We start from the raw sequence: 144179 nt of genomic DNA on the forward strand, positions 1-144179 counted from the left end.
CTCAATTTATGCTAGTGTCACAATTTGGTTGGGTTTGTAGTTGTGTCTATACTAATGCAAGCAATAAGGTAAAACAAGCAATAAAAGGATGGATGTAAATAATTGATTAAAAGTGCTAGGATATCATGGGGTCATGGGGGATTCATGGTGTTGATCATACAAACATGTTTACAAAGTTGCAAGCAATTAATGTTGTGGAGAAACCGAGTTGGGTTATTTCTTAGGAAGAGTTGGGTCCCGGAGCCGAATCGATTAGATTGTACAACACCTACAAGTCGACTTACTTTCCTCCTAATCAACTTCTATGCATGGTCTAACAAGACTCGAGTTGGTTTATATCTTACAAGTCAAGTTGAGTAGATAAGAGATGGTAAAAATGCAACGATTCATAGGCTTAGCATTTCATCAAACATAACATGTGTATAAAGTTGACATCACAACAAGCAAGCAAATTAATCATGTGAACATATTAGATTAAGCATGAATCAATCCCATGTTGGTTTCCCTTAATTACCCACTAATCCTAGCTAAGAGACTACTCACTCATTATCAAGTTTAGCATGTTAACAAGGTTGTCAATCATATTAACAAGGTAAAACATGATGAACAAGTAAGAAAGATTAACAATAATTAAAACAAGGATTAAGAGAATTATACCTATGGAGATTCCAATAATAATAATGCAAAGAATAATAGAAGAAATTGATGATTGATGGAAGGTTGTCAATCTCCCAATAATAACCCAATAATCTTCAATTACCCAATAATGAACTTGAATAATAAACTTGAACAATAATTATGGAAAGATTAATGTGAGATTTGTGGAAAGATTAAAGAGTAATCTATTCTAATCTACTCCTAATCTAATCTAAGAGAATTTCCTCCTCAAAACCCACATCCCCTTAATTTACAAAATGGGATATTTATAGTAGAAATTAGGTGGATGCATTAGGGTTAACTAAGGGCTAAACTAGTAATTACACTTTTGAGTTTAGAGCAGGGAGACTCCGGTATTTCTTGAGAGAAGGGCTTCTTTCTTTGTAGCTTGGAGAAGACGAAGTTATGCTGTGCTAGAATCCGGGCGGAATAGGGTCGGGACGGGCGGATTCTGCTGATGGAAGACGAGCGGAATCAATGGAATCCGGGCGGATTCTGGTGAGGCAATCCGAGCGTCTTTGAGGGAATCCGCTCGGATTGTTTTGTGAGGAGACGGGCGGATTGTAGACAATCCGCTCGGATTGTTCTTCAGCAATGACACTTCTTCTTTTCTTCCCTTTTGCTCACTTCCGTTTTATTCTTGTGGGATTGATCTTTAGTCCTTGCTTCCTCTTCATACTAGTCCATCTAGTATCGTCAAGTAGCTTCCAAATATGTATGAAAGACGGGGATTTCCGTCTTATTATCTTCTTTTCTACAAAACATATGAAATGCGATAGAAAAGCAAATAGGAAGGTTTTGACGGATAAAATGGCCATGAAATGTTATAAAAGTATGCAAAATAGGCTCAATTAGGGGACTAAATGTGCGCAAATAATGTTCACATCAAATATCCCCAAACCGAACCTTTACTCGTCCCGAGTAAAGAGGTGACTAAAACTAGACCTTTATTTAAACTATCCTAATAATATAACCGATATGAGACAATTAGCGGGTCTCACTCCGCCCCTTCAACTCACAACAAGACAACCATGAGGTAGGATGCCTTCTTGTAAGGCAAGGTGGGTCTTGCCAAAATGGCGACACATCCAAGCATTAAAGCACACAAAACAAGTAATGGATGCATCTACAAAAGAATAGCCACTTTTCTCATCTAAGTGGCGGAAATTATCTACAAGGGAAGCAATTCAAGGGTACACACTCCTTCATAGATACAATTTCTTCAAACTACTAAGCCTAGAAGGATACCAATAAATCACCTCCAAGTTGTGTCAAGCTAGGGTACCTTTGTCCTCAATCGTTAAATGCTTTTGTCAAGAATAGACTCCCTATGGTGTTAGAAACACTGGAGGATCGCGGATTTCCCCCTCTTGCCTAGACAAGAAGAAGGGTCGTCTCCTCTCTACCATGCACAAAAATGGATACGATGGAAAAGGGATCGATAGTATTTGAGTTTCATTTTGGGAGTTTGCTTTCATTGTTGTTTTTCCCCCCAATTTCTTGTGGCATATAACATTTGAGAACACTTTCTTTTTGCCATTTCTTTTGATTTTTGGCTTTTCAACACTTGACAACTTTCAACTTTTCTTTGCATTTCTTTTTGAACATTTTCAAAGTCACCCCATATGTAGGGAGGGTGCCTTATTTTTGAAGCTTTAGGAGTCTATTTTTGCTCTTCTTTTCTTTTGATGCATTTTGCAAACTTCCTTTCACTTTTCATTTCATTGAACTCAAATTTGAACAATTTCTTTTTGTGCCCATTCCCTTTGATGACAAAATGTATGGTAGAACATGGATGAATTATGGTTGCATGGTTTCAAGGGTCACCTTGGAATAAACGGTAGCCAAGGAGTTATCACACCACAAGGTACTCTTGACTAGGCCTTAATCCATGGGTCAAAGGATACTAGCATGACACATCCTAGGGTGTTTTACAAGTATTCTAACAAGCAAAGTCTTAAGAAGAAAAAGCATCTACTAGGGCCTATATACACTTGTCAAGCTTCCCAAGTAGACGGTTTCGCAAAATTTTTCTAACATGCAACTACATGCCATGATGCAACTAGCATATAAACATCCTAATGCAAATGCTTCTACCAACTAATATGATATATAAACTAAATGCAATCCTAAGTTCACATTTTTTTACCGCATCAATCAAAATAAAGCCACATAGTCATTAACATAAAGAGGAAAAAGGAGATTGGAAAGATCATACCATGCGGTCTTCAATATCCTCATGTCTCGGATGTGCCGTAGTCGATCAATGTGAACAAGGATGAACAAACACAATATATACAATAATATATACATGACTACACTACAAAGGAAATGAACATGTTTTTGAATTTTTCAATTTTTCAAATTTTTATGGTTTTTGTTTTTATGAAATTAAAAGACATATTTTTGTGATTTTTCGAAAATTTTCAATTTTTATGTATTATTGGAATATAAATTCCCATCCCCCACTTTATTTTGAACATTGTCCTCAATGTACATGTAGGAGTAGGAATGAAAGAGAAATACATGTTTTTGGATTTTTGATTTTATGGAAATAAAGTACAAATGCAATGATATGGTATAAATGAATGCATGCTCTAACAAAATGCAATTCTATATGGAATATATAACAAATGAATGCAATCTAAACTATACTATATGATGCATGATTTCTAGTGAATTATGGTCACCTATGATCAAACCTCCCCAAATCGATTTAAACACTATTTCTAGTGTAGAAAAGAATAGGATTGGTCATTAGTGATTATGCATGAATTCTAGTCTATATGCAACTATCTATATGAGTCATGTGAGATATATTACAATGCAAACTATATTATATGAATTAACTAATTAAATGCAATATGAAATATAATACAAATGCATGCGAAAGCTACACTAAATGCAATGTCTATACAAAAGAGAGAGAGAGAGGGAGAGATGGGTATCATACAAATGGTGGTGGTGAAGTAGGCCTCTTTCACTCGTCATCCTCATTTTGATCATAACCATAACCATGAGAGCTTCCGGCTTGATCATATCCGGGTGCTTGGCCCCAATATCCTCCTTGGTCAAATCCTCCTCCTTGACCCGAGTACCCTCCACCTTGGCTAGAATGCCCTCCGTCTCCTCGACCCCAAGCTTGGTCCCCATAATTTGGGAACAAGAGCTCCGGTCGTGCCCAAGAGGGCAAAGGGCCACTAGGGTCAACATACCCTTGTTGAGCCATGTTATAGTATTGGGGGTAGAGGGCCAAGTAGTTGTCTTCCCTCCCTTTATGCACCCCAAGGTCTACTCTATTCATGAGTGCCATCAAATCATTAATACCCGGGGTATTGGGGATTTCCGGCTGAAATTTGGTATAAGGAGTAGGGTATGGCGGGATAGGTACGTAGGAAGGTGGGCGAATAGGTACTCCCGGCCCTCCACGAGGTGGTTGACGGTGTGGCTCTTCCCTTTGAGGGGGATTATCAAGAATTTGGATATCAAGGAGGTAGCTTGGTGGAGGAGAGTACGGGCTCAATCTTGGGTCAATGCCCGGTATCTTCCATCCCTCAAGGACCATTGAAGTACATCCCTTGGTGTGCCACTCCACACTCCCATCTCGAGTGTAGTTACACCATCGGTGACTGTGGAAGATGGTGTGCTCATCAATCAAAGTCCTCCCCTCAAGAGGAGTATAGGTTCCTCGGGTATTGAACCCGGGACAAAGGTGGTGAGCCAAAATGGTAATTAGACCTCCCATCACGAAGGTTTTGAGTTGGGTGGTCCCTTGAGCAAAATCATGGAACCTAGTAAGTATCTCAAGTGGCGTATTGAAGTTATAACGCCTCACCGCTCGAACATTCAAATAGGACTCAAGAAAAGTTAAGTCGATGAGAGTACACCTATCTTGTTCATACCTCCCATTGATGCAACCAGCTACAAAGCGTTCGGTGAATCGAATCACCGGATGTTGGATGTCAAAGGTGTAGCAACGCTTTATATGGGTAAAGTCCCTCCCGGAGATAGCCTTCCAAAGAAAGTCCACACCAAAATTATCGGGCTTTTCGGTGTAGTCAGTGGGTACTTCAAGACCGAAAATATAGGCAAATTCCTCAAGAGAAAGAACATGGTCTAGGTTGCATAACCTAAACTCCATGCCTACATTGTTGTGGGTATCCGCCATAATGCGAAGGCTACTCAAGAATTCAAGGGTGAGACTAAGGTATGTCTCTTCATGGGCATGGAAAAGTTTCCCAATGCCAAGGCCATTAAAGAACATCTCGGTAGGGTACCTTATCTTAAGGATTTCCAACACCCTAGTGTCTACAAATTGAGTAGGTTCGTACTTCTTACCTAGTAGCTCGACAAATTTTTGGCGGTGGTCGTCGGATTGAAAGAGCACCTCTTGAAAGCGGTTGAGTTGTTCAATGCCTCCCCTCATTAAGGGTTGGGAGCCCCTTGGTAGTACTACCTCTCGTGATGTTGAAGAGGTTAAATCCTTTGCGCTTCTTCCCGAATAATTCAACCAATTTCTTGGCCTTTCCCTTGGTGTTTGTCAATGGTGCCATTTGGATGTTGATGATGGGGGTTGATGCGTGTCTTTTATATAAGGTTTTCACCTCATTTTTACACGCATTTCTGTGCTTTTTATGTAGCATCTGGCTACAAATACCCCCGAATGTTCTACTTTGGTCTATTTATTGTAATTTGCAGGAATTGACCGAGGAGGAGCTAAATCGAGCCCTAATTGTCCTATTTGTACGCATTTACGGGAAATGAGGAGCCGGAGTTTAGGAATCTTACATTTGGAGGACGTATGAGCTGAGTTAAGGAAGATATTCAAGTTCTGGTGCGCCCATATAGCTCGATCGAGTGCTTTAGTGCTCGATCGAATGCTTACACACGCTCAAGATTGGTCGATCGACCAGCTTAGGGAGTCGATCGAGAAGGTTCAGCAAGCAGTGCTCGATCGAGAGGTAGTTCTAGCTCGATCGAGTGACTTAGAGCTCGATCGAGTGATCATCTTACTCGATCGAGAGGATTTCGTGTGTTTTGTGTTTATTTCCGCCTAATCTTCTATGGGCTTTTGTAATCAGTCCATGGATTAGGTTTAAGACAATTTTTCAGTATAAGACTGAGGAGAACACTACGTTACTCCTATCTCGTTTACTACGCACATTCACTGGTTACCCTTATCACTGTTCTTTGGGAATTTTACTCTCTACCTTGCTACTCGGATTCGGTATTATCAATTTAATTATTTCTTTATCGTATTTATTGCTTTTAATTCCCTTTTCCTCTTTACTTGATAATCGTTCAATCAATTAGATCATTCATTATGTTTAGTTTGAATTGTTTGGTTATTGTAATTGTTAATCTGATAATTATGAGTAGCTAAATCCCTATGCTAAGACTATAGGGGACCCATGATTTGAAGGGAGAGTAATCAATTTACTAGGTCAATACCGGTATCGTCTTTGTTGTTTAAATGCTACAATTAACTGTAATTGCCTAATTGAGTCGACGCAATTAGACCCTTATTCTTAGTGGACCTTGACCTGGACCGAAAGGTTGGAAGAGGGAGACTAGTAGCGAACAATAGAGTATTGCAGCGAGGGCGAAAGTTAAACTGTTTACGCTTTAGGGTGAATTAAGGACCGAAAGGTGACGTTCGCTACCCCTTAGACCGTATTGCATTGACCTGGGACCTAGATTACTCGACCGGATAATTATGGTGAACCGCTTGTCTTAGCTATTCTCCTTTATCTGTCAACCTCCTTCCTTTTATTTCTCTTTCCCCTACTCTGTTAGCTTAGAAATCACAATTTAAACCCCCATTTTGGTTACCTTGGCGAGCTTAGTTTAGCAGAAAAGTTCCTACCTCTCTGTGGATTCGACCCGACTTCCCTAGCTATATTAGTTAGTTGGAACCAGTTGGTTTATTTTTGACAGGTACGCGACAGACGTGTCAAATTTTGGCGCCGTTGCCGGGGAGGTGGCGCAATTTTGTTGCTTAAATTAAGTTTGTCTTTTGTCTCAAGGAATTTATTCCTTGAGGCCGATCTCATTTTCTGCAAGTTTTGTCAGTTTTGCAGATTAGCTGTTGCTTCGAAGGTTGGTTGATAATATGCCTACGATTACAGAGCATACAGAGCCATGTGGTAGATGTGGCGAGGAAGGACATGACCTCTACGAATGTGTAGCGAGTATAGAGCGCGCTCTCGCATATAAGAGGTACAAGCAGGGAGTTCCTTTCTCCCAGCTATATGAAGAGATAAAGAGCGTTGCTACCCCTTCTACGCCAAAAGATATCGACCGCCTCTCCTCTGCGAGAGAAGAAATTTTGAGTTGAAATCCATTATCTTGAGTATGTCACAGAAAACGATACGGTTATATCGTAATTGAAAGAACAAGTCGCACGATTGACACAAGCGACGGATCAAGCCAAGTTTCTTCCAATTTGTGACCCGATCGGTCGATGAACTTCCAAAATGACCCTCCTCATGAAGAAGACAAGATATTGGCAGCTAATGATGATTCAGATGATGATTTAGACGAGTTCTTGCAGGAAATACTTGCTGCGTGTGCAGTAACCACTCGATCGAGCAATTCATCTACTCGATCGAGCAGTTCTAATCATCAAGCTACTCGATCGAGTGATAAAGGTGGTCGATCGAGAAGTATAGAACTCCAAGTTACTCGATCGAGAGACCATGCTGAAGAAGACACTCGATCGAGTGACAAGATAGGTCGATCGAGTAATATTGAAGAAGAAACTGGTCGATCGACCAGTGAAGGTACTCGATCCAGTGCACTAAGTGGCGGAATTCCTAATTCAGTATCTAATACCGCCACCGTGTCATCTTCCCCTGTTGTGGAGACGTCACGCGTTGATAAGGGTAAAGAAAAGGTCGCGGGACCACTCATCGCTACCAGGGTACCCTTCCCAAGTCGTCTGAAGGACGCAAGGATCGAGCAACAGTACGGTAAGTTCGTGGACATCGTGAAGAACCTTCAGGTAACTGTCCCTTTTTCTGAACTTGTTACTCAGGTTCCTACTTACGCTAAGTTTATGAAGGATATCGTGACGCGTAAGAGGAATTTGAGCGAATTTGAGACGATTTCATTTATGGAAGAGTCTAGTAACCTACTGTTAAACAAGGCCCCTCCAAAAATGAAAGACCCGGGCAGTTTTTCTATTACCTGTGTCATAGGTAATATGGTTATTGATAACGCCCTTTGCGATTTAGGTGCGAAAGTGTCGTGTCATGCCCCTTCTTGTTTGCAAGCAATTGAAGATGAGTCACTTCAAGGTGACTAACATTACCCTACAGATGGCCGATAGATCTGTTAGGAGACCTTTAGGTGTCTTGGAGGATGTGCCTGTGAAAATAGGCAAGCTTTACATCCCAGTAGATTTCATTGTCTTGGATATAGCTGAGGACACCCGGACCCAAATTATTTTAGGAAGACCTTTCCTTTGTACAAATTTGGGCCGTTATTGATGTCGACAAGGGCGTCGACTCTTGCAGTAGGGGATGACGCTATCACATTTAGTTTGCCTAGCACTTTGGCCCACCCAATGATAGAGGACACTTGCTATTCGGTCGATATCATTGATGAGTCTATTTATGACTTCTGGTCGGGTTCTTTTATGAAGGACCCGCTGGAAGCTCTCATGCTTTTTTATGAGTGTGCAGATAGCCCAGAGGACGATGACGCTGCGTTGGATTTGCTTGTTGATGATTTAGATGAGCATGACGGAGAGCAGGTGGAGCAAATGATCAGCACTCTTTGCTCCATTGAGGTAAAGGTACCGGAACGTAAGCCTCTCCCTTCTCATCTTAAATATGCTTTTCTAGACGATACAGAGCAGTATCCCGTCATCGTTAGTGCCAAGCTTAGTGATGATCAGCTAACTTCTTTGTTAGCTGTACTTAAGAAAAACAGGAAGGCGATGGGCTATTCACTAGACGATATCACGGGGATTAGTCCCGATATTTGTATGCACAGGATAGAGCTGGAGGAGGATCACAAGCCTTGCGCAGATGTGGTCGGCGTCAATTTGAACCAGAAGATGCAGGATGTTGTGATGGCGAGGTAATGAAGCTGCTTTGGATGCGGGTATTATCTATTCGGTAGGTAATTCTAGATGGGTAAGCCAGATCACGGGTAGTCCCGAAGAAAGGAGGGACAAATCGTAGTTAAGAATGAGAAAAATGAATTAATACCTACCCGAGTAGTGACTGGTTGGCGGATGTGCATAGACTACGACGGACAGTGAATGCCGCCACCAAGAAAGATCACTTTCCCCTTCCTTTTATTGATCAAATGGTAGAAAGGTTAGCTTCACATAAGTTTTTCTGCTATTTAGATGGGTATTCGAGTTCTTTCGGATCCCTATCCACCCAGGCACGATCGAGGCCAAGACTACATTTACCGTCCTAAGGGCGTTTTTGCGTATCGTGAGAATGCCTTTTGGTTTGTGCAATGCCCCTGCCACCTTCCAAAGGTGTATGATGGGGATATTTTCAGAGTATATTGAGTCTATCATGGAAGTTTTTATGGATGACTTCAGTGTTTATGGAAGTGATTTTTCTAACTGTCTGTCTAACCTTGAGAAAGTGTTGCGTCATTTGTATTGAGGTTAATCTTGTCTTTGAATCGGGAGAAGTGCCACTTCATGGTCAACGAGGGAGTTGTCTTAGGGCACTTAGTCTCTGATAGGGGAATAGAAGTTGACAAAGCAAAGGTGGAAGTGATTCAGCAATTACCACCTCCTGTTAATGTTAAGGGGGTGAGGAGCTTCCTTGGTCACGCTGGCTTTTATCGCCGGTTTATCAAGGATTTCTCCAAAATTGCTAAACCACTTACACAACTGTTGCTTAAAGATGCCCCTTTTGTTTTTTCGATGCTTGTCTTTCGCTTTTAACAAAGTTAAAGCAGGCCTTAGTCTCCGCGCCGATCATACTGACCTCCCAACCGGGACTTGCCGTTCGAGATCATGTGCGACGCGAGTGACTATGCACTAGGAGCGGTGCTAGGCCAGAGGAAAGACAAAGCCTTGAATGCTATTTACTATGCGAGCCGAACTCCGGATGAGGCTCAAGTGAAGTACACTACCATCGAGAAGGAGTGTTAATTTGTAGTTTATGCCTTAGAGAAGTTTCGTACTTATTTAGTTGGGTCGAAGTCACTGTTTTTTACTGACCATGCAGCTTTGAGGCATCTCCTTGCTAAGAAGGAGGCTAAACCGCGGACTCGAGATGGATACTCCTTCTTCGGGAGTTTGACCTGCAGATTAAGGATAAGAAAGGAGCCGAGAACGTTGTAGGCGATCACTTGTCGCGATCGATGCGACAAGAAGGGGAAGATTCTCTACCTATTGATGATTCTTTTCCGGACGATACTTTAATTGCTGTTATATCGTCTATTGTTGACCAAGAACCTTGGTATGCAGATATAGCTAACCGTTGTCGTGGCAAGTGCCCTGACCTTTTTCTTCTCGAGAAGAAGCGTTTTACGTATAACGCTAAGCGATTTACAGGATGATCCTTACTTGTTTAAGGAATGCGCAGACGGTCTCTACAGACGGTGTATTCCGCAGTGGGAGACCAAAATAGTCCTGGAAGGCTGTCACTCCTCTTCATATGGTGGTCACCACGGTCCATCGCGCACCGTGGCTAAGGTACTTCGATCCGGTTTCTTGGCCTTCTTTGTTTCGACGCCAAGTCTTTTGTTCGACTTGTGATGCATGCCAACGATCGGGGAACATTTCGAAGAGACATGAGATGCCACAAAACGGCATCCTAGAGGTTGAGGTTTTCGATGTCTGGGGCATTGATTTCCAAGGACCGTTCCGTCCGATAAAAGGTAACAGTACATTTTAGTAGTAGACTATGTGTCAAAATGGGTTGAGGCAATTGCTTCACCCCATTGTGATGGTAAGACCGTGATAAAAATGTTCAAAAAGATCATATTCCCCCGTTTTGGTGTCCCTAGGGTCGTCATTAGTGATGGGGGGATGCATTTCAAGGAAAAGAAACTCACTTCCATACTGTCTAGAGTTGGTGTCCAACACCGGCGTGGTTTGGGGTATCATCCCCAAACTAGTGGATGAGTAGAGGTCTCTAATCGCGAGTGAAAGAGATCTTGTCTAAAGTAGTTTCTAAATCACGGAAAGACTGGAGTCTTAAGCTAGATGACACATTATGGGCTTATAGAACTGCCTTTAAGACACCAATTGGTGCATCACCTTATAGGTTAGTTTATGGGAAATCGTGTCACTTACCTGTTGAGCTGGAATGTAAGGTCTGGTGGGCAATTCGCGAGCTTAATTATGATCCTAAATTGTGTGGTCAGAATCGTCTTTTGCAGCTTGATGAATTAGAGGAGTTTAGGCTCAATGCCTATGACAGCTCACGCATTTACAAGGAAAAGACGAAGAGATGGCATGACAAGAGAATCTTACCTCGGGAGTTTCATGTGGGGCATAAAGTGTTGCTGTTTAATGCCCGGTTGAGACTGTTTCCTGGCAAGCTGAAGTCCAGGTGGACTGGTCCATACACGGTGACGGCCGTCACCAAATTTGGATCCGTAGAACTTGAAGACTCCGAGGGCCACAGATTCAAGGTGAATGGCCAATACGTGAAGCATTACCATGAGGCGAGTGAAGCGGACAACCGCGTTGAAGTCCTGCGCTTCGACGAGCTCGACGCGCCAGTAAATTGATGCCAGAAAGGTCGTGCGGGACCTCTTAAACCAGCGCTCTCCGGGAGGCAGCCCGGACAGACTTATTTTTGCTTTTGTTGAACTATTTAATTTTCTTTAGCTTTACGTTAAACATTAGACGCTGCTTTTTGAACAATTTTTGTGCTTCCTTGCTTTTATACGTCTTTTGCAGACTAAAAGTACTCGATCGAAGGTTTTTGTGTTCGATCGAGCACTTTCTGATGCGGCTGCTACTCGATCGAGGGGTCCTGTCCTCGATCGACCAGATCCCTATCCGTGCTTACTCGATCGAGTGATTCAGTGCTCGATCGAGTCCACTCATGCTGCAAAACATTCGATCGAGCCATTCCACGTACTCGATCGAGTGGCTATGACTTCCAGCCGCTGTTTTTACGTCTACAAGGCCACTGTTTGACTTTCTTTGACCTCCCATGTCATGGTCGGTTTGGGGAGGTCCCTCCTTATGACGTTTTGTAAGTTTTCCAACTCCGCTTCTCTTTTCCCTTTCAGTTTACATTTCTTCCCTATTTTTGGTACAATGAGGGCATTGTACGGTTTGGTTTGGGGAGGTATGCATCCATATCTATGTCTGCATGTTTCTTGCATTTTCTGCATGTTTCTTGCATTTTTGCTTGTTTTAATTTAATTATTTCCGCATGCATTGTTGTTTTAATTAATTTCAAAAATCATATAAAAATCATAAAATTCAAAAAATTTCAAAATTTTCATGAGTCGGAACGGTTGAACATTGACGCTACTTTGAATCTTTACTTGAGCCTTGCATATTCTTGACATTTAGTTGGCAAGATTATGTGCATAATCTACGAGTTTTTGTTTCTCTCTTATCTGAACGAATAGACTTGATTCTTTATGTCGGCAAGCTACAATACATTCTGAGGTTAGAGCTTATTAAACTGGTGACATTCATGACCGGTTTCATTTAGAATGTGAGTAGTACTCTCTTTAAGACATGTAACATCAATTTGCATAAGCATGAGTCTAGTCTTCTTAATACCTGTATGCATTCGGTCTGTGGATGGTGACACGTGTTAGGAGAGGCAGTCCCCCTTATTTCATTCTACCCACGAGCCTCACATAGCCAAATTGCCTTTTTGTCCTATCAACTACTTTCTATAATATTTCCTACCCTAGCTGAGCTAGTAACGAGTAGTTCTTGGAATGTGTTTTTGCAATTTGGTTATTTCATCTGATTTCAGAAGATGGTGGAAAAATTGGAGGGAAAGAAAGAAAAAAATGTGTTGAATTGTGAAAAAAATTGAAATGAAACAAAAAGAAAAGAAAGAAAGCGAGAAAGAAAAAAAAAAGAGACAGAAAAATTCAAAATGAAAAAAGAGGAATGAAAAAGAATGAGAATTGCACAATGTTTCACACTCTCATGCCTTATTTATATTTTATGGGGAGTAGACGACTTTTTGGTGTTTGGTGAGTTTAGTGCACAATTTTGCACCGTGTCATCTTGCTGTTATGAGTACGAAGTTGGGATGCAGTCTATATTTGGATCCGTTGTTGCTAGCCTGGCTATTAACCCCACATATCCAAATTCATTTTAGCCCCTTCTTACCCATTACCTCACTAACCCAAATGTAAGTCCTCGGCACGTGTCTTGGTCATTAGAATGGTTGGAATGCATATGTACGGTTGTAGAAACTTTATTCATGTTAACTGCATGCATGTTCTTATAGGTCGAGTTAGGTGAGTGTCTTGCTTCTTCCCATCTTTCACATATATACTCACCCTATACCTGATTTTGAGTAACGAGCGACCCGTGAGAGTCCGACATCTTTTGAATCTTGCAAGGTCGACGGTTCAGTAAGCTTGAAACATCAATTTAACTCGTTTGCACTATTCAGTCGCCACTTTGTCATTTTGTTGCATTAAATTGGTTCTAGTGGATGATTTGTAGCTGATGCGTTGGTCCCGTTCTGTTGTTCACCCTTAGTTGCATTCATATTTGCTTGGGGACAAGCAAAGGTTTGGTTTGGGGAGATTTGATGCGTGTCTTTTATATAAGGTTTTCACCTCATTTTTACACGCATTTCTGTGCTTTTTATGTAGCATCTGGCTACAAATACCCCCGAATGTTCTACTTTGGTCTATTTATTGTAATTTGCAGGAATTGACCGAGGAGGAGCTAAATCGAGCCCTAATTGTCCTATTTGTACGCATTTACGGGAAATGAGGAGCCGGAGTTTAGGAATCTTACATTTGGAGGACGTATGAGCTGAGTTAAGGAAGATATTCAAGTTCTGGTGCGCCCATATAGCTCGATCGAGTGCTTTAGTGCTCGATCGAATGCTTACACACGCTCAAGATTGGTCGATCGACCAGCTTAGGGAGTCGATCGAGAAGGTTCAGCAAGCAGTGCTCGATCGAGAGGTAGTTCTAGCTCGATCGAGTGACTTAGAGCTCGATCGAGTGACTTAGAGCTCGATCGAGTGATCATCTTACTCGATCGAGAGGATTTCGTGTGTTTTGTGTTTATTTCCGCCTAATCTTCTATGGGCTTTTGTAATCAGTCCATGGATTAGGTTTAAGACAATTTTTCAGTATAAGACTGAGGAGAACACTACGTTACTCCTATCTCGTTTACTACGCACATTCACTGGTTACCCTTATCACTGTTCTTTGGGAATTTTACTCTCTACCTTGCTACTCGGATTCGGTATTATCAATTTAATTATTTCTTTATCGTATTTATTGCTTTTAATTCCCTTTTCCTCTTTACTTGATAATCGTTCAATCAATTAGATCATTCATTATGTTTAGTTTGAATTGTTTGGTTATTGTAATTGTTAATCTGATAATTATGAGTAGCTAAATCCCTATGCTAAGACTATAGGGGACCCATGATTTGAAGGGAGAGTAATCAATTTACTAGGTCAATACCGGTATCGTCTTTGTTGTTTAAATGCTACAATTAACTGTAATTGCCTAATTGAGTCGACGCAATTAGACCCTTATTCTTAGTGGACCTTGACCTGGACCGAAAGGTTGGAAGAGGGAGACTAGTAGCGAACAATAGAGTATTGCAGCGAGGGCGAAAGTTAAACTGTTTACGCTTTAGGGTGAATTAAGGACCGAAAGGTGACGTTCGCTACCCCTTAGACCGTATTGCATTGACCTGGGACCTAGATTACTCGACCGGATAATTATGGTGAACCGCTTGTCTTAGCTATTCTTCTTTATCTGTCAACCTCCTTCCTTTTATTTCTCTTTCCCCTACTCTGTTAGTTTAGAAATCACAATTTAAACCCCCATTTTGGTTACCTTGGCGAGCTTAGTTTAGCAGAAAAGTTCCTACCTCTCTGTGGATTCGACCCGACTTCCCTAGCTATATTAGTTAGTTGGAACCAGTTGGTTTATTTTTGACAGGTACGTGACAGACGTGTCAGGGGTGTTTTTGAGGATGGGGTGGTGATTTTGAGGATTTAGATGAGTGTTTTAGGGTTTGGTAAGGTGAGGAAATGAGGGAGAAAGGGGGTGATTATATAGAAGGAGTAGGGAATCCGAACGGATAAGGTTGGGTCGGGCCCGATTTATCTGAAGGAACAGAACAATCCGAGCGGATTTAAGTCGGGACGGGCGGATTGTCGAGAAAGAAGACGGGCGTCTTTGCAAGAATCCGCTCGGATTCTCGGACAGAGAATTTCGCTGGCTGAGAAGCGGGGAAAGACGGGCGGATTGGGCCTAGGTCGCGCGGCTTGATCGGGACGGGCGGATTGTGAACAATCCGCACGGATTTTGACACAGTTCAAAAATCTTGCTTCTGGATGACACACGGGACGGGCGTCCCGTGAAGAAGACGGACGTATTGCTCAGGACGGGCGGGTTCGCTTGAATCCGCACGGATTCTTCTTCAGCTTCAACTTTTTCTTTCCCGTGTGCCCTGGACGGGCGGATTTGTTCGAATCCGGGCGTCTCCTGCTTCTTTTCCTTCTACTTCTTTCTTCTTCGTGAAACAACACACCCTTTTTCACCGGTTTTCTCTTTTTCCTTATCTTTTCCTGAAATTTGCTCATGAAGCATGTAAGATGACTCTCTCTCTCTTCTCTCTCTTGCAAGAAATTAAATGCAAATGTAAATGTACAATATTATACAAAGAAAAAGGGTCCAAGAAATATCTTACAAATGGTGGTTTGAGATAGGACTCCACCAAACTAGTTCAATTTTAAATTCTTATCCATAGAGCTCAAAGCTCTTAATAAAAGATCAAAAGCTTGTGAACAAGCTCCAAATAAACATAAGTATGAGTTGCTCAACTTGAATATGAAATTTGGCCAAGGAGGCTTGTAGAATGTTCTTTTCCTTGCCTTCTCCTTAGCGTTGGAGCTTTCCCGATGCTTTAAATAGGTAAACCCATGATTCTTGCCAACACTAAGCATGAAGTGTGGTTCATTTTCATCCTTGGACTTCCACTTACCAACTTCTTCTTCAATTTTGGTGATGATGATAGCATTTCGATTTTTCAATCCTTCCAAGGTAGAAGGGGAATTTTCATAACTTTGATGATTGGATACCATAGGAGTTGAGATTGTGGGTGCCAAATCTTCACAAGTAGTTTCACGAGCAATTTTCTCTTTGAGCTTTTTCACCAAATAGCTCTTGTAAGAAACTTTGGCCTTTTGAAGAAGGTTTATCATATCCTCTTCAATGATCATTGGCTCTAATATAGGTGCCAAGTGGTCTTCATGACGGATAAAGGTAGGACGGTCTTCTTCATGATAGGGTATCTCAAATGCCTCAAGGATAGGCTCCTCAAGCAAGGTGATATTACGAGTCCCTCCTCTAGGTTCATCATCATTGTTGTTATCTTCACGTGAATCATAAATGTGGGCTTCATGTAACTCTTTTTCCAACACCTCAACGTTCATATCAAAAGACACACCCTCATACTCACAAAGGTTAAGAGTATTTGGTTTGCTCAACCTCATGTCTTCTTCATCGAACACAACACTTTCATAGTCACAAGAGCTCAAGGAACTTGGCTCCTCCCACTTCTCATCTTCCATGTCAAAGGTCACTACTTCAAATTCGCACTTATGCTTAATGTCCAAAGAACGGTGGTGAGTGATTGCTTGGGATTCTTTCAATTGGGCAATTTGAATCCTCAATTCCTCTCTTTGGATAACAATGTTTTTAAGAACATTATCTTCTTTTTGGCTCTCTTCTAGCATTTGTTTGAAGAAGTTTTGTTGATCTCCCATCATTTGGAGAATCATGTTTTAAATGAGTTCATCTTTTTGTTGTGGGTAGGTGTGAAAGTGGTTGTATTGTGGCATTTGAAATTCATTTTGAAGTGGGTATTGGGTGGGTGGTTGTTGTTGATATTGGATGTGGTGATTTTGGTGGGAAAAATTGGGGTAGTAGTTAGGATTTTCATTGTATGAGTAGTAAGGTAGGTTTGTGTTGACTTGCTCCTCAAACTCCCCATACCCATAGTCATACTCAAAGAATCTACCACATACTTCATAACACATGTCTTGAGTCATCATAGCTAAGACAAGGAAACAACTACAAGAATGGAAACTACACAAAAATGGTAAGAACAATCCTTGAGGAACAAGTTCCTCAAGGTGAAAGCAAAATCAAAATAGTCAAACAAGTAAGAACTTAATCACATAGCACCATCCCCGGCAACGGCGCCATTTTGATAGTGGACGAGGTCGTCACTCATCCAATCAAACACATTTATATTACTCAACAAACAACTAGTTAGCGGTAAGTCGAGGTCGATCCATGGGACGGTGTGCTTTGGGTTCTAAGTCTATCTATCTCAATTTATGCTAGTGTCACAATTTGGTTGGGTTTGTAGTTGTGTCTATACTAATGCAAGCAATAAGGTAAAACAAGCAATAAAAGGAAGGATGTAAATAATTGATTAAAAGTGCTAGGATATCATGGGGTCATGGGGGATTCATGGTGTTGATCATACAAACATGTTTACAAAGTTGCAAGCAATTAATGTTGTGGAGAAACCGAGTTGGGTTATGTCTTACGGTTCTTAGGAAGAGTTGGGTCCCGGAGCCGAATCGATTAGATTGTACAACACCTACAAGTCGACTTACTTTCCTCCTAATCAACTTCTATGCATGGTCTAACAAGACTCGAGTTGGTTTATATCTTACAAGTCAAGTTGAGTAGATAAGAGATGGTAAAAATGCAAGGATTCATAGGCTTAGCATTTCATCAAACATAACATGTGTATAAAGTTGACATCACAACAAGCAAGCAAATTAATCATGTGAACATATTAGATTAAGCATGAATCAATCCCATGTTGGTTTCCCTTAATTACCCACTAATCCTAGCTAAGAGACTACTCACTCATTATCAAGTTTAGCATGTTAACAAGGTGTCAATCATATTAACAAGGTAAAACATGATGAACAAGTAAGAAAGATTAACAATAATTAAAACAAGGATTAAGAGAATTATACCTATGGAGATTCCAATAATAATAATGCAAAGAATAATAGAAGAAATTGATGATTGATGGAAGGTTGTCAATCTCCCAATAATAACCCAATAATCTTCAATTACCCAATAATGAACTTGAATAATAAACTTGAACAATAATTATGGAAAGATTAATGTGAGATTTGTGGAAAGATTAAAGAGTAATCTATTCTAATCTACTCCTAATCTAATCTAAGAGAATTTCCTCCTCAAAACCCACATCCCCTTGATTTACAAAATGGGATATTTATAGTAGAAATTAGGTGGATGCATTAGGGTTAACTAAGGGCTAAACTAGTAATTACACTTTTGAGTTTAGAGCAGGGAGACTCCGGTATTTCTTGAGAGAAGGGCTTCTTTCTTTGTAGCTTGGAGAAGACGAAGTTATGCTGTGCTAGAATCCGGGCGGAATAGGGTCGGGACGGGCGGATTCTGCTGATGGAAGACGAGCGGAATCAATGGAATCCGGGCGGATTCTGGTGAGGCAATCCGAGCGTCTTTGAGGGAATCCGCTCGGATTGTTTTGTGAGGAGACGGGCGGATTGTAGACAATCCGCTCGGATTGTTCTTCAGCAATGACACTTCTTCTTTTCTTCCCTTTTGCTCACTTCCGTTTTATTCTTGTGGGATTGATCTTTAGTCCTTGCTTCCTCTTCATACTAGTCCATCTAGTATCGTCAAGTAGCTTCCAAATATGTATGAAAGACGGGGATTTCCGTCTTATTATCTTCTTTTCTACAAAACATATGAAATGCGATAGAAAAGCAAATAGGAAGGTTTTGACGGATAAAATGGCCATGAAATGTTATAAAAGTATGCAAAATAGGCTCAATTAGGGGACTAAATGTGCGCAAATAATGTCCACATCACCTATTGAACATAGAAAGCTTTATAGAGAATTTCAAACACTTGTGAATTTTTCGGAAAATTCTTCATACGTTAGTACCAGAAACCTTAGTGCAACAGTCACAGGAACTGTTGCATGGTTTTGCAATCACTTATGCATAAAGAGAATATGTTTAACTACCTCGTTTACAACATTCATTCTAGGTAATGGGCTTTCTTGTCTTGCCTTCATCTTGATCATCTTGTTACTTTGGTTAGCTTGTGGACTCTTTGATTGATCATCAATAGCTTCAATTTTGCTAAACAATTTAACTAAGAGGCAAACAATTAAATAACAAATGAAACTTGGCATCATCAACCAAGTGCGTTCTAACAAATTCCCCCTTTGATGATGGCAAGTTTTAAATATGTGTTAAGTTCCCCCTAAACCCATGGTGAGTCGGTCTTTGAACCATATTCAATAAGACATCAAATAAACATGACATGATCAAGGTGAATGAGGGTCAACATGCTTGTCCTAAGTAGAACATCTAATTATTATAGCTAAGACATTTCCACGGTGAACGTTAGCCTAAGAGTCATTGAATGAACATAAACACATAATTAACATACTTCCCCCTCTTGACATCATCAAAAGAAGGATGAAAACATGTTCAAGTAGTACAAGATAAACCACCAGCAAATTGTTCGAGAAAAACTTAAAAACAGTTCACAGATTGCATGGGATATTAAGACAAGAAGCCAAAAGGCTTAGGAAGGCAATTTGGGCAGTGGTGGCGGTGCGTGGCAGTGGTGGCGGTGACGTTTGTGCGGTGATGAGGGAGTGGTTGTTGAAGGTGAGTGGTTTTGTGGTGGGATAATAAGAGGAGAAGGTTTTTATTTTGGGTTTTTTTTTTTTTTGAGATTCCAGAGAGAAGTGAGTTATTGAGAGAGAGTAGGAGGGTGGGATAATGAGAGAAGGAGATTAGGAGATTAGGAGAGGTGAGTGTTTAAAGAAGGTTGAATGATTAAGGGAGGTAATTAGACTAGATTCATTTGTGACCCTTCAATGAGATGAAATCTCATCCCTCCATCTCCTTAATCCTAAGGTCTTTATAAGGACTTAAGGACTCATATGATATGAGGGACTCTCTCTCTCTCTCTCTCTCTCTCTCTCTCTCTCTCTCTCTCTCTCTCTCTCTCTCTCTCTCTCTCTATATATATATATATAGAGAGAGAGAGAGAGAAATAGGATCATATGAGTTGGATTTTTTTGGTGAGTTACCCCTCTGAATCTAAACCACTAATCTAATCTAAGATGGATGGCTGAGATTAAATCTTTTATCTTTTATTTAAACCTTATATTTTATGCTCTACACTTTTTTTTTTCATTTCTTCAGTTTCTTTCTTTCTCTCTCTCTCTTCATATTCCCCTCTATTATTCATCTCCTACTGCGATATTCACTTTCTTCAAGCTTTTTCTTCGTGCTCCTTCTTTATGCTCGCTCACTAATTCGTCTTCATCTTCATCTTCAATTATGTGTAATCAGGTAATGATTTTTTTCGTTTTCTACTATTTTTTTGGTTGAATGTATTCAATTCGCATTTCATCTTCTTGTTCTTTGTTCGAATTTAATGTTTTTTGTGTGTGTAATCTTCAATTTATTCAGTTTCTTTCATTATATTGTTCAATTTTTTGTGTTTGTGTTGTTAAATGACATTTGTTTCGTTTTCACATAATTCTAGGGTTTTGTAATTATATTTTGCGTTTTTGCACTTGATTTTTGAATTGGATGTTTTTCTTTCTGGTTGTTCAATCAAACTATTATGAATGTAGATAGATGACAGAAAAATGAGGTTGTTTAGAGTATCTTATGTTGTTAAGAATGGTGCGTCTTAATGCAGTTGATTTTTTTTGGTACATTATTATTTCTCTGAAATACTCAGTTATTGTATTGTGTTGTTTCGATTATTTCAATGCATTAGTGGGATTATTGTATTTCATTTTGCTTAGTTACTCCATTCTGACAAAGTATGCTTTTATTTATCTAAACTAACAAGTTGTTTTATAGTATTTTATGGTTATTTCAATACTTATGGGTGGTTATTGTATTTCAGTTGCATAATTATTTCAACTTACGCTCTTCGTTGTTTTTATTTCTTTCAGGGAGCTTTCGCTTTTAACAGGTTTAACCCTCATTAATAGGCTAGACATGGTTCTCGTTGGGAAGAATGATGAAATACCAGCAAGACAACTTCTTGTTAATGTTTAATTCCAAGGATAAAGTATGAGACAAAGTACACAATAGTTTAATCATGGTTATTGTAAAGTTCAATCACGGTTATTGTAAAGTTCAATCATCGTTATTGTATAGTTCAATCACGATTATTGTAATCATTATTATAGTACACCATAGTTGACGCATGGTTATTGTAAAGTTCAATCACGGTTATTGTAATAATTTAAGTCAATTATTATACAACTCTGATGTAATTACTCTATTTTTATATTCTAAACAAGGGTTGCTTATGTCAAATTTAGATTCCAATTCATCTTCATCCTCTTTTTATCATCCAGTTTCTTATATATTCATCTTCCTCGCCTTCTTCTTCTAAAGCACGCTCGACAAATCGGGAAGGGCTTTATTAGCTTGGTTATTGCATTAACCAATATCAATCATTTCATTGAAGAAAATCAATTATTCAATTGAAAATAATGGCCATTATTGAATTAAACAAGATGAAAACAAACAACAGATAGATTGTTGACTATATTTGAGTTTCATCTCAATACAATAATACGTTTTATTCATTACAATAACTGAGTTTCTACATTACAATAACTACAAATAGCAGTTTTTCTACATTAAAATAACTGAGTTTCTACATTACAATAACTACAAATAGTAGAGTTTATACATTACAATAACTGAGTTTCAACATTACAATAATTGTATTTCAATAACTGAGTTTCTACATTACAATAACTACAAATAGCAGTTTTTCTACATTAAAATAACTGAGTTTCTACATTACAATAACTACAAATAGTAGAATTTATACATTACAATAACTGAGTTTCAACATTACAATAATTGTAAATACCAGAAAACATTATTCTCATTAAACAACTGAGTTAACTATAAAATAACTACATTTCTTCATTAAAATGACCAAGTATATACATCAAATTTTCCGTTGAACGTCAATTATCCGCGTCTTTCGTGATTCGACCTGCAAATCACCAAAAAGCAGAATATTACTTACCAAAACGCCCAAGAAGTAACTACAAGATACAATACCTGAGTTTTAGTAATACAATAACAGGGTTCAAGTAATACAATAATCGAGATTTAATGTTACAACAACTAATGGGTAAACAAGAAATTTAAATATATTTGAGTTTCATTACAATACAATAACACAATTTATTCATTATAATAACTCAGTTTCTACATTACAATAACTACAAATACCAGAGTTTTTACATTACAATAATCGAGTTCTTGATTGTGTACATTACAATAATCGAGTTTCTTCATTACAATAATTGAGTTTTTGCAATTGAATAACTATTAAATAATCACAATTTTTCATTACGATAACTGAGTTTGTGCATTTAGTTAGACATTTTAACAAACAGTTGGTGTGCTAATCTAGATTACCAACAATTTTCCAAGATTATGATAATAAATCATCAATCGAATGTCAACGATATGATAAACAAACATACTAACGGAGTAGCAAATTGAAATAACTCGCAAAACAACATACAAAAATCGGATTAGTATTTGTTTTTTGATTCCAATAGCTACGAAAATCACTGAAGTTATTCGATTATTAGCTACGAAATCGTAAGATATTCATACCTTCGTTTTGATTTGATACTTTAGGGTTTTCCGAAATTTCATCATTAATTGAAGAAAAATATGATCGTTTTAATTAAAATAATTGAAATTGTGAATGAATTTGGTGTAATTGATTGGAATCACAAAAAAAATTTGGGAAGAATTGATGAAATTGTTGATGATCTGGAAGATTTTGATTCAATTTTGTTGATGTTTTGTGTTTGTGAAGAGAGAGAAAGGAGAGAAAAGTAGAGACACAGTGCGATGAATTGTTTGTGTAAGCAATTATTTTTGTTTGATCAATTGTGTATATATATGCGGGGGTAACTCACGAAAAGTGGCAAACTCACCGAATCTTGCCCCTCTCTCTCTCTCTCTCTCTCTCTCTCTCTCTCTCTCTCTCTCTCTCTCTCTCTATATATATATATATATATATATATATATATATATATATATATATATACACTATTGAAGTCTCTCTTGCGACGGTAGTTTCCGTCTCAAGGTAATAGTGTGGTTCAAACATGCTCTTTCTACATAGGACTAACATTTTTTAACTTTCCTCGACTATATTTGAGCCGTTTTTAAGTTTATGTTGGATTTTGATTTAAACATAGGTATTGAGTTTTAAACAGTTATTTGTGTTTTAAATTGTATAATCTATCTTAATTAAAATTAAAATAATCTTAGGTAGTTCACGAAAGTTGGATATTCTATCAACGTTCGAAAAAAGCTTCCTTTATTAATATAGATAGAAGATAGATAGATATAGATATCAAAATAACGATAAAATGAAAGACGAGAACGTGAGTTGAATATTAAAATTGAGAAATTCTACATGTGTTTTCATGTTTTCTAAATCGTACTCCCATTTAGTTAGCAGTAGGTCTCCCTTGTGACGGGTCGGATATTGCGACGGGTATTTTGTGAGTGGAAATGGATAGAGGGAACAAGGTGGGCACCCACCCCATGTGCTACTTCTCTCACCCTTATGGGTTTTTTGTGTGATAATATAGTACCCGTCACAAGTTTGTGACGGATACCCTCCGTTATAAGGGAGAATTTGTGTTTAGTCATTGCTTCAAATAGCAGCTTTGATCCTTTTTTTATTTTATTTTATTTTCATGGACTAGTCATGGAAAGGCGTTCAAAGTATAAGTGTCTTAAATCTTAACTAGATGATAATCCTACTAAGAAAAAACATTTTAGGACTTTGGGATTACCGCTCTGCCCTAGTGGTTTATTCAGCATTTGATCAAGCAAAACACGGGTCATTTATTACCGATGAGCTAGCAACATGCTTTCGCAGCCCAAATGGTATTTTTACAAATCAACATGCTAGCAACAGGACAACATTTAAAACCATGAGATTACTAGACTACATTTAAAACTATTTTCTTTCATAAGTGTTGGCACTTTATTAAGCATAATGTCGTGGAACTGTCTTGGCTATCCTTAATGGTAATAATTCACCAGAATTCCTGAATAAGACTTTTTTAGGTTCTTATCCCTAAATCTAGTGCCCCTGAAACGGTTGATAACTTCCGACCGATTAGTCTATGTAACGTTATAATGAAAGTCATTACTAGATGTATCACTAATCGTTTGAAGAAGTTCATGGGAAAACTAGTGGGTGACTTTCAAAATGCATTTGTTCCTGGGAAGAATATTGGTGATAATATTTTAATTACAAATGAAATACTACAAAAAATTTCTTCATCTAAAAATGGTAGGATGGGTAGAATGGCCTTTAAAGCTGACATGAGCAAAGCCTATGATCGGTTGGACTGGAATTTTATCAAAGGTACGCTGATCCTGATGGGATTCCCTCCTAAGTTCATTCAGTTGATTATAAAGTGTATCACGACGGTGTCTTATGAAATACTGGTAAATGGAGTTCCTTCAAGACGTATCCACCCGAGTTGCGGCCTTCGGCAGGGTGATCCTCTCTCCCCGTATATATTTGTTCTGTGTGCTGAAATTCTCTCTTTAAACATACTACGTATGGAGAAGGAGGGTCTTATACAAGGAATTAAGGTCAGCAAAAACAGTATCCCTATCTCCCATATGCTCTTTGCGGATGATTCTATGTTTTTTTATTGAAGGTAATTCTACGAGTTGCGTTAGCCTGGACATAGTTATTAAGGATTATTGTCATGCTTCCGGTCAAGTTATTATAGATAATAAGTCCTCTATGTTGTTAAGTTCGTGCTCTAGTCTATCGTTTGCTCGAAAATGTTTGAAAACCTTCAACATATCGTGTGGCACTAATTTGGGCTTTTACTTGGGTATTCCTTTTGATGTGGGACTCTCAGATGGTAACAAAAGTAAAAGGGAAATTTTTGAGTTTATCATTGATAAGGTAAGGAAGCGCTTATCTTCATGGAATTGCATTCTTCTATCGTCGGCAGGTAGATTGGCGTTGATTTCTTCTGTCTTGTCCTCCCTCTCTGTTTACTTTCTATCGGTATTTAAAATACCGATAAGTGTGACAAAAAGATTAGATGCTATTTTGTCACATTTATGGTGGGCGGGTCATAAGAAATCTCCTTCTATTAGCTGGTTTAGCAGGCTTTTCCTAAGCCAGCCCAAAGGGAATGGTGGCCTGGGTATTAGACGTATGAAGGAGTTCAATAAAGCACTTCTAGCAAAGATTGGATGGCGAATGATCACTCACCCAGATTCTATTCTCAGTAAGTCTATTGGTGCTAAATATGGCTTAAAGTGGCGAGATGGTGACCTGCTTTTAAAGGATGGCATAAGTAATTCTTCCTGGGGATGGAAAGGAATTATTTGGGGCCTTCAACTCATCAAACCTCTTTTAGCATGGAACATCTCTCCATTTTCTAATCTTGGGGTTTGGAATACTAAATGGGTTCATGGAACGGTGCCTAAACCACGATGTGCAGAGCTTCTAATTGATTCTCCCAACTTATGCAATTTGAGAATTAAAGATCTTATTTGTAACAGTAACAGCTGGGACCATAGACTCGTGTCTATGTCTTTTGATGCATCTTCAGTGAATGACATTCTTTCTATTCCAATTCGATGCTCTGAAGGCAGTGACAATTTCTATTGGTCGGCTTAGTCGTCTAGGAATTACTCTGTTAAGATTGGCTATCACATTGCTCTACAAAATTCCTGGAATACTTCAGCTACCCCGAAGGACCGTTCAAGAGTTCGTGCTGCGTGTATGAGTGTTTTTCAGAAAATCCTATGGAACCTTCCACGGCCAAAAAGCTGGATCATTCTTATGTGGAAACTACTCACGGAATCTGTGCCCACTGGGGAAGGATTCTTAAGGAGGGGTTTTGATGGTCCTTTCTCTTGCGTGCTTTGTGATTCACAAGAAACGGAATCTCCTAACCACCTATTCCGAGACTGTTCTTTTGCTAACAGAGTTTGGGCTGGAAGTCTCCTGGGGATTAGGGCACAATCAGGGGATAGTTTGAGTATCCGGACTTGGGTTTGCAATTGGCTCTCTGTCCTCTTTAAAGCTAATAATAAACAAGAGGCTTGTCTATCCTTTTTGTGTACCATTTGGACTATTTGGGTGGTAAGGTGCAGAAAGATCTTTGACAACAACGAGTGCTCCCCTATTGGTGCTATCTTTTTATATCAAGAATCCCTTAACTTAGCTCTTTTTGTTGAAGATAGGAATCCGGGGGCCATAACTTTCCAAACACCCGAAGAGGAGGACTTGACTAAACTTAGGAATGGAATGTCATTTCCTTTGATTCAGAGTTCTGTGAGCTGCTCTCGGTATGATATTTATGTGGATGCAGCGTGGTCTAAGGAGTTTACTGCTGAGTTTGGTGGATGTATCATTTTTGATAATGATGCTGTTTCTGAAGTATGTATCAAACGGAGTGCTGAAAATGCTGAACAAGCAGCAGCTCTGGCAATTAGGGAAGCTCTAAAGTGGGCACTCTCTCGCAACATCCTTCATATTAACATTTTCTCTGATTGTCTACAGCTTCTTGCTCAAGTCTTACGGTTATCTCAGCTCAAACATTGGACCAGGAATACTATTTGACGATATAATCGATCTAGCGACAAACTTCCAGTGTATTTCTTTAGCTTATGTTCCTAGAATTTGTAATAAAACCGCTCATAGGTTAGCTAAGCGTGCTATTAAAATGTAGTTCTTGTTAACCCGATTGACAAAAAAAAAAAAAAAAAAAAGATACAAAACCTTTCGTTATACAGTAACTTGTTAATTAACATCCAGTAAACAGCTTTGACAAAAGGATTCCTGATGCATAATTTGCCTTTAGTTTACAGTCACTTCAAAACAGGCACACCCAAATTTACTTTCGATTTCTCAATCTTCGCATCACTTTACCTCCCATCTTCCGGCGGATTCGCTTTGGTTTTGTTTGGAGCTTCATCGGGGTGTCTCAGGTTAGGTTAGATTCATGCTGAGTAGGGTTAAAAAGCTGGCGAATCTTTCCACGGATAGCTTCCAGTTGATCAAGCTTCTTTCCCAAATATTGGTCTGGATTTGTCGCTAATATAGCTTTAACCGATTCTTTCTCAGTTTCCGCAAATAACTTGCACAACTATACATAAACGGAAATAGCAAATATCGTGAGTTTGACTTTCATCCCTTTGACAACACCTACGAACCAATTAGGAAGGAGACAATTAGGATTTACCTCATTATAGTACTGAGCAACCTCCTGACGTCTAGGATCAATTTCAGAAATAGTAGGATAAACTTCTTTTGCAGCTGCAATAAACCAAAATACAGATCAGTTGTCATTGCGTAACAGAGATAACGCACAGAAAACCACAGCATCTAGTGTACCGTGAAGTCACATGTTAGCTTCACTATAACTGAGATAGAGAACAGCAATGAATACTTGAAGAGAAAGAAATGGGGAAGCTTTACCCTTATATTAGTATGGTATTACACTTGCTACGAATAGGGTCATTTTGGGTGAGGTTGGATTAGGCTAATTGAGTTTTAGGTCATATTCAGGTTACTCTGTTCAGGCAAAGGTCGAGCCATTTTGAACATGTCAGTTTCATCAGGTTTAGTTAGATCGCACAAAAAAGACTATTTCCAGATGAACTAAAATGATAACTGCTGCAGCGTCGCAATCAAGAAGCGCAGTCATTTTGCTAAGTGAACAGGCCATCAGGCCCAACAAAATTGACAGCTACAACTAGACACTAGAACTTTGGGTGACAGTTGGCGCGACATACCAGATACAATCGTGACCCAATTATTGATCCAATTATCCTGGTACAAGGAGTAAAGAAAGGGAAAAGGAAGCTCCAATCGACAAACTGAAGCACACTTGGGATATCATGCAGGTACTAGGCGAGACAGCGGTAGTAATACTGATATGAAACAATGGGTGTCAAAAGTAGTAACTCCATCCGAGTATCTGACTCACCAGAATGTATACATATTCCTTTTTTGGGTGTTTCATCAGATTGTTTACGTTTCCTTTCATGGCAAAATTTAAACCCAATTACCAAACTATCCTCACCCATCCTCTCCATCCATACCCATTACTAGACCTGTCAAACGGGTCGGGTGGGTCGGGTCCCGGGTCGGGTCAGAATACGGGTCACGGGTCGGGTTAGAGTCAGAATACGGGTCAAGAAATAATTTTTAACGTCTTTTTTAAACGATTTTTTTAATTTAAAAAATATTTTTTAAAAAAGTAAAATATATTTAAAATTATTATTTTAATCATATACAATAATTATATTGATATAATTATTAAAATAAAGTTTTTTTAATAATTATTTTATTATTAAATATTATAAAAGTTATATAAAATTGACTTTTTGGTTGAATTTTTAATTTTAAGTAATAAAATTCATGATTTTCCCTTGACCCAACGGGTCAACCCGTTCGGGTCAGGTCTCGACCCTAAAATAACGGGTCATTTCAGGTTCGGGTCAAACGGGTCGCGGGTCGAAAAAACCGGGTTTGTAACCTTAAAAAACGGGTCGGGCAGGTCGGGTCGAATTTTGACAGGTCTACCCATTGCCCATACACCCTCTACACCCCAATCCAAGAACCATCCTCCATTCCGAACCACCCAACCAACTAGCCTGCCAGCACCAACCCTCACCCCACCGTCGAACTATTTCCCCCAGCCACCAATCCTCACCACGTCAACCTTCTCCCTCCACCAACGAAGAACTCCCCCCAACCACCCCGTCGAACTCCCACCCTCACCAAACACCAAGATAAACAAAAACCACCTTACAGTCGCTGTAAGCCACCCCCACCCGCCGAAAAATGACCCTAGCCTCAAGAAATAACCACCACCGTCCTTAGGAAACCCCTTCCCCTCCCTTGAAAACCCTAGATCTATGAACTTTTAGGGTGGGATGAGGAGTTACGAGGGTGGTGGGAGGGCTTTTTCATGCGGTGGGGCTTGTGTTCACGACAGAGGTATTTGACGGAAGTTGGGGTTTTTCTCCGGCGGATGCGCGGGGTTTTCCACCTACCTGGGGTTGTTTTTAGTGTTATCCGGTCACGTTGGGTGGTAGGGTGTCATTTTATGGTGGATTAAGATTGGTCAGGTGGGTGTCCAGGTGATCTATGGTGATTGAGTGGATGAAGTGTACGACTAGGTGGTGTAATAGGTGGGTGGGTAGAGGATAAGGGTAAAAAGGGAAATAACTAATCCATACCCCACTTATCTTAACTTCTCTAAAACTCCGCACAAAAAGCAAATGTAAACATCCTGTTATGTCGGAGGGAATAAATATCTATTGCATTAATGGATATAAAGGAGTCAACACTGCTTGATTAGTATCAAAGAAGATGCAATTTAGAAACTTACATGTATGTAACATATAAGCACTTTTTTCTGATTTCATAAAAACGACAATCACTATGCAACGAAAATCTCTTCTGACTTAAAAATCTATGAACACAAAAACAAAAAAGGAGATCAGCTTACTGAGCACTTCTATACGAGGAAGCTTGTCCACAAGTCCAGTAACTATGTCTGCAACACCAGTACTACTTGCCATGCCTTCACCTTTATTATCATTTTCATGTCCTTCAGCACAAAGACCATTAGGCTTTCCGTCACCCTATATCATGCCATATGGGACAGATAATCAAGTCATAAGTCCATTATGAACAAATATGGGAAAAACAAATCAAGATAAGCTACGAGCATCACAAATTTGCTTTGACAAGAAATGCTTCTAATCTCACTAGGAGAGCTTGAGATCTAATTGTCCAATTATATAGTTTTATTCCAAAATTAAACACACATCAATCCACAGCATAATCTAACTAGCCACTATGTTCATTTCTTAGTGAGTGCGTCTCTTCCAACATAAAACAACTTATTACCCCCAATTCCAATAGAACACCAGTGACTCAAAGGCATCCCAACTAGAAGGCAGAGGGGGCGGGTTGAGGGGATTAGATATATCATAAATGCAACCTTGCTCCTGCGTTAAAAATTATATTAATTTGAATTTCACTTTGGCAATGGATTGCGTATTCGATACAACTCACGGCCGATATGACAATAACACACGTGTCCGACATACCAAAATCAGCACTACACAGACAGATATTCTTTAATAAAAGAGAGAGACATAAGGATGGCAAGTGCCCGGTTATAACAAATAGCAGAATAACATATCCTCTCTTCTTTTAGGTCCATCGCGGATAGGTAATTTTGAGTATTTTACAAAATGAGTCGTGTCTGTATCTAATAATTGATCACGACGCATGTTTGACCATGTTCGCATCTCTCGTAAGGTTTAAACGAAGTGTCACACTCAACATGATGTCGGCGAGTATGAGTAACAAGGCTAGAAAACACAAATGTTTCTAAATTACCCATAATGGGTAAGAAAATTGGATCAACTGAATGCCACTTCACAATATAAAAAACGCAAACAATTTGACAAGTAGTTTTTGCTTTATTCCATATTTTGAAGCTAAGGAATAGTGAGTATATTAAGAACTACTCCCACCGTCTCTTGGAAAGGTTCACTTTTCTTTTGGCACAAGATTTAAGGGAGAGTAGTAGTGTGGAGGAAAATGAAAGCTGAGATATATGTGGGTCACAGCCAATAGTGACCAAAAAAATCCAACAAAAAAGGAATAAAGCAAAAGGTGAACGTTGTGGAGCGACAGAGGGACTGATTGATATTTACGCTCTAGTGGGTCTTGCTAAAAAAGGATAAAAAAAGGTGAAACGGTTTGTCGTTCCATAGGGAAAAGATCGAGTCTCGTATAAATTCAATCAATAGAGGAAGCCAGCAAAGGCAATTCTTCTTAGTACATCTATTCCATTCTCAGAGCTCAAATTACAATAGCATCTTCATGAAACTATTAGGTAGTTGGGTAGTTGCCCATATATTACAATACAGCTAAAGGCGGGTCAAATAGCTTGAAAGTGGTGACATTTTTGGCCCCCACCGCCCCACTTGTTGCTTGTCCTATTAGGAATGTGGTATCGTATTTGGCCCGTCTTTAGTTATAGACGGATATGTGCCGTCTATAATGAGATTTTGTGATTACAATATTACATGATGTAATATTTCACAAACCAAAGTTGAAGTTATTCAAATGAGTTTGCAAAGAGCATAGAAATTTAACTTACATAATATTCTTTCTGGTACTCAGCAGCTAAACCCTTCTCCAAAAGTAGCACTCTTTTTTTGATAAATTCAACCTGTCTTCTCTGCATTTCCCTGAACTGAAACAATAAAGTAGTATCTGTTCCTCCAGGTGCTGAGTCAAAGGCAGGACCATTCTGACTGACAGCTCCCTTCTGTGAATCACCAGATTGTTCTACTTTTGCTATTGTAGATCCGACTTGAGGCTGGTTGCTTGCCAAGCTTGCAAGATTTATCATGGGGAGATTCAGATCTTTACAGATAACTTCCTCAATTTTCAATTCCTTATCATCAAGAATAGCTTGCCATCTTCCATATCCATGCCTTAAAAAAAATAACAGAATAATGAGTGGACTGCCAAGTTATATACCAAAACATCACAGAATATAAACATGGCACAACAACAAGTTTAACTACAGATCCCTGACAAACATGATTGCTAAGAATCCATCGAGTCCCAGTTGACCATTACTGTCCCAGTGGTCACCCATATATATTATTTTGACAAGTTAAACATCCTCTTGGAATGGAGGGGGTAATCATTTACTAACTCAGAAATCAGAACACGAGCATAGAATGATCCTTCGGAGTTGAAAACAGGCCGTATTGTCAACACCAAATAAAGAAGGCAGATATGGCGATATAAATCAAACATATCTTCCTTTTCTCTCATCATCGTTTAACAGAAAACATCCTAGGATATTATCAGCTTTATAATTCTTTCTTGTGTTGATTGATAAGCTATTAAAAACAATGTTAACCTAGAGAAAAAGGTCAGGCACAAATCATATTATAGGCACGGAAAAATCAAAGAAGATAACTTACTTCAACACTGCGCGCAGAAGAATCAGATCATGATCTTCGTTCCACATCCTTCCACCTTTCAAGGTTGGATAACGAAATATAATATCATCATCGAAGAGAGGCTTTTCTCGATTATCGGATGCAAACTTCACCTATTTGATCCATATGTGAAACACTTAATGGACGGATATAACAGACAACTTCAACCAAGCAACACAACAAGCAGTTTTTGATGATGAGGTACTATTGACCGCATCACCCCATGAACAATATTAAGATCCTGGAGGGAAACAGAAGTAAAACGAAGGTCTTTCAATTGTTTCGAAATACCACCCAAATCGAAACTTGTCTTTTCTTATTTTTGGAACTAAAATTAACCATTATAGATTGAGAGCATAATTATCCCTCTCTCATTTTGTATATGCGCGCCACATAGGGTGTCCTTTGTATATGGGTGTCACCCCCATGGTGTCTTTCTGTATATGGGAGTTGGCCATCACCTCTATGTTATCTTTGTATATAAATATCACTCCCTTGATGTCCCTTAAATCAATAATTCAATATAACATAGTATTACTTATCAAATATATCGTTTCGTAGCACCACATACAATTAAGTTATAGTGACAATGTGATAAATAGCTTCGCTCAACACAAAATCATAATTTAACGAAAATCCAAAAAAAAAAAGTTTTTATCATTGGTGACTAACTATTATCTGTGACTTCGTCTCATGTTAATTTGGTGGTCGGTGCCATCAGCCAAATTGCGTGCAGAAAGATGTGTTAGTAGTTGGATGCTGAATGCTCTTTAGAAAGTATGAAGGTGTTTTAAAGCTTTCCTGGAGAAGTGATTTTTTTTTCCAGACAAGTCGTTCAGGAGCAGTAATATTATTGAGCGGACGTGTTGATAGTAAAGGGGTTGCACAGATATTAGAAAACTTGCATAGTTGGATGCCAAGCGTTTATGTGCTTAAAGAAACGTGTTGCACAACCATGCACCAACAACAGATGTTGAGACAATCAACAAGTCTTTCGAGAACTCATTTGAACAATTCTTGCATAAGAGCATGTGAGAATGCAAATCCAATGCTACAGAAACCGCCATTATCCTATATTCGAGTCTCATTATTACTAAGCTAGCTCTCCCACATCAAAAGATGGTAATCTTATTTTCAATCATGTCATTTGCATCTAATTTACTTCCTACATACTTGATCGCATAGTTTCTTAACAGAATGACGCTGGAAATCTAAAGAAGTGGCAGTAACATTTCGATTCGATTAAAGTATCAGCGAGTTTATCATATTTCTTGTGCTGGCTTTCTTTGTCATAATTGCAACAATAGCAATATCCAAGTTATATTTCTAGAAACTTAAACCAGAAAAATAATATTTTCACAAACATTAACTTATGCATCACAACTTCTATCAGACAACTTTCTCCGACTTCCTAGCTCTAGCAGTTACAGGTGTACTCTAGAGAACAGAGCATTCTAAAAGGACTCATCCGGGAGAAAAAAAGGAGATTCACATTGTCCTATGCTTCAAAGAGTTCCACCTATGACGAGGCAAGAATGATAGAATCAATGCAACCCTAATATAGCACGACAATACACCAGGGCCTCAAAGGTAGGCTAAAGGGGAAAGACTGAAAATAGAAAGAGGATATTTCAGATTACTTGTAATGGTAGTTATCCCAACCACCAGCCACTAAATATGCAGCGCACAGTTTAGCAATTCATTTTTCATATTAGAAACCCTCCTCCGAGCCTACTACTTCCCTTTATCAAACCAACTACATACCAATGCACATGGGGAGCTTACCTACATGTATGATGTAACTGTTTTCCATATTTAGAAAGATAAAACATTGAAAACTGTAGTTCATTATGCTCACCAATTTAGCATTGCAAAAAGCATCAATGCTTGAAGTTCAGGGTCCATAAAGTAATACTCTGAGTCAGAAATTCAAATAAAAAATTGTGCTCTTTCATTTACCTTTTCTCTGATCAACTGCAATAGTCCTATTCTGTAGAGAACATCTTGTACCATTAATCCTTCTTTCGGGACACCGTCTATTATCAACATGCATTGAACATCAGAAAGGAGTAAATTAAGTTAAGGCTCCAGTCAGATTTAGGCATAATTGGTATCAGATGATCAAGAGCAAAAACGGAGAAAAAACACTCACCTGAGAAAGTGGGTGAATCATTGATTCCCTCAGCAAGATGAGCAATGAAATGTTGACCGTAACTACAATGAGTCAGAAAAGCAAAAAATTAGCAATTACATCAGTCCCTTTTTTCAGGAATACAAATACTAAACAGCATGGAAACCCAATTGATAGCACATAGGCTGCTGCGTTTTTAGTCTTGCTTTTGTAGTAATCATAAAGTTCACTAGATTATAGTACATGCTTTGCTCGCTTAATAGCCATCACATTATAAAAAGATCAAGTAAAAGCCAGTGACAAGTAAGCATGGCAGGCAACCCTACCAAAAACATGACAAAAGAGTGCAAGGAAATATAAAATCTGTAATAAATTACAGAGGCTCCTTTATCATTTGGTAAAGCAGGTGCCTCACCGACCTTAATACCACTACCAAAAACATGACAAAAGAGTACAAGGAAAAATAAAATTTGTAATACGTTATGGGAAACAATTAGCATACACAATGGCCAAAAGACCCAAAACGGTAACCAATGTTTGTGAGATAATATTTCTGATTGCAGAGATAAAAACCATTATTACATACTTTTCAATTTCTTCATAAGTTTTCTGCTTCAACCGTGGCACAAACTCCACCCAATCATAATCTCCAGCTCCAAATCTGCAATAAAACAAAAACAAGTTTTAGTTAAATTGGCAAAATGCTACATGCCTACCATACCAATAGAATTCAGGTCAGCTATTATATGAAACAGCACAGGTAAATGCACGATAGAAGCAGGCACTAGGCAAAATGCCACAAATGAGATGGCTTAATTAATTGCAAACCTCATAAGAACTTGTACAAAAGCAGCTCTCTGGCTCTGATTAAAACCGAGGACTCTAAATGATTTCCCTTCACCTTCCATCAGCGGAAGCGAATCAATATCAACTGTAAATACAGATTTCCACAAACCACAACCTATGATCAATATCAACTCACATTTTACCAACTGACTAAAACCAACAATAATTATGAAATACCTCGTGCTCTTTTCCTGTATGCCCTTCTGCCTGAAGATACCCCAGCTGACATTGTCTCACTATCTGACAACTCAGCCTCATAATTGTCGTCTTCACCGTCAGAACTTACATCCTCTAAGCCAGCCAGATCATCATCTTCAACAGACACCATCTGTCGAGGATAAAAACAGAGCAGAGTTAAAGACTTCTGCAAATGAAAATAAATGTTTTTATCATTAACTATCATGTCAGGCTCTTTAATAGCAATTATGATGATAATTGTAGTGAATTAAAAATGATATTAAGTACCAGTAACACTGCTGCTGCTGCTGCTTTGCTTCTACTACTACTACTACTACTACTACTACTACTAATACTACTGTTCTAATGGTCAGAAGTTAGCAACATTGTAATATCAGCAACACTGGTAACAATAATAATTATAATACCAATAACACTAATAATTATGATTGACTATAGTTACCATCACCGTTTGGCGTTATTAATAAACTGGCAACAACAGTTCATTAGGTAATATGTTTAATAACCGTCAATTTGCAGGAGAGAACAAGTATTGATTTGCAGCGCACAACAACATCAACATCAGGGCCCTAATCCAAAATGATTTGGGATCGGTTGACAAGAATAATCCTTCAAAATCATTGAATAATCGCACACCTCAAAATGCAATGAGATAAAAAGAAAAGAGTGAGAAGGGAATGGAAAGGGGAACATGATACAAAAGTCAGTCTAAACCTACAGGTAAAAAAAATCAAAACTCAGATTTCTTTTATACGGAGAATAAACTTAGATAATCCGTACATAATACAAATCAACTATGTTGCTCGGACTCGGGTACGACGTACGGATACGGGTACGAATCCTTGTATCCTTTATTTGATGGCTTTGTGTCGGATACAAGGACATAATAAATCAGCGGATACGAAACTTTTGGACACGGTCAATGTACCCGATTTTCAAATTTGGACACGATCAACGTGTATCCAATTTTATATATTCATAGTTTACAAAAAAAAAATTAAAAGAAAGCTCCACATTTATAGTATCACTAAATTAAATTTGAAGTTGACCCTTGTCAGTACACATCAAGGTCAAGGGCAGAAGATTAAAGGAAAAAAAAAAAAAAAAAAAAAAAACCTTTTCAATTAACCAGGTAATTAAGTTTCTTCTAGTAAAATCAGCAACAACAACAACAACAACAACAGAGCCTTAATCCCATAATGATTTGGGGTCGGCTAACATGAATCATCCTTTAGAACCGTCCAAGGGTGAACGCACACCTCAAAAATGCGAAAAAATAGAAAAGGAAAAGTGAAAAACAAAAGGAGAGTGAAACATAATACAAAAGCCAGGTAAACTTATAGGTTTTAAAATCAAAGTCCGGATTTGTTTTATAAAAACTTAGAATTTAAATCGAGAATAAAGATTAAAACAATTTTGAAAACCGAAGTAAAACTTAAGGTTTTGGAATACCTTAAAAGTGAACCAAGTATTAATATATAAGAAAGTTCTTGGTAAAAAGATGTAATAAATCCGAAAAGAACAAATAAATTTTAAAAATTAAATAAAAGCATTAAATATATCCAATAACGTCAAATACTAAAAATCCACATGTATCATTGCCCTCCATTGTGCCCTCTCCGTCATCATTCCCTCATCAAGCCCGAGAAATCTCATTTCAGCCATGTCTGTTTTGGTCTCCCTCTACCCCTAGCAACCTTTTCTATCATGGCCAAACCATCTTAGTCGGTTTTCCATCATCTTGTCCTCTATTGGCGCCACTTTTACATTTTCCCTAATCAGCTCATTCCTTAAATCGATCTTTTCTTGTATAGCCGCACATCCACCTTAACATACGCATCTCCGCCACACTCATCTTTTGAATGTGACAATGTTTCACGGCCATAACACTCCGGAGCCATAAAGTAAGGCATGCCTAATCGTCGTGCGATAAAATTTTCCCTTTAATCCTTGGGGCATATCTTTATCGCATAAAAACCCAGTAGCACTTTTCCATTTCAACCATCCCGCTTAACCATCCCGCTTTAATTCTGTGAGCCACGTCTCCGTCTAACTCCCCATCTTTTTGAATAATAGATCCTAGATATCTACGAAATTTGATCCCTCAACAACATTTCCATCAAAAATAATACTCCCTACCTCTGTATCGACCCCTTACCCCTTACATTACTAAACTGACACCTGAAGTACTCAGTCTTACTCCTACCCAGCCTAAACCCACGAGTCTCCAAAGTATGCCTCCAGAGTTCCAACTTTCTCTCAACCCCCTCTTACGTCTCATCAATCAACACAATATTATCCGCAAACATCATACACCAAGGGATGTCGTCCTGAATATCTCTTGTCAACTCATCCATAACTATAGCAAAGAAGAAAGGACTAAGTGCATAACCTTGATGCACCCCAATGGTAATAGGAATTCTTCCGTTCTCCAAACATTAGTGCAAACACTTGCACTAGCCCCCTCATACATGTCCTTTATGAGGTCTGTCTTTCTTCTTGTCCTGATGGTGTTCCATCAATTGTTTCATGATAAAAATTGCATCCATAGTCGATCTCCCACGCATAAATCCAAATTGGTTATGCGAGATGTGTACACATTTCCTAAGCCTTTGCTCGATTATCCACTCCCATAACTTCATCGTATGACTCATAAGTTTAATTCCCCGATAATTGGAACACTCTTGAACATCACTTTTATTCTTATACAAAGGGACAAGAGTGCTTCTCCTCTAAGCTGATGTCATCTTGTTGCTCCTCCAAATCTTGTTGAAGAGCATGGTTACCCATTCGATTCCTCTCTCCCCAGCGCCTCCAAACTTCTATGGGTATACCATCCGGTCCCTCTTCTTTCTTTGACCCCATCTTCCTTAGCGCCTTTCTAACTTCACTCATCTTCCTTAACGCCTTTCTAACTTCACTCTTTTGTATTCTACGCACAAATTCCCGATTAACCACGCTTGGTGTTACTTGTACATCCCCAAAACCTTGCTCCTGATGTCCATTGAATAAAGTATCAAAGTAAGAACTCCATCTAGCCTTTATTTCGTTATCCTGAACCACAACCTTGTTGTCCATATCTTTCACACACCCAACTCTCCCAATATCCCTCGTCTTCCGGTCTCTTATGCGGGCCAATTTATAGATATCCTTCTCTCCTCTCGTGTCCAACCTGTCATACACTTCACGGACCAGTTCTTATCACTCATCACTCACGCATTTCCCCAAAACCTTATAACATTCACGCTTTGTCTTTATCGCTTGTCCCGCCACATCGTTCCACCAAGATGTGTCCTTACGCTTCCCTCATAAACATGTTCATCCCCATAAATCAAGATAAAAAATTAATTTTTTCCTACTCCCCGTAAATCTACCCACATGTTCATCTCCCCACGCTTCCCTCATAAACATTAAAAAAAAAAACACATCAAGCCTTAATCCCAAAATGATTTGGGGTCGTTTGACATGAATCAACCTTTAAAACCGTCCATGGGTGAACGCACACTTCAAAATGCGAAAAAAATAGCAAAGGAAAAGTGAAAAACAAAAGGGGGGTGAAACATAATACAAGAGTCAAGGTAAACTTATAGTTTTTAAAATCGAAGTCCGGATTTCTTTTATAAAAACTTAAAATTTAAATCGAGAATAATTCTTCTTGTCCCGATGGTGTTCCATCAAGTGTCTCATGATAAAAATTGCATCCATAGTCAATCTCCCAGGCATATGAAATTGGTTATCCGAGATGTCTACACATTTCCTAAGCCATTGCTCGATTATCCGCTCTCATAATTTCATCGTATGACCCATAAGTTTAACTCCCCGATAATTGGAACACTCTTGGACATCACCTTTATTCTTATACAAAGGGACAAGAGTGCCTTCTTCAATGGCGTCTAGGTACTCCTCTTCCCTATAGCCGTGTCCATTTTCTTTCTTGACGACCCGACACGTATTTACCCGTGTCGTGTCGTACGGACACGGGTACGCCGGTGCAAAAGAGGCAAGTCCGAGCACAATAGCAAATCAATAACAATAACAATAATTGTTAAAATAAGTATTAATGTTAAAAAAATCTTTAAAGTAAACAAGACCCGAAGAAATAAGGAGTTTAACACTTGTTACTTACTACTGCTGGTGTTGTTGCTTCTACTACTACTACTATTTTTGTTGTTACTAGTGCTTCAATTGTTAGAAGTTAATAGCTGAGAGTTACAACTATAATTATAATACCAATAACACTAAATTAAACTCCACCCGGTCAAAGTCCGGATAAAGGAGGAGGGTTGCGGTAGGCTTGTGGCAGCCAACATAAAAATTCCCGTCACATTATGGAGATGAATCAAAATTCGAATTTTGTTGGGGCGTTTCCTTAGAAGCGACGCGCTACGCTTCCTAGGCCAGGTGTGGTGTTAAATCTATAAGGGATGCGAGGTCGTCGTCCCGAAGCAGCGCGCCAACTCTATGCCTGGGTGGTGTCAAATGGGTTAGAGCGCTTTGCACTACTTAAGCCCGGGTGTAGAAAATCTGCTAGGGTTTCTAAGTCGTCGCCCGGAAGCGACGCCCCATCCCGACAAGCGGCAATGGTGTCGAATGTGCAACCGCATTCAGGACGTGTGCGTGCTAAGAGGCTGACTCACAATGGCGTTAAGGGTAACAGGTTGCGATTTGGTACTTGGAACATTGGTTCGTTGACTAGTAGATGAGCGAAAGTGTTGGAGGTTATGAGGAGGAGAATTCATGTGAAGTGTTTACAAGAGACTGGGTTGGAGAGAAGGGAAGAGAATTAGCTCTTTGGGGCGACAAACTTTGCTATTCAGGAAGGGACAGATGAAAAGGTGGGTGTTGGGATAGTTATCGGCAAGAAGAAGGAGTTTATTGATGATGTGGGTTGATGTGTCGAGGAAGAGTGACAGGGTTATGAGTATAATATAAAACTTATGGTAGGGGGCGAGGTAGTAACGATCATTAGTGCCTATGCACCACAGGACTAGAGGAGGTAGTTCGAGGTGTTCTTATTGGTGAGAAATTAGTAGTAGGTGGCGACCTTAATGGGCATGTAGGTTCTAGGCAAGTTGGTTTTGAGAGCTTTCATGAGGGTTTAGGTGTAGGAGAGAGGAACGAAGCGGGAAGTGGTATATTGGATTTCGCGTTAGCATATGATTTGGGTATAACGAACACTTGGTTTGAGAAGAGGCACTCCCAATTAGTGACTTACAAGAGTGGAGGTAATGGAAGATAAATAGATTACTTTTCAGTTAGAAATGTTTGGAGAAAAGAGTTACACGGACTCTCCAAGGTAATACCGGATTACCGGGTGAGAGTACTCGCACTCAACATAGAATTGTGGTGCACTCAACATAGAATTGTGGTGCACGATCTTCCCTTTTCGAGGGAAGATGAACTTACGGAAGAGGAGATCTTTAGGTGATCCCCGAATCAAGTGGTGGAAGCTCTAAGAAGAGAACCAAGCGAGATTTGTGGCTAAAATGGTGGATAGTGAAGTTTGGTTTGATAATTTGGATAAGGATATAGATTCTACGTGGAATATGATGGAGCATAAGATTAAAGAAGTAGGGAAAGGAGTGTTAGGAGAATCTAAGGGACGCGCGCCACAAAATAAGGGCACATCTTGGTGGAGCGAGGAAGTAAGTCAAGTGATAAAGAAGAAGAGAGATGTATAAGTTGTGGGGAAATGTATAACCACGGAGACTTACGAGAAGTACCAGGAAGCAGAGTATGGGGCGCTAGAGGAAAGGTCAGCGAGAAATTGTATGGGAGGTTAGATACAAAGGAGGGAGAAAAAGATATCTATAAACTTGCTCGGATAAGGGACAAGCGGACGCGTGATATAGTAAGAGTTAAATGTGTGAAAGATATTGATCACAAAGTATTGGTTGGAGATAAGGAGATAAAGAACAAATGGAGGGAATACTTTGACAACTGTTTAATGGGCAACAAGAACGGGATATTGGGGATATATGTATTCACCCAAATATGGTTAATCAGGAATTTATGTGGAGAATTGAAAAAAGTGAAGACAGAGTAGCATTAAAAAAGATGGGATTGAAGAAAGCGGAAGGACCGGACGGCATACCCATTGAAGTGTGGAGATGTTTAGGGAAGAAGGGATTAGAATGGTTAACAATGCTTTTCACCGGAACAATAGGATGCGTTCGGCTTGGAGGGAGAGTACTTTGGTTCCATTGTTTAAGAATAAAGGTGATGTCCGGATTAAACTGATGAGTCATAACATGAAACTGTGGGAAAGAGTAATTGAACAAAGACTTAGGAGGAATGTGAGGATATCTTAAATGCCCGGAAGATCAACAATGGAGGCGATTCATACCAGGACAGGAACAAAGATTTACATATGGTGTTCATGAAGGCGTATGATAAGGAGTCGAGGCAAGTACTTTGGTGAACATTAATAAAGAAAGGGGTGTCGCGAAAATATATTGATCTTATAAAGGACATGTATGAGGGAGCCACCACGAGTATAAGGACTAATGTGGGGGAGGACAGAAGAGTTCCCTATTATGATTGGAGTGCATCAAGGTTCGGCCCTTAGTCGATCAATTCAAGATGAGGTAAATTAGATGTAGTTCTGGCTCATAGAATCAAAGGACGGTGGTTGAAGTGGAAAAGCGCCACGGGATTTCTATGTGATCGGGTGTGCCTTATAAGCTAAAGGGTAAATTTTATCACACGACAATTAGGCCTCCCTACTCTTATACGGGTAGTAAAGCATGGACACGTACAAAAGATGAGGATAGTTAGGGTGAGGGTGAGGGTAGCTTAGATGTGTATGCTTTGTTGGATGTGGGGGTACACAAGGATAGGATAGGCTGAGGAACGAGGTGTTCCGGAAGAAAGTAGGTGTTGCGTCGATTGAAGATAAGACGAGGGAAAATCGTTTAAGATGGTTTGGCCATGTACGGAGGAAAGCAGCGGAGGCACCGGTAAGGAGAATTGAGAGTCAGGGAATGGATAACATTGTTAGGGGAAGGGGAAGACCGAAACAAACATGGATAAGGGTGATTAAAAACGAGGAGAGTGTTGGGGATCAATGAGAGTATGGCGAAGGAGAGGGGTATTGTGGAGAGAAAGAATCCATGTTGAAAATTAGTTTGAACTTTAGATATCTCCTTGTCTTTTATCATTTTTTACGTAAATATACTGATTAAAAAAAAACAAAGACTTGTACTCTTTTTTGTTTTACAAATCCATTTTGCCACTTTAATCTTTAATCTTGGTTTTAATGCTTTTCTTAACCATTTATCTCTTTTCTTTTCCTTTGTTAATTTACCTTTAAGTGTATTGGCGGATTCAAACCTATACGAATTCAGATAATAATTCATTTTAACTGACCCTAATCTCTTTGTTGGGACTAAGGCTTTTTTGTTGTTGTTATACCAATTACGGAAATGGAGGATGTAAGCAGCCTCACCCTTGTGCCATTGTGTTAGCAACACAAAGTGGTTGTTTCCAAATGACCCAAAATGCGTCCAGTGCATTGAGTCGCATGAATAATACTTCATCTGTTCCATTAGATTGTTTACGTATTCCGTTTTGGTTCGTTTCATTTGATTGTTTACGTTTCTATTTTTGGACATCCTTTATTCAACTAAATGACTAAACTACCCTCTCTCTCTCTCTCTCTCTCTCTCTCTCTCTCTCTCTCTCTCTCTCTCTCTCTCTCTCTCTCTCTCTCTCTCTCTCTCTCTCTCAAATTCCAAGGGCTTCGATCAAATCCCTCATTCAACTCCTTCATTCAATTTTCTCCAACTCCCTCATTGATTTGTGTGTTTCGATCGAATAGACAATTGCCATCCTCATAAAATCTAGGTCTAGAAACAACAGCCATAAACATTATCTTTGTCATAAACCTTTTTTATTATCATGTTATATGTGGCTATTTTTCATTTGCCAAAATGTAGTATTTTTGTGTTAATCTAGTCATGTAAAACCACTTTTCGTCAATGTGAACAACATCGAACATAGCCTCATAAACAAGATTCCCATTTAAAGTGCTTGAATTAATTTTGCCTAATACCCAATATAGCCTAGCCAACATGTTATTGAGTGTTAACGATGGTCTAATTGACCTTGAATGAGCTCTTATTTTTCCTTTTTGGACTAGTCTCCAAACAGTGGTGCAAGGTAAGGACAAACCCAAAGCAAGGTCTCTAACATTCATTTTTTTTTTCTAAATTAATGCTTTTTACCTTCTCCAAGTCGATCACTCTTGTTTTTGATAAACTGCCCTTATACTTTCTCTGAAGACTAACCACTTTACCATCTTTGAGTTGAGTGAGTACTTTTTTCCAAATTTTGCTGATAGTGACTCTTGAGACTCCATATTCTGTGCATAGTTGATTGATTAAGCCATGTTTGAGTTTTCCACTTTGGAAACTCATTGTCATTCTTTGACATATCTCACTTTTTTCCAAGTTCGTGAACCTTTTTTGCTTAAGCGGAGTCGCGGGTAATGGGAGAACTGGATCATCATCTAATGTGATTGCTTCCGATGGAATGGTAAGTCTTGTTTCTAACCATCCTCTTAAAAATGAATGTTGTTGGGTTCTTTGTTGTTGTTGCTGTTGATTTTGGTGCTGACTGATGTTTGTTGTTGCTGAACAACGGCCCCTACTGCTGTTTGTTGCTGCTGAATGATGGCCCCTGACATGCTGTTGAATGACTTCTGTTGCTGCTGGAGGACGACTTCTGCTGCTGGATGCTTCCTGAAAGTCATTGTTGCGTGAGGAAGCTGCACCATGTTGTTGGCTGCCATTGCTGGCTGTTTTGTGTTGGCTGTCATTTTTTTCTCTAAGAATGTTGTGTAACTATGGAGGTTTTTGTATTGATAGTTAAAGAACTTATAACAAGTCAATGTAAAGGTTGAAATTTTATGTAAGTTGGAGGGAAATTAAATGATGTTCAAATGTTTCATTGAATTGCTTTTGAATTAGTGGAGGAAAAATGAAAGTTAGATGTTCAAGTTTAATTATCTGATTTGGAGGGAAACAAATAAGCAAATTTGCCTCATAATGGCGCCAGAATTGCCAAATAACAATTCATTGTAAGTTGGCAAGTTCGCATTAATATTAAGAAAGCAAAAGTTGTAGGGTAACCACAAGGGTATATTGGTAATCAAGCATATGAATACCCCACCTTTTTGCTCTTTCTTATTTTTTGTGCAAAAAGCTAACGTAAACAATCTAATGGAACGGAGGAAGACTTCGCAATAAAGAGGAATGCAGCCACATGTATCATTTCCCTCCATAGCACTCTCCATGGAAGAGAAAAGTGGCAAGTTAGGCACGAGAAAAGGAAAGATTTGAATAAGGCGTCTACTAGGCATGTGTATCACAGCCAATGTAGGTGGCGGCTGGCAGTACAAATAGTGGAAAAACTTGATCCAGGATGAACAAGACTGTAGCTAATGCAAGTCAAGCATTAGAGCCTATGTTACTAAGACTCTGTTAGAAGTGTCCAATGGGAGCATGTCCTAGGGTCGACTTGTGAAGAATCCTCTATTTTTTGCTTAAAAATAAAAAGTCTACGTGTCATAATCATGTCAAAGTGTCGAGGTGCCAGACACTATGGTAGGGGAAGTAATATGAAGAGTCAGAGTAATATAGACAAGAGCTTTCTAGGCAATGATGAAAAAGGAAGTAGAATAAATGGCAACTTATTCTCAGCATTAGGCAGTATAATGAATGATAACTGATGAGAGATAACAGCCAGGTAATTCTAACAGACCAAGGCAAAAAGATGGAAACAAAGTGTTTCAAAATAAGAGCCAGAAATAAAATAGTGAAAGTTATGTTGGCAACCACTATTTTTGGAAAAAGCTATCCGCTTTGCAGATTGATGGAGTGTCACGCATAGGGATGCAGGGAGACCAGCATCAGGTCACATGAGTTACGACTATACCAACTGATTTCCAGATAATCGCATCTCCCACTGTTAACACCCATTGAAAATGTCAACAAAGAAAGAGGTGTGAAGTGCATGACATCAATTTGACCTGTTGGTGAGAATTGGAACCATGCTTAAGTTTGGTGGACAGTGGACTGGTATGCATAGAGACTGGATGCATGAGGTGGTTCTAATAGAAATAAACCATGCTTATCATTATGTACCCAACTTCTCCACCACTCGTTCGAAAACTATCTTGTTTAAAAGCTCTGTGTCCAATGTATAAACCCATTGCCACAACTACAAATTAGTATCTAAGTCATTCCCTGACCACCCCCACCAGATTCCATTTCCAGCTCAAGAAACAACAGAATCTTGGAATAACTATGGCAAAGAGGACATACAAATGATGGTAAAGAAATATATTACGATAAAAACACATCAAGAATGAAAGCAACTTAACTCAAAATCACAAGTGATACCTGTTTACGGCTTCTCTTTCCTTTTCCCAAGGAATTAAACTCCTCAACTATTTGTACTTCATATTTGTCTTTTAATAAATCTTCCCAATATGTGGTCCTCTCTGACGTATTTGTATTGTTTTTGGCATCAGCCGCAGCCTTTTGTGCTTCTTCCTCTGCCGCAGCTTCTACTTCATCAACATATTCAAAGTTTGCGACCTACATCACATGGCAAATGTCTTTAACCTCATACTTGCAAAATAAACAAGAGTGATAACAACTAGTCACGCTAAGACCACGCTGACTCATAAAGCCTAAAGATAAATACAAACCTTAAATGCTTTTAAGAAACCATTGTCGTCCACTTCATCTAAGGTATTCTCCTCATCACCGACACGTTCACGATCAAGTAATCTACCAAATATTTAAAGAATATCACACACTAAGTACCAGTAATTAAAATTTATGGAACAAAATAGTTATTAATATCATATCACCTGTCTATAGCAGTATCATCATAGTGAATCTGACGAGCCTTGGCTTCTTCAGTTTCATCAGTAAAAAGCTCCTTTGACCCATATCTTATGATGTCATCAAGCTCCTCCTAAAAAAAACAAATTAGCACTAATATTGAACATTAAGGGTTTGATTAGATAAAATAATAGGAGGGAAGAGGAGGGGATGGAAAGGGGGGGAGGGGAATGAACCAATGTCATTCTCCTAGTCCTTCCCAATTTTTCCTATGTTGGTAGGACTTTAATTTAGCTCGTTTGAGGGAAATTGATCTGTCCCTTTCCTTTCCTTCAAACCAATTTGCTAATCAAACAAGGGATTTTGTGCCCCTCCTAGTCCATCCCCTCACTTTCCCTCTAAATACCTCCACTCAAACAAGGGTAACTAACAAGATTTGTGGACCATGTGGAAACCGCATATTTCTCAAACTACAACTTTTGCACCTTGCACATTATCAGGCCAAACATGTTATCCAGGTCATGATATTATGCTTTACAGGATCTCTCCAGCATGAAAATATCAAAACTAAAACAATTTGCTTATTTTTTCCGGGGTAGGTAGGATTTTTTAAATTCGTACCATGACAGAGCTTTAAAACGAGACAAAATGGGGTCAAATACATTTATAAAAAGACGTGCAAAACAAAAAAAATTAACCACTCAGCTACAGTTCATCATTGTTTCAGGCAAAAAAAAAGCAACGCTGTGTGACTATCATTGGCGGACCCAGGGGTGCGCACAGCACCGCACGTGCACACCCTTAATTGGTGGAATTTTTTTTTTAAAATATACTGAAGCGCAGGGAGATATACAATTTCCGTGTAATTAGTATCAATGTTAAGGAAGTGGACCAGCGGATAAATATAGCAGATTTAAACAAAAAATCCCAGGTTCAATCCCCTCTAAGCATCCTCCGCATACTTTTTTCTTCTAATTACTTCGTTCTTTTTTTTTCCAACAAGTTGCATACTCTGTCATATATTTCTTCTTTTTTTTTCCAACCTCTTACCAGTTATGTACCGTAGCGTATTTATTTAGGTTCTCTTAAATGAAATTTTTGCCATTTAACATTTTTTTACCTTTTGTTTTGATTCATTAACATCTATTTATGAATTTTTGTTCTGATTTTTGATTATTTGCTAATTCAAGTAACACAAATTTTAGAATAAGACGGTCTCACAATATGACAGCCTATTTATAGAAAAGCACTCATTTATTGATTTTAACATAAAAGGACCGTCTTACACGTAAAACCGTCTTACACGAGAATTACAGTTCAATTGATATCCCAATTTTAGATTTATCGAATGCTAATTTGGAAAATTTCAATTAGAATTTTAGAGACTTGATTTCAGATTTATTACAAATTTGAAATTTAAATTCTGAATATGTATATTATGTTTTATTTTAGACTAATGAAAAAAAGTAGATTAATGATGATGTATTGAAGAGGACATGATATCGTAGGTTATAAATTTGTAATACTATGTATTTGTTAAAATAAAATTGATATGATGTTTATTAAGCAATGACAATGATTAAATTTAATCATTAATCATGTTCTTGTATAGTTCGAGTGTTTTGTTTTTAAATTGTGCACTCCCACAATTAAATCTTTGGGTCCGCCACTGGTGACTATTGCAATCGTCACCTTTTTAGAGCATCTTCTTAAGTTATCAAGGGTTCCTCAAAATTTGATACTAACATAACTACGTTCATATTTCATTTTAAAATAAACAAAAACCTGATTGATATTTTGGGTCTTCAGTTTGCCAACAACTAGATGTTCTAATACCATCTTCTTCTTAGTCATCTGCATCATCCGTTCTTCAATTGATCCCCTTGTCACAAGTCTGTAAATCATGACCTGTTACCAAACAAATTCAGCATATTTTCACAATCTTTCAGTAAAAAAATATCTGATTACCATAAATTTGTACATAGACTCAGGTACAAGAATCAGAAACTGGTGCATGTCAATTGAATGAAAGGTATATTCCAAATTTGCACTAGACAGTGATCAAGTAAAACTATGTCGTCACGGTATTACTATGTCCATCTATCCAGTAGAGGCACTTGTAAGCAAAATAAGTAGGCTGCATGAAGCATAGCATAGTTCTAATCACCTAAAGTTGAATGAACATTTACTATTGACCTTATTGGTTTGTCCTAACCGATGTGCTCTGGCCATTGCTTGTAAATCAGCGTGTGGATTCCAGTCACTGCATCAAAAGTGAGAGGAGAAGAAAAGTAAGACACGTCTAATAACCAGTAAGGCAGTAAGTAATATACGCTAAAGATTGCAATTCGCAACTGAAGGCAGCTGAAAAGAAAAGTGAAGTTTTATGTATGCCAAAAAGCTAAAGTTTATTGAATAACCCTAATGCCAACAGCAATTGCTAAAAACAGAAGAAACAAACGAGAAACAGTGATTTATCCAGAAAACAGGCCACTGTTAAAAATATGGCGTGAGTTTTGTAATCTGAGGAAGTTAATAAATGAAAATCATCAGAAATCTCCAATATCACGGAGATAAAGAGAGACTGCTCTTTTACACCGATTTTACTCCGACTTTAAAGAGTTGCACTATCACATATTCACACAGAGTGAAAAGTGAAAATATCTTGACAAATCTGAATTATTAACTTTATTTTGGGCCCTATACGCTATAGCTGAAAAGGAACAGGATTTTAATCTTCCAGTGGTGGTCATAAAGAACACCCTCCAAACTAGGGGTGTTAACGAGCCGAGCCGAGCCCGAGCTTGGCCTTGCTCGGCTTGTGCTCAAGAACCAAAACTCGAGCTCGAGCCGATCTCGAGCTTACCCGAGCTTGAAAAAAATGTTCTCGTTATAAAGCTTGCGAGCTTTAACGCGAACTCGAGCCAAATTCGAGCCCAAATCGAGCCTATATAAAACTTTTTATTTTTTTATTTTTTTCTTTCGATATTTTCAATAGCAAGGCTTGAAGGTAATATGTAAAAATATTTGGCAAATCAGCGAGACATTTGATGTGTTATACAAAAATATAATCATGATAGAATATTTTTATAAAATATGAGCAATATCTTATGTAATCACAGAAGTTCGAGCCGCTCGCGAGCTTTTCGAGTCGAGCGAGCCTTTGCTCGGCTTGACTCGTTAAGCTCTCGAGCCGAGCCCCAGCCCGAGCCGAGCTCGCACGAGCTGAGCTTTGACCGAGCCGATCTCGAGTAGCTCGCGAGTTGTCTCATCTCATTAACACCCCTACTCCAAACTATCTCAAGAATTACATTAGTACACCACAAAACACCCTTTCTGGATTTTGTTGCAAAGGAAAGGGGGTCATATTAACAAATTATAACTTCCTTACACTGCCTCTTCCATAACCATAAGTTTAATGAGACTGGACACAGACACATACGCAATTTTATCTCCCACGTAAAAATAAAAAAATAAAAAAATAAAAAAAATAAAAAAAATCCACTTTTCTGCAAGATAAAAAGACATTAGTCCATCCAAGTATCCGACGCCCATTTGAACCAGAACAGACTACTGAACAAGAGACAACAAGAATTTATTAAACTTTACCAATTGATAATGACTCATCTTGATCACTCGTCTCGAAGTCATATACAGGTAACCAAATAAATTAGGAAATGCGATCACTTTGAAAAGTGCTAGAGTGCATATGTCAAATATCCATGGCATCTTCTTATGCACAAAACTCTCATAATCAAACATATGAGAGACAGATGTTCAGACTTTCAGCTAATCAGGATAAAATCAAAAGAGATCACCTGTCATAGATAATAACTGTATCTGCCGTTGCAAGATTTATTCCCAGACCTCCAGCTCTTGTAGATAGCAGAAAACAAAATCTGGAAGAACTCTTGGCATTGTATCTATCTATTCGAATTTGTCTCTCTGCTCCACTAACTTTGCCATCAATCCTTTCATAAACCCATTTCTGGTCACAAAACATGAAACTTGGCAAGAGTGACAAGGTAAAGTACATAGTATGAAGTATGAACTATAATAAGTAGCGACGCTGAAGGACCAAAGCAAGAACAAAATGTCGAACTCAGAAAAGCTGTGAAAGAAGCCTAAATCTCCTCATTTCCATGTGTGTAACACCCAAAAATTTTCGGGAACAATGAGGCTAGACATGTAACTATGTAAAGCATGCATGGACAGAAAGTTTATTGAGAGAAAAAAATTATGCAGTCATAAACATGACACGCCCAACCACAAAAGGTGCAGAAACAAGTTTATACAACACATGATAAATAAATACTTAACGGCACTGTCAACTGCAAAGGACCAATCCAGATTTCACATATACTTTAAAATAGAACAGAACATCATACAGATCAGTGAGCAGTGACCAAGTCTAGACCTTGTATGTCATGTAGTCCTCAAGTATGTCCAACATGTTCTGAAACTGGGAATATATAAGAACTCTGTGTCCTTGCTCCTTAAGCTTAACCATCATTTTGTCCAGCAACTGCAATTTTCCAGATGATTCTAGAAGTTGCCTGTTGTACAGTAGTCATTGGTTACTAGTGACAATAGGCAAGCAAATATAATATACAGAAGTCATGAATTCCAGCACAAAACAATTGATCCCTCCGATGGTGATCATAACATAAGCTATTACTTGAAAGACTCATTTGAATCTTGTATGACAGGTTCAACACCCTCCAACATGTATGGATGACAGCATAGTTTCCGCAACTCCATGACGACATTGATAAGTGAAATCTGGAAATCAGCAGAGCTCACATATAAGATCCACTTCTATCTAGAAAGCAAATATCACGAAAATGTAGCTTCTAAAAGTTATTCTCACCTGCCCACCACCTTTACGAGTTAATAGACCATAATTTCGAGTCAAGATTGCTTTATAGTATTCCTTTTGCTTACTGCTTAGTTCAACACGTAATATCAGTTCCTTCTTAGGAGGGAGCTCTTTCATTACATCTTTCTTCACCCCTGGGATTAAATCATAATTTGACAGGCATAATAAAATGAAATAACAGTGAACAATGGTATTTACCAAAAAGGAACAAACGAAAAAATAGACAGGTTCATCTCCCTAGACATCAAAAAGTATGCAGCCTGTCAGCCTCCCCTAATTTCCTTTAACAAAACTAACATACATCCAGTCAGTAAGCCTAGGTTTCACTAACTAAAACAACAAATTACAATTTAGTAAGTGATCAAGGGAATATCCACTTCCAATGTAGCCAAAGATTCAATATTTCTGGACTTTGGAATATGGGAAAGTAAAATGGCTCACTAAATTACGCACGTCTTGTGTTGTGAAGCAGTAGTCAATCAATGTTCTCAACAATTTTCATTTTCACTATGAGTCATCTGGAACACGCGGTTAATGCTGCATACACCTAAACCCCCTCTCCTCGGTCTTTGCTCACCAGTGCCTAAAGCTTTTTAGGTAATGGGGTAATGATGTTGTGCTTACTGTTGTAAGCGATTGGGGGAATAGAATATTTACAGTGAAGAATACAAGGAGATGTCAAACACTGACAACTAGAGCAGGAGGCAAAAACGATACATCAGTATTCAGCATATCACCAAACTCCCACAATTTTCAAATTGTTCTATATTTTCAGAAAGTTCAGAGTTCAGACTAAAATAATATATTCAGATAGTTGAAAGCAAATCATCGCATATTTCTCAAAAAGTTTACACCGAACTGAGACGGATAACTGAAAAAACGTAGCGAGAGTGACAACGCCAATAGAGTAGAAAATCATTACATAAATGCAAATGGTTAGATGTTAGATCGGTTAGAAGCTCCGAAATTTGGCTCCATATAGTCTCAAGCTGAGTTACCAAATTCACTCAACTTCAGTAAATAGCGAATTAAGTAATATGCATCCGATTCTTAAATGAAGTGCATCGCATATCATTTTTCATAATTGTATAGGAGTGTATTGTGGAGTTGTGGACTATGTAACTCAGCTCTTAAGAGATTCTGAATTTGGAAAATTTGAATTCACACAAATGAATAAATGAGACTTACTCCTAAGAAGATGAGGAGCCAGCATCTTGTGAAGCCTTGAAATCTGTTCTTCTTGATTGATGTCCTGAAACTCCTCCTGGAACTCCTCCAAACTCCCAAACTGTAAATAATTTTTGGACAAAAAAAGCATTCCCAAGTAAAATCACTCATCTTCAAATAGCTAACTGAAAAACACTTACAAGCACCATTAGCAAGAGTGCAAGACTAACCTTCCCAGCATCAAGAAAGTGCATCAATACAAAAAGCTCATCAAGATTGTTCTGAAAATTAATCAAAGGATGAAATTAACAAATCAAGTCTCAGCGAACAAGAAGCCACAAATATCATGTAATAATTTCTTAGAAAAAGAAGGGGTCAAAATGAATGAAAGAATAGGAGAGAAGGACCGGCCCTCATGCCCCAAAAAAGAGGGGGAGAAAAAGGAAGGTAAATGTGTTGCCACGATATTGTAATCTCAAAGTCACACACCTAAAGCACAGAGCTACACAGCCAATCATTAAGAATACAGGCACTTGAAGACTTCATGTTATCCTAAAAGGGAAATTTGAAGCGCACACAAAAGACTAAATACTACAATACACCCAAAAGGAAGAAAATTCCAGCAACCAAGTGAGTAAGCGGGTACAAACTTTTAGAAGTCCAAATAATCAACGTAATACATATTTATAAATAATTAAAGGACAATTCCAAAAAATCTTACCAGAACACGACAAGACATACAGCCACATTTTCAGACAGAAATTGATTATACTGGGACTCCTAACTAAGGGACTATAAAAATCAGTTAATGTGGACACTGAGGTAATTGAACATATCAAGTTATCTACAGATCTAGTTATCTACAGCATACCATAACTGGTATAGACATGAAATGATGAAAAAATGATATAACAATCAACTAATCATTACAAAAGTATGTGTGATATCATAGTAATACCAAACTATATAAGATGATAAATCAAATGAACAAATATATCATTAAAAGTCAGGGCTTAAAAACCTGAAGAGGGGTTCCAGTTAAAAGCACACGGTGTTTACTGGAAAATTGCTTCAGCATAAGGAACAATTTTGAATCTTTATTTTTGAGACGGTGACCTTCATCCACAACCTAAACTCGATTTACAAAGAAAACATCAGAAACAAGTCCTAGAGCAGCAGCCTTATATGGCTCTTCAGATGACAAAAGTTAGAGGGAATTACCATACACTCCCACTTAATTGGCTTCAAAGATGCAGAATCTAAGTTGATCATTTCATATGAAGTGAGGAGGACATCGAATTTGATTCTGTCATGTTTGCTTTCCCCAGAGATCTGCCCAGATTTCTTTTTCTTGAGCTTTGCAGAAATAGACTTTTTTGGATAGTAGAATTCGTATTGTCGTATGATAGCACGGGCTTGTCCAGATCCAACATACATTATCTGCATTTGATCAACAGCCAATTGGTATAATGAATGCAAAATTAGACAGAGAAGTCATGTAGGTTACTAATTTTCTTTTCAAATCATGATTTCGGGAAGAGAGGGTAGACTTTAAAAGAATTTCAACTCAAACCAACTTTCCACGAGTTAATTACTCCAAAAGTAAAAATACGTACAACATTCAGTTGTGGTGCCCAAGTTGCAAATTCTCTTTCCCAATTGCGTAGTGTTGACAATGGCGCCACCACTAGATGAGGATAAACTCCTTCTTCGAAAAGAGATGCCAAGAAAGCAATACTCTGAATAGTCTTGCCTGTAACCATCATATAATTATGTTTATTTAACATAAAAAGGGAACAACCAAGAAAGAAAATAAGAACACACAGATATACACTGTCCGAAGAAACAAAACTCTTAAGAAAAGTAGACCCTTAGTCCTTACCAAGACCCATTTCATCAGCAAGTATCACATGTGTCTGTTTAGACCATGAGAACCGTAAAAAGTTCAGCCCTTCAAGTTGATAGGGATGCAGAGAACCTTCAAGTCATGAAAGCAATATTATTACAAAAATACTCCCTATATATAATGAACGGGAGTTAAGGCTATAGTAATGTGTTACCATTAGCTTGAATTATGATTCCTAAACAGAAATAACTTTCAGAATGCAACAACAGCATTACCTCCAGAAAGAAAATTAGGACTATGCTCAAACTGTTGAAAGTCCTTGTGTTTTTTCTGGGAATCCATAGCATCATGTGGAACTTTTTTCAACTTAGAGGGTCTGTGATGCCTGGCCTGTATCCAGTTAAACCTTTCAATTTCAGGCTGAAAAGCAGATATATCTGCCTCGAATTCCCAATAACACTCGTCATAAGGAAGCTCTTTCCATTTAACTAGATATTCTTTTTCATCGTCTCCTCTGCAGAAAGTAAGAAGACAAAAGAAAAGAAATTAGTCAGCACTCAAAAGACAAAATCATGCTCCTAAATGAAGAACTGCAAACAAAAGAAATTAATGTTGATAGAAACTGAATGGGAAAAACATTAAGATAATACTCCAAGCTACCATCTTCTCCTTAATTCTTTTTTTCTCAGAGTGGTTGAGAACTCCACAAAAAAAAAGGCATATTAATAAGTTGTCTAAGAGATGAAACAAAAATTTTAACAGAACTGTAGAATACAAAGTCAGTCTAGAGAAAGGAGAGAAGCAAGTGAGAAGACAGAAGGCTTAATACAAAGTAAATTCAGACAAGGAAACATAAAGAGGGGGGCAAGATAATGTAAAAAAGGCATCATTTGGAGCATTCATCAAAGTACACATAAATTAAAATATGATATTCAAGTAACCGAACAACTACATCTGCACAATTTCTTTTTAAATAGAAGAGTGCGTCATTAAAATACATGAACCAGATAGCTATAAATCCATACTACTTGCTCCTAACTTAATCAAAACTCACATAAATGCCTATTAGGTTATACCAATGTTTTCAGATGACCCTTTGGCATTCACAACCGTGTTCACATACAGTACAAATCTCGCTGGCAATAAGATCTCCGACTATATACAGGTCTAAATCTAAGGCTTTAATTGGTCATAAATACTAGAAAGATTGAACGGAGATAAAATTGCATTTGTTAATAGGACAAGAAAGGTTGATGTACAGGATTAATAAATACCGAAACATATCAAGGAATTTATCTGGCGGTTGTCAAACTGCGTGTTTTTCACTTCACCAGCCTGGCCATATCTTGTAAGGATACCTAACCTAAATGTTTATCTAAAGGTCGTCAATTGAGTTTTCAAAAGGCCTTTTAAGCAACCCACTGAAACTTTAGTGGGGTAATTTCTTCTGCCCAACCCATAAAATGTCAACAAACTAAAAAAATCAATATCACACGATACATTCACCATGAAAATGCAACTCGTTTAGCTAATAAACCTGCAAGCAAGGATACGATCTACAGTAGTCCATTCAGGCCGAATAGCAACATAATCATCGTCCAAATTGTTCATAGAAGACATTTGCCGATGGAAGTTATTAACTTTGGTCCTGAGGCCCGGAAGGGTTTTGAAGGCCTTTATAAACTGCTTCTCAGGCACCCTGCATAGTACAGCAAGACATCAAGATGTAGCAGTGAATAGATCAATTGGAATTGCAGTCGAGGTACGAATAGTATCAGTCATATCATGATTTTGTAGCAAAAGATCAATAAGAGATTACCAGCTGCAATGCAGGTAAGATAACCCCTTCCACTTTACAAGATAGTGTTTGGCGGATACTTGTTTTACGTCTGGAGTGGAGGCATCCCCATCATCAGCCTCAATAGGACGCATTTCACAATCCAGTATTTTCTCAATCTCATTAAGAGGGCTAACCTACAAATTCAATAATGTTTCAGATACTTCATTTACCAAAATGCCACAAGTCAACTAGAACTAGGAAAAAAAATGTAGAGAAAAAATATATATGCAGACACATACGCATTCAGGACACTTCCACCCATCAGGGAACGGTGCTTTAAGAGAAGGAACCAAACACTGTGGATGGAAAGTGTAAGTGCAAGTTTTACACTCCAACAAATAATTTCCGCTTTCTCCACAAGACTGACATGCATCATCTTTCTGTCAACCAATAAGAGTATAACGTTTAAGAAGGAAAAAGAAGAAAACAGCATGGAACTTCACATAAATTATCCATCAGGCTATAAGAGGCAGACAAGATCTAGGCACAAATGGCGGCAAAAATAAGATATGAAAATATTGTTACTTGTTACAACGATGAAAAAGGAAAAAGATTGCATTCACAATCGTGCATCAAAAGATTCCACAACTACATCATTTGCAGTATGTAACAGTTCAAAAACGAGGGAAAGTCGATGGCCTTGATAGAAATGCACACTCACAGGACCACAATAGAACATTACATATATCAATATAATCATGTTGTAGGCATGGACTTCAAGGCCAAAAAAATCAGAGCTGTGTCCCTCAACTTTTCTTAATAGCGCCAAAAAGGATGAAAAGAGTAGGGGATTATTTTCATCTAAAATCAAACAGATAATTTGCAACAAAACGACCGTCCTATATGAAACCAGTTCAGAACCCAATGTAAACAATGCTTCGCCATGCAATCATTTTTTATCAGACACGTACTCAAATGCAAGATCCAAATCAGCAAATAAAGGGGAAAAAAACATTTAACTCTGCTTTAATAATTATATCAACACGTATATGTAGTTCATAATCCCTGCAACTTCAAGACTTTTATGATAAATTGTTGACAAATGCAGAAACACTGAACAGCACTCATTGAAGTAAAAACATCCTCTGAACGTGAAACAAGATCAGCCTTAAAATGGGATGCATCAAGTTAAAAATGCACATTTCTCAGATCAAGTTTTAAAAGGTGTCACAAACCGCATCTTCACGAACAAACCGCTCAAACTTCTCTGAGGACAGAGCAGATTTTCCTTGCTTATGATCTGCCTCATCATCTGAAAAATCAATGTTATAGGAAGGTCTCCGGTCTGACCTCTGTCGAAGCCTCTCGACTAAGCTACTCATATTCTGCAGGAAAAATAAACTTAAACATCACATTTCTCCACCAAAAAATCAATCCAATTCCTTCATTCATTAATCACAGCTAAACTAATATAGTTTCAGCAAATTAAATTTCCTTGAATTGAATATTTTGGTGGAGAAATGTGATATTGATTTTCTAATAAATCTAATTCACACAAACACGCACAATTACCGCGCTTTCAACGATTTCATCATCTGCATTCAATGCAAGAGAGAAATCAAGCAACACAAACGAGTATTTTAAATGAATGGCAAAAACAACACCAAAATCACGAATGCTGGTAACTCTTAAGAAAATAACGAAATTTCAAAATGCAAATTAAACCCTAAAAACTTATAATTAGAGGTATTCGCAAAAATTGGCATCCAAAACCCTAATTCTAGCAAAAATACACAAAAAGAAGACGGTTCATGAGTAGAAAAAAAGAAGGGAGAGATTACGGCTTACTGAAGTAGAAATGTTTTCCGGTGATCGTGGAAAATGATTTCGTCGGAAATTTGCGGCGGTCCGGCGAAGTGCACACGAATTGGAGTGTTTCCTGGCGAGTGAAGGAGGAGAATAGAAGAGTGCTTTAGACCATTTTTTACTTCTTTTTGTTGAATTAAATTTGACTATTATGACATTAAGGCCCTGTTTTTTTAGATTTAATTTCAGTTCTAATCAGTTCAGTTCAGTTCAGTTCATATCAGATCAGTTCAGTTCAGTTTATTTCAACATTACTATTATTATTCTTATTGATATTCTTATTATTATTTTTATATTAATGTATTTACTATTGTTATTATTATTATTATTATATTATTATTTTTATATTTATTATATTACTATTATATTTATTAATAATTAATTCGTATTGTTTATATTATTATATTTATTATTATTATTATTATTATTATTATTATTATTATTATTATCATTATATTATATTTATTATTTTATTAATATATTTATTATTATTATTAGGGTTTTTCCCATTTATGCCCTCGTACTATTCACTTTTCCCATCTGTACCCCTTCGTATGAGAACTTATTAACCGTGCCCTTAAACTTAATTAGTTGGCCCATCAGTAGCTAATCTTACATTAACCGCCTATGTTAGACGTTAAGTGCCATGTTGGCACGCATTTTGCCAAGTAAGCGTCTTACTAAGCACTGAGTTGGCATATGACTTGGCAACTTATGCCAACTATGCATCCACATATACTCCCTCTAAAATACCCATCCTCATATCGTCATTCACACTCTTCCCATTCAAAAACCTGAACAAACCATTCACCTCCCATGTCCATCTTCATCAACTGTCAGAGATGATTACATACCTGACAAATGAGCAGAAGGAGAGCACCGTTGAAGGGATGAAGAAGCGACTGAGGAGAGTGGCGTTGTGGAGGTTGTGATGGGACAGTTGATGAAGATGGACAGGGGAGGTGAAGGGTTTGTTCAGGTTTTTGAATGGGAAGAGTGTGAATGACGATATGAGGATGGGTATTTTAGAGGGAGTATATGTGGATGCATAGTTGGCATAAGTTGCCAAGTCATATGCCAACTCAGTGCTTAGTAAGACGCTTACTTGGTAAAATGCGTGCCAACATGGCACTTAACGTCTAACATAGACGGTTAATGTAAGATTAGCTACTGATGGGCCAACTAATTAAGTTTAAGGGCACGGTTAATAAGTTCTCATACGAAGGGGTACAGATGGGAAAAGTGAATAGTACGAGGGCATAAATGGGAAAAACCCTTATCTATACAATTTTATTAAAAGGTTAGATTAAAGCATTAAATTAAATTACACATGACATTAGCATTAAATTAAATTCCACATGGCATTTCATACCACATTAATTCCTACTCATTTTAATTGATTATTAAATTTATTTATTTATTATTAACAAAAGAAATGAACTATATGTACTATTTAGTTAAAAAGCTAGCTTAAAACATTCAATTTTATTACACATAGCATTTTCATACTCCATTAATTTCTATTAACTTTTTTGATTAATTAATTTAATTTTTGACAATATAACAAGAAATAATAATTGAATCAATACAATCTATTTAAAAGTCCAACAAAAATAGGAATACTACTTCAAATTCACGTAACTACCACTAATTTTTAACACATTTATTTTTTATGCCACATTTACATTAACACTAAAACCATTCATCTCCTCGCTAAATAAATGTTTGATACTCAAGAGTCATGCAGTTCAAGTTAATTGAATTTTGGCCAAACCATGTTTTGACTTTAAAGGAGGAATTTGGAGGATCAAATACGTACTTAATTATCTCTACGTTTATAAATACAGTTGACCATTGATATTCATATCTTTGGCCTCGAATATATATAAAACTACTGCTTATGACCTATCGTTCATCTTTATTTACGTTTTTTTTCATATGTTCTTTCGTTTTACTTTCTTCGCATTATTTTCCCACATTATTTAGAATATCCTAAATTGTAATTTGTTTGTTATTCCTTTGATTATTATAATTGTAATGATGATGTATTAATATTGTTAAATACTCGAATTATATGAATTGATATACTGGGGTGTTTTTTTGGTAAAGTAATTTGTCATTTTATTAAAACTATTATGCTTATGCAATTTTGTATATATACAGATAAGTAGATAGCAGAGGCGGATCAATTCCACATCTGATCATAGTTGACTTCTATTAAGTATTGCGGCTTAAGTGACTCGCCAAGGTAAAAGTTTGATTATTTTAGTAATTGGTCTTTAAATTGATCACATTTGGGTATTACAATTATGGATTTTTATTGAGCCTTCTTTAAACGACATTACCCTTTATTAGGTAGAATTATACTGGACACTTAATACTGGTGTTCTTATCTTCACAAATTTGACCATATTGGAATTGATATCATCGTTTTTATATGGTATTGAAGATGCTCTAACTATAAGCTTTCATGGATGTATACGATATTGGTAAATATTGAAGCCAAATCATGAACGGAAACAATAATCATACCGTAAAAGTGAAATGGCAGAATTGAAGCAATGCAACCCTTCGTATTGAAGGGATACAAACTTTTACCTTGGAATAATAATGCATAACCATTATTCATCTCTTTATCAATAATATTATTGAATTTTTGGAGTAAAGATGTTCAACTGCTCTCAGTTTTTCTTTGTTAATGACCACTAATCATCTTATCTTCTTTTTTATTGTTATATAGAACAATTTATGTCTCATAATTAATCAGTTATAAAATAACCGGATTAGACTATCTTTGGAAGCGTAGCTGACGTTATATTGGGGGTATTGGGGGGGGGGGGGGGGGAATACGGTTAAAATACCGCCTCGAAGACCACCCAAAATCAAGTGTTACATTTTGCTTGGGTCGGAGGAAGTACTATAGAGTGAGGTAAAATTGTATTTTACCTATTTTTATAATATTAACATATATATATATGTAATCAAAGTATTTAAAACAATAGTGAATTTCAAACATCCCGTGCATTGCACGGGTCATAAAACTAGTTATTATTATTCATAACATATTTATTATTATTATTCAATTTAATATTATTATATTAATAAGTTAATATTTATTATTTTATTAATATACTCATTATTAATATTATTAATCACATATTTATTGTTATTATTATTATATTTAATATTATTATGTTAATAAGTTATTATATTAGACCTATTATAATAATAATATTATTATGTTAATAAGTTATTATATTAGACCTATTATTATTATTATTATTATTATATTATTTATTTTTTAGTTATTATTATTATTATATTATATTATTATTAATAATGTTATCATTTATATTACTAATATATTATTATTATTATTACTTTATTTATTATTATATTAATATTTTATTTTTTATATATCTTATTAGATTATTATTATTAGATTATATTAATATATTATTATTATTAATGAATAATATTATAATAATATTTATTATTATTATTGGTATTATTTTTATTATAATATTTATTATTATTATTATTATTATTAATATAATCTTTTTATTATTATTTCAGTTCAGTTCAGCTCCATTAAGTTCAGTTCAGTTCAGTTCAGCTCTATTAAGTTCAGTTCAGTTTAGTTCAGTTCAGTTCAGACAATTTCAGTCCAAAAGAACAGAGCCTAAGTAAATCACAAATTTTAATTTAAGAGATATATATGCGTCTCAAATTATCCCGATTCGTAAATATCAACGACGTTTTAGTAAATATCGACGTTTTCATTGCAAAAGCGACTACCCCTACTCTCTCACTACTAATCTAACTTTCCTCTCTAATTCAAAAAAACCCAACCAATTAAAAACCAACCAACAATAACAACACTTGATTCTTCCACATCACACCTAGAGGTGGCAATTATTAACACGACTAGGGCTGTTAATGAGACGAGACAGCTCGCGAGCAACTCGAACTCGGCTCGGTCAAAGCTCGGCTCGTGTGAGCTCGGCTCGAGAGCTTAACGAGTCAAGCCGAGCAAACATTGGCTCGGCTCGAAAAGCTCGTGAGCGGCTCGAACTTGTATAATTAGATGAGATATTACTCATATTTTATAAAAGTATTTTGTCATGATTATATATTTGTATCACACATATAAAAAATTTCTTATTGATTTTCCAATATTTGTATATAAAACTTTTGAGCCTTGTTATTGAACATATCGAGAGAGAAAAAACGACAATTTAACAATTATATATAGGCTCGAGTTGAGCTCGATTTTGGCTCGAGCTCGCATTAAAGCTCGCAAGCTTGATAACGAGCACAACTTTTTCAAGCTCGGGTAAGCTTGAGATCGGCTCGAACTCGAGTTTTACTTTATGAGCACAAGCCGAGCAAGGTCAAGCTCGGCCTCGGCTCGGCTCGGCTCGTTAACACCCCTAAACACAACCCGAAAAAACGACACGAACCCGACACGAAGTTAGCGGGTTAGGGTCAAGACGTTGTGACCCATTTAAGTAATTGGGTTGACACGGACAAGACACGAAACTTAAATGGGTCAGGTTAGGGTTGAACTCTTTTGACACGAACCCGACACGAATAACCCGCTTATTTAAAAGTGTCATGATATATTTGGGTTGAATCAATAATCCACCCAAACAACTTAAAAATAAGTATTTTCATTCCTCATTTGTGGGATAATAGGCTTATAAAACTTAGTTTATTTTATTAGTTTATTTGGGTTAAACGGGTTAAGTGGGTTAAAAATGACCCGCTAAAAGATAAATGGGTTAAACATGACCTACTAAAAGATAAATGGGTTAAACAGGTCGGGTTGGATTATAGAAAAATTAAATGGGTTGGGTTAGGGTTGAGACAAATGATCCATTTATGTAATTGGGTCGGGTTAGGGTTGGGGTAGTGGTGACCCGTTTAAAGTTGACACGTACACGAACACGACACGACCGGATCTGTTTGCCAGGTCTAATCACACCACCACCACGACGCCACACGCTGCCGCCGCACGCCGTCAGCCGACCCTTGCCGCCGCCAGCCGCCACTTCTTCCACCACCATAACAAGTTAGTTTCCACCGTTTTAATTATTATTATTTTGTTAAATTTAGCTAAATTTTTGTCAAATAATTGGTATTAATTGTTTGTTTCTCTTCCCCTTCCCATATTGTCAAATAATGCTTTAATTTTGTTTTGTAAATGAATTAGTTAGTAAATTAGGATATGGGTTAGGTTTTATTAAAATTAATTGAATTAGTTTTGAAATAGGTTAGTTTTTATTGTAAAATTCATGTTAATTAGTTCGTATGATGTAAATTTTATTATTGTTTGTACTTAGGTTGATGTTGTTTTCTTGTGGACGGTTTGGCCGAGGCTGATGATAGTGGTCTGAGGGGGAAGACTGCGAGGTTCTATGGAGTTCCTGAGTCCGATGTTGTACCACCGCGCTACAAGAATGGCGGTTTACTTACATCGGACTTGAGGAATGTTGTTTACCTAGGGAACGAGCATGACTCGTTACGGGCTTACCTCTTGATTTTACTGGGTCATACTATTTTCATGGATAAGAGTGGTGATAGGGTGTTCGCTCAGTTGTTGCCCTTGTTTGATAGTCTTGATCGGGTTGGTTCCTATGCTTGGGGTGCCGCTTATTTGGCTTACTTGTACTGACAATTAGGGATAGCATCGCACCGAGATAGTACTGGTGTTAGTGGGTGTCTACGGTTACTCCAGGCGTGGATATACGAGTACTTTCCCAGGTTCCGACCCGGCGGTGGTTTCTTTTTTGAGGACCGTCCTCTTGTTCAGGCTTGGGCTAGCTTGCCTCGGGGTAAGGGCGGTTCTCATACTTTTCAGCTGTATCGTCATAGTTTGGACGATCTTAGGTCAGAGCATGTCCGATGGTTGCCCTACGGGACCCGTCCCCAGGGAGCTTGCAAAGTATCGCTTTACTCGGGTTTTATCAGGCATCTTGATATAGTAGAGCCGTACCAGCCGGATCGGTGCATGCGTCAGTTTGGGTATATTCAGGTGATCCCGATCCTGATGCCTATTGCGATTGTTGAGTCTCGGGCCGCGAACGGGACTTACAGGCTGGACTTCGGGCAAGAGCCCGATAGGACATGGGGGAGCGAGAACTCCATCACACCGTTACGAAAACTGTCAAGGAAAGCATATATGCCTTTCGAGTGTGCTGATGGATACATGACCTGGTATGCGGAGATTTCACACCCCTATTTGTATCCCCCTCACACCGCCTCTATTTTCGGTCTGTCGAGTTTTATGAGGAGCCGGAGGTCGCCCTAGCTCTTAGTCGTAAATTCAAGAATGTCTTCCAGCAAACTAGTAAGGAGGCCGAGAGAGAGACTCTAGAGGATTTGCTTGCGGACATGCGTCTCTACTATGAAGACATGTATGACGACTAATTTGTTTCTATTTTTTATGTTTATCTCTTTGTTCGGATTATGTTTGTATGGATATTTTAGTATCTTTGTACGTATAATTTTTATGGTTTTTTTAGTTTTCAGATTTTTTAATTTTAGTAATCTTTTTATTAATCAATCCTGTAGTTAAACACTACAAATTAAAACGTACTTAACGGAAATTAAGCGTACTCGAGAACTTAATTTTTAATACGATACAATTTAACAGTAGGACATAATACAGAGACAATACTTAATTGAAAATACAACTTAAATGGAAATGAAACGACGACATAAATTGAAAATACAACTTAATTAAAACATAATTAAACTATAGAACTTAATTATCTTCTGATGATGAAGATGACGATTCCTGATTTTGTTCATAATCTTGAGCCTCAATTTCTTCAGGTTGGGTAACCACATATTGATACAACAAATAAGTGACGTAGAGATAAACATTTCCTAGGTTAAGCACTCTACCGGCACATAAGTCTGATAGTCTTGCGTAATCGAGCACGGTCAGGATGCGCTCAAAATAGACAAAGAGATCACTTCTTAACTTGCGAAACTCCCACATCTTCTCGGTTAATGTTTTATCAGAAACAACCTCTTCAGTAACTGCTGGAGTTAGTATTTGATCCGGGTTTCCGGCTAAGATTATACAAAGGCTACCAATTGGAGGATTTTCAAGCAAGTGCCATACAGTGGCACTAGGAACCACTAATTCAAGTCGAGAAACTAGCACCGGTAAATTTTGAACAATTAGATCGATTCTTAGTTGATAAGCTCTGATTTTCTGTGTATTTGTGAGAACCATTTTAGTATTGTAGTGAGTGAATAGGATTGGATGTTGTGATTGAAATTGACATAGAATGGGTTATTTATAAGCTCTGAATTATAATGGCTATTTTTGAATTTTAACAGTTATTTTGGATTATAACGGTTATTTTGAATTGTAACGGTTATATTTGAATTATAACGGCTATTTTTGAATTATAACGTTTTTTTTAATTGTAACGGTTATATTTGAATTATAACGGCTATTTTTAAATTATAACGGTTATTTTGAATTCTAACGGTTATATTTGAATTATAACGGCTATTTTTGAATTATAACGGATTTTTTTTTAATTGTAACGGTTATATTTGAATTATAACAGCTATTTTTGAATTATAACGGTTATTTTGAATTATAATGGTTATTTTGAATTCTAACGGTTATTTCGAATTATAACGGTTAGAGTTTTGAATTATAACGATTAGATTTTTTAATTATAACGGTTAATTCCCTCCATTTTGTCTGAATCTCAACTATATTAACATATTCATCTTCTTCCAGTTTTCAATCATCCTCATCTTCTTCTACTTTTCATTGGCTATGGTGTAGGACAATTCACAAAATACCACACGGTAGTCGGCCTTCCACTCGGGTCTTCAATGGCATGATAGTTTTGCAACTTCCTTCCCAAACATTCTTCCCGTCTTGCCCTCGTGTATGACCAATCACACATATCGTCCAGTTGAACAGCGTTGCAAAAACTAGCAAATCGTCACTAGGGATGTCAATTTCACCCGCATCCATCAAAACCCGATCCACCCGATCCTAAAAGATGGATGAAAACCCGATTTAAATGGATGGTGGATGGATGACGGATGAAACGGATGTGGATGACGGATGGGTTGGATGAAGAAATTCCACCCGCCATCCACCCGCCATCCATCCATCACCCGATTTTATTATTTTTTATTTAATTTTTATTACATATAACACATTATTAAGATATAAAATATTTAAATTTTCATTTTTTTCTACTCTCAATATAAATATTTTGTAAGCCTACCCACCAGAAAGTTAAACTAAATTAATTATCTAACTTTATTTTTGTAGAGAAAAAAAAATCATCATTTTTTTAAACTTGAAATTATAAATGCACAACACCCGTTTATCACCCGATCCACCCGTTTCATCCATGGATGATGGATGGATGGATGACGGATGATATGTTTCACGGATGACGGACGGGTTGGATGAGATTTTAAAAAGACGGATGGATGACGGATGAGGCTTCACCCGATCCGAACCCGATCCATTGACATCCCTAATCGTCACTACACATCCAATGGTCCGGCCCACAACTAATCTGCTCAAAAAACTCAACTCGTCGAAGTTCTACCTCAAACCCTGTCATACCGGTGAGTGGTGATCGATAAGATCCAAACAACTCTGTGTATATATCATTGCTCCTCATATCCCTCGAACACCATTCCCGCATAACTATATAATCTGTCTCTTGGCCCCGCTGGGCGTGAAATATTACCCGGAACCCACAATGACCGTCATCTTCAACATCCACCCAACCATCAAAGTGGCCCCACAGAACCTCAGGAACACCCCCACCGTTTGGCCCATGTTGATATAAGGCCAATGGTAAAGTTCCTTCCCAAAGGAGCACCGGGAGTCCTGATTCGAAATCACCAAGTCTTTGTTGTGATTGATCTGCATTTGTTGAACCATGAGTACTTGGTGTCTCGAACTTCCTTTCTGTATGATCGAAACCCGACTTGTTTCTAGTTGTTGAACCTCTCGGACGACCTTTCGGTTGCTCATTAATAGGGGGTGGCAAAATCTCTTGGTCCTCCGGGTGGGAGAAATCACGCAATAAGTCTATGGCCGCCCTTAGTTTAACCGGGTCACTGTTTCTCACACCATCTCTTCCAAAAGACATGAATATCCTCGAGATGGACCCTCCTACCTCTTTTGTGCAGAGATACCAAATTGCATGCACGAGGTAATCCATGAGTCGTTCGCAGCACGTGTCGGCATCGATCCACCAACCCGATACCCAAACCAAGGCCTCTCATAAGTTCTTTCTCCATTAACTTTATGGCCTTAGTAGACACGTTTCCTTGCAATAAGGAGAAAGTACGGGATGTTATCCTTGGTTTACGCATTTCATCTTCGAGTTCTTTCTTAATCTTGGAGTGTTAACCTTCTAGCATGCCGTGGATACGGGACCACATGGTGTCAAGTGTGAGCTGACTTGATTTCAACCAAGCCTTTAATAGAGAATGTGCTGACTCAACACGGGAAGTTGTCGTGTTACCAAGATGGAAGACCTCATTTGTATAGCATAAAATGAACTTCCCTGCGTGTTCACCCCAAGCTCTCCGTATATAATCGGACATACATCCCCACTTACGACAGAAACACTCCCAAGCGTGCTGAAACGCTTCCTCGGTAACTGCATTGATCACCTTATTCCAATCGTCTTCTGGATTTGTGATGACAAATTTCTTCATACCCTCAGTGCCGAATAATGTCAAGGCTTTTGCATTGAAGGCTTTGTTCACATGCCATCGACACAAAAAATGATCAACCCCGGGAAATACTGCCCCAAGAGCGCAGATCAAACCCAATTCTCAGTCGGTGACAAAAACAGAAGGGGACGCTCAGATGACATCTAAAATGTCAGCTAACTTCTTCAACAGCCACTTGTAATTCTCGTCAGACTCGGTAGGAATCATCGAACATGCAATTAAGAAGGACGATCCCGTGGGTGTCACACCAACCATCTCAATGAGTGGATTCTTGTAAGTGTTGGTTTTATAAGTCGAATCCATGATGACCAGATAAGTATAAGCCCGAAACAGCTTAATCGCTTTAGGATGTGCCATGAAAATGTGAGTCAACTCTTTTGACTCGGAATCAATCTCGTGCCAATGGACGTATTTCGCTTCTACCGCTAGAGCCAACATTTGTTGAGCGGTGTTTCTTTCACCCCTAACTTCTTTCCTAATTTTACTTGTTTCATTATATAGTTGGGTGCTTGACGGTTGAGGTTTTTCGGGGGTTCTCAAATGAAGACCATTTTTAATATCCCTCGGTAGAACCCCGGCCAATGTTTATTGCCTAACATATGCCTTCTCTTCCGCGTCCAATCCCGCAAAATGCCGATCCCCGTCCTTATAAACGGCTACGTTGTGGTTGTGTAGTCCAGCACCCTCGGAGGTTACAATGTTCCACACTACCGTCACTTGATCATTTTTAGACACGAAATTTTGAACGGCACGAATACGAAACTTGCATGAACACTTCTGCGACCTCCTTGGATTTTCAAGATCATCCAATTCTTTTGGTAACCCATGTCTTTTACATCGAAAATAACTTGCCAACAACCCGTTCTTTTTTCTGTTTTTAGTTCCGTTATTTGCTTTAACCAAAGCAAACCCATTCTCGAATGCGATTTTCTGAGCCGAGTTGAAAGCATCGTCACGCGTTTCGAAATCTATAATAGTCTTGAACAACGGGTTGTAATCAATTGAATTCTCGCCAAAAGTCTCCCATGATTCCTGTTATAAGCAATACAGACTATAGTAAGACAAAAAGATTCATAACCTAAATAAATTGTGTAAAACGAAAGAAAAACAAGTTAAAACGAGTAGAAAATGAGTAATTCATGCCTAAAACACGAGACCCAACAAACGACCGTGGCCAAACATTACCTTCCAACGATCGACCATGGCCAAACAAAGAAAACCAACTTTCATCTACGGCCAAACAATGAAAATCTACGTTTGACCATGGTCAAACCATGGATTTCAACTTTTGACCATGGCCAAACCAAGGATTCCAACGTTTGACCATGGCCAAACGTGAGAATCCAACGTTTGGACCATGGCAAACGTGTAAATCAATCGTTTGGTCCATGGCAAACGTGGAAATCCATTGTTTGGTCCATGGCAAACGTGCATTTCCACCGTTTGGACCATGGTCTGAACGTTGGTTTCCAACTTTGGTCCATGGTTCATCTTTCGGGGGACAATTTTCAGATTTACGCAAAAAAGTCAAAATTTCGCTACCACTAAGTTAATACGTCAAGTAAATCAATTATCGAATAGAATTAACGACGCGCAAAAAAAATTGAAAATAAAGCAAATATTGAAGTGATTAAGTTGTTTATATACCGGTGAATCGGGATCCGACATATTGTTAATTGTTGTTGTTGGTTTTGTTTTTAATTTAGTTGCATTCGAGAGAAATTTTTTTAGAGAGAGAAAGTCAAAAGGGCAGTTATCGTCTTTTTTATGAAAAACGTCGTCGATATTTACTAAAACGTCGTCGATATAAATCAGCTCTCCAAATTATCTATCTATCTATCTATTTATCTATCTATCTATATTATTAAAAGAAAACTTTTTTCGTGCGACGTGAGAGACCCAACTTTCTAAAACTACCTAAAATATTTCTTAATTACAATATATTTAGGGATATAATTAAACAATAAGAAATTGATTATATATTTGAAGAGAGAAAATTTTATCACATCATTATGTGATAAGCTAACCGTAGAGATAGTACAGTAAGTGTAAAATTAAGCAAATTCTATTGATTTATGATTTTTTTAACGTAGTTGTTATCATACCCGTGAAGAAATATACACTCTGTTAGCGTAATTGTTTATTTTTTCTTAAGCGTGTATAAATGCTCTTGCAAATTCATTACTACACCATAAAAATCTTCATAGAAATTTTAGTTTGTTTGATTTTTGTATCAATATATAATCTAGAAAATATAATTAAAAGCCTCCCCTAAAATGAGTAATAAACTCCACCTAGACAAAGCCATGTAGGCTTGCAAAAAGCCACGTAGGACATTCTATGTAAACGCCAGCCTCTAACTATTGACACGTAGGCCATGTAGGCTTGCAAAAAGCCACGTAGGACATTCTATGTAAACGCCGTCGTCTATGTAACACCCCCATTGTAACACCCCAAGTTATTGAGAGTAAGGTTGTCCCACATCGGGGAATTGAGGAGGTTGTGATATGTTTATAAGGGATTCCACCCACCACTTAGTAACAAGGCCTTGTGCTTTTGGGCTTAAGTGAGGACAAATATGGGCCCAAAAGTGCACACCCATCTTATTGGGTTGTGTTACGACGGTGGTGGGTTGGGTTGTTATAAATGGTATCAGAGCGACCCTGCGACCGTGTGGTGAGCCCGTGGTCGGGAGTACCCGGGTCACACACCTAGCGGGGGGGGGGGGGGGAGGGATTCGGGCTTGGCTGCGGTCAAGTTGGAGGCACAATGAGGACGTTGTGTTCTTTAAGTAGGGGATATTGTAACACCCCAAATTATTGAGAGTAAGGTTGTCCCACATCGGGGAATTGAGGAGGTTGTGATATGTTTATAAGGGATTCCACCCACCACTTAGTAACAAGGCCTTGTGCTTTTGGGCTTAAGTGAGGATAAATATGGGCCCAAAAGTGCACACCCATCTTATTGGGTTGTGTTACGACGGTGGTGGGTTGGGTTGTTATACCCATACTCCAAGTGCCTTACCAGGACCACTCAGGTATGAAGACATTACCATCTCGGTTACCCGAGGCAATGATAATCAAATAACAATGAAGAAACAACGTTTAATTATAAATACTTAGCGAAGAGTTACAATTCTCAAAACCAAACCAAAAGTACGATACATGTTCTCAAACTGACTGTTCTAACTGAAATGTAATTAACTAATAAGCTACAGCGGAAGACTCCTATCATCATGTCGTGGCCATCCCAGCTATCCCAGTACTCATCTCAATACCTACTCAATATCTACTCACTATCCCCGAATGGATCACCGCAGGTTTACAAAAACAACACCGGGGTCAGTACTAATCACACAATTCAATATATACTAACAATAAGATAAACAGGCAGCTTAACTATCACACACACACAATCACGCCAAATCCAATCATCTCAATCAGTGACTGTCCACTGGACCAGCCCTGCCAGTGAGGGACCGCAACCGTACCCACCAAATCCCCGCTCCACATAGTGAGCGATAACCCTATCCATTAATGTGCACATCCCTTCTGTGGCGGGTTCCACAGAAGGCGAAACTAGGGCGTGAAGCCACTCCCGCAAGTGACCCCACTCAGCCGAGGACACGCCTCGAGAACCACAGACAACAATCACAAACACAATCGCAATCACAACCGTCACAATACAATTACTATATCAACAAACAATCTCAACACATCAACCAATATCCCATTATGGGACTAATACTGAGTAGGAAATCCTACCTGGAAAGCACAACAATCAGACGGTCTCAACAGCTGTATCAAAAAGCCTCTTCTACAAATCCTCCTCCTATCATATATACACATAACCACTACCAATCATTATCTACAACAAAACCCCCAATTCCCCATATTAGGGTTTAAACAAACTCAAAGAAACAATATAAAATTGGTATGTAGATCTTACCCTTGACGCAAGGAACACTATGATGCGATGATCCGACACTCCTAGCCTTGGGGATTTGCCAACAACGCGACGAGAGAGAACTACGTAACTCCTTTTTCTTTTGAAGGGTTTAGAAAGGTTAAAAGTGATTAAATAAACTGACGAAAACCTTTTATATCAAACTCGCGTTATTAGCAAAACCCGTCAAAACATTCCCCGTAAACCGGCTACTCGATCGAGTAGCTAAGGTACTCGATCGAGTGCCCCCTTACTCGATCGAGTATCCTAGTTACTCGATCGAGTACCCAACAGGTCAGAAACTATTTTAAAATGCAACACACCCTTACTCGACAGAGTAAGGCCTACTCGATAGAGTACCCAGAGACTCATAAAACCGTAGTATTACAGTCTTCCCTCCTTAAAAAGAACTTCGTCCCCGAAGTTCAACCCATACATGAAACAACCATGCTAACTCGACCAAGACACCACAACATAACTAAGAACTCAAGAACTCGACCAAACATAAAACATGAACTTTTAACACCCACTCCACCAACTATGTTTACTTCCTTAACATGACTCACGATATCGTATCCACCACATATATATCTCTCACAACACCAACTCCATACATAACCAACTACCATCCTCTAACGCTACTAGCTCCATAGTATCATCCACTATCAAATCCAAAATCAAGACACTCATAGACATCAAACGGAATGTTACATTCTACCACCCTTAAAAGGAACTTCGTCCTCGAAGTTTACTAACACTCATAAACATCATCATCCAATGTCAACACTTTGGTGAAATATTCTCACACTCCTAAACATCGAACTACTACAAGCACGGTCATAACCTTTAACAAAATTAACCACAACACGAATCAACCTTTTATTCGACATCAAGACTCAAACTTCCAAATATATTACCATATGCACACCCATCAAAATCTCTTTTATCGCATCCTACTCCTCTTAAGATAAATGTTACGTCATGCAACTCGCTAATACTAAATCCTAGATATATCTTTTCATTATCCTCATCACCACCGCATGTCAAAGATAACCACCTATAATTTAAACACTCGCCATGGACACATTCAAGGCTCTCTTACTTAAACAACTCTCATACTTCACTTCACTCGTCATACCACCTAACCTATACCACAAAATCCTTAGCTTAACCCAAAACTTCACTTGTTCCCTATTACCGCAACATGACACACCTCTCTATATAAACTATCTAAAACGCTTATCGGAAAAAGCATAACTCACGATCCACACTTGTTACGTACACTCACACTAGATCCTCAAGTTCCTTTCTTTCATTCTTTGCAAGACTTATACATAACTTAACACGACACTTATTATTCAACACCCTACACTCCTTTGTCTCAACAAAGGATTATGAACCACCCGCATATATCGGATCATTAACACACATGTTCTACGAATTTCTTGCCATGACTATGACTACCGATGCCTCATCTTAAAACAAGATCAAAATTCAGTAACAACTTCTCACAATCGTGTCCCATCAACGAGAATGTCACTATACCATGACAACAACGAAAACATGTACAACTCTCTTTCATATCATACTCTACCCTTATTCCAAAACTTAACCGGTAAGAAACATCGATAACAAAACAATGCGTCTATCTCGTACAAACCGAAACTCACAGGAAGCAACATCAAACAAAACAACAATCTATGTATGACTGGTATGTACTTTCGAAACTCGAATCATAATCATCCCGCCTACTCCACCACAACCGGTGACGGCATCACAACACCGCCACCAACAGCCACACCGCAGTGCGAAAAAAAAATACCCGCGTCTCAACACTAAATATCGGGCCCGTATCACCACCCGAGGCACCACAACCACATCGATAGTCATCACAACTGCATACAACTCCCATAAATACTGACTCAGAATAACTTCTCCGACAAGAAAAACTTACTCAAATTCACTTTACTAAATCATAACACAACATATTTTATGAATTAAACAAATAATAACCTCGTGAATATCATCCCCTTACCATATCACAGATTGACATGTATCATGAATACATACAAGTATAACCAGTCATGCCAGATCACTCAAATTATTACCTTTTTGAATATCATTCAATTAGATTAGCGTACCCAACATGCATTACAGAACATTCAAATAACAACATTATGATAATCACACCATACCACGTCTTGTGAGGTCAAAACCTCACACAAACATTTATATATCATAGACCCGTAATCACATCCAACCAGTCAATCCTGATCACGTAAGTTACCACCAGATAAAAGTTACCTCTCACCCGAGCTTAATTCGTATGCCCCTCATAACACATTCTCTCATTCGCATAACCATCACCTCATGCCAAATATAACCATACCATTAATACTCAACTACTAACAACCGCCTCATATAACCACATCTTATGCTCTCTCTCACAACCATACATATCAATCTGGTCTCTACAAAATCAACCTCTTTAGGATTGCTACCTTTCTAATATACCATCACCCTTAACCACTAGTCACAAATCATAACACTACCACTTTGTCCGGACATCAAACCTCTTACACCCATCTCTAAATATCACGATTTCTTTCCTATCTTTGGTTAACATCCCAAACAACGAACATCAAATCCATCAACAAAATTACCTCAACATTCTTTCCAATACTATCCTTAATTGTATCATCATCTAACTCTCCACCAAAAATCTCGTATCGTGCAAATACTCCACCAACTTCATACTCCCTTAATTCCTCTAAACTCATGATTAATCATGTTGTCCCGACACTTCGTATAACCATTAACTTACTTACTCTTGACAAAGATTATCATACATCTCGACGATTCCTTACTTTTATGTCACATAACTCCGGTGAACATTTTTCTCAACTTACTTTTATCCTTCTTTTCTCTTTATACTCAACAATACCATTTAATAGTTCAACTCCTTATTACTTCTACCTAACTCTTTAGTGCTCCAATTACCTTCTCATCGCTCTAAAACCCAAATCCCATTATTTATATCGATATCACCTCGCTCTTTCTTACCATGGATCTTCTCTTGCTATGCTATTACTCACACTTGCCACTAATCTATCCATAAAATCAACGTTCCTTTGTCCAAACAATTGCATCTCCTTTGTACCTCTCTAGCAATCAGAATTCCTTTTGTACCGTTAATTGCCCAAGGAAATCACACAGTAGTTTCATCTCTTAATAAACCAAATCTCCCAAACTCACTCACTGTCTACAAATCCACCTCGCGACATGTCTCCACAAAGTTCACTATATACTACTCTTCTCAACCCCTTTAAAACGAACTTTCACTATGTATATTCTTAACCCACACGACTCCTAACCATCCCCCTCCATGATTCTTTACACGTCTCAAGCTGCCGCTATTTGCGTCCCTCATTTCAATCTTTTCATTCTCACGTTCCATAAACTCACGTCATCCCTTGCCCACATTCACTTACATTTTCATTACTCAACATACAATCATGTCACTCATCTCGTCTCACACAACATGCCCTATGCCTCAATTAAGCCTTACCAATCTTCCTTTTCTTTTTCCTCTACCGATCACAACACATATAAATCATGTCCTCCCCACCGAACTCATACTCATCATAGGTGCCACTCTTTACATCATAAGATTGGGTAACTTACGCATCATGATCAACATACATATAAAACGGTGCATAAATAAGCAAATTAATACCTTTAAATTAAACATAATATGCAACGAATGTTAAAAGATAAGCATATGACCCAAAACAGGGGTCACTAGATCAATCTGAAGCCACTCGATCGAGTAAGTGACTTACTCGATCGAGTAGGTGAAGATCAGAAGCACGTAAAACAAATCACCAGGGCTACTCGATCGAGTAACTAACGTACTCGATCGAGTGCCCCCTTACTCGATCGAGTACCAAGGATACTCGATCGAGTACCCCAATTCTCAACACTGTCCAATTTTCGTAAAACAGTCATAACTCACTCATTTCTTGGTCGTTTTGGGCGTGTGACCTATCGTTAGAATCGTAAAAGGACAAGCTATCAGCTCCAATTGGAATCACATCAAAATCATTTATGCATCTCAAGTTATAACAGTTTAAAGACAACCTCTTTATAAACGACTTAAACAACAACAAGGTAGACAAAACGACTCGGTACACATAAAACCAGTATTGCTAATCTCATGTTACCATCTTCAAAAATCAAGCACCAACATCCATCATGCACATATATTATTTAACTCATTAGTCATGTACTAACCGCATACTTTAAATTTTATAACTTTTCGTAACACAACATTCTCATACATTACAAATCCTATTTCCATGTTACTAATACAACAACATTACAAATATACTTCGTCACCTAAACATATTCATAATCACAAAATTCATATTCTCATGCAATTGCTACTCCATCTTTTCCAATCAATTCATCCATTTCCAACATATTACTCGTCATTCTCATACACTGTTCTAACAATTCCAACCAACATTGTAAGCCAACTATCATGCAACATGCTTTCAATCAACAACATACGAAATCACATTATCACCATCTTTTCTACACATTCCCCATTCTCCACATACATACATCCACTGATTCATGCCACACATCACCATATAGGTACACAATTCACAGGATAAACACATAGTGATCCCGACTCATATCCCATGGTGACCGGTTCAAAAGTGTAGGGCGAGTTCGCGACTTTAGGACGTCTCCCAAGTCTTTGCATTAGCTCCTACAACCTTTACCCCGGGTTCATTTTAATTGACTCCCTATATTCATTGGGTTCATTGGTTACAGGTTTCAGGATCGTCACTCTGATACCATTTGTAACACCCCCATACTCCAAGTGCCTTACCAGGACCACTCAGGTATGAAGACATTACCATCTCGGTTACCCGAGGCAATGATAATCAAATAACAATGAAGAAACAACGTTTAATTATAAATACTTAGCGAAGAGTTACAATTCTCAAAACCAAACCAAAAGTACGATACATGTTCTCAAACTGACTGTTCTAACTGAAATGTAATTAACTAATAAGCTACAGCGGAAGACTCCTATCATCATGTCGTGGCCATCCCAGCTATCCCAGTACTCATCTCAATACCTACTCAATATCTACTCACCATCCCCTAATGGATCACCGCAGGTTTACAAAAACAACACCGGGGTCAGTACTAATCACACAATTCAATATATACTAACAATAAGATAAACAGACAGCTTAACTATCACACACACACAATCACGCCAAATCCAATCATCTCAATCAGTGACTGTCCACTGGACCAGCCCTGCCAGTGGGGGACCGCAACCGTACCCACCAAATCCCCGCTCCACATAGTGAGCGATAACCCTATCCATTAATGTGCACATCCCTTCTGTGGCGGGTTCCACAGAAGGCGAAACTAGGGCGTGAAGCCACTCCCGCAAGTGACCCCACTCAGCCGAGGACACGCCTCGAGAACCACAGACAACAATCACAAACACAATCGCAATCACAACCGTCACAATACAATTACTATATCAACAAACAATCTCAACACATCAACCAATATCCCATTATGGGACTAATACTGAGTAGGAAATCCTACCTGGAAAGCACAACAATCAGACGGTCTTAACAGCTGTATCAAAAAGCCTCTTCTACAAATCCTCCTCCTATCATATATACACATAACCACTACCAATCATTATCTACAACAAAACCCCCAATTCCCCATATTAGGGTTTAAACAAACTCAAAGAAACAATATAAAATTGGTATGTAGATCTTACCCTTGACGCAAGGAACACTATGATGCGATGATCCGACACTCCTAGCCTTGGGGATTTGCCAACAACGCGACGAGAGAGAACTACGTAACTCCTTTTTCTTTTGAAGGGTTTAGAAAGGTTAAAAGTGATTAAATAAACTGACGAAAACCTTTTATATCAAACTCGCGTTATTAGCAAAACCCGTCAAAACATTCCCCGTAAACCGGCTACTCGATCGAGTAGCTAAGGTACTCGATCGAGTGCCCCTTACTCGATCGAGTATCCTAGTTACTCGATCGAGTACCCAACAGGTCAGAAACTATTTTAAAACGCAACACACCCTTACTCGACAAAGTAAGGCCTACTCGATAGAGTACCCAGAGACTCATAAAACCGTAGTATTACAGTCTATCATCTATAAATATTATTAAAAGGGTACCATTAACGGCCACGTAGACCTGGACTAAATGTCATCTTGGATTACGAAAATCCCGCGTCACCACCTTAAAAGCCAAGTAGACATGGACTAAATGTCACCTTGCATTACAAAAATCCTACGTCACCACCTTCACATACCGCGGACCTAGCAATCGTTGCCCACCCACAATCGACATATACCATATTTGCCCGTCATTTCTCAACACCCCCTTTCTTACCTTCTTAATCCCCTGTAATCTAACTTATTTTAGCCAACCCACATGAATTTACTACCTACACAACCTCCAAAATATCATCTTCCCCCAATTGGACCTTCACATAGTTGCCGAAGATGGCCAGTTCGGAGAGTCCCCTCGACGCAGCTGTTGGTTTAGGATTCTATTCAGCCACATGTAACATGAAAATAATTTATTGTGACACAACATTAATTTAATTCACTCATCTATACATACAATAATATAAAAAAAAAGTATGTAGAGCATCTAACTAAAGGACATGTGACATCATCTCATGCTAGCACTAAACTCTTTTTACTTATGTCTACATAAACTTCCATCTTCCATCTTTACCTATTGTTTAATTATGTATTTACATTAGTAGAAGTTCAAAAGAATGGAAAACTAATTAAGAACTCATTAATCACATAGTTAAAGAATCTTTATATTAATTTGGCAAATTTTAATCTCATAAATTCATATAGTTAATTTACTCACTTTTAAGTTTTAATATTGGGGAAGAAGAAGAGGCGTACCCAAATCTTTAATGTTTTAAAAAAATGTGTAAATATTCAAGTCTTCTCCCTCTTCGAATATCATATTCTCTTTGCCAATATTTTCGTTTATTAGTTTTTTTTAATTAATATGTTTATATTTCCATATGCTAATTTAGGTTGGCGAAATATATTTATCATTTAAAATATTTTAATATTCAATATAGTATTATTTTACAGTTTAATATATAATTTTTTTGTATTAATAAGTTTTTTTTGTTTAATTGGTGTATTGTAGATATGAGATTTTAAGTTACTAATAAAAGTGTTTGGATTTACCCATCTACAACACAAATACTATCCTACAACCAGTTGTATAATAGCATTATATAACCGCCTCAAAGTTGTTGAGCTCTTACACAAAGTTGTTAAGCTATTTTACAAGTTATTGAGCTTATTTTACAAAGTTATTGAGCTTAATAATTATTCTCTTAAGCTCAATAACTTTGCATCATAACTCGATAATTTTGTTAGTAGAGCTCGATAACTCTATAACAAAGCTCAATTACATTGAATAAGTTGTATATATAACCAGTTGTATAATATGTTAACTCCATCTACAATAGGTGGGTAGCAATGTAACATTACGACATTTGGCTTATATTTCTTAAAAGTGTTTGGATTTTCAGGTTTACTTGCGTCAAGAGTTTCGACACTTGCAACTAAGCATTTAATCCATTTGGCCCTCATTTAGGTTAATATTTTTGGTTTGATTAATTTGATTGCCACTAACAAATGCTAAATTTTGTGAGTTTCGTTTAAGCAGAAACATGTGTATACATTCATGTTGAGGTTCAACTAAAAATTCCATTGTAGCAATGCGAAAGTGTAACAATTCTCAAACTATGATAACAAATGACTACACCAACTAAGGGTATTTTATTATTATATATGTGAGCAATTAATTTAGATGATGGTTTATTGATGATAGTTTGAATGTATGATGTATGTGGTCGTATTTCCTATCACCAACAATATTTATAACCCAATTTAGTAGTATAAATCGGGGTCGAACCATAAGGATGGAGGGGTTTCTACTTAGTTTAATAGTGAGTCTAGTCTAGTTGGAAAATAAAAGGAGTTGATTTAAACTTAAACTACTAGATTTAACTAAGCAAGCGATTGAGATGGAGTGTATACGATTGATTAAAAGACTAGGGCTTTTGGGTTCATCTAAATGGTTTAAGGGCAAACATGATGATTTAAGGGGTCAATGGCAATGGTTTATCCTAGGTAGAACAATCAATGTCTTGACTTTCCTAAAGGTAACCCTTTACTTTCATTAAGCATCAACACTTCTCCTAAACATACAATAAGACCCACCATAAACTTTCATTCATAGGGGAGTTAAGCAATAATGAAGAAAGGCATGTGCTTTCACTCACACAATTCATTAAACACCTTGTGTGCATGAATAAGAAGGATAAACGACTCACCAAAGACCCAAATAATAATCAACCAATTATACCCATTAATTCCATTTAGACTCCCCCTAAACCCTAGGAAGATTTTTACTCACACATATTCAAATGATTCATGCAAATAAATGGAGAAGGACAAGTAATCAAAATAGAAGACATGATATAAATTTCAACAATGATAAAAGACAACTTGAAATGTAAACAATTGATTAAACAAATAATAAGAAGAGAAATGTACCAACAATGAGTAAAGATGGTTGCTTTGATTGAATTAATGAAGAAAATCCTTCAATATCTCTCAAATACAACCCAATAACCAAATGTAAACAATTGATAATAACTATTACTAAACTAATTTTACTAAATAATTAATATTGATTAAGGAAAGATTAGTGCTTGATTAAGGAAAGATTGCATAAATTAAAGGAAAGTTTTCAGATCTAGGGTTGTGTGTACAATTGATTAGGGAGGGGTATTTATAGTATTTCATTGGATTAGAGGAAAAGATGAGATAAAGCCCATTTTACGTCTCTGTCATCCTGTGCCGGCCAACAGGCTGCCGGCTACCTCTGCCAGTAGCGTCATCTTCCAATATTGGGGGAAATTAGTTTCTCTGCCGGCGGATCGGCTACCGGCCTGCCGACAGAGAATCCCCAATCTTGACTTCTTCTTCAATTCTTCAAGACTTGTTGCTCCATGCCGGTTGCCCGGCTGCCGGTCACCTATGCCGGTAGCGAGCTCTTCTCAATTTGCTCCAAAAATCACCTCAAAAATGGCTAAGTGTTGGGCCGGCTGCCGGCTTGCCGGTAGAGAACACCTCTCATCTTCTTTTCTTCCTCTTCTCCTTAAGGCAATGTTCCATGCCGGTGGACTGGCTGCCGGCCTGCCGGCAGAGAACTCTGCTTCAGCTCTTCACCTCCCTTTTCTTCATGCTTAATCCTTGAATCGCCTTCCTTGCCCCGATTCCTCTATAATCGTCGTGATTCCTGCAAGAGGGGCACACATAATCACAGACACGGGTATCGGGCACAAAATGCAAGGCAAAGCACACAAAACCGACTCAAAAAGGAGTCGGAATGCATGAAAGAAGAAGGGAAATTTAGTGCAAATGAATCATATATCATTTATGCTCTTGTAGCTTTCATTCCCTTATTTATGACTTCTAATCTAACACATTTGAAGTTTAAGTTAGTGTGTAAGAACTCTAAACATATACAAGCAATATTTTGATAACATTAGTTTTAAATTTAAGTTTCCAACATTAATCAAATCTTCATCGAAATTTGATATTTTCCTTCATCTAAATCTAATTCAACAATAACAACAACAACAACAACAACAACAACAACAACAACAACAACAACAACAAAGATTTCCTTCATCTAATTAAAACAACACATTACATCATGCATTATATTGATGAATATGTCTATCACCGTCCTAAATGGTTGCCCTTGAAGTAAAACATTCAACTAAAAGTAATTAAACAACAACACAACAATTTCAACCGTAAATTTTGATCTAAAAATGCAAATATATAGACCCGAACATATTGTTGCCCTAAAATCTAATCAACAAAGAAAAGAACTTTATTAAATTAAAAAATACACACGTTTACTCATTAACAACGTCACGAAATGTTCGTCATTACCAACAATACACCTTCATCGTTTTCAACATCAACAATTCCGTTTTCAACATCAATAATTTCAGTGTTAACAATACCGTTTTCAACATCGGTTTCAGCTATAATTTTTTTTTTTTTTTTTTTTGTGGTTTTATGAGGAATTTACAAAGCTAAGGAAAATATGAATTTGTGATGAACATTTGGTGATTGTTAGATTGATGAATATGAAGAATGAAAAATATCAGTTCGTCTCATTATAGACGGACACTATCCGTCTATAGACGGATAATGTCTCTCTCATAAATGAAAGTGGATAGTGCAAGTGGGGGTATCCATTTCTCACCCACTTGCACTACTCACTTTTATTTGTGAGGGGGACACTATCCGTCTATTGCTATAGACGGATAGTGTCCGTCTATAATGAGAATTTGTGGAAGAATATAGGTTGAAAATTTGAAGATGGGAAGATTTGGTAGCATGGGATTTGATTTTTTACGTGCCCTTACACAGATTTGATGGTTTGGTACCTATTGTCCCCCAATCCTAATAAAATATATATTATATTATTAGCTTCTCCATTATCTATCCACTAATATTATTAGCAACCCACTATCTACCCACTATCCAACCCATATTAGCCTAAATGGTATCGATTCGCCCCGTCTTCACCTTATGACGGATAGCATCCGTCACAAATGAGAATTTGTGATATTTATAAGGGTTATTTCATGGGAATAATCCATCTTATGCCCCCTCTTCTTATATTAATCTATCTTAGTGTTTAACTAAGAAAAAACCCATCTTTGACGTCATTTAACTTCGTAATTGCTATTTCCTACACACCATTTTACTAAATCCTACACAAATTCCCCTATTCTTCCGATTTTGCCCCTCTCATTTTCACATCTTGAAAAAAAAAAATTAAACCTGCTCTCTACCCCGACAACCCCCCTGGACATTATACCTGTTGGAATATGTGTCCTCCGACAATAATGCGATCACAACTGTTGATCATAATGATCACATGTTTAAATCTCATTTTAAGAATACATGTGAGATGTAATATTTTACAATCAACTGGTCCACACATATCGGTAATGATTGGCTGACTAGAGTTTGACATTACTGTCGTGCGACGGTGGTGATCAGTTGATCCCCTTAGGTCATACCTATAGGGAAATACTCTTAATTGATTATTTAGTTAATCGTATGCCGATACGAGTTAATTAAAATTGCTTAAAATTGACGGATGATTTTGTGAGTAATGTTAACGTGTCTTATTATAATTTGATTAAATGAGATACGGTCTAAGTAATCGAATTATTTTATTACTTAGATAAAATTATTGTTTACGAAACAATTGAAATTGAATGAATAATTTATTATAAATACAAGACGTTGTAATTTATAATTTGATAAACCGTTTTGGTACAAGTAATTATGAATTACTAGTCGATTTTGTATATGACATATTTTATGAGTATATGTTGATTTTTAATATGTTAAAAAACATTACAAATTCACATGTCAAGTAACATGTCACATATGTCACAATTGACAAATGACAAAATAAAATGGACGTTCCATTTTATTTTGTATGTACCGAAAAATTGGAGGGAGTATTGGTGGAAAAATTGTGTTGATTATTTTAATAAGAGAAAACATAATTATTAAGCCTAATCTCTAGACATGCAACCCTACAAGCTTTTGTGAAGAGCATCTTTTGCATGCATTGGCTCCCCAGCCAATAACCCTCCCCCTAAAACCGGTTTTTCCACTAGGAAATTACCATTTTGGTTTTTCTCTACAATTATTCATTACCTTACTTCATAATTTTTCTAGTGCGAGAAAAATATAACATTCTCTACAATTTGTGAAAATTCTAGAGAAATAAATCTTACTAATCTCTCCTCTCTTGAACCGAAATAACAAGAGAACAAATTAATATTTTGTGTCATTTTTAAGTAAGACTAATATTGTTACTAGATCATAATAATATTGGTTATTAAGAGATTTCTTTGGGTATATGCTTTTGGGAGAGGTTCTAATTTGAACCTTGTTCATCCATTTTAAGGAAAGCTCAAGAACTAACAAATAGGTGGATTTGTTGATGCCCATTAAGCCGAAATCACATAGTAAGATTGATGATTTCTTCTCTTATCTGGTTGATGTTTGCATGCATAAGATCTAGAATTTATTTTATGACTAAATAAATTTGAACATATATAAATATGTATATTAATAAGATTAAATAATTCTAACAAGTGGTATCAGAGCCTTAGGTTGTTTGCATGCAAATCGGTTTATAGTTTTTCCGAGTTATATGATTAACATATAAAACTAATTAATTGGTTTTATGAAGATAAACCTTAAAATAAATTTGCATGTTAAAATTTTCTGGTCCTAAGTGATTTTTAGGACATTTTGGTTTGTTTATGGATTTTATTGTTCATTTTATATAATATTGGCATTAAAATGTGATTTTTATGATAAAAATGTCAATTTTGGACGAAAAATAGCTAAACTTCGATTTTTTCAGTGGTTTTTGGATATATTTTCATATATATTATCTAATTATGGCCTGTAAGTTTTCATGTTAAAATGAGTTGTTTTGCTCGAAATATGGATTTTTTAAGTTAAAATCGTATTTAAATGGGTAAATAGGTTAATATGAGTTATATTTCGAATCTGGTCATGGAAATCTAGTATGTTGTTACATGCAATTTTACAAGATGTGTGTAAAATATTTGGCTATAGTAAAGTCTTTTTGCATGATTTATGAATTTTTGATGAAAAATCACATAAATAGTGACTATAATTAGTAATAATGCTAAAACATACTTCATGACTAAAGGAAAAACGTCACATATTACATTTTATCATATATTTCAGATCTAAAAGTGAAAAGTTGTTGAATATAATTTTTCTCATATTTTTATGGTCATAATTGTTAAAATCGATAAACCGCAACATTGTTTTTCTCGATAAATTTTCGAAATTTTTAACCTAAGTTTTGAACATTATGAGTGTCATGGTATTTTTCCAGAATGTTCATAAGTTTAAATTTCAAATTTCGAATTTATTTGAAATTTTTATAATTTAATTTGAAGTTTATAGCATTTTTGTGTTTTTGGTCCATTTATGAACAATATTAAGAAATCAAGGTTAATTATTGTCAAAATGTTAGTGGAGACTAATTTTGAGTCCTAAGAGGTTAGGGTAATTAACTTGTACATAAATATGAATTTATGTAATTATTGTGATTTTAATAAGTTAAATCACGCAAATCCGTAAAAACCGATTAATATACGATATTGACTCTTTAAAGGCGATTTAGCATAAAATCTAGCATGTTCATACATATTATAATGCTGCATTTTATTTATGATTGTCATATTTTAATTTTATGTAATTTTTGAATTATGTAATTTTACTTAGTATGGCCTTAGTTTTAATTGGTATTACCCGAAATGTATGGAAATATCGATTCAGTTGTAATTATTGTGATCTCGTATCACCGTTTTGTAATTTAATAGATTTATTTTATTTTAATTACAAATGTATAATAAGAAATTATGTAATTCATTTTGTAATTTATTTATTACGAAGTTCCTTGAAGACGGTGCCACTCGAGAAGGCGACCCATCAAAGAAAGTGTTGCCTTGAAATGCATGCCAAGACCGAAGTTCAAGGGACCAAAGGAGTTGGTTTCCGAATTTGTAATAGTTTATTAGATTTACTATTTTAGGAAGGCCATACTAAGACTTTATATTTATGCTTTGCGTTTTAATTATATGTTGCATGCATCGCTAAATCGCCATAACTAAACATGCATTTTAAATCGAGTTTATCGACCGTGTCAATTACAATTATCGTAGTTCACCGCTTTAGTTCACTTAAAACGTGATAGATAATAAATTGACATGACCTCTCGCTAAAATAAACAATTGAGACTTAGCCTTACCAAAAAGTAGAAACCATGAAAACCTATTTCATGAGGGAGTGCGCTCGGCCCTACCAGGGCATAAACCTTGTTACGTAGAGGAAGTGGGTGATAAATGTCTATCCACCGAATTCATGTTGATAAGGGATGTATCGGCCCTACCGTGCCCAAGTTGATGTGGATTTGGATCATGGACACATTTATTCGAAATTTGGATTGAGCTCAACGGAAGTATTCGTGACCGTAGTCGCATGTGTTCCGGGCTAAAGATAAATATTAATGTAATTTTATCGACCAAGAGTTCTAAAAGTAGAATCGATTAAAGAGTTAATCCACCGAGTTATATTGATAAGGGATGAATCGGCCCTACCGTGACCAAGTTAATATGAATTTGGATCTTGGAATCATTTATTATAGTTGGGTAGAGGTCACTATATAAATGCTCATATCTTGTTAAATTATTTACAAGTATTATTATAACGATAAATGTTTTGTTTTCACTATTCCGTTGTCATTTTGTTCTATTTCTTTACCTCAATTATATACGATATCATTTCGATTTTAGTTCAAATCTCCATTAAAACATCGTAACGAAAGACAAAATTAGAATTTTCTTCTTCAAAACCTCGAATTATCCATTGCAAGGATCTCTTGTGAAGAGTATAGATAAAAGTTATTCGTGATCAAAAGGGTTTTTGATTCTTGACTAACACATCTACTTACCATGGTAATGATTGGTTGACTAGAGTTTGACATTACTGTCGTGCGACGGTGGTGATCAGTTGATCCCCTTAGGTCATACCTATAGGGAAATACTCTTAATTGATTATTTAGTTAATCGTATGCCGATACGAGTTAATTAAAATTGCTTAAAATTGACGGATGATTTTGTGAGTAATGTTAACGTGTCTTATTATAATTTGATTAAATGAGATACGGTCTAAGTAATCGAATTGTTTTATTACTTAGATAAAATTATTGTTTACGAAACAATTGAAATTGAATGAATAATTTATTATAAATACAAGACGTTGTAATTTATAATTTGATAAACCGTTTTGGTACAAGTAATTATGAATTACTAGTCCATTTTGTATATGACATATTTTATGAGTATGTTGATTTTTAATATGTTAAAAAACATTACAAATTCACATGTCAAGTAACATGTCACATATGTCACAATTGACAAATGACAAAATAAAATGGACCTTCCATTTTATTTTGTATGTACCAGAAAATTGGAGGGAGTATTAGTGGAAAAATTGTGTTGATTATTTTAATAAGAGAAAACATAATTATTAAGCCTAATCTCTAGCCATGCAACCCTACAAGCTTTTGTAAAGAGCATCTTTTGCATGCATTGACTCCCCAATAACCCTCCCCTAAAACATGTTTTTCCACTAGGAAATTACCATTTTGGTTTTTCTCTACAATTATTCATTACCTTACTTCATAATTTTTCTAGTGTGAGAAAAATATAACATTCTCTACAATTTGTGAAAATTCTAGAGAAATAAACCTCACTATTCTCCCCTCTATTGAACCGAAATAACAAGAGAACAAATTAATATTTTGTGTCATTTTTAAGTAAGACTAATATTGTTACTAGATCATAATAATATTGGTTAAGAGATTTCTTTGGGTATATGCTTTTGGGAGAGGTTCTAATTTGAACCTTGTTCATCCATTTTAAGGAAAGCTCAAGAACTAACAAATAGGTGGATTTGTTGGTGCCCATTAAGCCGAAATCACATAGTAAGATTGATGATTTCTTCTCTTATCTTGTTGATGTTTGCATGCATAAGATCTAGAATTTATTTTATGACTAAATAAATTTGAACATATATGAATATGTATATTAATAAGATTAAATAATTCTAACAATACCCCAGGCCCAACCGGCAACGACCACCGCTGCAATGGCCTCTGAAGATGAATCATCTTCTGAACCAAATGCATTTTTTCCGACTGCTTGCTTATCGTACTCTCCAACCCAGCAACAACATCCCACTTCGCATTTGCTTTTCACTAACAATCGCCAAATCGAGTCTCCTTATCCGCATTATCTCCACCGCTATCTTTCGGCTTTCCGGCCAGGCTGAACGACACCGTCTACCTTTTTTGGACTAGGTCCCGATCCGACTCCGCCGTTATCAAGGGAAGGCTTTAGTGTAGTTTGTCTCCGGTTCAGTTACTGCTTGTTTTGTGATACGTGCATTTTATATAGCCTTTTTAGTCTTATTTTACACGTATTTCTATGCATTTTTATACCGTTATGTATTGCAAAATACCCCGAATTGGCTACTTTGGTTTATTTTGTCTGAATTGCAGAAATGAACCTGAAAGTGGTGAAACCGTACTCTTTTCGTCCTATTTAGCATGCATATTGAGGAGACGGGAATGTTAGAGCGAGAACTATGCCTTGGAGTGCGTGAAGGGTGGTCAACGAAGCAGTCAAAGTCAACTTGAGAGGCTGATATGAAGAAAAGCACTCGATCGAGAACTCCTTTGGTTCGATCAAGTGGTTTGGAGGACACGAGAGGTCGATCGAGTACTTTTATTTACTCGATCGAAATGCTGGAAATTGGAAGTCCTCGATCGAGAAGGATATTTACTCGATCGAGTGGAATAGCTGGAGAAGACCTCGATCGAGGGGTTTGAACCCACTCGATCGAGAGGTTTTAGGTTTTATGCGGGCTTAGTGACCCGTGATTTGTTTTATTTCGTTAAGTTTTACTTTTCCTATTTAAGCATTCACTAATTAGGTCATTATGACGCTTTTTCATCGGAGAACTCTCTAATCTCTCTTTCATACTCTTCACTATTAAACTCTCTCTTTTTAATCTCTTGCTTGGATATTGAATTGTTCTCTACGCCGGATTGCTTGAGATTGTAATCATTCTTCTCTTAAACTTAATCTATTTATTCGAGTTTGCTTTAATCCTTGTTCTTCTTAATTATTTCTGCCCTAATCAGTTTATGCTTAATTATTGTTAGTTCATTATGGCTTTAATTAGTATATTCACTATTATTATTGTTGACGCCATTAGTAATATGAGTAGCTAATTTCCCTTTTGTCCGGATTAGGGAATCCATGGTAGGATTGTGATGATGTAGCGAATAGACTAGACAATTTATTTGTGAGAACCTGTACCCATAGCAATTTAACTGTAATACCGACTTAGTTGAGTGCACACTTCTAAGTTACCTTTAATCTGGTTAAATTTACTCCTGGATCGGAATATTGGATTAAATAGACCTGCTATGAATAGTAGACTACCCTAATGAGGACGTAAGTTAAGTTAGTGGAAATCTAGGATAGAAAGTGGACCGGAAGGACCTTTCTCTTATCTATCTCACAAGTAGATTGTCTAGGCTATTTGCAGCTGAGTCGGTAGATTACCATGGTGAACCGAAATCCTGGCATACTTTCCCTATTTGATTATCTTATTTACAATTCTCTCACTTTTACTGCTCTTAATTAATTTCTCTTTCCCTTAATTCTTTATTAGTTTAGAAAACAAAAATCAAACCCCCATACTGTGACCTAAATAGACGGACCTTTAACAGATATCGTGCCTCCCTGTAGAGATCAACCATGCTTATCACTAGCTTCTTTGTTAGTTTTAATTAGGTTTATTTTTGGTACAAAACAACAGTATCAAATTTTGGCGCCGTTGCCGGGGAGGCAATAGTCCTATCTGTTTTTGTTTCGTTTATTTATTTCCGTCTCAGGGAATTTTTATTCCTCGAGACAGTTCTCATTTATCTCTTTCAGTATTGTGTATGCCCATGTCGAACAGGTCGGTATTAGTTCCAGCTGATCCTGAGCCAGAAAGACTGTTTCGGCATAAACTCCGTCTGCAAAGAGCAATTCGAAAGGAAGACTTGAGTACTTTCGAACCCGAGCTACAACACTTCTTATTCGCAGTAGAACCGTCTTTTGAAGAAGACAATCTCATTTCTGCCAACAAGCCAGTAAAGATGCCTAACATTGCAAGTCACTGAGAGCCCAAAGCATCCTCGATTCCTAAAGGTTTCAATCTCACAACTGAGGACGGTAACACTTTCGATATCCGTCCGTCTTACATAAATCTGGTGGAAAAAAATCTGTACCGAGGTGTGGTGGGCGAAGATCCGCGCAAGCATATGGAAGTCTTTATTGACTATTGCTCTACTATTCCCGCCACTAAGGGAGTAACACAAGACAAGATAAAGGAAGTGCTTTTTCCTTTTTTCTCGATCGACTCGGCCCGTGAGTGGTCGATCGATCTTGACCGGATCGTTCTTTGGTATCACCAACTGGGAGACTCTCGCACTTACCTTCTACAAAAGATACTTCCCTCCACAACGCAATAATTAGCTGAAGGGTAAGATTACTAGTTTCAAGCAGGCACCTGATGAGACTTTCTATGAAGCTTGGTGCCGGTTCAACAAGTTGGTGAGGTCTCTTCCTCACCATGGTTTTGATCAGTGGTTTTTGTGCAACCAGTTCTACAATGGGTTGTACGATGACCACAGAGCTATACTTGACGCCTCATCCTACGGGAGATTTCAAAAGAACATTGATGATGATGATAAGGGATAGGGAATTATTGAGGAGATGTCGACCCATTTTGCCGAATATGGGAACCAACGGGACGGTATTCGAATAGTCCATTCGATTGATAAGGCAGTCGTGGCTCAGCTGGAAGCCATGAATGCTCGGTTTGATAGATTGGAGCTGCAATCTGCTAGTGATCAACAGACGGTTCATCTGTTGACTAGACAGGAAATTGTCACTTATGAGAGGTGTGGAAGCAATGACGGTCATACTGCTATTGACTGTCTGACTGAGAAGGAACAAGTCCCTGCCTTTTAGCAATATAGGCAAGGAGGAGGTTCCTATAACAATAATCAAGGGGCAGTCCATCCCAATTTGAGGTGGACAAGTCAGAATATTCTCAATCCCACTCCTCCACCGCAGCAGCAACAACCTTATGCCCCCCCTCACAAGGCTCAACAAGGCTTCCAAAAGCCTCATTCTTTTCCTCCACCGCACCAAGGAGCTTCATCTTCTAGTGGGTTAAGTGAATTGGGTGAGTTAAAGTCGATGATTCAATCATTGACTAAGTAGCTGCAACTAAGTGACCAATAAAAAGAAGCATCCATTGAGTCGCTATAAACTCAAGTTGCTCAACTCGCCGCCAATCAGTCCACGAGGAAACCGGGTAATTTGTCGTCTCAATCTGAGAAGAACCCGCACGAGACGATAAACTTGATTAATTTGCGAAGTGGTCGTTCATATGAAGGACCAAAATTGTCAACTTTAGATGACATCTCAGACCAGAGGATGGCTATTACTGATGATGAACAGTCGACAGTTGCTGAAAATATGCCAAGCACGAAAGAAATACTCGATCGACTGATTTCTGGGGGTCGATCGAGTAGAAATGTTGAAGAAAGCACTCGATCGAATGGAAATGTTGCTCGATCGAGTGAATTGGATATTTAGGGAATCGATCGAGAGGTTAAAACCACTCGATCGAGTGAAAATTTTGAAGAAACCGTTCGATCGAGTGAAAATATGCCTTGATCGACCACTGTGCATATAGAGGAACTCGATCGAAAGGTTGTTATTTCTCGATCGAGTGAAATATCACCTGGAAAGACTCGATCGAGGGGTAAAAAGACTCGATCGAGTGAAAATGAACTTGAACCTGCTGAGACATTGGAAGAGAGAAATAAAGGGCTCGAGATTCCTATTACGGTGCCCTTCCCAAGGCGATTAAAAAGCACCAAAGCCAATCAACAGTTCGGGAAATTTGCCGAGCTCCTGAAAAGCTTACATGTTACTGTTCCGTTCGCCGAGTTGCTGACTCAGGTACCCTCTTACTTAAATTTTATGAAAGAAATTTTGTCGCGTAAGAGGCACATAAACGATCATGAGACGGTAGCTTTAACTGAGGTAAGGACTGCCCTAGTTCAAAATAAGTTGCCACCTAAACAGTCAGACCCAGGTAGTTTCTCGATTCCGTGTCATATAGTGTAACACCCCCATACTCCAAGTGCCTTACCAGGACCACTTAAGGCATATAAGTGCTACCATCTCGGTTACCCGAGGCAATGATAATCATAAGACAATAAAGAAACATATTTAAATAGTAAATAACGTTTAAGTGATTACATAACAAAACCAACTGTAAGCAAAATACAACTGTTCTCAAACTATAAACCAACTGAATGGAACTGTCTTAACAAACATAGCGGAAGACTAAAGACTCTGATATGTGATGACTCCATCCCCAGCTAGATCCCACGCGTATTCAAGATATACCTGTCAAGAAACTGCTCACCACCCCCGAATGGATCACCACAGTTTTTAAAACATTTAAACGGGGTCAGTACTAATCACACAATTTATATAATCCAACAACACAACAAACAACACAGCTCAAACGGTCACACAAACACAATCACACCCACTCCAATCAATCTCCGTCACCGATCGTCCACTTTGGACCGACCTGCCCGTGGGGGCCGCACTGCCGTTCCCACCTAAGCCCCGCTCATCATACCGAGCGATAACCCTGTCCCATTAATGTGCACATCCCCTTCCGTGGCGGGTTCCACGAAGGGCGAAACTAGGGCGTGAAGCCACTCCCGCAAGTGACTCCACTCAGCCGAGAACGCATCTCGAGAACCAGAGAACAATCAATCACAATCACAATCACAGCCGTCACAATACAATTACTATATCAAACAATCAATCTCAACACATCAACAATCATCCCATTATGGGACTAATACTGAGTAGGAAATCCTACCTGGAAAGCAACACAATCAGACGGTCTCAACAACTGATATCAAAAGGCTTCTTCTACGAATCCTCCTCCTAACATACAAACATATAATCACTACCAATCACTAAATACAACAAAACCCCCAAATTACCCAATTAGAGTTTTAAAGAAACTCAACGAAATACTATAAAAACGGTACGTAGATCTTATCCTCGACGCAAGGATCACAAAGGTATAAAGAAAGATAAAATCCGACCTTCCAAGCTCCGGGATTTGCCAACAATGCGATTGATGCGAAGAACGTAGTTTGTTTTCTCTTTTGAAAGCAATTAGGTTTATAAAAGTGTTTAAAGAAAGTGACGGAAGTAATTATATACCAAATCGCATTATTAACAAAACCCGACAATTCATCACCCCGTAAACCGGCTACTCGATCGAGTAGCTGAGGTACTCGATCGAGTGCCGGCTACTCTATCGAGTACCTAAGGCTACTCGATAGAGTACCCTGCTACTCTATCGAGTACCTAAGGCTACTCGATAGAGTACCCTACAGGTCAGAAACTATTTTAAAAAAATACAAAACACCCTTACTCGACAGAGTAAGGCCTACTCGATAGAGTACCCAGAGGCTCATAAAACCGTAGTATTACATATAGGAACCCCTTTGATTGACAACGCGCTATGCGATCGTGGTACTAGCGTGAGCGTCTTAACTTTGTCTCTCGCTAAGAGACTTGGTTTGACTAAATTTTATTGCACTAACATGACCGTACAGATGGCCGACCGTAGTATATCACGGCCACTAGGAGTTATAGAGGACATACCTGTCAAAATCGGGAGATTCTTTATTCCCGTCGACTTCGTAGTGCTTGATATTGCTGAGGACACTCACACCCCTATTATTTTAGGGAGACCATTTTTATTCACTGTTCGCGCAGTGATCGATGTCGGGGGTAAGACACTTACGTTTCAGGTAGGAGATGAAGAATTGATTTTTCATCAGTCTAAATCTCATAGGGCTCCCATGTAAACTCAACCTTACAATGCCCTATCCTCTACTGACTCAGAAATAGACACTTCAGCTGAGAGTGTTGAATTTTGTGCTGCTATTGTAACCCCTCCGCCTCAGACTGAGAGAGAAAAGGAGGAACATTCTTCTGTTTTCCTTGCTGCAGGTACAGATAGAATAGGGGCTGGAATTGTCAACGGTCAAAGTGCAATTAAAGTCAATCAAAATGGAGATGCCAATGTCAAAGCTGATGGGAAAGACAAAGGGACGAAGAAAGTTCGTGCATACGTGGACGTCAACTATTCACCCTCTACTGGTTCAAATTCAAGCTCATGGAGATCAAAGAGGATTGTCAATGATGCTGAAGGGACCTCCTCCAATCAGAAGCCCTTCTTTGGGATACTGAATTGTTTCGGGAATTAAGCGGGGAATGCCCCGTTGTAACAAAGTGTAACACTTTAAATTTCCGTCGAACTTCTTTATTGAATTTTTTTAGGACTGCTAGACTTTAGACCATTTAGCTTAGCTAGGAAAGACTATAGACTGTTATTTTGCGATTTGGTATAGTCGGGATGTATTTTTGCGTATTTTTATGCAGGTTTATGGAGGTAACGTCGCATTGGGATGAGTTGCAAGAAGAAAAGAACTCGATCGAGTACTTTTTGTACTCGATCGAGAGAAATGCCCGAGGAAAGGTTCGATCGACAGGTTTTCAGTTACTCGATCGAAATAGCAAAATTGAGGAGTTCTCGATCGAGTAAAATTCTGTTCGATCGAGAAGAATGAAGACCAGACTTCTCGATCGAGTGATTTCAAATCACTCGATCGAGTGAAATTGAATATTAAACGCAGGAAGTAACTCTTTAACTTCTTCTTAATTTTTCATTCTTTTATTTTCATTCTTCGTTTTTGCTCTTCTTTATTTGCGACATTAACCCAAAATCCTCCATACTTCTTGCCCCATTATCAAATGCAACACCCACATTTTAATCCTTGCTAGTATATCGACTAAAGCCCTTTGATTTTCCCTTCAAATTTGTTCTTTTTCGCGGTCAATTAAGGGAATTAGGGTTTGCGGTTTTCGATCGAATTTCCGCCATTTTGCATTGTTTTCTTGTCGATTCTCTTGCTTATTTTGTGGGTTTCTTCATTAAGTAAGTTTCCCCTTTACCATTTTGTTGTTTAATTGCTTTATTTCGACAATATGAAGTAATTAGGGTTTTGGGTTTATCGTTCAATTCGAAATTCCGACTGGAATTGGGGTTTTTTTTTGTGTTTAATTGGTTTAATTGCTTATTATTCCCCTTGCCTACTTGATCAGGATGAAAAGTAGTTCATTGCCCTCGACTAGTTCGATTGTTGTTCCGTCCTCGACTGAGAGGTGGTCCTTGCTGTCACCACCGTCGTTCGTACTGTTAGTACCGTTGCTTCCCCTGATTTAGCTACTGTTGTTACTGGTACTACTTCTGCTGCTACTGTTGTTAGTAGAAAAAGTCTCATTGACATTGGTTATTTTATCCCATTTACATCGCTTATGTGGCGATGTTTCTGGCGGCGACGTATTTTGAATTTTTACCTTAACATCGGTTTTAGAACCGATGTAAATGGTATACAATTAACATCGGTTATAGGTGAAAACCGATGTTAATTGTGTTTCAATTACATCGGTTTCTAAGTAAAACCGATGTTAATAGCATCTAATTTACATCGTTTTTGGTGTAGAACCGATGTAAATATCAACTTATTTACATCATTTATTGACTAAAACTGATGTAAATAGGTATTTTTATTATTTTAAAAAAAAAATATTTGAGGCGTTTTTAATTGGGAAAAACGCCTCAAATGAGAGCTTCAATCAATTAAAAAAATTACATTTCCAAAACCCATAATGTATAAATATACATTGTTTTGAATATAAATATTCTTAGATTTACACATAAATAGATATACCTGTAGAATACCTCTGACTAAATAATGATAATATTGATAGTAAGATACAAAATGAAATTAAAAAACTAATATAATAGTGTAATACTCCTTGTTTGTTCCATATATTTGAGCTCCTTCTAACTACCAACATTATGTCGAGTTTTCATCCTTAATTCTTCATGGCTTGGCGGGGCAATTTAAAAACAAATCAATGTGTATTTGAGCCTGCATATGTACAATACTACAAATTATTATCGAGAAATATATATATATATATATATATATATATATATATATATATATATATATATATATATATATATATATATATATATATATATATATATATATATATATATATAGAGAGAGAGAGAGAGAGAGAGAGAGAGAGAGAGAGAGAGAGAGAGAGAGAGAAAGAAGGGTTCTTATAAGGCCTTCATACCTTATAAGGCCCTAAGTCTTTATAAGAGCCCTTGGATGAAGGGATTGAAGGGATGAGATGAGGAGAGAGAGGCGTGTTTTTAGAGCAAAAAAAAAAAAAAAAAAAAAAGAAAATGCCGATTGTGTGAGAGAGGACCACTTTCACTTTGTTTATGTCTTGCCTCCATATCAAATCCCGCGGACAATAGCAATAAACAAAGCCTCCTATATCATTTTGCATGCTTCCCTCCTCTTTTCACCATTCAAAACCTCTCAACAAGCAAAACCCATAAAAATCATCCAAAAAACCGAATAATTTCGCAAATCCATTATAAATCATCAAAAAGAGAAAAGAAATTTCATTCCAACTGTTTAACTACATCATCTTTCCGTATAAAATTCATTCGCTTTGTTGAAAATAAATAATTTGTCATTGTTCATCACAAAAAGACGATCAAAATGATGATCAGTGTTCGTGAAATCGATTATATGCAGATTGAAGTTGCCGTCGATGGTGAGTTACGAATGTTCATTATTGTAGGTTGTAGTTATATAATTTGTGTTCATTATTCTTAATACTGTTGTACTTTCTTGGTGTTCATCAGATTTGTTCTTTCATTTTGGTAGCTTGTTGTTGATCGCAAAAAATGATGGAAATTTAAAAGCTTGATCAAGTACGAATTATAACTTCTGTGGGTTTTAGTATAACTCTGACCCAAATATGTATAACTTCAATAATACAGTGTACACATGCAGTTCTTATATTCATCATGTTATAACTCCGGAGGTTTTTGTAAAACTCTTTGACAATTTCTGCTGACTTCAATGTGAGAGTAATTCAAACCCTAAATTGTGCGTACAAATCTTACTAAAGAACCAATTTTGATATAGTTATACAGGCTGTGTCTAGAGTTATACATTGTATCATTAAAGTTATTCATACTGTGTATAGAGTTATACATTGTATGATTACAGTTATACACGTTTTGTACAGGAGTTATACAACACATCACTGCAGTTATCCATATATAGGTAAGAGTTATACAAGTTATACATTGTATGACTAGAGTTATACAGTATCTACCTAGAGTTATACAGAGTGTGACTATAGTTATACATGATATGGTAAGAGTTATACATTATATACCCAAAGTTATACAGTCTGTGCCCAGAGTTATACAGTCTGTGCATACATTTATACAGTATATGCGTAGAGTTATGTATTTCTTAATCATTTCATGGATAACTCTAGGCATATAATGTATAACTCGTAGAATATAATGTATAACTCTTAGCATATCTGTTGTGTTTGGAGTTATACATTATATGCTAAGAGTTATACATTGTGTAGCTAGAGTTATACATCGCATGACTAGAGTTATACAGACTGTTCATAGAGTTATACATTAAATGCATAGAGTTATACAAGCTGTGTCTAGAGTTATACATTGTATGATTAGAGTTATACAGGCTGTGTCTAGAGTTATACTGTAATACCCCGTATTTTATTATCGATTGGGCGAGTTTTAATGGTAGCGTAAAGGTAATGGTAAAAGCGTAAAAGTAATTGATTAATTCGTATCGTATCATATCGTAAGATGAGTCGGGTTTATAGTTGAGTGGCATTTTGGGTCAAGCTGGCATAGCCCATTTACCCACTTACTACCCACTTACCCATTTACCTTTTTACCCTACCAAAACCCTAAAACGAAACCCTAATCTAACATTAAAACCCAACCCCCTTCATACCGTCATTTCTACACTCCACCATCATCAACCCTTTTTCTTTCACGCCTCAAGCAACAATCGCAGCCAACGAACGCACGCCGGTGAGTGTGGAGGGAATAGGGTCTGCCGTTAGTCTAGGGGAGCCTTTGCTAGTGGTCGAGGGTGGTTGTACTGGCCGGAAAAGCACAGGTCGACGACCGTCATAGGTGGCGAGTTTCGGGTGGAGTACTTCTGATCTGCAGTTAGCTTATTACCGCTATTTGAGGTAGGGGAATACACTGGACTTGATATCGTACTATGTGACTGGATTGACTAAATCGGTGATTTACATGTTATAATATGATTATCTGATTTAATTCCGTTAAGTACTACTGTTGAACTGTTTTATTATATTATTACATTGGAGTTGGTGGAGGTGGTGATGATGACGTTGTGATAAGGCCCAGGCGGGTTCTGCAGGACTTGCCCTGGTGTCCTCACCGCGAGCGAAAGGGCGGATCGGCTACGGTCGATATTTATAGTCTACCGGGGATCGGTATGGCTGGGTTGTCCGGGTTGTGAGTTGTGATGGCGGTGGTGGTGATGGAGGAGCATGTGTTTTACGTTACTGTTTATTGTATTACCTACTCAGCTTCGTGGCTGACCCCGTGTATTCGTGTACGCCTGTGATGATCCAATTATTGGGGAGCAGATTGACAGGTATTCAGAGACTGATGGGAGCTGGCCGGGAAGAGAGCTTGGATGACTGACTTAGTGCCTAGCTCACCTTAGTCTTTTTAGTAGTTTTATCAGACTTATCTTTTGGTCGGATTTGGAGACTTTGTTTTAATTTCAGTTGTAATTTCACTATAAACATTATAATAAAGTACTGTGTTTCTTTCCTTTGTTATCTACTGCCTCGGGTTTCCGAGATGGTAACACCATCATTTATCTGGGGAGTCCTAGTTCATGCCCTTAAATAAATGGGGGTGTTACAAAGTGGTATCAGAGCGAACGATCCTCAGGCCTAAAGCAATGAATCCAATGAATTTAGGAAGAGTCAAATAAAATGAACCCCGGGATAGAACTGCTAGGAGCACACTAAAGGTAAGGGATGAGTTAGGGGCCCCCTCACACCGAACCATTGGCCCTCTCAGTTTGACCCGGGTACCTTGAGATCATACGAGAGAAAAGGGTAGAGTAAGAAAGTTGTGTGATATTGAACATGATAAACTATTCCATGATGTGAGAATTAGGCAAGGTGATATGCTGTTAGTATAAGTACACACGTGTTTATCTGTGATTCGGAGGTAAGAATTGGCATGATAATGAAGTAAGATATTTATATATACGATGCTTAATATTTTAGGATGGATGTTATGTCTAGTGATATGCGGTTATGTGATCCCTGAACCATGTTAGCTAGATATGTAGGGTAGGGGATGATTAGGATTGACTAAATAATTCTAGTGTTGCAGGGAACATCGCTAACTCACCTAATTCTTTTTATAGACATGCCTCCGAGAAGGGCTACCGCTGCTAATGACATCCAAGCAGAGTTGGATAGGCTCCGAGCTGAGAATGAGGCCCTAAAGGCCAAACGATTGGATCCGGGAAAGATGAGTACCATTGTGGCAAGGCATAACCCCACAATATTCACTGGAGAGGGGAACCACGATTCTTTGGGGAATGGTGTAGAGAATTCACCAATCTGTTTGAACTGTTAGCATGTCCGGAAGAGCTGCATGTGGATCAAGTCGCCCACTATCTTAGGGCCACGTACCGGTGGTAGTGGACCCGGGAACAAGGTGGAGATACGAGAGGTTGCTAGGGATCTTGAGACGGGACATGTATCTTGGTTGGAATTTCAAGAGCTTTTGAAGAATGAGTTCATGCCTGAGTTCCAAAAAGCCAAACTACGGGAGGAGTTTGACACCTTCAAGATGACAGAAGATATGACAGTGGAGGCTTATCAACGGAAATTTCGACAGTTATCCTCATACATTGATGACTTTGGGCAGAATGAAGCTATGCTGGCTATGAGGTTCGAGCGGGGGCTCACTATGGACATCAAGAAAAGGCTCACAGCGGCTCTACCCACCACAGTTTAGGACATTTACTTGAGGGCTGGTGCTGCTGAGAGGCTCTCGGAACAGATCAAGGCTGATAAGAAAAGCAAGGCTGAGAAAAGGAAGCTGGAGACCACAAGCGATATCTTGGGGCAAAGAAGCGAGTACGGGCAGATATGGCGGGTACTCCACTAACGATGCCCCGGGGGTATGAGAGCTCGAGTGGAGGCGGCCGGGGGCACCGGCGGGGAGGTAGTTCTGCGGGGCTTACTTGTTTTGGCTGTGGAAAGACTGGACACAAGAGGTTTGAATGCCGATCATCCGGGGCAAATCGCCCCGGTGGATACGGGGCACCTATGTGGGTTCGGTGGCTCTCGTTCGGTGGGGTCGGGGTATAACGGTTATCGCACACCTATGTCCGGCTATGGGGAGGTGCGAGGTCCGGAGCTAGTAATGATTACCGGGAAGCTACAACAACTATCGAACCGTAACCAGCAGAGTCGCAGAGTGGGAGTACCAACTTTCGTAAGAGGCGCAAATGAGGGGAACAAACAATGGAGAGCGGCTTCTTCAAGTCATAGTGGGGCTAAGTCCGGTGGCAAGCTCTTTGCCATGGGCAAGGAGGCGACTAAGAATGACGCTCATGTGGTGTGGTACATTTTTACGTTAACTCTAAACCCACCTTTGTGTTATTTGATTAGGAGCTACACATTCCTTTATATCTCGGAACATGCCGAGTCTTAAACCTTAAGTCATATGATAGAATTGTTGATTCGGTAGTGGTACCTTTGGGGGAGTCGGTGTCTTGTGATAGAGTCTACACTGGGGTACCAATCCAGATCGGAGAGGTTGTGTTTCATGGTGACCTTATAGAGTTTCCCTTGGGGGGTTTTGAGGTGATTATGGGGATGGACTGGTTAGGGAAATACAAGGCTTTTATCGATTTGCTATCGAAGAAAATCTCTTTGAGGGGACCTAAGGGAACTAGGGTGTCTTATAAGGGGTATGTGGTCAAGCCAAGAGTCGATTCATATCTCATTAACACCCTAAAGTCGAGTCCGAGGAAAGGGGATCGAGTTAATCTTGTGCCGGATGTGGGATAGTGAGTCGGAGACCCCTAAGGTGTCTGAGATTCCAGTGGTGAGGGAGTTCGAGAATGTATTTCCGGAGGACATTCCAGGGTTACCACCGAAAAGAGAAGTGGACTTTTCCATTGATCTGAAGCCGGGAACAGGGCCGATTTCTAAACCACCTTACCGTATGGGGCCGAAGGAGATGGAGGAATTGAAGAAGCGATTGGATGAGCTAGCGAGAGAAAGGTTACATACGGCCTAGTGTTTCACCTTGGGGAGCACCAGTGTTGTTTGTCAAGAAGAAAGATGGAAGCTTGAGACTTTGCGTGGATTACCGTGAGTTGAACAATGTGACCATCAAGAACCGTTATCCTTTGCCAAGGATCGATGATTTATTCGATCAATTGAGTGGAGCCGGAGTTTTCTCTAAGATCGATCTGAGGTCAGGTTATCACCAGTTGAGAATTAAGAACGAGGATATACCTAAGACCGCTTTCAGAACAAGATATGGGCACTATGAGTTTGTGGTCATGCCATTCGGGTTGACTAATGCGCCAGCAGTATTCATGGACTTGATGAATCGAGTGTTCAGTCCTTACCTGGACAAGTTCGTGGTTGTGTTCATCGATGATATCCTGGTATACTCCAAGAATGAGGAGGAACATGAGGAACATTTGAGGTTAGTACTAAAAACCTTGGAGGAAAACCAGCTATATGCCAAGCTGAGCAAGTGCGAGTTCTGGTTGAAGAAAGTTGCTTTTCTGGGACATGTTATTTCCAAGGAAGGGGTGTCGGTTGATCCTAGTAAAATTGAGGCAGTGACGAGATGGCAGAGTCCTAAGAATGTGGGTGAGATCCGAAGCTTCTTGGGGCTAGCAGGTTATTACCGAAGATTTGTCAAGGACTTCTCAAAGATCGCAAAGCCATTGACGTCATTAATGCGGAAGGAGAACAGGTTTGTTTGGGATGAGAGTTGTGAGGAGGCGTTTCTCACCCTCAAAGAACGTCTCACTACAGCTCTTATACTTGCTCTACCAGATGGGAATGATGATTTCGAGGTGTATACTGATGCTTCCAAGAAAGGTCTGGGGTGCGTATTGATGCAGAACGGGAAGGTAATCGCTTACGCTTCTCGACAATTGAAGACCTATGAGGAGAATTATCCTACTCATGATTTAGAGTTGGGGGCTGTGGTATTTGCGCTCAAATTATGGCGACATTATCTTTATGGGGCTACCTTCAAAGTGTTTTCCGATCACAAGAGCTTAAAGTACATTTACACACAGAAGGAGTTGAACATGAGACAGAGGAGATGGATCGAATTGATTGGCGACTATGACATGGAGATACTTTATCATGAGGGGAAAGCGAATGTCGTAGCGATGCCTTGAGCAGAAATCCATCCATGCTTTGAGCAAAGTGCGGATCTAGAGTGAGGATGCATAATGAGCCGCGGGGATGGGAATCCACGTGATCCGGCAAGGAGAGACTCTTGGGGACTTAACCGTTGAGCCGGAGTTATATGAGGAGATCGAGAGCTACTGAAAGCCGATGCTAGAATTGAAGTGGCGCAAAGACAAGAGAGCAGCGAGAATCGGGGTTGATTCCAGGTTTGTTATCCATGCGATGGTAGTCCGAGGTTTGGGGGACGGTGGTGTGTTCCGGATAATGACGAGCTGAAGAGGAAGATTCTTACTGAGGCACATGCCACGCCATACTCGGTTCATCCTGGGGGAGATAAGTTGTACAAGGACCTCAAGGAGACCTTTTGGTGGCCGAATATGAATAGGGAAGTGGCTGAGTTCGTAGCCCGATGCTTGACGTGCCAGAGGGTGAAGGGGGAACATAAGAGACCGCAAGGGAAGGTTCAACCTTTAGATGTGCCGGAGTGGAAGTGGGAGAGCATTTCCATGGATTTCATTGTTGGGTTGCCTCGAACTCAGAAAGGTAACAATATGATTTGGGTGATCGTGGATAGGCTAACCAAGTCGGCTCACTTTATCCCCATGAAGGATACTTGGAGTAAGGCTGAGTTGGCCAAGGCTTATGTTCAGTATGTGGTGAAGCTGCATGGTGTACCCAAGGACATCAATTCCGATAGAGACTCCAGGTTTCTCTCCAAATTCTGGCAGGAGTTACAGTCACTAATGGGTACTCAGTTAAAGATGAGCACCGCTTTTCATCCAGCTACAGATGGTCAGACAGAGAGGACTATACAGACACTCGAGGATATGTTGAGGGCTTGTGTTTTGGAGTTTGGCGGGTCTTGGGAGGATAGACTGGGGTTGATTGAGTTTTCATACAACAACAGTTACCACGCTAGTATTGGGATGGCTCCATTTGAGGCCCTATATGGCAGGAAGTGTAGGAGCCCTGTGTGTTGGGATGATCGAGCTGATGCGGTAGTTTTGGGACCAGAGATGATTCAAGAAATGGTTGAACATGTGCAGATCATTCGACAGAAGATGAGGGCTGCCCGGGGACCCGTGAGAAGAGCTATCTTGACGCTAGGAGAAGCGACATTTCTTTCCAGGTGGGGGAGAAAGTACTTCTTAAAGTGTCTCCGATGAAGGGAGTGATGAGATTCGGGAAACGGGGAAAGTTGAGCCAGAAGTTTATTGGGCCATATGAGATCCTGGATAGAGTTGGAGAAGTGGCATATCGGCTAGCTCTACCACCAGCTTTAGCCAGGGTACATAATGTCTTCCATGTTTCTCAGTTGCGGAGATATTTGAGTGACCCTTCGCATATTTTGAGCCATGATGTGGTCGAGGTGGACGAGCAGTTGACTTACATCGAGACGCCTAAGGAGATCTTGGACAGGAAGGTTAGGAAGACCAGGCACGGAGAGACTGCTTTAGTGAAAGTGTTGTGGACTAATCATAAAGCAGAGGAGGCTACCTGGGAAACCGAGGCCGCGATGAGAGAGAGTTATCCACACCTGTTCACTTGAGGTAAGTTACGGGACGTAACTTTCTTTTTAGGAGGGTAGAATGTAACATTTCGTGTTTATGTAGTCTAGTTGTGTGTTTGACCGTGTTAGTTATACGAGATGTCTTTTATATTTTGGTATGTCATGTTGGTATGGGAGCGAACTTCGGGACGAAGTTCATTTTAAGGGGGGAAGACTGTAATACCCCGTATTTTATTATCGATTGGGCGAGTTTTAATGGTAGCGTAAAGGTAATGGTAAAAGCGTAAAAGTAATTGATTAATTCGTATCGTATCATATCGTAAGATGAGTCGGGTTTATAGTTGAGTGGCATTTTGGGTCAAGCTGGCATAGCCCATTTACCCACTTACTACCCACTTACCCATTTACCTTTTTACCCTACCAAAACCCTAAAACGAAACCCTAATCTAACATTAAAACCCAACCCCCTTCATACCGTCATTTCTACACTCCACCATCAACCCTTTTTCTTTCACGCCTCAAGCAACAATCGCAGCCAACGAACGCACGCCGGTGAGTGTGGAGGGAATAGGGTCTGCCGTTAGTCTAGGGGAGCCTTTGCTAGTGGTCGAGGGTGGTTGTACTGGCCGGAAAAGCACAGGTCGACGACCGTCATAGGTGGCGAGTTTCGGGTGGAGTACTTCTGATCTGCAGTTAGCTTATTACCGCTATTTGAGGTAGGGGAATACACTGGACTTGATATCGTACTATGTGACTGGATTGACTAAATCGGTGATTTACATGTTATAATATGATTATCTGATTTAATTCCGTTAAGTACTACTGTTGAACTGTTTTATTATATTATTACATTGGAGTTGGTGGAGGTGGTGATGATGACGTTGTGATAAGGCCCAGGCGGGTTCTGCAGGACTTGCCCTGGTGTCCTCATTGAAATGAGCGAGATCGGCTACGGTCGATATTTATAGTCTACCGGGGATCGGTATGGCTGGGTTGTCCGGGTTGTGAGTTGTGATGGCGGTGGTGGTGATGGAGGAGCATGTGTTTTACGTTACTGTTTATTGTATTACCTACTAAACCGTGGTGACCCCGTGTATTCGTGTACGCTGTGATGATCCAATTATTGGGGAGCGGATTGTGGTATTCGAGAGGCGATGGGAGCTGGCCGGGAAGAGAGCTTGGATGACTGACTTAGTGCCTAGCTCACCTTAGTCTTTTTAGTAGTTTTATCAGACTTATCTTTTGGTCGGATTTGGAGACTTTGTTTTAATTTCAGTTGTAATTTCACTATAAACATTATAATAAAGTACTGTGTTTCTTTCCTTTGTTATCTACTGCCTCGGATTTCCGAGATGGTAACACCATCATTTATCTGGGGAGTCCTAGTTCAGGCCCTTAAATAAATGGGAGTGTTACATATACATTGTATGATTAGAGTTATACAGACTGTGTATAGAGTTATACATTGTATGATTACAGTTATACACATTTTGTCTAGAGTTATACATTGTATGATTAGAGTTATACATTAAATGCCTGCAGATTATACATTACGTGCCCGAGTTATACATGTTATTTGCATGTGTTTTTCTCCGTCATTGTTTTTTCTGTAATTATTATTCGCTTAGTTTTTCTGCGTGAGTTAGTAAAACAAATTAAATAAAATAAAACAAAGAAGATGATGGAGAGGATACATAAACAAATCCACATTTAGCATACATGAACTTAATTAATAGATATAGATACATAAACTTAATGCATTGCTAAAAATACAGTTCTTAGATGTTCATATAGGGATGCATTCTCTTCTATGATATTCATCCTCTCCTCCTTTGCTATTTGGAGGTTTCGTTCCGCAGATGCAATATCTTCTAATAGCTGCATTATCTGCGGCTCTGACAAGCCATTTTTTTTGGCGTCCTTGAGTGCGATCTGAGCGTCCTCAAGGTAGCTCCTGTACCTCCTCTTGATGTCCAGCAACCGGCGTATGAAACTCTTGTTGTACTCGGTCATAATGCATGTATTACGAATGGTATCATTCATTGTTGTTGAAGGAAGTTTGGAGTTTATTATTAGGTTTTAAAGATTTAGGGTTTGGACTTTAGGGTGGAGATAGGGATATAATGGACTGGTTATTGAGATAGTGGAATGAATTTATAATTATTAATGTGTCCTTTGAGTTGTTTTCTAATTAATATGTTTGGGGTTTGATGCTTAAATTAATACGCTGCTTGAAATCTTATAACCCTTCGCATTCCATATATTGTGCCGTTTCATTAAATGTATAACTCTTAGAATATAAAGTATGCCTAGAGTTATGCATTATATACCTAGAGTTATACATTATTTGCTAAGAGTTATACATTGTGTAGAATGAGTTATACATCTTACAGTCTCTGTCTAGAGTTATACATTGTGTAGCTAGAGTTATACATCGTATGACTAGAGTTATACAGACTGTGCCTAGAGTTATACATTGTGACTAGAGTTATACATTGAATGACTAGAATTATAAATACTGTGACTAGAGTTATACAATATCGACTACGATTATACATTACGTGCCCGAGTTATACTGATGTGACTAGGGTTATACATTAAATGACTAGAGTTATACATTGTATGACTAGAGTTATACAAACTGTGACTAGAGTTATATATTGTATGACTAGAGTTATACATTATATGACTAGAGTTATACATTATCTGACTACAGTTATACATTCTGTGCCCAGAGTTATACAGTGTGACTAGGGGTATACATTAAATGACTAGAGTTATACATTGTATGACTAGAGTTATACAAACTGTGACTAGAGTTATACATTGTATGACTAAAGTTATACAGTATCTACCTAGAGTTATACAGAGTGTGACTATAGTTATACATGATATGGTAAGAGTTATACATTATATACCCAAAGTTATACAGTCTGTGCCCAGAGTTATACCGTCTGTGCATAGAGTTATACAGTATATGCGTAGAGTTATGTATTTCTTAATCATTTCATGGATGATTGATTCTGCTCAGATGGTCGCAAGGCAGCGGAAACGAGTATTGTAAGCATTTGGCGCGGAGTTTACACCTTGTGTAGGGCAACAATTTTTGAAATCGGCGAGGCAGTGACATTCTATAAAGTTTATGCATTGGCGACCGGGTTTGATGTTCGGAAGTACTCGACGAAAAAATGGCGCGACGGTGAAATCAAGTCAAAGTTGCTGGTTTGCAACAGAGAGGGATTCACATATGTCCCAAAAGGAGAGGCAGTAATTAAAAAAAATGAGACCGGGATTAGGGAAGAAGAAATGCAATGGGGAAAAAGAACTACGAACCAGAGGAAATATACAGTCAAGAGGGTAGGGTGTAAAGCACATGTCAGGCTATTTATGAAGAATGGTGTACTAGTAATTGACCGATTCCACATGGGGCATAATCACGAGCTTGTATCGAGTGAGGATCGTCAGTTTCAAAAGATGTCGCGGAACATAGAAGATTTTCACAAGTACTTGATAATGTACAACTCAAGGGTTAGTTTACTATTAAACAAACATCCACTAATTAAATGGCAAACTTCTAAAGTTATTCACCGAGATGATAGAGTTATGTAAACCTAAAAGTTATAAATAATAAGAAGTTGCATAATCAATCAATGGAGTTATGCATATGTTTCAAGAAGTTATAAGAATAGCTGAAAGATTTATAGTTGAAGAATTCTTGGTTATTAATCAGCACTGATAAGGATTTGTTGTCCACTACAGTTGAGGATAGGAGCAACTAGGACGTACAACATGTGTAAGGAGTTCGTAAATGGGTTCGAGAACATTGGTGCATCGTTAACTGATTTTAAGAACTTCCACCGAGATGTGAAGTGCTTCATCCATAAACGGGACGGTCAATTGTTCATTGACCGGTTCAAGAATATGGCACAAAATAGGCAGGGGTTTTATTTTGACTATGAAGTTGACAAGGATAATGACCTTGAAGCGCAATATGGGTGTGAATGCTAGAAGGAACTACTCCGTTTTTGGAGATGCGTGTGTCGTACGACCCAACATACTCAACAAACAAGTACGATATGATTTTCACGCCATTCACTGGCATAGATCACCATAAACGATTAGTGACATTCTGTGGGGCATTGATTGCCCATGAAGACCATGAATGCCTAAGTATATACTGGTTGTTAATAACTTCTCAAAACAAAATGTTTAACTCCAGGGAGGGTATGTATAACTTTAGACTTACTTTCCACTGTGAAAGTTTTAAAGAGGGTATGTGCAACTCTTATAACATATTAAAGGATTGATTAGGACCATACCATATGACGGATACCGAAGAAAGACGAACGAAAAATCGCGCAATCCTCTGCCTCCAATCGATTAAGCAACAAGGACCAACACTCAATCACTTTTTCATCCATTGGCGTCTCAGGGAGCATAGACAACATTTGCAACCTATTAATTGTTCCGTCTTACGGCCGTAACTCACAAGTGGTTCACTTGTAGTTCAGAAGCAGTGTTAATCGTGCTATAACGTATACTAAATGGGAAGGTAATCGCTATTAAAATGACTCGCATAACTTCACCGATGAAACGTATAAGCTGCAGTTTAGGAATGTGTAACTCCATTAACGATATATATAACTTCGGTGATGAAACATAGAACTCCATGTATTACTCTAGGTATAACTCCAGTCCTCTAATGTATAACTCCAAAGTATAAATTGTACAACTACGAGCATATCTTTGTAATACTCTACGCAAAAAACGGTAGAATTCCGGTATGGAAATGTGTCTATATTGATATAGCTTAATATGATAAAACATTAGGATTTTAGACAACTTACTCATTTGGAAATTTGTAGTCATCAAGGAAAACGTAATCAACCACTTGTTTGCGATACACCGGGATATCCCTAGTTAATGCCTTGTTCATCTTGACATCTTGGCGACCACGGTAAGGTTGGCGCCGGTTCCCCGCAATATTTGGTGCAACCAAGGCCATCGCCCTTACCCCGGGGAGCGGCTATTGCAAATGTTGAGAGGGCCCGACCGGGACGGCATCGGCCCAGGGCTACTTTGGAAGGTGGAGTCTCGGAAGGTTGAACCGACCTTAGAGCAAGGTCGTTTAGCGAACTGTTCTCTCCGCGATTCCAACACCTCTCTTCCTTCCACTTGTGTTGTTGCTACCGTCCTCTGTTTATCACGCACCTCCTCCAATTCACGGTCTTTAAGCTCCTTAAAAGCTGTTACCCTGGATAACACATCTTCCCTGTCCAAGTTAATGTCACTGAGGACAAGGGTTGCAGCAATTTCCGCTCGCATGAGGTCATTGCTTTCCTTAGTCCCTAGGGTACAGTCGAATGGCTCTCCACGGTACAGCAACATATGAACCATGACGTACAGACCACAGTCATTGGCAGTATGTCCTGCTCCCTGCCAGTTGAATTTAATGTTGACAAAAGGGAACCCTTCAACTTTCTTGCCTTTGTCGAGCCCTTTGTAGGCCATATACTTTCCCATTGCATCAGCCTGGCGGAAGTTAGGCAAGGCGTTTAAAAGGGGAAGAAGTATTAACAAAACAAATGGAGCTGATAATTAATCTAGTCACCAGTTTTATAAGTCTTACGAAGAATACGCGCAATCCCTCCGTATGGTAATTTGGAAGATCGTCCTCGTAAGAACGGTTATCAAGATACTCGATCCGCTCGAGAGAGGAAATTTATGCAAATGCAAGAGTAATGATCTTCATCGCCAGTGCTTACCGGGACGAAAACCTACAAACATGCACCAAAAATCTAAGAGTTTTAAAACATAATTAGTAGATTAGAGGCATACATATTGTGCGTAGTTGGAGTTATACATTCTATGGTTAGAGTTATACATTATATGTGTAGAGTTGTACATTCAATTTCTAGAGTTATACAGTATATTCTTGCGATTTGTACATTATGTGCGATAAGCGAGATGCCTGGAGTTATACATTATATATGTATATGCTTACAGTTGTACTTTATGTGCGATGAGTTATACATTCTATGGTTAAAGTTATACATTATATGCCTAGAGTTATGGAGTGAAGTTAGCCACTCATCAAAACTCTAAGCATATACTGTATAACTCTAGACAAATAATGTATAACTTCAGCCCTAGAACGTATAACTCTAGTAATTCTGAAAGCTAAAGTTATATACTATATAACTCTTGCCATAGGATGTATAACTCTAGCCATAAAATCTATAACTGTAAGCATATACAGTGTAGTGTATAACTCCAGGTAAAACTCCATGCCTAACTCCAAAGCATATATTGTACAACTCTAAGCATATACTGTTAAACTCTAGGAAAATAATGTATAATTCCAGTATGTAAATGTCTCTATATTGATATCTGAGCTCACCATATCGGAGTCCAGTTGGAATGGACTAGAACACGACTCTTGCCACATGTCCCACGAGTAACAAAAGCCTTCAGAATGATCAACAACCAAGTTTTTCTTCCCGCTTTGCCAAATTGCAATTGCTAGGTCCTATAAAAATGATAGACGGGGGTTGGCAGCTTGTATCACAAGTTACGTACAGTTTGTCACAAAATAACTTGCGGAGTTCGAGCACACTTACAGCGTGACCTAGGCCAAAGAAACAGCGCGAACTTGAAACATATGCGGTGTTCGCGTGCATAAGCGATTGAGTAGTACTGAGACCAGTGATCAATGACATTGGCCATAATCGAGCCCGGGCATCAACGACTGGAGATCAATACGCGTTATGCAGTTTGGACAGGGATATGTGACCAATTGTTCCCTACAAAGGATTAGCAAAATTGAGACACGCAGCAAGGGAATGCATTCATGGCCTGTTTGTCTGTCGTATTGAAATATAGGTAAAACTTATCTTTTACTTACGATTTATTATGGTCGTGGAATTGATCAAAGACATAATCCATTACATCCTTCCTCACCCTGAACACCGTCCTGAAACGTTCCTTGTTAAATCGCAACCACTGTGAGCATACGTGTTGGTCAGGTTCGGGTGCCCGCAATCCTTGAGAACAACCAGGTTCTCAGGTACAATGTCCATACACGGAAGGGGGCGGTTGAATGCGAAGAAAGGATGGTGGATCATGTCACATCGCGGCACATAAATAGGGGGTGGGAGTGGTGCAACCGGCTCAACCCTAGCACCATCGATTTCAACTACCAAACCTTCTTTGGCAGCACCGATCGTTCGCTCCTCAACCTCGGCAAATGCCTCATTCACCTCTGCCGTGCTCATGAAAGTCAGAGGGATTTCATTTCCAGTACATTCCGTTGAAGGATTCCCCGGGGTGATCTCCGCACCCTCGACAACATCTACGTTTACACCCCCATTGTTAGAATGTTGTTCAACATTCTCAATTACATCCTTTTTAACAGTGGCCTGAATGAAAAATAACAAAATTAAACGCCAAACGTATAACTCTGGCCATAAAATATATAACTGTAAGCATAAAATGTATAACTCTGGCCATAAAATGTATAACTGTAAGCATATACACTATAATGTATAACTCTACTGTATAACTCTAGATATACCTCCAGCTATCTAATGTATAACTCCAAAGCATATATTGTATAACTCTAGTCATATCTTTGTATAATCGTAGTCATATCTTGGTTAAGAGTTGTACCAACCGGCCGTTGCGGTGGCACTACGATTCAAGGCCTCAACATAAGTTTCAACAAGGTTATACTTTATCAACTTAGAGTTATACACGACCAATAAAAAAAAAAACGATTGTATAAAAAGTATTTAGCGCAAATTAACAAACTTACCTCGCCACCAGGACCACTCCCGTCACGCCGGAAGTCCACATAAAGCTTCCTTCATTTCAGAAGAGAAAACAGACACTCCATCAATTCTTGTGTCTCCAAACCCATTCGGGACCGTAGATTTTTCCATCTCCTTATCGACGGTTGATTGTCCGACAATCTTTCAACATTTTCTTGCAATCCCTCCCCATGAACTTGCTCATTCACCTCATCACCTACCACGGGCCGAGATTCAAAGCATCCTCGACCGTCCGTCGCCTTGGCCTACAATGTCTGCTTTGCTCTTTCATGGTCGTTGTGTCGACAATCTTCCAACATTTTCAGCATTTTCATTCAATCCGTCCCCATGAACGTGCTCATGCCCCTCATCACCGCCCGAGAGGCGAGCCTCATCGTCCTTTGACCGTCCATAAGTTTGGTCAATTTCCTCCTCGGTGTAACTCGCCTCCAACAACATTCTCGACGGTTGGGACGGGGTGCACACAACTTGATCCTCTAACCCCGGGCTAGCAGGTGACAACGGCTTAGAAACGATCGTATCACCTCCCACTTCCTCCATAATCTTTGACCATGAAACTGCAATCGATTTCGTTGGCGTGTCGCCTTTGACGGACTCTCGACGCGGCTCAACACGGGGTTACCACCCCCGCCACCCTCATCATTGGCGAGACTAGACAGAACTTCACTTATTTGACGCGTAGATGCATCGATTCCGACTGATTTTTGGGAGGCTCGAACTACCTCTCCAAATGCGGGAGCGTTACCCACGAAACCTTGACCTTTCGCAACTGTTCATTCGCTTCAGCGACGTACTTTTGAATCTTTTCACCCTCAAAGAATTATTGAGAGGCCTGACTAGGATTTAGGCCCGTCGGATCACTAGTTCTGACTTTGATCCGTGCGGTTGCATCTGCGTACCATGAATAGAACACAATAGCGTTCCTTTGCATTTGTAGATAAAGCTCATGAGTACCCTGCATTCAAGAAGTACAGTAAGTTAGTTATATTATAATAGATGGGTACGTTAAATTTGAAAGAATCCATCTGCAGAAATATATAATAGTTTGCACTTACATCGACAACCCTAGCTTTCAATTCCTGGTCATCCTCGACACCTGCTGGTAGTTCTATCTGAATGAACTTCTTCTCAGAAGTTGAGCAGGAGAGAGGGGGTGGGGGGGGTCTGATAGCAACAGAAGTTTGGGTTCACGCGGGTCGCCGAGGAGGCCGCTCTCGTCCACACTCCTTCCATAAGAGGGGTCTTGAAGGCACCTCGGATACCTGGTCTTAGACAAGGTTAAAGTACCCAATCCCCCTTGACCCACCTCAAATTTTACCCTCTCTACAAGCGAAGTTTCATCCCAATGTTTAATCAAAGGTAGATCATGGCGGCACGGCTTACCCTTGTAATCATATCGCTGAAAGTAGCTTATCATGAGGAAGGGGATACACCCGTTCAACAATGTTACCCCCTTTTTACAGTCTGACCCCGCTTTCACCATCATGTCCAAAATATAAGAGCACCATTCAAAATGCGGGATGGCTTTAGGATCTTCTACAGCCCTTAACAGCTTCCAATCTATCCCGTTGTTTGGGGTGGGTGCGAGGAATGAAGACATACAGAACAAAACAAATAGCCGGCAAAATTGATCGTCCGCCTCCTCGTACTCCAGAAGTTGCTTGTGAACTTTCCCCAAGGGTATTGCACTATTCCCTTTGGCCACCCCGTACGCTTGCCGCCATTTGTCCTTCAGCTCCTTATTCTCGGGATCGTTGGACCCCTTCTGCGAGCTCACAGGCACCAAAGGGAGAGGGTTGGGTCCGAAAGGTAACAAGAAACAGTCATGCACGTCATGCTTACTGATCATAAACTCCTTTTTCCGCGAAGCCCTGAACACATATGACCCGTCAGAGAAGGACTCCAAGAACAGGCGAACGTGTGCAAGTGGGAAGCTGCTAATCTTGAGTTCCAAAAGGCCACCAAACCCAATTTTCTTAACAGCGGACACCTGATCCTCATTAAGCTTTTCAATGAGAGAGACAAGTCTTTGAGGTCGACACGAAACCGTGATTTCATGCACCCTCTTTACCCTTGGCTTGGCCTCAACCATCTGGGGAAAAGCAAGGACAACACACAAAATTAGACATACTATAGTTGCAATTAGAGATATTTGGAACAAAGAAATAGACATCTTTGTGAATTAAAGTAATACAATAGATAGTCGAGTTATACAAAATATAAGTAAAGTTATACATTTACGATAATAGAGTTAATCGAGAAAATATCAAGAGTTATACATTCGACAAAGAAAAGTTATTCAAAATGTAATCGAGTTATACAACAAATGACAACATGATTATAAAAAGGTCAAACTTTGAACCTGGGAATCAGCTCCCTTCTCAGTACTTGGTGCATCATCCATCTGTAGCTGACAAATAAAAAGGGATTCAGATTAACAGTACAGTTATACATATACATATAATCTGTAGCTGACAAACAAGAGAAGATATAATCAGGAGAGTTATACAGAATAACAGTACAGTTATACATATAATAACAAAAGTGGACAATCTGAAACTAAAATTATCTAATGTGTAACTCTAGGCATATACTGTATAACTCTAGGCATATATTGTATAACTCCAGGAATAAAATGTACAACTCTAAGCAAATATTGTATAACTCTAGTTATACATTATGACAGCAGAAGTTATTCAACATGTAATCAGAGTTATACAACAAATGACTGCAATAGAAAGTATAACTGTGGCCATGTAATGTATAACTCTAGCCATAGAATGTCTAACTCTGGCCATACATTGTATAACTCCAGTTATACATTATGACAGCAGAAGTTATTCAACATGTAATCAGAGTTATACAACAAATGACTGCAATAAAATGTATAACTCTAGCAATAGAAAGTATAACTCTGGCCATGTAATGTATAACTCTAGTCATAGAATGTATAACTCTGGCCATACAATGTATAACTGTAAGCATATACAGTATAATGAATAACTCCAGGAATAACTCCAGGTATAAGTCCAGGCATCTAATGTATAACTCCAAAGTATAAATTGTATAACTCTAGCTATATATTGTATAAATCCAGGTATAAATTGTATAACTGTAGGCATATATTGTATAACTCTATGTATGGAAACTAATTAGAAGTATAGTCATACATATAACAATTAGAGTTTGACATTATGAAGAAGGAGTTGGTCACAGAATCAGAAGAGCTATACATCTAGAACCCAGAGTTATACATCTAGGAACTAGAGTTATACATATTGCGTACTAAAGTTATACATCTAGTAACCAGAGTTTTACATTAATTAACCAGAGTTATACATATTGAGTACTAAAGTTATACATCTAGTAAGCAGAGTTAGACATCTAGTAACGTATAAATCAAAATCAAAACTTTTAACCTGGATATCAACTCCCGTGTCAATACTTTCTACAACATCCATCTGTAGATGACAAACAATTGGGATTAGAGTTATACAGATATTTAATTGAAGTTATACATCATTCTATAAGAGTTATACCAACAAGACGAGATTTTTTACCTTCGATTCAGATTTCTTGGAAGATTTCTTGGCATTTTTCTTGGCAAAAACCATTGTTAATTATCAAATGACCTCGAATTTGATCTGCACAACCATAATTAACAATTGAACAAATAAACATCAGCAAACCCATAATTGAAGATTGAAAAATCAAATGAACTCTTTTTATGATAGTTTAACAAAGGCAATAATTAACAAAAAACAAACTACAAATCACTAAATAAGGAATGGAGAAAATACCTTATAAAAAAATGGAGACAGGCGAGTTTGCACGCGAGTTGGTATTAATTTGTAGTGATGAAAATGGCGTTTGTTAGGATGGAGTTAATTGGTAGTGATGAAAATGGAGTTATCAGAATTGTGAAGAAAGAAAAGGAAGAAGAAATGACAGGAAATAGAGGGAAAAATACCCGCAAGTTGTTTTGAATTGTCTAGAAAATGAGGAGGGAAATGATCATGGACTGATGGACAAACAGTGTAGCATGCATGGGTTAGTGGGTAAGAGGAGAGAGGTAAATCAAAAATATTAGTTTAATGGGGTTTAGTGGGGTTTGACTGCGAAATCTTGGCCATTGGTTTGATTGATCCAACCGTCCACATTAGGACTTATGGACTTAATATATCTAAGGACCTTAGTTGATCTCTTCTATATATATATATATATATATATATATATATATATATAACATGGCATTCTGCAAAGTTGTCAATTAGGGCCTAAGCCTTTTTCTTGATATCTTCGAGGCAGATATTAGTAACCATATAATATGACATTAGAACTTGATCCTCTGCCTGCAGCATAAAAGTTACCTGCTCAGGGGCACCTTTACTGGCTTGATGCCAATTTCTGTTGGTATCCATAAACAAGAATGACAGCTTGTTAACCATGGAAATACATGTTTCAAAACTAGGTGACATTTTGCAAAATGTATAAACAAAAAAACCAGTGACAAACGCTCATAGTAAAAGATCTATGGTCAAAGATTTCTCTTAAATCTCTCTAAAGAACAGTACTAAAGGCTCAGAGAGTATCAAGAACCTGCATATAATCATCGAGCAAACCCGTATCTAAAAGCATTTACGAACTTTTTGAAAAAAGAAAAAGGTGAAACTGCAAAAGAGATGACAGTTTTTAAGTAGAATAGCCTATGAGCGATATGGTGCTGCAACTCTGCAAGCAGTGGTTTAATTGTTGGAATATGTGTCCTCCGACAATAATGCGATCACAACTGTCGATCATAATGATCACATGTTTAAATCTCATTTTTAAGAATACATGTGGGATGTAATATTTTACAGTCAACTGGTCCACACATATCGGTAATGATTGGCTGACTAGAGTTTGACATTATTGTCGTGCGACGGTGGTGATCAGTTGATCCCCTTAGGTCATACATATAGGGAAATACTCTTAATTGATTATTTAATTAATCGTATGCCGATACGAGTTAATTAAATTGCTTAAAATTGACGGATGATTTTGTGAGTAAAGTTAACGTGTCTTATTGTAATTCGATTAAATTAGATACGGTCTAAGTAATCGAATTGTTTTATTACTTAGAATAAAATTATTGTTTACGAAACAATTGAAATTGAATGAATAATTTATTATAAATACAAGATGTTGTGATTTATAATTGATAAACGTTTTGGTACAAGTAATTACGAATTACTAGTCGATTTTGTATATGATATATTTTATGAGTATGTTGATTTTTAATATGTTAAAAATACATTACAATTTCACATGTCACATATGTCACAATTGACAAATGACAAAATAAAATGGACCTTCCATTTTATGTTAAATATGCCGAAAAATTGTGGGAGTATTAGTGGATAAATTGTGTTGATTATTTTAATAAGAGAAAACACAATGATTATAACCTAATATAGCCTTGCATACCTAGCTTTTGAGAAGAGTAATTTTGCATGCATTGGCTCCCTAATTACCCATTCCCCAACCGGTTTTTCCACTAGAGAAATGCCAATGTTTTTCTCTATAATTATTCACTACCTTACCTAATATTTTCTAGTGTTAGAAAATTATTACATTCTCTACAATTTGTGAAAACTTAGAGAAAGAAACCTCACAATATTACTCCCCTTGTCCGAAATTTTCAAGGGCAAAATAAATTTATTTTTGTGTCAAATTTTAAGTAAGACTAATATCATTACTAGTTCATAATAATATTAGTTATTAAGAGTATTCCTTGGGTATATGCTTTTGGGAGAGGTTCTAATTTGAACCTTGTTCATCCATTGTTGGAAAGCTCAAGAACTAACAAGAAGGAGATCTTGTTGGTGCCCAAAAATCCGAAACCTCAATGTAAGAAGTGATGGTTTCTTCTCTATTTTGTTTTATGTTTGCATGCATAAGATCTTGTATTTATTTTATGACTAAATAAATTAATTCATATATGAATATGTAAACTAATGAGATTATTGAATCCTAACAAATGGTATCATGAGTCTTAGGTTGTTTGCATGCAAATCGGTTTATTGTTTTTCCGAGTTAATCTTATTAACAAATAAAACTTGTAATTTTGTGTTTATTATGATATATCATGAAATCACCTTGCATGTTAAAGTTTCTGGTCCTAAAATATATTTGGGATATTTTGGTTTATTTATGGATTTTATTGTTCATTTTATATATTATTGGCATTAAAATATTATTTTTATGAGAAAAATGTCATTTTTGGACGAAAAATAGCTAAACTTCGAATTTTCCAGTGGTTTTTGGATATGTTTTCAGTTGTAATACATTCTGATGGCCTGTAAATTTTCATGTTAAAATAAATTGTTTTGCTCGAAATTTGAATTTTATAAGTTAAAATCGTATTTAAATGGGTAAATAGGTTAATATGAGTTATATTTCGAATATGGTCATGGAAATTTAGTATGTTGTCACATGCAATTTTACAAGATGTGTGTAAAATATTTGGCTATAGTGAAGTCTTTTTGCATGATTTATGAATTTTTGATGAACAATCACATAAATAGTGACTAAAATTAGTAATAATGCTAAAACATATTTCATGACTAAAGAAAAACGTCACATGTTGCATTTTATCATATATTTCAGATCTAAAAGTGAAAAGTTGATGAAAATAAGTTTTCTCATATTTTAATGGTCATATTTGTTAAAACCGATAAACCGCAACATTGTTTTTCTCGATAAATTTTCGAAATTTTTAACTTAAGTTTTGAACATTATGAGTGTCATGGTATTTTTCCAGAATGTTTATGAGTTTCAATTTCAAATTTTGAAATTATTTGAAAATTTTTATAATTTAATTTGAAGTTTATAACATAATTTTGTATTTTTGGGTCCATTTATGAACAATATTAAGAAATCGAGTTTAATTATTGTCAAAATGTTAGTAGAGACTAAGTTTTGAGTCCTAAGATGGTTAGGTTAATTAACTTGTACATAAATATGAATTTATGTAATTATTGTGATTTTAAGAAGTTATAATCACGCAAATCCATAAAAACCGATAAATATACGATATTGGCTCTTTAAAGGCGATTTAGCATAAAATTAAGCATGTTCATACATATTATAATGCTGAATTTTATTTATGAATGTCATTTTAATTTTATGTATTTTTTGAATTATGTAATTTTAATTAGTATGGCCTTAGTTTTTAATTGGTATTACCCGAAATATATGGGAATATCGATTCGGTTGTAATTATTGTGATCTCGTATCACAGTTTTGTAATTTAATAGATTTATTTTATTTTATTACAAATGTATAATAGGAAATTATGTAATTCATTTTGTAATTTAATTATTCCGGAGTTCCTTGAAGACGGTGCCATTCGAGAAGGCGGTCCATCAAAGAAAGTGTTGCCTTGAAGTGCGTGCCAAGACCGAAGTTCAAGGGACCAAAGGAGTTGGTTTCCGAATTTGTAATAGTTTATTAGATTTACTATTTTAGGAAGGCCATACTAGGATTTTATTTTTTATGCTTTGCATTTTATTTATATGTTGCATGCATTGCTAAATCGCCATAACTAAACATGCATTTTACATCGAGTTTATCCGACCTTGTCAATTACAATTATCGTAGTTCACCGCTTTAGTTCACTTAAAACGTGATAGATAATAAATTGACATGACCTCTCGCTAAAATAAACAATTGAGACTTAGCCTTACCAAAAAGTAGAAACCATGAAAACCTATTTCGTGAGGGAGTGCGCTCGGCCAAACCGGGGTACAAACCTTGTTACGTAGGGGAAGTGGGTGATAAATGTCTATTCACCGAATTCATGTTGATGAGGGTTGTATCGCCAAAGCGTGCCCAAGTTAATGTGGATTTGGATCATGGACACATTTATTCGAAATTTGGGTTGAACTCAACAAAAGTATTCTCGACCATAGCCGGATGTGTTTTGGTCTAAAGATAAATATTAATGTAATTTTATCAACCAAGAGTTCTAAAAGTAGAATCGATTAAAGAGTTAATCCACCGAGTTATATTGATAAGGGTTGTATCGCCAAAGCGTGCCCAAGTTGATATGAATTTGGGTCTTGGAATCATTTATCAAGTTGGGTAAAGGTCACTAGATAAATGCTATAAAACTTGTTTAAATTAAAATTTACGAGTATTATTATTATTTTAAAAACGACAAGTGTTTTATTCCTTCTATTTTGTTTTGTAGACCACTTTTATTTCTCATAACAAATGGCCGCACCAAACACCAACGCCACCACTCTCACAAATGTTTCATGGTTCCGATCCTTCATGGATCGTTGTAAACTTGAAAAGAATGGGTCAAATTTCTCCGATTGGGATGCCCAACTCAAATTAGCCGCTTAAGGTGACGACAAGCTTCGTTACCTCATTGAGGCCTCTCCACCCTAACCTAATGCTAGGTCGAGTGCCGCCACTTGGGAAGCATATGAGGCTTACCACAAAGAGTCCGCCGCTACGAAAAATGTGTTGATTTTTGCTATGGAGGCGGATCTCCAAAGGAGAGACTTTAAAATGGGCACCGCTTATGAAATCTATTCCAAACTTGTGATAATGTTCTCACAAGCACCGAGGATCGTCCAATATGAGGCGGCCTCAGCATTCTTTGATCTCGATTTCAAGGAGGGCCAAAAGGTTAGCCCTCATGTGCTCAAATTGTTGGAGCTAGTCGAGACGTTGAAAATTCAAAAGGTTGAAATCCCCAAGGAGCTCATTGTTGATAGGATTCTTCACTCCTTATCCAAAGTCAAAGCATATGTATAATTCCGGGTGAATTTCAATATGCAAGACAAGGACGCGTCTCTTGAAGAGTTGCACAAGTTACTTGTGCAAGCCGAAAGAGACATGGGGCTAAATGTTAACCCACCTAAGGATGTGCTTAATATAAGCACTAAGACCAAGGGGAAGTTCAAGAAGAATGGGAAAAGGAGTAAGAGGCAAGCTCCCATGAACACCAAGGCTAGGATTTTTGAAGCTAGCACTTCCAAAACCAAGAAAGGTCCTCTTGATAAATGCCATTATTGTAATGGTGTTGGACATTGGAAGATGAATTGTTCCAAGTATCTTGGTGACATCAAAGCTGGAAAGATCACTCCAATAGGTAAATGACTATCCTTTCTTTTATGTTTCTAATTCAACTATGGTATTTTGATACAAAGTTGTGATAATGTATCCCCTTTTTATTGTAAATAGGGCCTCATCCAAGCAAAGACAAGGGAAAAGAGAAGCAAGCTTAAGATATCATGAAGGAGCTAGGAGTAGCTACCAATGAAGCTTGGCTTTTATTATTGTCTTTATTTTAATGTTATGAATTTTAGAACAATTTAGATTTCCGTGTTCGACATGGAAATGGTTGATCCTTTTAAACAATGGTTGTATTTTGGATTTTGGTGGCTTGGCTTGCAACCTAAGTCACCCCTTTTATTGTATTTGTTTGTTCTAAAAATTCGTGTTTATATGCTTGCACATAAAAACATATGATCATCTACTTAAAGTGATCCATAGACAACATAATGATAGAATTCATTATATGTCCACAAGCTTGAGGCTTGTGTATGATCTATTATAAAGTGATGTTGAGTTGATGAACACTTCTAAAGGAATGTCAATTACCAAGTACACTCTCAAATCTATAATCTATTAGTCAATCTATAAGATAGTCCTCCTTCTACTTCAAAAATCATTATTTGTGTCTCATAATCTATCTTTGAATATCTAATGTATTTATTCTAAAGATAGAGTGGGAGAAAAATGAAGACACAAAGAATACAAAGAATAATTTGTATGCTTGAGTAAATGAGATCTACGAAAGAAAGAATGATTAGTATATCAATCTAGATAGTATACATGGATAGATGAGATCTATAAGAATATAAAGAATAATTTGTATGCTTGAGTAAATGAGATCTACAAAAGAAAGAATGATTTGAGTTTTCAATTATGGATGAAAATGGACTAAGATGAATCCAATCACATCATGGGATGTTGGATAGGCATTGAGATATGCACACCAAATAAACGAGAAATGAAGGTTATTCATATCGATGAAAATAGAATTACCACAAGCAGTCATGGTCATTCATTAAACCTAAGAATGGTTGATCACATGATTAAAGATTACTAATGTTTCCGCCATTAGAATAATCATGCACATGTCCTATAATGAACCATATGCTTAAGAGCATGATGAGTCATTGGTAAGCTATATAAGAATCCTCATGAATTCTCGAGGAGAACTAACGAGCTATTCTAGTGTTTGATAGAACACTCTGTTATGTGACAAGAAGTTGCACATATTGAAGTTTCGAAAACGCGTAAGGATTTATGAAAATCCTAAGCTATTTAAGCTAAAAGGAGAAATAAGAAGTTTGAAAAGATACTTGGTTATAGTAAGAAGTTACTCAAAACTAGTATTTTCAAATATACTAGGACTTATGAGAAGTGCTAGGCTAATCATCTTGACAATTGTTGCAAGATCCTATAAAACATATACCTGGTACATTATGAGGTGGAAGAACACTTGACTAGTGCAAGTTATGTCGTCCACCATAATACATTTGTTATGTGATAAGCAACAAGAAGGTTCTCTCAAAGTAAAGAACGTAAACCTAGTTTGGGAAACTAAATATGTACTTGGTGAGATTCATGCTATGTAAGACAAACATGAAAATAAAGGAAAATGCAATTCAAGAGTTTGAACACATGGACACATGGTGTGTTAAACTCATGTTGCAAACGACTAGTGTTTACACACTTAAATATACATTACAAGGTGGTAATATGGTATTGACTACCCGAATGTGATGTCCACATTTGTCGCTTGGGTTATTATTAACTCACCTTTTACTTTGTTACATCCAAACGGGTTGTAAAGACAATTGAACCCCGTTAAAGTGAACTCGGATTAACAAGGTATTTGCCCATAGTCACTTGTATGAGGTGACGTCTCGAAGTGACTAGAGTGTGATGCGATTGATGGAAAGTTCAAGTGCCATAGAGTCGTATGAGATGACTAGTCGATCATATAGGCAGACTGTCAGGAACACTTTGTCGGGCCTTATGACCGCTTATAGAGTTCTAGCAAATTTATATAGCCTGGTCGTGGCGAGAGCTACTATAGTATTCTAATGAGTCAATTCTTTTGACTAAAGACTGTTCGCCTAAGGTGGCACAGTTTCAGATTAACTTTGATTTATGTTACTACGACCTTCGTAAATGGGGTCAAATGGGCATATTTTGGGTTATGATGGCTGTGGCTAATCGAAGGGAATAGTGCGATAGCAATTGTCCACCCCTTGTCAGGGTTAAAACAATATCTCAGGGCCACTTGAGGAGTAATGAACTGGAAATGCGTGGCCACGCTCGGAAGGTATCTATGGTAGATAATTCCGGTCAATCAGTTATTCTCCAGATCGAGGAAACCACTCTCGATATGATCACTTGCAAGTACGACCTGAAAGACACCTTGCATTGAGTGGGAGATAGTAATAGGACAAGAGAATTGGTGACGCACACTTGTCGAGGACAAGTGGGAGATTGTTGGAATATGTGTCCTCCGACAATAATTCGTTCACAACTGTCGATCATAATGATCACATGTTTAAATCTCATTTTTAAGAATACATGTGGGATGTAATATTTTACAGTCAACTGGTCCACACATATCGGTAATGATTGGCTGACTAGAGTTTGACATTTTCGTCGTGCGGACGGTGGTGATCAGTTGATCCCCTTAGGTCATACCTATAGGGAAATACTCTTAAATGATTATTTAATTAATCGTATGCCGATACGAGTTAATTAAATTGCTTAAAATTGACGGATGATTTTGTGAGTAAAGTTAACATGTCTTATTGTAATTCGATTAAATTAGATACGGTCTAAGTAATTGAATTGTTTTATTACTTAGAATAAAATTATTGTTTACGAAACAATTGAAATTGAATGAATAATTTATTATAAATACAAGACGTTGTGATTTATAATTGATAAATCGTTTTGGTACAAGTAATTACGAATTACTAGTCGATTTTGTATATGACATATTTTATGAGTATGTTTATTTTTAATATGTTAAAAATACATTACAATTTCACATGTCAAGTAACATGTCACATATGTCATAATTAACAAATGACAAAATAAAATGGACCTTCCATTTTATGTTAAATGTGCCGAAAAATTGTGGGAGTATTAGTGGATAAATTGTGTTGATTATTTTAATAAGAGAAAACACAATGATTATAACCTAATATAGCCTTGCATACCTAGCTTTTGAGAAGATCAATTTTGCATGCATTGGCTCCCTAATTATCCATTCCCCAACCGATTTTTCCACTAGAGAAATGCCAATGTTTTTCTCTATAATTATTCACTACCTTACCTAATATTTTCTAGTGTTAGAAAATTATTACATTCTCTACAATTTGTGAAAACTTAGAGAAAGAAACCTCACAATATTTGTAACACTACGGATTTTCCTTGGTGACTACTCGACCGAGTAGAGCCTACTCGGCCGAGTAGTGCTATGGTTGTGTGTTATTTTGGTTCTGCCGAGGAATACTCGGCCGAGTATAGTGAATACTCGACCGAGTATTGGACACTCGGCCGAGTATGCACTTACTCGACCGAGTGTCCGGTTTGGCGGAGTGTTATTTCGACGGTTTGATTAGGGAATGTTTAGGGTATTTTATATTTCCGCGTCAGTTTCTAATATCATTTTCAAAGCTTTATCATTTCTACGTTACCCTAATCACACCCAAATCATTCCTTAATCCTTCTCTTAAGCATTTCGTAGCGTCATTGTGTGGATAATCGTCGTGATTCTTGCGTATAAGTTCTCGTTGCACTGTTGGTAAGTTTTATCTTCGCGACTATTTGTACCTTTTTGGGTTATTGTACATTTATATGGGAAGGGGATTTTGGGAATTGTACAAAGTGTAATCGTGTTGCATGATCATTATATAGGAGAAGACTTCGTAGAGGAGCCTTTTTGATTGTCCGTGTCGCATACTGCTGTTGATTGCTAAGGTAGGGTTTCCCTACTCAGTTTACTGTGCTTTGTATGACATGTTGTTGTAATTATCGTTGTCTGTTGATCATCGGAGTATGGAGGTTTTTGTGACGACGTTGGTGCGAGGGGATTGAGATGACTGTGATGTCATGTGATTGTGATTGTGGTGGAGTCACTTGCGGGAGTGGCTTCACACCCTAGTTCGCCCTCCGTTGAACCCGCCACGGGAGGGGATGTGCACATTAAGGGACAGGGATCGTTGTCGCTCATTGAGGAGCTGGACTAGGTGGGATTGGTTGCGGTCACCCACTGGCGGCGAGGATTACCTGTTGCGATGGGTAATCTGGCAGGGCTACACACTTTGGTGTGTAGTCGGTTACTGTGTGAGCTTGGATGATTGGGAATTGGTGATGATCAGACGATTATTGCATTTGTTTGTCTTATTAGTTGAGTAATACTGACCCCGTTGTTATTTGTGGAATCTGCGGTGATCCATTCGGGGATGGTGAGCAGGCTTGACAAGTTTTGCTAGTGAGAGCTTGGGGATTATCTTGGGAGATTTGCCACCACGAGTCATAGCATCACCGTCTGAGTCTTAGTGGATTTTCCTTAATGTTAAGACTTTGAAGTTGTATTTTGTTAAACAGTATTTGGTTTTGGATATTGTAAGCTTTACATTTCACAGTACTTTAATAATTGTGCTCAATTCAGACGCTTTTGGTATGTACTAACCTCGGGCAACCGAGATGGTAACACTCTTTCATGGTAGGGTGGTCCTGGTAAGGCACCTTGGTATGAGGGGGTGTTACAAAGTGGTATTAGAGCCGAAGATTCCGGCACCTAAACAAATGAATTTAATGAACCTAGGGAGTCTAAATAAAATGAACCCGGGGAGAGTTGTTTGGAGCTACCGCAAAGACTCGGGAGACGTTCCGGAGTCGCAAATTGGCCCTTACTAACTCGAGCCGGTAACATGGGGGAGTGTGATGAGAGCTAGGTTTTGTATGTGCATGTATGCGAAGATGCATGTTGGTAAAAGTCGATAGTTGCAAATATGTGTGTTGAAGTTCTTAATTGTTGTGATGGGAAGAATGGTAGATGAAACGGGTTGTGAATGTTGGTCATGTTGGATTTAGCATAGGTACAAATTGTATGTTGATATGATTACAATGTGGCATTAAAGTTTTTAATATATGCATTGTATGCTGATGTGATTATAACTTGGCTTTTAAGTTCTTATGTATTTTCTACGGGAATAGTGAGCATGATAGGGGAATTGTAATCTGTAAACCTGTTTATAGCGTAACTCGGCCGAGCAGGGCAGGTACTCGACCGAGTATGGAGTACTCGGCCGAGTAACCAAGAACTCGACCGAGTGTTGCTTGATGGAAAGTAGCAGACGCTACTGTTTGTGATAATTCGACCGAGTATGACGTATACTCGACCGAGTAGTGTCCACTCGGCCGAGTGTTGTTACACTCGACCGAGTGTTGTTTTTGTGTTTTGACGTTCGCTTCTGGAGTCGATACTCGACCGAGTATCTGGAGGGATACTCGACCGAGTATGATGTGTACTCGGCCGAGTGTTCTTATGGCGGAAGAGAGTTAAATTTTGAGCATGTGTTTACGTTTCTTTAATTCTTATCAGCTCAAAATGCCGCCCAAAAGAACTCCCGCGCAGATCCAAGCTGCAGAGATGACTCTTGATAAGGTTGCTCGCATGATTGAGCAACAAGAGGCTCTCCTTGAAGCTCTCAAAAATGTGGGAAAAGGGAACGAGAAGACGATGGATGCAACCCAGCTTAGCATCAACATTGCTCGTTTCCACCCTCCCACATATGACGGGGTAGGTGAACCAAAGCTGCTCGAGAAGTGGCACCGTGAGATTGAAGCTCTCATGGAAATGGTTAAATGCCCCGAGGACATGATTGTTGAGCAGGTAGTGTACTACCTAAGAGGTGAAGCTGCAGTTTGGTGGCAGAATGTCAAGGATGATGCTAGAGCTTACTACCAGGCGGAAGGGGCTATTCCGTGGTCTGGGTTGAAGAGTGCTATGAGGGAGCAGTTTGTGCCGGAGCATATCCGACACAAGATGAGATCCGACTTTGATTCTTTCACCATGACTGAGGAGATGACGGTCACTGATTACTACCATCGGTTTTTGGAGCTATCTCGTTGTGTTGAAGATATGCAGCTCGGGCAAAGAGGTTTGGCTCTCCGTTTTGAGAGAGGTTTATCTGCTAAGATCGTGAGTCGTATGCCAGCTGGGGTTGCTACTGACCTCAAGGAAGTGTATCTGAGAGCGGGTCAAGCCGAGAGAATGGTGGATCTCAAGAGAGATCGAGAGAGAGCTCTTTGTAGAAAAGAGGAAGGCCGATGGTGGAAACAATAGTCACCAACCAACAAGAAAGGGAATTTCAACCATGCCAAGGCTTTTTCTAGTGGAGCTGGTTTCTCCGGAGGTTCTCGTGGCTGGGGAAAGAATGGGGTCGGGTGTAAGTGACAACACCAACCTTACGTGCTTCAAATTTGTGGTGGGATAGGCCACAAAAGACGGGAATGCACGAGCTACAAGCCCGGCAATGGTTCAGGAGCTCGATAAGGGAATTTTTCTCAGGGGCCGACTCAGAGTTTTGCTAGCAACCGACCGGGAGGTTCATGGGGCAACAGAGGTGGACAGGGTAACCAGGGCGGTTACAACCGCGGTGGTGGAGGATCTTATCAGCGCCAGAACAACAGCGTCACTCAGGATTCGACTAAGCCAAGTACCTCCAATGCTTGATTCGGGGTGGAGGACAGAAAAAAAAGTGGAAAGCTCTTCATGATGGACAAGCGGGAAGCACAAGATGATGCTCATGTAGTTACCGGTACCTTTCTTGTTCATAATGTACCGTCCTTTGTTTTGTTTGATTAGGGGCTACACATTCTTTTGTGTCTAAAAGTCATCTTTGTGTCTATGGGTTTGGGGAAGTTTGAGGTTGTAAAAGATGATGTGTTCATACCTTCAGGGGAGTCCGTGTCGTGTCTCAAGTTATATAAGGGTATATCCATGGTGATTGGAGGGGTAGATTTACCGTGAGACTGTTAGAGTTTCCTATGGATGGGTTTGAGGTGATTGTCGGGATGGATTGGCTAGGTAAGTATGATGCCAGGATAGATTGTCGACAAAAGAGAGTGTCTTTAAAGGGTCCCAAGGGTGTTAGGGTGTCCTATAGAGGGTTTGTGGTAAAGCCTAAGTGTAGGTTCATAGCTGTGATGACCTTAAAGTCATGTTTAAGGAGGAAGTGTCCCTTGATTCTTTGTCATGTGAGGGATCACCGAGTAGAGCCGCCGACAGCTTCTGAGATATCTGTGGTGAGAGAATTCGAAGATGTCTTTCCTGAGGAAATACCGAGTTTGCCTCCCAAGAGGGATATTGATTTCAGCGTGGAGCTTAAGCCGGGAACGGGTCCTATATCTAAAGCACCTTACCGTATGGCACCTAAAGAGTTGGCAGAGTTGAAAAAGCAGATACATGAGTTGTTAGGCAAGGGTTATATCAGGCCTAGTGTGTCACCGTGGGGAGCTCCAGTTCTTTTTGTAAAGAAGAAAGATGGGAGTATGAGACTGTGCATTGATTACAGAGAGCTCAATCGGGTCACAGTGAAGAACAAGTATCCGTTGCCGAGGATTGATGATTTGTTCGATCAGCTAAGTGGAGCAGGTGTGTTTCTAAGATTGATCTGAGGTCGGGGTATCATCAGCTGAGGATAGCAGATGAGGATATTCCTAAAACAGCATTCCGATCTCGTTATGGTCACTACGAGTACGTGGTAATGCCTTTTGGGTTGACCAATGCGCCATCAACTTTTATGGATTTGATGAACCGGATCTTTACACCATTTTTGGATAGGTTTATGGTTGTTTTCATCGACGATATCTTAGTTTATTCTAAGACTAAGGAAGAGCATGAAGAGCACTTGAGGATAGTTCTGCAGACCTTGAGAGAAAATCAGCTCTATGCCAAGTTATCCAAGTGTGAGTTCTGGTTAGAGGAAGTGGCTTTTCTGGGCCATGTAATATCTAAGAAGGGGGTATCTGTGGATCCTAGCAAGATTGAGGCCGTTACCAAGTGGGAATCGCCGAAGAATGTTGCTGAAATTCGGAGTTTCTTAGGCCTTGCCGGCTACTACAGGAGATTTATGAAAGATTTCTCTACCATAGCGCGGCCTATGACATCCTTGATGAGGAAGGAAGTTAGATTTGTTTGGGATGAGAGTTGTGAAACGGCGTTTCAGACCTTAAAGGAACGCTTGACCACAGCTCCTATCCTAGCCTTGCCTGAGGGTTGTGAGAACTTTGAGGTATATACCGACGCTTCAAAGAATGGTCTTGGTTGTGTTTTGATGCAGGGAGGGAAAGTCATTGCCTATGCTTCGAGGCAGCTGAAGCAATATGAGGAGAATTACCCTACTCATGATCTGGAGCTGGGTGTAGTTGTGTTCGCTCTTAAGATTTGGAGGCACTACCTTTATGGCGCAACTTTTAAGGTGTTCTCTGATCATAAGAGTCTAAAGTATATCTACACTCAGAAGGAGCTTAACATGCGACAGAGACGGTGGATGGAGCTGATTGGAGATTATGATATGGAGATCATCTATCACGAGGGTAAGGCTAATGTTGTTGCAGATGCATTGAGTAGGAAGAGCGTTCATTCGCTATGTACATGACTATGTCCTTCTTTGAAGTTGAGAGATGAGATGTCTAGTTTGGGGATCTTTATGATTCGAGAGGGGAATACCATCGGGGATTTGACGATCGAGCCGGAGTTGTATGAAAACATCAAAAGTAAGCAAGAGCTTGATCCTAAGATCCAGGAGTGGAAGTCAAAGGTAGAGAGTGGAGCGACTTCCGGTTTTCTATACATTCAGATGGGAGTGTTCGTTTTGATGGGAGATGGTGTGTTCCGACGATGCGAGTTAAGGAGCGATCTTGTCGAGGCTCATTGCACTCCTTATTGATTCACCGGGTGGTGACAAGCTTTACTGAGAGACCTTAAGAAGACTTTTTGGTGGCCGAACATAAAGAGGGATGTAGCGGAGTTTGTGGCTAGATGTTTGACCTGCCAAAGGGTCAAAGGTGAACAAAGGAGAACACAAGGTAAGATTCGGTCTTTGATGCAGAGTGGAAGTGGGAGTCGATCTCCATGGACTTCATTGTGGGGCTACCTAGGTCACAACAAGGTAACAACATGATTTGGGTGATTGTGGATCGGTTAACCAAGTCACCCCATTTCGTTCCCATGAAGGATACTTGGTCTAAGATGCAGCTGGCATTGGGTTACAGAAGGCATGTGGTTCGGTTACATGGTATACCGAAAGATATCGTTTCTGATCGTGATGCGAGGTTCATATCCAAATTTTGGCAAGAGCTGCAAGAGTTGATGGGTACAACGTTGAAAATGAGTACAACTTTTCATCCGCAACCGATGGTCGGCATGAACGGACCATCAAGACCTTAGAAGACATGCTAAGGGCATGTGTTATGGACTTTGGGGCGATTGGGAAGACAGACTTGATTTGATCGAGTTTTCATACAATAATAGTTATCATACAAGCATTGGGATGGCACCTTTTGAAGCTTTGTATGGCCGAAAATGCCGAAGTCCAGTTTGTTGGGATGACGATTCGAGGCAAAGTGGTTTTAGGGCCACAAATGGTTCAAGATATGGTTGAGCAGATTCAGTTGATTCGCCAAAAGATGAGAGCACTCAAGATCGACGAGAAGAGCTACGCCGACTTACACACCGCAGGGACATTGAGTTTGCGGTAGGTGACAAGGTTCTTTTGAAAGTGTCACCTATGCGAGGTGTTATGAGGTTTGGGAAAAAGGGTAAGCTAAGCCAAAAGTTTATAGGTCCTTATGAAATTTTGGACCGTGTTGGCGAGGTAGCCTACAGGTTAGCTTTACCACCAGCTTTGGATAGAGTGCACAATGTTTTTCATGTATCTCAACTCCGGAAGTATGTGAGTGATCCGTCGCATATCCTTGAGATGGAGAACATCGAACTTGATGAATCCTTGTCCTATGCCGAGATTCCTAAGGAAATTCTTGATCGCAAGGTTCGTAAGACCCGGAATGGTGAGACGGTCTTACTCAAGGTCCTTTGGTCTAATCATAATGTGGAGGAAGCCACATGGGAACCTGAGGAAGCTATGCAAGAACGTTTTCCTAACCTTTTTGATCAGGTATGTTTGGTTACGGGGACGTAACCGTTGTCTTTTTAGGGGGGTAGGAGATGGTCGCGATGGTGTTTTGTTTTGTTTTTCTTTGTTTTGGTTCGAGTCGGGAAATGATTTTGTGGTAACTTGTTGTGGTGCTTGTATAGTTCCTTGGAGTTGTCTTATGTAGTTGGTATAGTCTTGTGACGTAGTGTTGCGCTTGCTTGTATAGTAGAGTGTGAACTTCGGGACGAAGCTCTTTTTAAGGGGGGAAGATTGTAACACTACGGATTTTCCTTGGTGACTACTCGACCGAGTAGAGCCTACTCGGCCGAGTAGTGCTATGGTTGTGTGTTATTTTGGTTTACTGAGGAATACTCGGCCGAGTATAGTGAATACTCGACCGAGTATTGGACACTCGGCCGAGTATGCACTTACTCGACCGAGTGTCCGGTTTGGCGGAGTGTTATTTCGACGGTTTGATTAGGGAATGTTTAGGGTATTTTATATTTCCGCGTCAGTTTCTAATATCATTTTCAAAGCTTTATCATTTCTACGTTACCCTAATCACACCCAAATCATTCCTTAATCCTTCTCTTAAGCATTTCGTAGCGTCATTGTGTGGATAATCGTCGTGATTCTTGCGTATAAGTTCTCGTTTACTTTGTTGGTAAGTTTTATCTTCGCGACTATTTGTACCTTTTTGGGTTACTGTACATTTATATGGGAAGGGGATTTTGGGAATTGTACAAAGTGTAATCGTGTTGCATGATCATTGTATAGGAGAAGACTTCGTAGAGGAGCCTTTTTGATTGTCCGTGTCGCATACTGCTGTTGATTGCTAAGGTAGGGTTTCCCTACTCAGTTTACTGTGCTTTGTATGACATGTTGTTGTAATTATCGTTGTCTGTTGATCATCGGAGTATGGAGGTTTTTGTGACGACGTTGGTGCGAGGGGATTGAGATGACTGTGATGTCATGTGATTGTGATTGTGGTGGGGTCACTTGCGGGAGTGGCTTCACACCCTAGTTCGCCTTCCGTGGAACCCGCCACGGGAGGGGATGTGCACATTAAGGGATAGGGATCGTTGTCGCTCATTGAGGAGCTGGACTAGGTGGGATCGGCTGCGGTCACCCACTGGCGGCGAGGATTATCTGTTGCGATGGGTAATCTGGCAGGGCTACACACTTTGGTGTGTAGTCGGTTACTGTGTGAGCTTGGATGATTGGGAATTGGTGATGATCAGATGATTATTGCATTTGTTTGTCTTATTAGTTGAGTATCCGACCCCGTTGTTATTTGTGGAATCTGCGGTGATCCATTCGGGGATGGTGAGCAGGCTTGACAGGTTTTGCTAGTGAGAGCTTGGGGATTATCTTGGGAGATTTGCCACCACGAGTCATAGCATCACCGTCTGAGTCTTAGTGGATTTTCCTTAATGTTAAGACTTTGAAGTTGTATTTTGTTAAACAGTATTTGGTTTTGGATATTGTAAGCTTTACATTTCACAGTACTTTAATAATTGTGCTCAATTCAGACGCTTTTGGTATGTACTAACCTCGGGCAACCGAGATGGTAACACCCTTTCATGGTAGGGTGGTCCTGGTAAGGCACCTTGGTATGAGGGGGTGTTACAATATTACTCCCCTTGTCCGAAATTTTCAAGGGCAAAATAAATTTATTTTTGTGTCAAATTTTAAGTAAGACTAATATCATTACTAGTTCATAATAATATTAGTTATTAAGAGTATTCCTTGGGTATATGCTTTTGGGAGAGGTTCTAATTTGAACCTTGTTCATCCATTGTTGGAAAGCTCAAGAACTAACAAGAAGGAGATCTTGTTGGTGCCCAAAAATCTGAAACCTCAATGTAAGAAGTGACGGTTTCTTCTCTATTTTGTTTTATGTTTGCATGCATAAAATCTTGTATTTATTTTATGACTAAATAAATTAATTCATATATGAATATGTAAACTAATGAGATTATTGAATCCTAACATTAATATTTATCATGAGTATGTCAGGAATTAATTTCTCATTGTCGGCGAACCATTTATGGAATTTATATTCCAACCCTTGCTTTAGAAATTGTCAAAGGTTTCTATGCCTATCTCGTGCATTCATTAAGAGCATAAGCTGATTCATGCTACCTAACAGGTATTAACCTAGTAGCCTTTACAAGATAGAGGACTCGATGCTGGTTTGAAGCTTGTTATGCTAATCAGAATGGCACAAACCAGAAGCCGTGATAGAATGATTATGGCAAAATCAGAATGTTAATCAGATGCTAATCAGACTATAACTGAAGCTATGCTAACCAAACTTGTCCATAACATTTACTTATAATTTAATCACTAACTGAAGTTATGCTAAGTTCTAAATATATCAAAATAATCACACCAGAACTCAGAGTGACTTTACCTTTATGTCTTACCAAATCGAATCTTTAATTCCCTGGGGTACTTTAAGCCAATGCTCATATGTAATCTTGATATAATTGCGAGCAATATCACCTATATCTCTAGCAAAATCTACCCTCCATTCTCCAATCGACCTACCCATTCCATCAAATTAAGAAAAATAGTTAGTTTATACCAAATATGAAAGTTGCAGCAGGATCTAGGATTACAGGCCCTTCATTATCTTACCAAGCAAACATGTCAAATAAAATTCCATGCATTCATATAATTCAGATGCAAATTCAGGGGTTAATGAAAAGTATAGCGTTCTGATTATTCATTACTACAGACCTGACTTTATGAGCTAATATCTGGAGTTATTCTCAACTAGTTGTTATCATTCTTATATGGATAGAGAGCTTGAAAGGCTAACCCTAATTGAGAGTTAGAATCATGGACAGGTCAGCTATATATCTTGAGTTATAACCAGTGCAAGAGGACTGCCCAGAAGAATGCTCTACAACACCATTCTGACCAGAAGTTACACAAAGCTCTATATCTCTCAATCTAGGAATGTCCTTGCATAATTCCAATTGGAGATGAAAGCTAACTCATGTGGCTTCAATTTGGCTACTCATGGGTTTCCTAAATCCACCTGATCAGGAAGTTAGGACATCTGCAAGATGCCCCTGGTTGCTGAACTTTTACAGCACAGGTCATCAGTGACATGTTGTCACTCAAAGCTCAAGAAAAATTAACATCAATTAAGAGGAAATTGAAATAGAATACAGATCTACATAGGGGCAATTGAACTGCACTTGTAAGAGACCCTTGTATCAACTATTGACCGATTGAACTACACTTTTGTGATAAAAAAATGACGACTTTAGCTTGTTCATTCAAAGCGTTGATCACAAATACACTATAAGAAACAACTACCAAAATGCTAAAAGACTGATAAGTTCAAATGAAAACAAAATTGCACTTTTACCTCAACAAGAGCCATGACCAAATCTATCGAACAAGCTTGATGAATTGGCCTGGATAACAGCAAACTAACGACAACAACCACACAGAAATACATAAATCAAGCACCTCGAGTAGATTAATTGGCCTGGATAACATCAAAAATGAGATTGGTCAGGAACACCACAAAGAAACGACAGATTTGTATACAGTATTCATAATAAATCAAAGAAACAACATAAAAATAAATGGACAACTCACCTGAATAGAGTGAAGATGTAGTCGTTTGAAGATAGCCATGGAACACCTCAATAATAATAACAAACAATTATGAAATTGGAGATTAGTAAACCCTAATTGACTGATGGGTGATGTCGTCGGGTCACATCCAATCAAACACATTTATAATACTCAACAAACAACTAGTTAGCGGTAAGTCGAGGTCGATCCATGGGACGGTGTGCTTTGGGTTCTAAGTCTATCTATCTCAATTTATGCTAGTGTCACAATTGATGGGGTTTGTAGTTGTATTCTAAATAATGAAAGTAACAAAGTAAAGCAAACAATGAACTAAGAAATGTAAACAAATGACTTAAATGCACTAGGATGTCATGGGGTCATAGGGGATTCATGGTGTTGATCATACAAACATGTTTACAAAGTTGCAAGCAATTAATGTTGTGGAGGAACCGAGTTGGTTTATGTCTTACGGTTCATAGGAAGAGTTGGGTCCCGGAGCCGAATCGATTAGATTGTACAACACCTACAAGTCGACTTACTTTCCTCCTATTCAACTTCTATGCATGGTCTAACAAGACTCGAGTTGGTTTATATCTTACAAGTCAAGTTGAGTAGATAAGAGATGGTTGTAAATGCAAGGATTCATAGGCTTAGCATTTCATCAAACATAACAAGTGCATAAAGTTGACACCACAACAAGCAAGCAATTTGATTATGAAAACATATTAGATTAAGCATGAATCAATCCCATGTTGGTTTCCCCTAATTACCCACTAATCCTAGCTAAGAGACTACTCACTCATTATCAAGTTTAACATGCTAACAAAGTTGTCAATCATATTAACAAGGTAAAACATGATGAACAAGTAAGAAAGATTAACAATAATTAAAACAAGGATTGAGAGAATTATACCTATGGAGATTCCAAATAATAAAGCAAAGAATAAAAGAAGAGAACTTGATTGATTGATGAAGAGTTGTCAATTCTCCAATAATAACCCAATAATCTTCAATTACCCAAAAGTAACAAGTTTGAACAATAATTAAGGAGAGATTAATGTGTAATTTGTGGAAAGATTAAAGAGCAATCTATTCTAATCTACTCCTAATTGAATCTAAGAGGAATTTCTAATGTAGAGGCTTAGCCTAATCTAAAAACTCCATCATGATTATTTACAAGTGGGGTATATATAGTAGAGCTTCATTAGGTTAACTAAGGCTAAATTAGTAATTACATTTTTGAGTTTTAAGCAGGGAAATGCTAGTCTTTTTGGAGGGATGAGCATCTCGGCTGAAGATGTCGCGGTCCTTCCGTCCAGGAAGGGAAGACGCTCGGATTCTTGAGGGGGGGTGCACGGGCGTCTTTCTGTAAATCCGCCCGGATTGTAGTGGAGGAATCCGAGCGTCTTTGTTGCTTGGACGCTCGGGTTGTCGTTTTGGACGAGCGTCTTGCCTGCAAATCCGCTCGGGTTCTGCTTCAGAATCTTTTCCTTCACTTTATTTTTATTCTCGTAGGATTGGTCTTTAGTTCTCGCTTCCTCTTCATACTAGTCCATCAAACATCGTCAAATAGCTTCCAAATATGCACGAAAGACGGGAATTTCCGCCTTATTATCTTCTTTCCTACAAAACATACGAAATGCACTAGGAAAGCGAAATAGAAAGCATTTGACGGATAAAATGGTCATGGAATGATATAATAGTATGCAAAATAGGCTCAATTAGGGGACTAAATATGCTCAAATAATGGTCACATCAAATATCCCCAAACCGAACCTTTACTCGTCCCGAGTAAAGAGGTGACAAAAACTAGACCTTTATTTAAACTATCCTAATAATATAACCGATATGAGAAAATTAGCGGGTCTCACTCCGCCCCTTCAACTCACAACAAGACAACCATGAGGTAGGATGCTTTCTTGCAAGGCAGGGTGGGTCTTGCCAAAATGGCGACACGTCCAAGCATTAAAGCACACAAAATCAAGTAATGGATGCATCAACAAAAGAATAGCCACTTTCCTCATCTAAGTGGCGAAAATTATCTACAAGGGAAGCAATTCAAGGGTACACACTCCTTCATAGATGCAATTTCTTCAAACTACTAAGCCTAGAAGGATACCAATAAATCACCTCTAAATTGTGTCAAGCTAGGGTATCTTTGTCCTCAATCGTTAAATGCTTTTGTCAAGAATAGACTCCCTATGGTGTTAGAAACACTGGAGGATCGCGGAATTCCCCTTCTTGCCTAGACAAGAAGAAGGGTCGTCCCCTCTCTACCATGCACAAAAATGGATACAATGGATGAAGGGATCAATAGATATTTGAGTTTCTCCTTGGGAGTTTGCTTTTGTTTTTGTTTTCCCCCCCAATTTGATGGACATTGTTGGTTGGAGTGTATGCATAGTACTTGAATCATCTTTCATTTTTGTTGCATGCATGTTATGTAGGTCGCAGTTTAGGTGAGTGATTGTTTCTCTTTCTCTCTTATACATATATAATTCACCCTTTCCTTCATGAGAGAAGAGTGACCACGTGAGTGCGAGTCCGATTTTGTTGGTCTTGCAAGGTCAATAGGTCAGCTTTATTTATGAATATCTTATAATTCGTTTGCGTATTGACCGTTGTAGCAGAAGCAGTACTTTATCAAGACCCCGCTTGTCACAACGAGCGAATATGCTTTGACAGGCGTTTCGACACACCTCTATTATGTTCCCCCAACGAGAGTACATGGACAGACATTCCCTTTCGAGACATGGAGATCAGTTCCCAAGATTTATTCCCCAAAGAGAGTTTGCCTGAGGACAGAAACATGCAGATTCCCTAGAGTAATCACCCAACGAGAGTTTGCTTGAGGACAGAAACATGCAGATTCCCCAAAATGATCGTTTTATTCCCCAGTGAGAGTTTGCTTGAGGACAGAGAGATGCAGATACCCCCAGATGATCCTTCATATCTTTAGGTAACCCTTTTCAGGATAAACCCTCATATCTTTCAGGTAACCCTTTTTTAGGATAAACCCTTCAGATCTTTCAGAAACTTACCTTCATATCCTTCAGACAACCCTTTAGATAACCTTTGGGATAATCCTTCCTTGAGCCTTCCTCCCTTCAGATAATCCTTTATTTCTTCAGACACTTCAGGATAATCCTTTCAGTAACCTTCAGATAACTCCTTTTCAGTTAAGTCCCCTTTTAGTCCTTCAGAGAGAGTTGTCCTTCGGCCTTTCCTTTAGTGAGAGATAGCCTTCAGAGTTAGCCTTCGGAAGTGTTAAGAATTTTCTTCAGAATCCCTGTGACCCCTAGATTCTTAGATCCCAAAATGGCTTCCCATAGGTTCATAAACCTTTAAGGTCCTACACCAACATCCTTAGGTTCATAAACCCATAAATCCTTTTGGAGTTCTCATACCTCAGAAAGCTTAAACGCACGCGTTTAAAACAAGAATTTGTAATCCAGTAAGTTCCTAAACTTAACCCTAGGATCCCAATTCCCCTTAGGTTCATAAGCCTTTAAGTTCCCATACCAGCCGTCCTTTTAGGTTCATATACCCATGTTCATACACCTAGCTCTTTAGGTTCCCAAACTCCTTAGATTTCATACACTTCTACCCTTAGGATCATATTCCTTTAGGATCACCTTTTCCTTTTAGGATCATATTCCTTTAGGATCACATTTTCCTTTTAGGATCATATTCCTTTAGGATCACGTTTTCTTAGAGTTCCTACACTCAAACCTTGGTTACCCCTTAAGTTGAACTTATATTTGGCCTTCATCCCGTCGATGCTTTCCTTTAGGGTCCCACACCCTAGCACAATCCTTATATATATTTTAGGTCTTACCCTTAGTTCCTACGCTTAACCTTAGCTCCTATGCACCTCCGGAAGCATCTCGAGAAGAAGTCTCAGGTATGATCTCTTCTTATGGCTGGCGAGCCTCCTTAAATAGTCTTATAGACTTTAAACGACCCTCCCCGGTATTCGACAGACTCTAAAATGTTCCCGACGACAGGTCCTTGGCTCGGACCCCTTGAGTCGCCTCGCGTCGCCATAGTCGTCAGGTTGTAATCTTCGATTGACCTGATGGCTATACTTTGACTTTCGCCTTGTCCAAGCCTCAGTCAAAGTGGGGGCTCTGTAGATACCTCATTTCTGCACCTCTCGCAAACCACCCGGTGATGATTGGGTCGCATGTTTGGTACGCGGAACGATTTGTGATAGTTCGTAAGTTTATCGTCAAGTGATTGCTCAAACACTAATGTCTACCTCTTAGTTGTCATCTACGTGCCGATACGGTCGTTTTGTGAGAATTAGAGTACATTTGGAGTCCGGGCCTAAAACCGTCTTCATTTTCTGATAACCGTTAAATCCCGAGTCAGAATGTTCTGAAATATTCCGGATATTTCTATTCCATATTTTATAATTATTTCACAATCTTTATTCTTTGATAAACAATTTCCCGTAATATTCATACAAGATATTAAGGAAAACCAAATTATTCCGTCCTTCTATAACTTAAACACGGAAATCTTTCTTCCGCAGGAGGAAACCACTTGGGAAAACGCAGCAGTGTCTGCGCCTCTTCCAAGAGACGCAGATGGATCGCGCGCCTCTTCCCAGGTCCTTTTCTGCGTGTTTTTCGTATTTTTTTCGTATCTTTCCGAGATTCACTTCCAAAGACTCTCCGAAACCCTAATTCCTTCACGTGATTAGTATAAATAGGAGCCTTCGCTCCTCATATTTCTCACGCGAGTGTCCGCCCTTCTCTTCTCCCTTTGCATTCTAGACCTTTGTTCTTACTTTTTGGCGTCTACGTGCTTGAACATTCGACCACGTAAGCTCGGATCCTTCTGAGTACTAGCCTCATTTGCATGACCGACCAGTTTGACCAACTCCACAACTAATCAACTTAATTAATCTTAATTGTTTTCCTCTTACGAGGACACTTTCGTCTACATTCGAGTCGAGCATCACTAATCGTAAACTTAGTTCTTCTCGTTTCGTCAAACATGTAAGTCTGAGGGTGTAAATCTCTCTTTTATTATTGTTATTTAACTTTTTGTATCGCTAATGTAAGGTTTATGTCGAAAACACCTTGTTAAAACCGATTTCTAAAACCGTGTTCAAAACCTCTTTTTACGGATTTCCAGGAGATAAACCGTCGAGAAAGGACGCAACAACTGCTGCGCCTCTTCGAAGGAGCGCAGTTCCTGCTGCGCCTCTTCGTGAGGCCGCGCAGATTCTCGCTTCCTTTCTTCTTCCTCGTCCGTCCCTCGTAATTCGTCAAGCTTTGTTTTGTTTCGTTTGTTCTCTTTAATTCTTCGATACAATAGTCTAATAATTCCATGTATATTATTTATCATTCATTCATATGTTTAGTTCATCATTAAATCCGACTTAAATCCCTTATAATCTCATATTCGCGGGTTTTCGTCATTAAATTCAATCCGGGTTGTAGGAATTCGATTCGTTCATATCGGGTTTCTGGAATTCAATCTTTGATATATTTTCATCTGTCTATTGTCATATTCGTCATTAATTTGTCATTAATTCGTTATGTTTAGCCTATTTTGTTCACCCATGTCACTAATCAATCGTTCATTCATGTAAATAATCCGTTTGCATCCGTCTCATCCATGTTTTATTGCTTTTATGACCTTCATTCACATGTAAATAACCTATTGATCACTTTCATCCGAGTAAATATATTAATTAACCATTAAAATCACCGATTAACATTAACGATTTGCAGTTCCGGCTTCACAGCCAGAACTCACCCTTGGAACAGACGCAAAGAATCGCCTGCGCCTCTTCCAAAGGGCGCGATCTCTTCGCTGTTCAGGTTGAGTTCGTCTCGAACTCCATTGTTGCTTGACCTAGTTTAATTAGCTTACGTATAATTGACTATTAATCGTATTACCGCCTACTGATCTGTTCGTTAATTCCTTCGTTAATTCTTTCTTTTATTTCTTTTTCTCAAATCATCCGTTTTAAAGGTATTTTCGACATAAATCAATAAACCCATTGTAATTATTGTAATTTTCATTATTGTAATTTCCTTTGCTATATTTATCATTATTCATTTGTGTATTTTCACATGTAATTGAGCATTAAATCCTACTTTGACATCAATTGTGTGCTAAATACGTGTTAACCGACTTAGTATTAATTCTCACATGTTAGGATCAAAACTTGGATGTTGCATTGCATGCATATAATCGACGATATATCGAGTATAGATGATGTCCCTAATCATTAGTAGAGGCCGCTATCGAGGCGGGCGGGATTAGGTGTTCGATCAAAAGAGCTTCCTAATACGTACCCTCACCCCTTACTCCAGATCTCTTGGTGTTCATGTCTCTACTTTGTGTCTTGACATGGCACGAGGTATTTAAACGGTTCCAATTTCCCATAAAAATTGGTGGCGACTCTAACAAATGCAAACGCTTGTTCTCTTCCTCCCAAGCGCCCCCGTGGGCCCCCGTTGTTCCCAGTTTGGCGACTCCGCTGGGGATAATACACTTACGTGTAGCCAAGGGTGAAACTTGAACAAGGTTAGGGAATAGTTTGTACAAGACAAATGTCGGTTTTCATAACTCGGTCTTCTTAGACCGTTTTATTCGGCCTTCCTAGGCCCAACCCAACCCATTCGACCAATCGTCCCGTCTAAACGGTTCTAATTCTTATTTGGGCCTAAGGATGGATAGCGATTGACGTCATCCATACCATGATGCTTACTCTTGTTTGTATCAAGGGCCTTCACTACTTGAGGAAATGGACTAGGAATCGGCCTTACTCTTGTTTGGTACGAGCCTCTCCATAGACTTCGGGTTTGATGGTTCGGTATGGCAACCCACCCTTTAAACCAAAACCCTTTTAAATGCACTCAGCATCCCGTTATAATGCTTGTATAAACGTTTGTACCTTACGTGATCACCATTTCTAAACGAAACCATGACGATTTTTGTAAAATCAAAATCCCTTTTAAAATGTAAATTTTGAAAAAGGCCATTGATTAGCGCAAAACCAAGCCTAAACTCTGTCCATATATCGAGTAAAACTTCGGGTCTCAAACCCATTTCAAAATCCGTGTAAAAACAAAAAAGTCAAACAAAAAAAACAAAAAAACAAAGTCCGAAAAAAAAAAACAAAAAAAACAAAAACAAAAAAAACCAAAAACATTTTTTAAATCAAAGGATTTTCAATCCATGTAAATGCGAATATGTAAATTCAATTGGGCTAAGTGAGAGTCAAAATTCAAACTGACTATGTCCTAGTCGGAACACTGTCGAGTCATAAACTCGTCTTCCTTTACATTTTGGGTCTTTTCAAAATTCAAGTCAAGTCCTAAGGCGTCACGCCGTCATTTTGGACTCCCTACCCCAACTCAATTAGGATCTAAACATTTCCACACCTCGACTCACGCACTCGAGGCTAACACATCAAGCCATTCAAAAATCCGTTTCTTGAATTCTCCTAATGACACGTTCGGGACACACATACCCGAACCTCGAGTCAAGTCTGTCTCAAACAACACAAATTAGAATTAACATGTGTCATCAATTCCGTCAACAAAGTCAATCATATGAAGGTCACTCCGTCAAAGTCAACACTCGAGTCTAAAATTATAGTCAAGCACCGTGAATTCAAACACGAGAAGTCGCTCACGACATTTCATGAATTCACAAGTCGACGTCTAGATTTATCATCTTGTCCTTTCCTTTTGTTTATTGCCTTAGTATGCGTGACCCCATGTCGAATCGAGTTGTAATGCGCGTCATTTCTGTCGAGTAGGAATCCAGCAAGTTCTGTCAATCAGCAAAGTCACGAAGCAGATCAAGCCACCATCACCATGTCTCTCCAAGATGTTTATGCCATGGTCCTAGGAGTTCAAGCTACAGTGGAAAATTTGAGCATTCGCGTCCTCACCCTTGAAAATGGAATGGTGGAAAAGAACATGCCAACTAGGTAAACCTCTAGTCTAGGTCATCCAAAGCTTACCTCTTGCAATAACCATCGTCCTAGAAAGCCGAAAACAGCTGAAAGGAAACCTAGGAGGCATCAAAGGGTGCTTACCAATTTAGGCATGTCTTATGCCGATGCTTTGAAGAGACTCTCTACCCAAGGCAAGCTACATCCAATAGGGCCAAATCCGGATCCACCTTTAGAGAAACAGGTGAACCTCTGGAAGGGCAACAAATACTGCTTATATCACCAAGGTAGAGGCCGTGATATTGAAGAGTGTTTTCTCTTGAAACACACCATCCAAGATATGATCGAAGTGGGCAAGCTTCCTAAGCCACCTTCTGTCAGAAAATCCAAGAAAATCGACCCTCTTGGGTCTAATATCATTAAGCATGATGAAGAACCATCTCTAGATTGTTCTCATCTCCTCAATCATCATGATGATAAAGAAATCAATGTCCTCGAAGACGAGGATATCCAAAATGGAATGCTCATGCTTTCCAGGACCTTTGACAATAAATTCTCCAAAATAGAAGGAGCCATTGATAATCTAAACTTCCGACTTTCCAACATGGAGAAACAGTTTGCTGAAATGAGTAAGAAGCTTGATGCCCGACCTCTCAAGATGAAAAGTGTCCAGACAAACCCTCAGCTTGACAGTCTTAAGGAGAAAGCAACAAATGGACAATCTATTCCTAGTTCTTCTCATCCAAGAATCAAAATCAACAAAGGCAACCTCATGGAGCCTTCGGGGTCATTTACAAAGGCTTCCGAAAATAAGGGCATACCTCCTAGGAAATTTACCAACATTGGTATTACATACACCGATGCCCTTCAGAGACTTATTGAGCGACGAATGTTGAAGCCTATAGGACCTACGCCTAACCCAGAGAAGAAATCCAAGTTTTGGGATGAGAATGCCTACTGCAAATACCATAGAGGCAAAGGGCATGATACAGAGAAATGTTACAAATTAAAAAACGACATTCAGGATATGATCGAAAGCGGGGAATTGTCCCTCTCGACCCTTAACTCACATGGTAGGTTAGGCAATCCTCATGGATATACCACTTATCAAGAAACTTTTCTTGACTATTACCCTTTCAATGTTCCCAATGACGAAGATGAGGTGCTCAAATGGGTGAATGCTCAAAGTCAGATGCCGAAGCCAGTTGTTGGAAGGGAAAATGCTCAAGCATAGGCCGATGATTACGAGTCTAGGTCTAAGATCGTGTCAAAGTCCGGGTCCGAGTCCGAGTCCGAGTCTTAGGCTTTATATCTCATATTTGTTCTAGTATCTTTCTCCATTTTCATTCCTAGTGACAACCTGGGGGCTATCCCATGAGTCACGTGTCTTCTCATATCTATGTTAAATACATTTATTATCCATTTCAATAAAAGCACACTTTTCAATCCACATATTCTATCATATCTCTTCCTCTACCCTTTTCCTGTGACAACAAGAATTGGTTTGAGACATTTTTTAAAAATGACAACAACAACACGTGACAGTCAATGTGAGTGCACTTATATGATGTTCCGTTCAAAGTTGTAGAGGACCTGAAACTCCGTGTTCTTTTCTTACCTATTCCATGTCTGGCAATAGAAACCACAATATACCCCAGTTTAGGACGAGCCTATATCAAGAGATTCTAGGACGAATCCAGACCATCTCCCTTGTTGACAATCCATGACGGAAGGCAAGCCCATTCCCCACAATAAACAACCCGTGTTACTAAAGACTAATCCTATTTCACGCCAAAGGCTCTAGTCTAACCTAAATCCATGGTAGCAATCAAATCCAAGATGATACGAGCCACGATCAAAGACAAAGGCTCAATCAAGAGAAATACCCAAGATCAATATCCGAAGCCGTAGTTATGCCTATAGCCCAAGACAAAAGAGACAAAAGAAGAAGGCTCAATCAAGCAAGTCAAGTCAATATCCAAAGACAACGTTATCCTTCAAAACCTAATCAAAAATCTGAGCAAAAATCCAAGATATACCCTTGACCAAGAATCCAAATCTGAATCAAGAACAAGCCTGGAATCAAATGCTATACAGAATACTGCTGAATTCTAGGTAGAATCAAGACATCAATCAAGATGGTCGGCTAGCACCCCACTAAGCCTTTCACACATCACACACCCTAAGTCCTTCTCGAAACCGTTACGGGGAGATAGTTAGGAATTTTGAGAATCCTCTAAAGCTCGTCAAATATACCTATCCTTTAGGGCCAAGACATGGAAACTTGATCCCACGTCATTTAGCCAACCTTTATGTGCTCATGCTACATCAAGCCAATAGACTCCATTTCCAAGCCACATTACAAGACATAACCCCATTAAGCCTTAACTCCACAAAATCAAGCT

General features: G+C 38.5%; 3 protein-coding genes and 1 non-coding gene across 6 annotated transcripts; all 4 read right to left on the reverse strand.

The window, feature by feature from the left end:
* Nucleotides 1–26708: 26708 nt before the first annotated feature.
* LOC141600311 (CHD3-type chromatin-remodeling factor PICKLE-like) lies at nucleotides 26709–61364 on the reverse strand. 3 transcript variants are annotated; one of them, XM_074420519.1, is made up of 32 exons: nucleotides 61250–61364; nucleotides 57537–57678; nucleotides 56924–57073; nucleotides 55988–56128; nucleotides 55728–55882; nucleotides 55446–55607; nucleotides 54184–54422; nucleotides 53945–54040; nucleotides 53679–53815; nucleotides 53284–53502; nucleotides 53084–53191; nucleotides 52293–52343; nucleotides 52084–52183; nucleotides 50887–51029; nucleotides 50695–50798; nucleotides 50434–50572; nucleotides 49835–50004; nucleotides 48213–48279; nucleotides 47802–47924; nucleotides 46043–46149; nucleotides 45878–45959; nucleotides 45567–45764; nucleotides 35143–35293; nucleotides 34948–35050; nucleotides 34706–34780; nucleotides 34141–34202; nucleotides 33948–34024; nucleotides 31971–32101; nucleotides 31130–31469; nucleotides 29459–29594; nucleotides 27182–27255; nucleotides 26709–27085 (listed from the first exon to the last, which is right to left on the reverse strand). In XM_074420519.1, the coding sequence occupies exons 3-32, from the start codon at nucleotides 57068–57070 to the stop codon at nucleotides 26924–26926; spliced, it is 3999 nt and encodes a 1332-aa protein (XP_074276620.1). In that variant the 5' UTR covers nucleotides 57071–57073; nucleotides 57537–57678; nucleotides 61250–61364; the 3' UTR covers nucleotides 26709–26923. The 3 variants fall into 3 exon arrangements, with proteins under 3 accessions (XP_074276620.1, XP_074276621.1, XP_074276619.1); XM_074420520.1 differs by having other exon boundaries at nucleotides 57530–57678; nucleotides 61250–61283; XM_074420518.1 differs by lacking the exon at nucleotides 61250–61364 and adding an exon at nucleotides 43389–43904 and having other exon boundaries at nucleotides 57537–57701.
* A 6525-nt stretch (nucleotides 61365–67889) lies between these two features.
* LOC141602010 (uncharacterized) lies at nucleotides 67890–68534 on the reverse strand. The gene is made up of 2 exons (XM_074422319.1): nucleotides 68490–68534; nucleotides 67890–68336 (listed from the first exon to the last, which is right to left on the reverse strand). Exons 1-2 carry the CDS (start codon nucleotides 68532–68534, stop codon nucleotides 67890–67892), a joined length of 492 nt encoding a protein of 163 aa, XP_074278420.1.
* A 21080-nt stretch (nucleotides 68535–89614) lies between these two features.
* LOC141603961 (small nucleolar RNA R71) lies at nucleotides 89615–89720 on the reverse strand. Its single transcript, XR_012525794.1, has one exon. It is a non-coding gene; the product is annotated as a small nucleolar RNA R71 (small nucleolar RNA).
* A 22209-nt stretch (nucleotides 89721–111929) lies between these two features.
* LOC141602011 (uncharacterized) lies at nucleotides 111930–114633 on the reverse strand. Its single transcript, XM_074422320.1, has 5 exons — nucleotides 114546–114633; nucleotides 114405–114446; nucleotides 113348–113389; nucleotides 112828–113077; nucleotides 111930–111940 (listed from the first exon to the last, which is right to left on the reverse strand). Exons 1-5 carry the CDS (start codon nucleotides 114597–114599, stop codon nucleotides 111930–111932), a joined length of 399 nt encoding a protein of 132 aa, XP_074278421.1. The 5' UTR covers nucleotides 114600–114633.
* Between the last annotated feature and the right edge of the window lie 29546 nt (nucleotides 114634–144179).

This window comes from Silene latifolia, chromosome 9 (genome assembly GCF_048544455.1).
Source record: "Silene latifolia isolate original U9 population chromosome 9, ASM4854445v1, whole genome shotgun sequence".
Taxonomy (NCBI): Eukaryota; Viridiplantae; Streptophyta; class Magnoliopsida; order Caryophyllales; family Caryophyllaceae; genus Silene; species Silene latifolia.

Excerpts from the sequence above, each read along its gene's own strand:
- LOC141600311 (XM_074420518.1), bottom strand. The coding sequence starts at position 57,070 with ATGAGTAGCTTAGTCGAGAGGCTTCGACAGAGGTCAGACCGGAGACCT. Across the intron at positions 52,344-53,083 it reads TAACTGGAACCCCTCTTCAG|AACAATCTTGATGAGCTTTT; the intron begins GTTTTTAAGCCC and ends ATTAATTTTCAG. Across the intron at positions 32,102-33,947 it reads TGCAGTTGATCAGAGAAAAG|GTGAAGTTTGCATCCGATAA; the intron begins GTAAATGAAAGA and ends TGGATCAAATAG.
- LOC141602010 (XM_074422319.1), bottom strand. The coding sequence starts at position 68,534 with ATGAAAGTTGGTTTTCTTTGTTTGGCCATGGTCGATCGTTGGAAG. Across the intron at positions 68,337-68,489 it reads CCATGGTCGATCGTTGGAAG|GAATCATGGGAGACTTTTGG; the intron begins GTAATGTTTGGC and ends TGCTTATAACAG.
- LOC141602011 (XM_074422320.1), bottom strand. The coding sequence starts at position 114,599 with ATGGTTTTTGCCAAGAAAAATGCCAAGAAATCTTCCAAGAAATCTGAA. Across the intron at positions 114,447-114,545 it reads CCAAGAAATCTGAATCGAAG|ATGGATGTTGTAGAAAGTAT; the intron begins GTAAAAAATCTC and ends TGTCATCTACAG. Across the intron at positions 113,078-113,347 it reads AGAAGGGAGCTGATTCCCAG|ATGGTTGAGGCCAAGCCAAG; the intron begins GTTCAAAGTTTG and ends GCTTTTCCCCAG.